Below are 144,179 nucleotides of genomic sequence, written 5' to 3'. Positions count from 1 at the left end.
TAAGCACAGAAAAGAAAGAAGAGAAAGCATGTGAAACTGCCATTTGTCACAACATCTTAGTGAAAATTATAGAAACACACTGTGTTCAGTGCAATATTTAACAATAAGTGAGTTGACTCAATATGTCGATCGCTAAATAAAGAGTTGTATATAATATATACTTCCATTCATTGTGTTGGGGTTACATGTGCTGGCAAAACTCTGTAGATTTAATTATAGCAGCAAGCACACGCTGTCATTTCATTTTCTGTTTAGTCTGGATTTTAGTTTGAGCACCCCCTTAACCCACCCCCTCAGACACGCACGCTGCAAAACCAACTCACACACATGCAGCAACAACAAATCCACATGGGCATTCAGCCTCAGTGGACTCTAACGAGGGACATTTCTCGCCATTGGGCTGAAACATCTTCCATCCTCGTAAAACATCTCCAGTTAGCCTGCAACCTTTTGTGCTAACACAGTGATGAACGTTCACATTTTTCTGGGGCTGATATTTCTATTTCTTGCTGTGTCTCGCCCTGCTGGGAGTTTAATTCCCTCATATCCACCTCGCCAGGAAAAGGGACAGTTCATTAAAGGAGAACAGAGTTGGCAGCTTAAGTAGACATAAAGTGTAAAAGGTTGTAAAAGGTTGAAAAATGCACGAAGGCGGAGGAGGGGGTGCAGCCTGAGTGTAAGTGTAATTTAACACATTTCTTGTTCATGTCTTGCAGAGCTTGTTCGTGATGGTGCTCTGTATGCACAAGAAGCTGTGCCATGAAAGAGGGCATCGTGGGTAAAAGAGACATGCGACACCCAGCATCGCACCACTGCCACCTCTTTCTGGGCGGGGCCTTGCTGCTTCTCCTGGCCAGCTCGGTTCTGAGCTGCCCCGCCCGATGTGATTGCTCTGCTCCAAGCAAATCGGTCAGTTGCCACCGCAAGCGCCTCCTCACCATCCCTGAAGGCATCCCCATTGAGACACGTGTCCTAGACCTCAGTAAGAACAAGCTGCGCGTCATCACGCCGGACAACTTCTCTTCATTCCAGCAACTAGAAGACCTGGATCTCAGCGACAACCTCATCAGTGCGGTCGAGCCTGGTTCATTTCGTTCTCAGCTTGCTCTCCGCTCGCTCAACTTCCGCAGTAACCTTCTCCAACTGGTTCCTGTCGGTGTTCTGTCGGGCCTGACCAGCCTCATCCGCCTTGATCTCAGCCACAACAGACTGGTGGTTCTTCTGGATCATGCCTTTCAAGATCTGCGTAGGTTGACATCACTGGAGGTGGGCGATAACGAGCTGGTTTTCATCTCTCAGCGGGCCTTTACTGGATTACTCGGACTTCAAAGCCTGACACTGGAACGTTCCAATTTGACGGTCGTACCTAGTGACGCTCTGGCACATCTGCACAGCCTGGTCGAGCTGCGCATGCGCTACCTGAGCATTAGTTTTCTTAAGCCTTTCTCTTTTAAGAGGTTATCTCGTCTCCGCCATTTAGAAATTGATTTCTGGCCCTGGCTGGACACACTGCCTCCCCTCTCGCTGCATGGCCTCAACCTCACAACATTGTTCATAACCAACACTAACCTGACTGCCTTCCCAGGCACAGCACTGCACAACCTACCCTACCTCACGCATCTCAACCTGTCCTACTGCCGCATCCAGCACATCCACCAGGGAGATCTGGGCCAACTCTCACACTTGCTGGAGCTCCGCCTCCAAGGGGCTCAGCTGGTTTCTATAGAGCCCTTTGCTTTTGCGGGCCTCAAATCTTTACAACTACTGGATGTGTCAGAGAACCGACTGGACTCTCTGGAGAAGGGAGTGTTCGCCTCTCTAGACAGCTTGAAGAGGCTTTGTTTGGGTGGAAACCCGTTAGTGTGCGACTGCAGATTGCTTTGGCTGCTCAACAGCCACAAGCCCCCTTCTCTGCAGATTTTGGATGTCCAGCCTAAGTGCAGCGCACCTCAGAACCTCATTGGGCAAACTCTCCAGGACCTCAAGGAGCCTCTGGTGTCCAAGTACATGACCTGCACCAAGCCACGGATTGGACCCAACACCACACAGCTGCTGATGGCTGACGAAGGCCAGCCCGCCCGTCTGAGCTGCATGGCAGAGGGAGCGCCACAGCCGTCTGTGGTCTGGATTACACCTCACAGACGCTATATCACAGCCAAAAGCCGTGGTAGGGTGGAGGTCCGACCAGATGGTACCCTTGAGATCAAGACAGCAGAGCTGCATGACCACGGGGTGTATAGGTGTATTGCCAGTAACCCCGCTGGCAATGCTAGCCTTTCGGCCTCTTTAGCTGTGAAGAGTCTGAGCATTGGGGATAGATCTCAATATAGCAACAGGAGCACAAATAATCTGACAGACTCCAACAGCACATCAGGGAATGGGACTGCACTGTACAACATGACAGACACATTAGACATTAAGACTATCATTATATCTACAGCCATGGGCTGCCTGTCCTTCCTAGGTGTGGTCATCTTCTGCTTCCTGTTTCTGTTTGCCTGGAGCCGAGGGAAAGGACGCCATAAGAGCAACTTTGATATGGAGTATGTCCCTCGCAAATCCAACGGGGCTTCAGCAGAGGCGACGGAAACAAGTGGCCCACGAAGGGTCAACATGAAAATGATCTGAAAACAACGCAGACTGGCACACACCATAACGGTGTTAACGGCACAGTGCACACATATCAGTTAGGGAAAAAAATAAAGTTTTTTCTATGACACAGTGGATTTGTGACAAATGAAAGTCATGTACATTTATAGTGGGTGTCGATATGACGGTGACGTTGTGACAAAGTGGACATGTGACCATAAAAGTGATATATGAAACCGTGGACGTGTTTATATGAAATAATGTTCTCATACAGTACACTGAATATAATACTATAACCAACATATCAATATGGGAGTGATATAGTGTTGCACTAGGCATGTGATTCAGTGGTGATGTGATGAGTAATGATGTTGTCGACTCACCGTGACATCAAGGTGAAGGAGGGAGCCGCCGGGACTGACAGGGGACGTCTTTGCGTGGCAGTAGAGCTATCATCGCTGCAACATGTCAGGACTAAATTGTCTAATACCCATCTTAGCTGCAGTGTGAAAGGTGTGCGTTGTGTTCATGTGTGCGTGCGTGCTTGTATGTGCGCGTGCATCTGTGTGCGCATGTTGCATTCGTGTGTTTCTTTGTGCATGTGCACGCATTGCCTTTCTTGTTGGGTGGAACAATTAAAGCGAATGATGGGGTCCAAAGCATTTTTCCAGGCCTTTTTCTTCTCGTTCGGTCATTGTAACGACACCAACGCCACTGTTGAGTAAAACAGAGGATTATATATGTTTGTATGCAAAATGACAATTAATATATTCAAAAGAGATGCTGCATAGCTACATTATGAAAAGGGGTCATTGTGCTCCTTGGAATGACTTCAACACTGGATAGTTTTTTCTAAACTTACAGAAATGTAGTTATAATGTGAGGCCAGAGCTTTGTCTTTCCCTTGGAGCTCACTTCCCAGCAAAACAAGCCGCTTTTCCTGACAAACAGCAGTGGACAATTCTGTTATTGCTCTGGAAAGGCTTCTAGCCATAGAAATGGCATGTTAAACCCATTTTATAACATAATAAATCATTGGAGATTTTTCTGCCAGACAAATCCCCTGATATGATATAAAAGCTAGACACAATGGCAAAGATTTACTGGCCAGTGCCCTCTTTGGGACAAGACACAGTTGAGCTTCGCACATTTATGGGTTGAATTCCCCTTCCTCTCGCATTTTTCTTTGAGCGCATCACTTCAAGCTAGCGTGTCGGGATGCTTCCCAGGGGCTACCAAAAGGTCCTGGGTATTTAATAGATGGAAATTTTAAAGTTGTAGTGGATCTTGTACTGTTTAAGGGGGGGGTTTCCGTTGTTGTTGAAATTGTTCTAAATGTTTCGAGAAAACAAAAAAAAAAGTGACTCAATTAAGGGCAATTCTTTGTAATGCAGGGATGTGGGTGTTAACTTGTGTGATCCTGTTGTGATAAAATGTTCAAGGTTGTATAATTGTTTTCATATGACAAATTTATGGGTATATTTTCAAAAGGAAATAAATCTTAATCATACCCCTAAATCTGGAGTTGCTGTCTATAATATCACTTCTTCATAAGCAAGTAGGCATGATTTTATATGACTTAATTAATGTGATTTTTACTTATTTTATTAGTTTAATATTATAGGAACAGTGTGGCTGATATGTCATGGTGTCAAACATGCACATTTATGAGCTATTTTGGCTCAATTAATTGCACTCTAACATCAGGAATACCGCACAGTGCTCAGCATGGTGGCGGTTTTTCAAAGTTAAAACATGCCGCTTTAATATGCTATAGTTCAGTGCTATTTTTCACATCTGTAGTCAAGCTAGCTGCAGTTGGTAAACCACTTGGGTTTTGATAGTTAACACAAGTATCCATAGCCCCAGGGATCCCTATGGTTTTGCAGATCCTCAAACACGAAATCATTGACAATAAAATTAAAATGAAACAGTTGGATGAATTGTCATGAAGTTTGGTGTTTATGTTCCTTTTTTGACAATCACATTAAATTCCCTAACATTTTAACTTTTAACCCTCTCGAGGCAGGCGTTGCCAATTTGCAACAGTTAAAAACTAACAACCTGATTACCCCATATACAGGTGTCACGGCTGCCGAGGCGAGCCGTGTGGATTTAGAAGGAGGACCCAAGATGCAGGCAGTGGATAAGATGCCGGTGAGTTTATTTATACAGGAGTGAGAAGGCAAACAGGCAAGAGGGAAGACAAAACTAAAGACCTGAACTGGGAAAGCTAAATGACAAACCTGAGATGATACAAAAAGGGATGAGAGGCAGAGAGACGAGCAGGACACCGAGTAATACAGACAAACTGGCAACAGGCAGGAAAACACACAGGGCTTATATACACAGGGTAGTAACGGGGGAATCGGCAACAGGAGGGAGACACAGCTGGGAGAGATCAGGGCTAGCGAGACAGGGGGAACAAAGCTGCACATACTAACATCAGACAGGAACAAGAACCTTCAAAGTAAAACAGGAAACAAAACACACTTTACTAAGACACAGACTAGACAGAGACAGACTTGACACTGACCAAAGGCTACTAAATGATAATCATAATCACAACAGTATCAGATCATAAATCATAATATAGAAAAACACCAAGATAACTGAAACACCAAGTACCAGAGAAACATAAAGGAAAATCCATGATGCAAAAGTACCAAAACATAATGAACTCAAAATACTGGGTCCAACGGACCCAGAACCGTGACAACAGGGAGTGCAGAATTATTAGGCAAGTTGTATTTTTGAGGGATAATTTTATTATTGAACAACAACCATGTTCTCAATGAACCCAAAAAACTCATTAATATCAAAGCTGAATGTTTTTGGAAGTAGTTTTTAGTTTGTTTTTGGTTTTAGCTATTTTAGGGGGATATCTGTGTGTGCAGGTGACTATTACTGTGCATAATTATTAGGCAACTTAACAAAAAACAAATATATACCCATTTCAATTATTTATTTTTACCAGTGAAACCAATATAACATCACCACATTCACAAATATACATTTCTGACATTCAAAAACAAAACAAAAACAAATCAGCGACCAATATAGCCACCGTTCTTTGCAAGGACACTCAAAAGCCTGCCATCCATGGATTCTGTCAGTGTTTTGATCTGTTCACCATCAACATTGCGTGCAGCAGCAACCACAGCCTCCCAGACACTGTTCAGAGAGGTGTACTGTTTTCCCTCCTTGTAAATCTCACATTTGATGATGGACCACAGGTTCTCAATGGGGTTCAGATCAGGTGAACGAGGTGGCCATGTCATTAGTTTTTCTTCTTTTATACCCTTTCTTGCCAGCCACGCTGTGGAGTACTTGGACGTGTGTGATGGAGCATTGTCCTGCATGAAAATCATGTTTTTCTTGAAGGATGCAGACTTCTTCCTGTACCACTGCTTGAAGAAGGTGTCTTCCAGAAACTGGCAGTAGGACTGGGAGTTGAGCTTGACTCCATCCTCAACCCGAAAAGGCCCCACAAGCTCATCTTTGATGATACCAGCCCAAACCAGTACTCCACCTCCACCTTGCTGGCGTCTGAGTCGGACTGGAGCTCTCTGCCCTTTACCAATCCAGCCACGGGCCCATCCATCTGGCCCATCAAGACTCACTCTCATTTCATCAGTCCATAAAACCTTAGAAAAATCAGTCTTGAGATATTTCTTGGCCCAGTCTTGATGTTTCAGCTTGTGTGTCTTGTTCAGTGGTGGTCGTCTTTCAGCCTTTCTTACCTTGGCCATGTCTCTGAGTATTGCACACCTTGTGCTTTTGGGCACTCCAGTGATGTTGCAGCTCTGAAATATGGCCAAACTGGTGGCAAGTGGCATCTTGGCAGCTGCACGCTGGACTTTTCTCAGTTCATGGGCAGTTATTTTGCGCCTTGGTTTTTCCACACGCTTCTTGCGACCCTGTTGACTATTTTGAATGAAATGCTTGATTGTTCGATGATCACGCTTCAGAAGCTTTGCAATTTTGAGACTGCTGCATCCCTCTGCAAGATATCTCACTATTTTTGACTTTTCTGGGCCTGTCAAGTCCTTCTTTTGACCCATTTTGCCAAAGGAAAGGACGTTGCCTAATAATTATGCACACCTGATATAGGGTGTTGATGTCATTAGACCACACCCCTTCTCATTACAGAGATGCACATCACCTAATATGCTTAATTGGTAGTAGGCTTTCGAGCCTATACAGCTTGGAGTAAGACAACATGCATGAAGAGGATGAAGTGGACAAATTACTCATTTGCCTAATAATTCTGCACTCCCTGTACATATTTTATGAGGTTTTTTTACTCAGAAGTACCACTGCAGGACTTGGTTGTGCATTAGCAACAAAAAGTTTAATTTGAGCCTGAGAGGGTTAAGATCTTTGGTTAATGACGAAATCTAGCAAAACCAAGACGTGATGAAAATGTTAACTATGAAAATCTGTATGCTAACAGTCACATGATGATGCTAATATTTATTTGAGGTGATAAGTATGTCCCAATTCATAGGCCGCATCCTTCGGAGGACGATTATGTCACAGCCAAGCGTCCCAATTCGAAGGCTGCTCCAAATCGATTACCGTGGATTTGAAGGATAGATCAGGTGTATCCTTCGTGGCCCAACCTATCCCAGAATTCATAGCTTTTAGCTGAGGCTCTGTACCATACCTGACCATACCGTACCCTCAGTAAACATTACAGCATGATGTCAAACTAAGAAATATAAATACAGCCCATTTACATTAAGTGCATTACTTATCTAATTAATCTCTTTAACCTGGAGATCCCTGTCAAAGGGTGAGGATGTATCTTCAAATCACACTTTAAGAAGTTCTCACACTTTAATTCACAGCTTGAGTTTTTTGGGCTGCTGCCATTGGGGATATCATTTGTGCTCCTTTTAAAAAAATAAAATAAAATAAACTGTTAACACTTACATGTAAATAATATATATTTATGCCCATATCTATGAATGTTCACAGGTTGTTAAACTCAAATTTCTGACTTTTAGATCAGTTCAGATAGAAAATATTTAGTGTCCTGTTACAAGTAGAACATGCTCTGATAGGTATTTGGTGTTTTATATCCCATGCAGTTTTTGTTGCATCTGTCCCTGCTGTTTTCTGCATGGTGAGATCCAGCTAGCCTTTCTGCTTTACCAGCTGGAAGCCTTGTATTTACCTTCAACACTAGTTGATGCTGGCTTGTTTGTTATAAATTTCTCTACTAAAAATGTCGTCTCAGTGATTTTAAAAGAGAGATTTTACTGAATTAAGAGGAGGTCTGAAGTCCTGCTTTAGGGCAATTTACTGTAGCAATCTTTCTCAGATTGCTGGTTATTGACTAAATGCAAATCACTAGTCCTTATCATCAATCACCAGCTAGCTACAGTGCTAACAAAGTAATATTTCTGTGACCCCAAAATATTTTAAACAAATATACTAAATAAAAGGCTTCCAAAAAAAGAAAAGAAAATTCAACTCTGCTATTAAATTTCTTTCTCACATAGTTCACCTTGGACGTGTTCTGCTGCAGAGTGAATCTGAAGAAACCCCTACACATGACCATGTTTTCATATTCAAGCTGATCTGGTTGTGCAGCACACCTCTGTGTGGTCCAGACTGGAGCTGGAAAACTGCGACTCCATGCAGTTATTTTGCTGCTTACACTGATCAGAAAACATTAAAACTGGGCCACATGAAAGAAAAACATCAGAACTGGGACACTTTGAGCTGTAGCGTGTATGTATCCTAAAAAAGCCTGTAAATTCTGGGAACACGCCACATTACATGACCTGACTCTAAGGTAAGGCGATAACATACATAAGGTCATATCGCTGCTTTGTTGATAACAACAGCTGACATGTACACATCCTCACACTGACAAATGGGCAAAATGTACAAAGTAATGCCAGTTATGCTGCTCCAATAGAAAGCTCTGTGTGTGAAAGCTCACACAGAATATTCAGGCTGCGCTGAGTCCTTATGAAGGCAGGATCAAAGTCGCTCCAACAGGCTTTCATTGTTTCCATTGGAGTTTTCCTTTCACTGAACGATTGCTGTAAACAATGCCACGAAAATGCAATAAATCTGTTACTCCTTCCCTCTTTTCTTCTGCTCAGTAGAGGATTTCCAAATCAGTTCTTTAATGATCTGAGCTCATTACGAGCTGTTAACGGTGTAATTTATATTGTAAAAGATTCTCTTGCTTAGTGATCAGTCAAAGAAACACAGTGTTATTAGCTCCGTTTTACGCCTCTGATTAAAACCAGGGCAATCATTTTCTGCAGTAAATGTACGATGCCAGCATTTTAAGTGGATTAAAACACTTACAGAGTGTTTGGTGCCACTCAAGTAGAGGTTTTCACACGCAGAGCCATGCACTCTTAAATGAATTACTTCGCACATCATAATGGCTCTTTATAAAGAGTGTGTCACCACCTGCAGCTGTACCAAAAGAATGAATGAAATAGAGGTTTTCAAGAGTGGACGATCCAAATTATTGTACAATCTCTGACCTGTTAGCCAGTACTTGAAATAAAACTATTTGTCCCTCACTCATAGCTTTTTTTTGTTTTGTATTTTAGTTGAGAAGCAGATATGGAAGCAGATTGTCAGGCACTTGAAAAATGTTTAATTTAAACTTTCCAAACTTTATCTTTGTTGCTTATGTAGCTGTGAATGGCTTGGGCTGACTTAATGAGCCATAACTCTGGGGAGAATTGCTTCCACACTCTGAAAAAGTATATTTTGCTTTCATTCAGTTTTAACTTGTAACCAAACTTGACAGGATACAGATTTTCTTTTTTTTTTTTACTTATTTATTTTTTAAATTGTCCCTGCCTCGGTTGTGTAACCAATCATTATCCCTGCTACCTTTCACTGTCTGGTTCCTCCAGTCAGTTCCTCCTGTGCCGTTTTGATGCATGCTTCACAGTAACACAGATCAATAAGAAATCTGGAGTTTGGTACACCAGCTCTCCCCAGTGCCTCGAAGCTCGCTGATGATGTACAGACGATAATGAAAGGTCAGTCGCTAATCGAGTCGGTCCGCAGAGATGGCAAGTTCGTGCCACGTCGGACCCCAGAAGACCCTCTGAGACAAAATGTAAAAGTATAACGTTATAGTTTTGATGGGACTAGCGTTGAACTCGTGTAATAGAAGCTGAGCCCTGTAGCTGAAAGAATCCAACTAACACAGCAAAGAAAAAAGAGTTGGAAACAGTTGGAAAACTGATACTTTTCAGGATGTTCAGACCAGAAGAAATTGTTCATTTAACTGAGTAAAACTTAGCTACGTAAAACAGATGGAGCCCTAGATTTATAATTGTGTTTACAAGCTCCTAAAGCTGTAGCTTGGGATCTTTGAATGAGTTTAATTTGAGGTGTCCATGTATCTCTGAGGAGGAGGATAGCAGAAGGAAGTGAATATTATCTGATAAGAGGATGAAAACATTCACATGCTGTTTCTGTGACCTTTTAAAGAACAAATAACACATTCATATTCTAACAAACTAATCTTAATTTCATAAGATTTGCTTACCTTAATACGCTTCAGAGTTTACTACTGCAGCTGCTTGATTGAGTATGACCTGTAATTCACCATAATTTTAGTTTATCTTAATGAATTTCTGTTTTGCAGATACTATTTTGTCAAAGGTTGTAGTCCTAGACCACATTACACACAAAGACTGTATATAAAAATGGATGTGGCTGCCATGGCAACACGCACTGGTACATGAAGTCATGTTTTAAAGCTCTGTCTTGATGATTTTGACAAATACCATGCTGGTATTTTGAAATCTGACTTTACAAGTGAGTGGTGGATCTGATTAAGAAATCTGGTTTACTGCACACTCTCACGGTTGCAACTTGTTGGTTACAAAATAGCTAAAACCTAAAGACTACTTCAAGCTTGCAATGGGCATATATAACATCATCCTTACCCTAGTGAGACTAGGCATTCGAGAGGGGTTCAGAGTAGAGTCACTGCTCCTCACAATCAAAAGCAGGCTTTTGAGGTGGTTCAGGCATCTGAGTATGATACCTCCTGGATCCTCCGGTGTGATGTGAGGCAGGAATTTTCTACCAGGAGGAGGCAGGTAGAACTCGGAAAGACCCAGGATCTGCTGGAGCACATATATCTCTCCGCTGAGGTCTCAGTGTGGTGTTGTTCCTATATCATTGTAATTGGATCATGTTGGGCCTGGATCAACATCGCAACTGGCCAGTTGCTAGCTATTAAAAACTATCCCAGTAAATCCCCATAATACAGATGTTTTTACACGTCTATTGCTTGGAGTTTCTCAGTTGCTAACATGATGTCAGAGCACAAACTAATTTGCCGTTTTACACTGCTTATCAAAAAAAGTCATGAAAAGTAAATGTCATTTAAATTATTTCTGTTCATGGAGATAAACATGTTAAAATATTCTAGAGGAAATGACGTCAAGTTAAATCGTGAAGAACAGAATACGCGATGGACGTGGTTTTTACGTTGTTTCCTGTCATTTGTGACGAGAACATGCACATTGTGATTTATTTAACGAGTCTGTTTCCAGCGCACTTTCTCACATTTCCTTAAAATGATCAATCTTTTTAACCTCAGCCACAATAATTATTGCATTCTTTTTTTATTCCATGATTAGATTTTTTTCAAAACTCAAATTAAAAACAAGAATGTGATACAAGTGCCACCGTTTTTTGTGAAAATGTAATTATGCTTCATGCTTGAGATAAGGGCATTTTCGCTCAAACTGCAGTGATGGTGAAATCACGCTTAGCACCGGCCTACTCTCGCTTAACCCCGCTCTGGGCAGAGTCGAGCACCACTCATTTCATCTCGGTGGAATTGCCCCATTAAAACACAGCTTGTGGCAAGTGTCAGCGAGAGGTGCACTGTGAAAGATGAGAGCAATAACAGAAGAGAAGCACATCACATTGCGTCAGTAGTCAACCCTCCAGGGAGTGGACTAAATTGATACGTCGCCCAAAGCTCTGGGGGGTAGGAAATGTTCAGTGTGACGTCATTTAAAAGACGTTCTCACCTGAGTTGTTTAAAAGTAGGCAGGGGCGCTTATGAATGGGACACCTGCCCTGCAGGATATTACATGTGTATATAAAAATCACCACTGGGTGCCTGTAGGCATACAGTGAGATTTGCGCTGAGGCCATGGAGGATTACAGTCACATTAGAGATATCCTCTGGGCTTCACTTGTAACCTGTGTGAACACTACAGGTTACAGCTACTGTGAGTGCTCGAGCTGGCTTATACTGCAGTATTGCAGTAAAGCCTAAGCCATAACTTTATTTTAAAAGATAAAGGATGGTCCAAAAACATGACATTTACAAATCTTGTCAGCGCATGTTCACTATTTTTTTTTAACTGCAGTTTGCCAGAAAGTGAAACGAATGATTATAAATGATTAATTTGTGAGTTATGACTCTGTGCCCTGCTTCTTCCCGCTGACACTAAATCACAGAGGAAGAAAAGCAAAGCTAGGTGCTGATTAATTCAAACATTAATTCTCCTTTACAACAAGCCTTCCAGTCAGCTTTAAATAGGCCCATTGTTCAACTGAAATCACTAGACACAATTGTCTTTCCATAGCAGCGTGCTTGTCAATGAGTCACCAATTAATTGGGTGCATTCTGGAGGGCTGGCCAGTGGCAGCTAGTTTTACATCACTCACTTGTATTGCAGATCTGTTTAAGCACAAATATCTGGACTACATGCAGGTTACTGGACTTTTCCTGGTATACTAACAATAGATCTGATAAGTCATTAATTTTCCTGAGATATATCTCTTTAAACTGCAACAAACATCGGGGGCACGTATTTGCCCAGGAAGGATCCACACTGGTCGGCGCTGGTTGTCAGCCAGCAGTCAAAATGATGAGGCAGAAGTCAGCCTCTTCAGGATGAAGAGGTCACAGCCATGCTTAGAGGTTCAGGAGAGCTAATTAGACTGAATGAATGACAGGGGACCTGAGGGGGTAAATGCAATTATCAATAGATTGGACGACAGAGATTTCTGCTTATAAATGCTAACATGTTATAAACCCTCACCCACCTGAAGTTAAACTCAAATATATGTACTTCTTTGTCCGCAGAGTTGAGAAAGCAGGAAGCTTGCAGCACAAACAGCTCTTGGCTCATTACCACACTGCACACGCTCCAATGATAGTTAGTCCAATATGCTTCCTTTCTGTCAGGGAATTTATGGACAATATGACAGCTGCAGTAACTATTTGAAAATTGCCCGCTTGCTAAATGAAATGATAAGCCAAAAAGCTGCAGTGCATCGGGGTAACAAGGATCACCTGCTCCTAAATATATACAACTCTGCCTCAGCAGGTGCTGCAAGATGAGTCGGACTGTCACTTCAAGCATGTCTGCAGAAACAGTCTGAATAATCATTATAGTGTGTTCAGCTTTTTCCCAGAAAGGGAGCAATAACCAGAAGAGATACCGCTCCCGCATGTTTCATGTCTGATTGTTTGATCCGGGATAAAAGACGCACAGGAAACCCAGACGGCTGTCTCCGCTTGGCTTGCTTCCAAAAAAGCGCAGTTGTTTGGAATCTACTGGGAGTCCCTTAATGTCTGAGCAGTGTATAGGAAGGATGTCTGGAGGAATTTAAATCTGAAGAAGAGCAGAGCTGACACTAGTGTCTGCAGGCACAATGGTGATAGAAGCAACAGGGGATGAACAAAACCCTAAAAAATTACAAAATAAAAATTAAAAACACATAACGCACGAATCGGTTTGAGAGCTAAAACACTTGTATAAACACAAGTAGGATTAAAGAGGTTGTGATTTAAATTAGTCTGAGATTTATTGCGGAATGAAATAAACTGAATAAATCTGTATAGATAGAGACAGAGATATTCTGCCGGAGGATTCTTCCTTTTAGAAGGGATTTTTTCTTCCCACTGTAGCCAAGTGCTTGCTCATATGAGGTCATGTGACCATTGGCGTTTTGGCTTTATTACTGTAGGGTTTACTTTACCTGGCAGTTTAAACTGAATTGAATTGAATTGGTTTGAGGAAAAATCTGTATTTCCTAACCAGTTGGTAGTTGTTCGGCTGCTCAGAGTCTCTTTCTTTCCTCCCCTCTGTATTGGTTTGTGTATGTGTGTGTCTTGGTGGGTGGGTGTGTTTTTATTTTTGAGAGGCGGAGCATGTTTGAGGTCTCCACCCTGCTTTTCACGCACCTGTGTGACACAGCAAGCTTGGCACAGGGTGCTGCACTAAAACCATTTTTGCGATTCCTTTCTTGCTAGTAGATTGCTGTGATTGCATGCAAACCACAGGTGCCTCTGGCTATCTGCTATCATGACCAAAACAACTGCAAGGTTTTTGGTGTTGCACACTTTTTGTGACCCATTTTTACCAAGGCTACTATTTTTCCCCCAGTTCTTGGTAGTTATTAACCACTCTCCTAGCCTTTTGTGACCAGAATCTGATGTAGGTTCTATCCTCATTCACCCCAACTTGACAGCAGAAATGCCTCAATAGCTGATTTGCTATTGCTAAGCTTCACCTTTGCTAATCCAGGCCACAGAAGAGAAGCTCTCAACTGCGTTTGTGGTGGTAAAGTATGTTTAATGCAATGATCTAACAAATAATGCGGCTTGTCATGCACTCAGATGTTCAAACAATCTGCCTTGTGTGCTACTTTACCAAGTGTCAGTGTGACCCAAGCAGTCGGGGAAGGGACTTTACTAATCATGGGGGCTGGCTTCATACTCCACCCTCATCCAAATATGGGTGGCTCCTGGCTCTAAAAAAGAAGTTGATGAATGCCTTAGATTACAGATTTAATAACAAATAACTGATGATGAAGTGGTGAAGGGCATTTTTGTTGCCACAGCACATTTATGATCACACACTGGTGACACATCAAGGGCACTTCTTATCTTGCACAGGGAGACTTCGTCTGGAGCACCTGGGGATCGAACCAAAAACTTTGTCTGTTCTACCTGAAAGCTAAACTTTAAAGAAAATGGCAAACAAACATATAAAAAGGAAGCAACTCTTTTTGTGTTGGGATTGGACACAAATTGAAAGTGAAGTAGGGGATGTATAATTATCCAAAAGATACGCAATTCTGTGTCTACCTAGTGCATTATACACAACAGTCGAATGCTGCTATTGTTGTCAGTTCTGTTTATGCTCTACTGCTGAGGTATTCTTTCTGAGAAAAGCAACTCCAAGTGCCACTGCCACTTAGAGGGAATTGGGAACAAGTTCAAAGCCATTGGGGAAACTTTGGTCTTGACCCCAGAAAATCTGCATGGGACAAACACCCTTGAAAACCAGCGGGGTGCAAGGAGAAGCAGTATATTCAGGAAGGGTGCAGCTAAAATAGATTTTCAAGTATAGACGTGTTGAACTGGGAAACAGTGCTTTGTTACTGAGCTCTGGGTGTCACAGGAAGCTATATTAAAAGCAACATGAAAGAGAGAAAGTTGGTTAAAGTACTGAAGAACACAAAATATTTCCCATTAAATTTTTGGTACTATAAATTTGCAATCATTCATGGCCAGTTTTAATAAGATTAGAAAGGAATATTTCAGATGGACAGCTCAGGTTTATCCGTTTGGAGACAGAGTGCTCAATGGCTGCCAACTGAAGGAAAAGAGGAAGACCACAGAGGAGGTTCATGGATGTAATCAAGGAGGACATGCAGAAGAACAGGATGAGATGGAGGCAGATGATCCACTGTGGCAAACCCTAAAGGAACTAGCCACAAGAAGAAGGTTCATTTCCAGTTTCCTATTGGCTGCTGCTGGGTTGGAGATTAACGGTCAGAGAAGAGAGCTTCAAAATCTGCTTAAAGAGGCACATACAGTGGGGCAAAAAAGTATTTAGTCAGCCACCGATTGTGCAAGTTCCCCCACCTAAAATGATGACAGAGGTCAGTAATTTGCACCAGAGGTACACTTCAACTGTGAGAGACAGAATGTGAAAAAAAAATCCATGAATCCACATGGTAGGATTTGTAAAGAATTTATTCGTAAATCAGGGTGGAAAATAAGTATTTGGTCAATAACAAAAATACAACTCAATACTTTGTAACATAACCTTTGTTGGCAATAACAGAGGTCAAACGTTTACTATAGGTCTTTACCAGGTTTGCACACACAGTAGCTGGTATTTTGGCCCATTCCTCCATGCAGATCTTCTCGAGAGCAGTGATGTTTTGGGGCTGTCGCCGAGCAACACGGACTTTCAACTCCCGCCACAGATTTTCTATGGGGTTGAGGTCTGGAGACTGGCTAGGCCACTCCAGGACTTTCAAATGCTTCTTACGGAGCCACTCCTTTGTTGCCTGGGCGGTGTGTTTTGGATCATTGTCATGTTGGAAGACCCAGCCTCATTTCATCTTCAAAGTTCTCACTGATGGAAGGAGGTTTTGGCTCAAAATCTCACGATACATGGCCCCATTCATCCTGTCCTTAACACGGATCAGTCGTCCTGTCCCCTTGGCAGAAAAACAGCCCCATAGCATGATGTTTCCACCCCCATGCTTCACAGTAGGTATGGTGTTCTTGGGATGCAACTCAGTATTCTTCTTCCTCCAAACACGACGAGTTGAGTTTATACCAAAAAGTTCTACTTTGGTTTCATCTGACCACATGACATTCTCCCAATCCTCTGCTGTATCATCCATGTGCTCTCTGGCAAACTTCAGACGGGCCTGGACATGCACTGGCTTCAGCAGCGGCACACGTCTGGCACTGCGGGATTTGATTGCCTGCCGTTGTAGTGTGTTACTGATGGTGACCTTTGGTCCCAGCTCTCTGCAGGTCATTCACCAGTTGATTTTTTCACACCAAGCTGCTTGCCTATTGTAGATTCACTCTTCCCAGTCTGGTGCAGGTCTACAATACTTTTCCTGGTGTCCTTCGAAAGCTCTTTGGTCTTGGCCATGGCGGAGTTTGGAGTCTGACTGTTTGAGGCTGTGGACAGGTGTCTTTTATACAGATGATGAGTTCAAACAGGTGCCATTCATACAGGTAACGAGTGGGGGACAGAAAAGCTTCTTACAGAAGACGTTACAGGTCTGTGAGAGCCAGAGATTTTCCTTGTTTGAGGTGACCAAATACTTATTTTCCACCCTAATTTACGAATAAATTCTTTACAAATCCTACCATGTGAATTCATGGATTTTTTTTTTCACATTCTGTCTCTCACAGTTGAAGTGTACCTCTGGTGCAAATTACTGACCTCTGTCATCATTTTAAGTGGGGGAACTTGCACAATCAGTGGCTGACTAAATACTTTTTTGCCCCACTGTACATGCCCTTCACATCACAAACATGGAGAAGAGGGAGGTGCCTTTATGCCAGACAAAAGTGCAGCAAAGATAAGATTCATAAAAATCTTTCCCCCCGCAGTAAATATCTGTGAATACATTTTGAAGCAAATCAATCAAACCTGAAGTGATGCATTTAAAATCAAAGAGGTACACAAGCTGTTCAAGGCTTTTAATTTTAACCCCCTGAACTTGCCCGTGTAATTCATCTCAGAAGTTGCCATTTAGAGAAACACTTATTGATTTGGTTCTTCTAAATACTTTTCTGGTGCTGGCCTTTGTATTGATCTCATTCAATGTTTTGGAAGTTCTGGCAGAATATCACGAGTGAAATCAAGCTTATCATAGCAAGATGATGTCAGAAATGAATGCCTGTCAAACCTCTCCATAACTTTTTATATAAATTGCACTTCCAACAACTTTCAACGTTTACACTTCAGCAAACCTTTGGTGAAATTCACTTTTATTCACCTGAAGTGGAACAAATTTTCTTTAAAGGCTTTCACATTAACAGAAGCCTTGAGCTCAGATTTATTATCCAGACTTTGTCGACATTTTATCGTCTTTCATCATTTGAATTTTAGGTAAATATGCTAGTGCTTTTCATTTTTGTTTGAATTTAGCATAACATGATCACTTCAGCGTTTTTTCCGTTTTTCCAGTAATACCAATACTTGATTCATACTAACATTTACTTTATTATTAGTAGAAGCAGTGTTCTTGTTTTTTACACTTAATTTTTAACTGACAGTTCAGCTGCTTTCAATATTTGTCTGTTTAAAGATTTCAGCTGTCTCTCTATTCTCTATTTTCATACTATAATACATGAGCTTTCTGTGTTCATTGTCTGGACCATCTTAATTTGTCATTTGGTGACTTCCTGTTTTACTCTGAAAGTTAGTTTTCCAATGAGCCTTATTGAGATTTTACTTCCTGCTTTTGTTTCTTGCCTTCCCTTGTAGTGGGTGCAATACTGTAAATGTTGGTAGTGAGCCAATACCAAGTAAATACAGAGACAGTACTGCTGATGCTTTTAACCTATAAAAGTTAAAAGTAGGGGAGAGCTACTACAGATAAGGGGACGGTCTGCTTGCCTTCACCCCGGAGAGAAGGGTTACATCGGTTTGCCCCTCTGGGGACGAGGGTACTTGGACCTGGGATATAGAGTATGTTTGGGGAGCTAGTTTATTGTGATGGTGTTGTATTTATTGTTGCTCTTTTTTGTTTGTTTTCTCTTCTGTTTTGTTTTCTTATCTCCATACAGGTGATCCGGGGTTTTGTTTTGGGGTTTTTTTTCCTCTTCCCCCCTTTCTCACCATCTCTTCTCCCCTCTATTTTTCTTTCTCTCCCTCTCTTTCTTTCATTCTTTCTTTCTCCCTGTCCTATTCCCCAGTCATGTCTGTCCTGTCTGTAACAACAGAAAAGAAAAGAAAAGAAATACATAATTATAATAAAGGTCGATAAATGGGCCAATATGGCAACTCCATGATGATCCACTTGGTAAAGTAAATCCACTAGGCATCTTTCTTAGCCTTCAGACAACAGTTCTGATGGCTAAAGATCCAAACTGGACAGGCAGAAAAAGTAGGAAAAAAAGTAGGGGAGAGCTGTGTGTCATGATGGGGGAGGCAAGAGATTAATTTAGGGTGGCATGTGCAACCCCATACCACCAGTAGATCTGCCTCTGTTTACGACTGCATTAAAAAAAAAAAAAAAGTTATGTTTGTTATTTAATCCAAATAGTAAATTTTTTAAAATGTATGTGCATTGCACATTAGTCAAATAACTCAAGCTTTTTTGTTTAATTTTGATTCTAATAACTTATAATTGATGAAAGTACAAATTAAGAGTCTCAAATTATTACCTAAGCTCGACCAAAAAAGGGATTACACAGAAATCTGTAACCTCTGAAAAGTATGTTTATTTATACAGTCGGTGCTTGGTTGAGGTTCCCTCATCATGAGTTACTGCATCAGCCATGGAGGCATCTTGCAGCAGTGCTGGGGGGTTATTGATTTGATAGTGGCCTTCATCTCATCTGTATTTTGGGGTTGGGAGGTTCTGATCTTCCTCTTGAGAATACCTAATTCCCTGCGGGGTCCAGATCAAGCGGGTTGGCTGGCCAATCAAGCCTAGTAACATTATTTTTTTTTTCATCATTGTTTTTATTGCAGATTTTCCTTTAACACGACAGTGTCTCGACAGTAGACACAGAACAACAAAACAGTACAAACACAAAACGTACACAACAGCTCTTAAATAAGGCATAATACAAGATACAAAATACAAAATATAACATACAAGAGGTGGTGAGTCAGTCTTACAGCGCCCGGGTGGTGATCACGTGTGTAGTAGTCCTTTGAATAAGATAGCGGAAAGGTCCGGTCCAATATAGTCCAAAAAGGGGTGCCACATCCCATAGAACTGACCCACACTGTGGTGTATAACGTGTGTGAGGTATTCCAGAGGAATCAGTTCAAAAACTATTTTGCGCCAGCCACAGACAGTGGGAGTCCTATCGTTGATCCATTGTAAGAGGATATTTTTCCTGGCTGCAAATGTTAGAGTGTTATACAATCTTTTGTTGGCCGCCGCTTTTAGGCGGTCACTTGGAAGACCTAGAATCAGGGACAAAGGGTCCATCTCTATATCAACGTGGAAGATTTTCCCCAGTTCACCTGTAATGTCAGCCCAGTATTCTTGAAGCTTATAACAGGACCAAAAACAGTGAGTTAAAGTCCCTACATCAGTTTTGCACTTAAGACACACAGGGGAAAGAGAGCGGCTGAAGAGGTGTCTGCGGTGAGGGGATACGTGTAATCTGTGTAAAATCTTAAATTGGATTGCTCTTGTCCGAGTACAAATTGAAATCCTTTTTGCGAGAGACCAAACGGTATCCCACTTATCTTCATCTATGGTTACCGACAGTTCCCTCTCCCACACACCTCTAATCCCCTGCGCATCAGTGGTAGTCAAAGCATTAAGCACAATGGTAAAATGAACTCAGAGACACCGTCAGCTGTTGCCCAAACAAAACCCTCTCAACATCAGATACTTCAGGGTGCTCAGCAAGGGTTGTATTGTGAGTGATATAGTGTCGTATTTGCAAAAAACGAAAGAAATCCTGTCTAGGCAAGCCGTAACTGTTGGTAAGCTGTTCAAACGACATGAGTTCACCACCCGAGAAAAGGTCACCAAGAGACTTAATATTCTTATCAGACCATCGTTGAAAGCCGGGGTCCAAAGAACCCGGAGGGAAAGCAGGGTTATTCATTATAGGGGTAAAGGTTGATGTTATTCTCGATCTTCCCTCAAGACGGCGGACAATTCGTCACGCTTTTAGGGTGTTGATTGTTACAGGATTTGTACAAAGGGCCTTAATTCCGTTAAAATCATTACAAAATAATAGATCGCTCAGTTTGCATTGTGACAGAGCTGTCTCAATATCCGACCAGATTGAGGTTTTACCCCTAACCCAGTCGCTCACAAATCTTAAATGGGCAGAAAGCTGATACAATCTAATATTAGGTAGATCCAAGCCGCCCCTGGAGCTTGGCAGATGCAACACTGCCATCTTGAGTCTGGGTCTGCGCTTGTTCCAGATGAAAGAGGTGAGCCAACCATTTATGTCTTTCAGTACTCTCTTAGAGAACAAGACGGGGATCATTTGGATAGGATACAATAGCCTGGGCAGCACATTCATTTTGATCAGGGCAATGCGTCCTAGCCAGGAGACAGGAAGTGACGCCCACCGCTCTAGGTCCTGTTTGAGTTTGCCAAATAAGGGTGTGAAGTTGGCTTTGTACAATTGGTCGAGAGACGGGGTAATAAAGATCCCCAAATACACAAATCCATTAGGAGACCATTTAAAAGGAAAGGAAGGAACAGTAGCCGGCATTGTGAAAAGAGTACCGAGAGGCATGGCCTCTGACTTAGCCAAATTGATTCTATAGCCAGAGAAATGGCTAAACCTGTCAATCACCTCAATGAGACTGGGTACGGATGTTACAGGGTTAGTCAAAAGAATCAAGATGTCGTCCGCGTATAAGGTTATTTTATGACACAGCTGTCCAATCTCTAAACTACGTATTGTGGGCGTCGCCCTTATGGCCTCAGCAAGAGGCTCTATGGCCAGAGCGAATAGAAGGGGCGATAAGGGGCAGCCCTGCATAACTCCCCTATGAGTGTTGAAGTAATCAGACCTAAGTCCATTAGTCAGGACTGCTGCCTGTGGATTATTGTAGATAACTTTGACCCATTTTATAAAATTCTCCCCTAAGCCGAATTTGCCCAGAGTATACAACAAATAAGACCACTCAATTCTGTCAAATGCTTTCTCCGCATCGAGAGAAAGCACCAGGCCGTCAATAGATTTTTGCTTGAAAGCTACAATAGCGTTCAGTAAGCGTCTAACATTGGTGGCTGAGTTTCGACCCTTTATAAAGCCTGTCTGGTCCTCCCTTATCAGCACAGGTAAAAAATTTTCTAAGCGGGTGGCCAGAATTTTAGAAAGCAGTTTCCTATCTACATTCAAGAGGGCTATAGGTCTATAGGATCCGCACAAATCAGGACACTTCCCTTTCTTTAGAATTAGGGAAATGTTGGCTTCCTTCAGTGTCTGCGGGAATTCACCCGTAATGAAGGAGTGGTTGAACATATCAAGAAGCGGTTCCACAATAATATCCCGAAACTGTTTATAAAATTCACAACAGAAGCCATCAGGCCCTGGCGACTTTCCACTTCGCAGTGATTTAATAGCCTTAAACACTTCGGTCTTAGTTATAGGGCTGTTAAGGGCAGTCTTCTGTTCCTCTGACAAATTTGGTAAGTCGAATTGGGTGAAGAAATTATGCATCAGCTGCACCCCCTCCGGGACTTGTTGAGAAGAGTACAAGGCTTCGTAGAACTTCTTAACACAGTCATTTATCAGTTTGTTTTCATATATCTTGTGGCCACCTTCATCAGATATCGCTGCAATGGTATTCGATTCTGCGCGCTTCTTAACATAGTACGCCAGACATTTACCGGCCTTATCTCCATGCTCGTAGAACCTCTGTCTGGTGTATTTAAGTTTCTTCTCTGCATCTCTGGTAAGAAGGCAATTCAGCGCTGACCTGAGTGCGGTTATTTCTTGCCATAATGGTGGTGATGGGGAGGCAATATATGTTTTCTCCTTATCCATCAATTCGCTCTCTAAAGATTTTTGTTCCTCCATCCGTTGTCGCTTCTTTGTCGCAGAATACGAAATAATTAGGCCCCTCGCATAAGCTTTGCATGTTTCCCACAAAACAGAGGCAGTAGTAGCTGAGGGGGTGTTGATATCCAAGAACGCTTTAAATTCTGCAGAGAAATGAGAGGTAAATTCCTCATCCTTAAGAATAATGGTATTAAGCCTCCAGTGGCGGGACCTATGAAGCGCAGCTTTAAGATCGAGATCCATGATTACCCTAGCGTGATCTGAGATGATTATACTTGTTATGTCGCACGATACTACTGAACCTAAGTCAGTTTTCGGGAGAAAAAAGTAATCAATTCGAGTTTGGGACCTATGCGGAGCCGAAAAAAATGTGTATTGCTTATCGGAGGGGTGAGTATATCTCCAAGCATCCACAAGTCCAAACTCGTCGCATAGAGCATGAAGCGCTTTGGCCTGAGGAGAAGGAGTTGCAATGCTGTGTGGAAATCTGTCCATAAGCGGATTTAACATTAAGTTGAAATCACCACCAATGATAACGGTAGAGTTAGGAAGAAATGGGGCTAATTCCAGAAACATTTTGGTAAGAAAGGTAGTTGGGTGGGCAGGTGGAAAATAAACATTCAGTAATAAGATATTTTGGCCTTGCAAAATCCCTTTGACTATCACGTAGCGGCCCTTCAGATCCTTAACGCAATCAGTTACTACAAAAGGTACATTTTTCCTAATCAACACTGCCACTCCTCTACTTCTTGTAGTGAAGGATGAAAAAAACACTTGTCCATATAATCCTTGTTGCAACTTCAAGTGTTCATTATTATCAAGATGTGTCTCTTGTAACATAGCAACATCTACACCGTCCTTTCTTAGACAAGTAAATATCTTCCTCCTCTTAATAGGGCTGTGAACCCCTCGTACATTCCAGGTGCATATTCGCAGCCTACTCATTATTAGACTTATTCATGTATCACACAAAGCATATTGAGCCAAAGGGTTCACCACACCCTGGTTGAAAAAATAAATAAATAAAATAAAAATAAAAAAGGCATGAAAGAGCTGTGTGACGGAACATTCAAAGAACAGTGATTTGGCAACAGCCCTACTAAACATGTAGGGAAAAACCAATCTCCTCCTGCCCGTCGGGAAAGCCGAAGGGCATTGCACGCGCGTAACTCACGCCTACCCATAGACGAAAACACAGTCCGTCCGGTGCCCGATGGGGTGGAAGATTTCACCTGGTCGCTTATAAGCAGCGAGGACGGAAAAAAAGAGTCATATACGCCTAGATTCGGCAAGTACTCACACCGGTTAATTAAGGCATAGTGTGAAGAAAAGGAGTACTCCGGTGGTTACGGGGATTCAGGGCAGCGAGTCCGCGTAGGACGCAGCTGCCTCCGGTGTGTTAAATCTCTTCTCCTTGCCGTTGGCAAACAGCCTCAGTGTGGCGGGGTAGAGAAGCGCATAATCCACATTCTTCTTCCTCAGGCAGCTTTTCACCTCGTCGAAAGCCTTGCGTTTCTTGGCTACCGCCGCTGAATAATCATTAAAGAAGGAGACTTTGATCCGACTTGTTGGTTGGTTCGGCTGCGTAGCCAGGCGCCGAGCTGCGGCCATCACACGTTGTTTATCAGCAAAGTTGTGAAGCTTCATAATGATGGGTCTGGCGCGCTGGCTGGGGCCCGGCCTCGGTGCTAGAGAGCGGTGAGCGCGGTCTAGTTTGATCTTCCCATTTTTAGTTGTGAGCTCGAGATAGGAGGGGAGCCATGACTCCATGAAGGCGACAACATCATTTCCCTCCGTGCCCTCGGGAAGCCCGACCAGGCGAAGGTTACATCTGCGGCTGCGGTTCTCTAAATCGTCCATGTGGTCTGCCATGTCAGTTACTTGTTTTTCGAGTCGAGCCACTTTCGCCTGCAATACACCTGCCGTGTCTTCCACGCCTGAAATCCGTATCTCGGCGTCTCCCACCCGTGTCGCCAGAGCCTGGATCCGAGACGTCTGTTCACGGATTGCGGCCAGCACAGTATCAACTTTAACATCCAATAAAGTTGTAATGCTGTCAGTTATCTTACTCAGAGCCGCAAGGATATTCGGGTCGATATCACTCCCAGTTTCCTCAGCGTCAGCGGAGATTTCTGTGTCGCTGGCGTTAGCTTCTTCAGGCTCAGCCGCCATAGGACCCACAATGTCGCTAGCTTGCACAACCGGAGCTGTCTTTTTCTTAGACCTGACGTTAGGCATTTTAGAAAAATAGTCGTCCAGACTCATTATAGAGTTACTCCCACGCACATTTGTAACGTTTCACCAGGTGAACACGTATTTTAGACGGATAATCGGGGGACCTCACCGGAGCACAGCGAGACGGGTGTTCGCGCTACGACGCCATCTTGCCAACCCCCTAGTAACATTATTAGTTGTTCAAACTATTTGGTAGTAGTGTTGGCAAGCTTTCAGCAGATGGGAGCATAAAGTGCTCTAAAATCTCCTGGTAGACGCTGTGATGTACGTGATAAAACACTGATGCACCAGTAACACCAGCAGATGACACGGCATCCCGAATTACTGCAGACTGCAGAAACTTCACCCTGGACTTCAAACACCTTGGACTCTGTGCCTCTCCACACTCCAGGACCTTGAGTTCCTAATAAAATGCAAAATTTACTTTTAATCTGGAGAAGAACTTTGGACTTGCGATGTTCTCTCTGGCTCAGCAGTGCCTCAATATTAGGAATGTACCAGCTGTAGCATCTTTTGTGTTGACGTCTTTGCATGGTGGCTCTTGATGCACTGACTCTAGCCTTAGTCCACTCCCGTGAAGCTTCCCAGACTCTTGAAATGATTTTCCTTGATAATATTCCACATTTATTGCTACACCCTTTCCTCTCCAGCTACAACACATCATCGTCATTTTGTTTCTCATAAACGGCTGCGAATCTTCCCAAAGAGACACCAATGGAGCTTTTTCATATCTTCACACTATGTTAATTTCTCATAAATCAAACATCTTGTTATACCAAGAAAGAACAGAAAAGGTTTTACTTGCAAACATTGTCTAAACAAGCTCATTTTCTTTAGCTGTTAAAAATTTGATGTTCACGTGACATTTAGCAGCCTATTATTAATGCGGTTATTACTGGCAGTATTTAAAGCCCCTGTGTTTTGTTCATCATAGCATCTGATGATCAGTTTGAGACACTGTACAGTAGCTTGCAGTGCGAGTCTGCCTAGCTGTCTATTCCAGAATGCTTCTTTTTTTTCAGACTCATTATAACGATTGGCCTGTGGCAGCGAGCCACAGTGCAGCTGGGCAAGAGAAAATGAGTCTCTTTGAAGTTCCCTCTTTTGAATCGCAACACAGATCGTTGTTGTTGTCTTGTTTCAAACCTGGAGCCTGCATTGAAACCATACAAAGAGATTGCGCTTATTATAGCCCAGCAGCCTGTCCATACTTTGCTCTTTTTTAAAAAATTGAAAAGTAATATGAATTGACAGGGTCACCCAGTACATCTCAGGGAAAGATAGAAGAGCTGGGTTTCAGAATTAGGAAAGCTGGGATTCATGGAGGCCCCAGAGGCTGCTCTGAGGGCAGTTTTGGCCCATTTCTCATGGCCATATAGGTTAGCGAGGAAAGGGCTGATGTTAAACCGATCCTGATGGATGCTGGCGGTCGGCATCAGGCTGCCAGCCCGGACAGCAACCGGAGCCCATCTGTCTGTCTAATGTCAAATGAAAAGAGATGCTGTGCTGTCACTACTCTCAATCACGTCTCCCTGAGAAAAAACAGTGACACTAATGAAGTGAACCACAGATACACAGACACAACCACAGACCCCCTAACCTCAGAGCTTTAGAACTGATCATTCCTCAGTTATGGTAAGTCCTCAATTAATGAGGTATTTATTGTGCCTAACAGTGACTTACTGAGACGCCATTAAGAGACTAGATTACCTCCATCAAGGCTAGAAAATGAACACTTTTACCTTAAGGCTCACTTGACAGTAAGTAGATGTCATTTGTTTACATTTAAAATGAGAGTGAAAATATAATGCTCTATTTAGTGTTTTCACAAGACCTTTTTAAAGGAGGCTGCAGTTAAAAAGACATCTCAGTGGTGTTCTGTTTGAGATCTGGTGATTGTGGACACCATCTGAACTTTCTGTCATGCTCAAGAAACTGGTCTGGTTTTTAATGGTTTTTTAAATATGATTCATTATCCTGCTGAAAGCGACCGTGAGAACATGGGCACACTGTGTTCATAAAGGGATGGGCGGGGATAGCCTCAACTATTGACACAAAGCAGGATGGATCTTTTGCTGTCAAATTTTAGTAAGCGTGTGTGAACTGTAGCATCGGTTTCCTGTTCTTAGCTGACAGCAGTGGCTCCCGCTGTGGTCTTCTGCTGCAGTAGCTCATCTGCTTCAAGGCTTGATGTGCTGTGTGTTCCAAGATGCTCTTTGGGAAACCTTGGTTGTAAGGTGGTTATTTGAGTGACTGTTGCACTTCTATCAGTTCAAAAAACACTGGCCATTCTCCTCAGACCTCTGCCATCAACAAGGCTTTACCCTCGAGACAACGGCTGCTCAATGGATATTTCATTCTCAGTAAACCCCAGAGGTTGCTTTGTGGGCAAATCCCAGTAGATCAACAGTTTCTCAGATACTCAGACCAGCCATAGCCTATTTTGCACCAATAAACATGCCACATTTAAAGTCACTTAAATCACCTTTTTTCACCATTTCGAACTTCAACAGGATACTTTGACCATATCTACATGCATTAAATTGCTGCCACATAAATTGACTGATGTGATATTTGAACACATGTACCTTAAAAAAGTGTCTGTTTTACATTGATGCAAATGCAAAATAAAATGTAACTCCTTTAAAACGTACTAGGAGGCATTTCAAGAGGGCTACTAAGATGAGACTTGGTTCTAGAGTACTCTGGCAACTGAAGAGGTCTCTATCACATATATACTGTCTGTCTACTGTCCCTCATTTTAAATTCATACATAGTCATGTCTACAGTTGTACACAGTTACTGGGTCACCTCACAAAAGGGATCCAACCACTGCAAAAACTTGGGGGAAAAAATCTAAAACGCTAGTCTTGCTGTCAGAATGAAGTGATTTTCATCCATTACACTCTTTATGATATCAAATGACCGACTGTTGTGCATGACATCCATTTTTGGTCCCAATCCAAAGCCAGTGCCCTATGTCTTTGAGATCAGGACAATGTGCAGTCTGAACCTGGCGGGAAGCATCAGTGCAAATCACATTATCACATTTATCAGATTTCTTTCCTGATGGGAGTGATCTCGTCCAGGATGACAATGCCCCCATTCACAGCGTGCGAGGTGCCAGTGAGTAGTTCTATAGTACAAAAACAATGTGATTCACATCCTACAGCCTTTACAGTGATCACATTTTAACTGAGTTGAATTGTAGATTTTGGGCCAGCATTTTAGAGAGACTTTGCTTTCCACCACCATCGCTGAAACACAAACGGAGGGAATATGATTTGAAAAATGGTGTGTAGCTCTCAACTGGTTTTCAGTGACCTTACTTGTTTGTTTTGCCTTCATTTTTTTCACCTGCCTTTATGTTCATAATGATTAATGTAGTGGCGCTTTATCTTTAAATAAATGCCCGGTCAAATGTGGGATGCTCACACTATCATCAGCACAAGGGTCAGAGCATTTTGAACGGTTGGATAAACAACTTTGCTGCTAATAATGTGTGAAACTGTGAAATAGAGTGGTCCATGTTGTGAGTTTATTACGACACATTTAGATAATTGACTGGTGATTTTTTTTTTTCACACTCGTTAAACTGAGGTGTGATGGAGGGGAAAGGCATCACAGACGCATTTGCCTCTTACTCATTAGGGCACATACGGATCAAATGACAGCTGAAGACGACAGCGCTACTGCCTAAAAAGTCTGCTCGCCAAGTTGAGTGATGAGCTAAGATGAAAGAGGAGGCGTGTAAAACTTCAAATAAAGCCTTTCTACTGTCAAAAGACAACACAGTCTACACTGACAAAGCGCTAGTTCTTGCAAGAGCAGAAAAACTGAGGAAGATGGTAAAATGCTGTTTTCATAGACATATAAGATTGGTTAAGCCCTTGCATGAGACCTAACAAAGTGGCTGTTCAGTAGGTATACAACTGGAAACAATAGAATGCTGTGGATACAGTATTAACTGCAGGATAATATTTATATGTCTACTGGATATGTGGAAAAGAATGAATGTAAGGCAGCACGGTATACAGCCTGCGATTTCCCAACCATTACCATGTGATTCTTCTGAATTTATACTCAAAATATTGATACAAAGTATCCTAACCTTATTTAATTGTATAGTAATAATACACTATTAGAAGTGCAGGCTATATGCTTTTTATTTTATGGATATATAAAAAAAATTTGCCAAACATCAGCTTTAGTCTCATTTTTGTTAGCATTAGCCTTCACATAAATAACTGAATGTTTTAATTTCTCTGGAAAACATCAGTCATCTGATCAGATAATAATTAAATGTGTAATTTTTACATCTCTTTCTCTTTTTACAAAGTTAACACCAAAAGTAACATGTTTTTTTAAACTATTGGGCAGGTTCGGCATATTTCAGCGATCCAATGCTATGCTAATGTCTGTTACAAGTGTAATAGATTGGTATTAAATCTTCTCAGCTAATTCTGCTCAGGAAACCAATTAATTTTCTAACTCTATTGAAGGTTTTCCTTTAAAACTCAGCTGACATATCACCAGATCAATGCTTAGACAGAAGGACAAATTTTAACATTAATGGTTATCTAGTTTCTTTACAAAATATCGTAGGCAGAGAGTTATTGTCTTACATCTGCACACTTAGTGTAATGAGGATCAAATGTGAAATCAATGCTGAATCTGAAGCAGCTGGGATGTAACACCTCCTAGAGGAGCAATGTGGGCGACAAACACGATTTTCCAAACCTTGATCCTGGTGTAAGAAAACCTGCAAGTAGCAAAGTAATATTTTTGGGTAGTTAGAGTGCCTGTTTGCATCACTGCAAGGGCTACAATCAGAAAACACATAAAAAGCTCAATCTAATATGTACCATCTTCACAGAAGGTGGCTGGCAAGTGGTAATAAGAAAGGCTTTTGTGGGAGACATAAAAAGCCAAACATTTCCCCAAGAACCTTCACATAGTTTGAAGATTAAAAGAATTATAACATGAAGGGAGAAGATCCTGAGGCTCTTCTATGTAAAGCACGGTGCTGAAGTACAGTGCATTAGCATCCTTTTAATTAGGCATAATTAGGGTCAAAAATGAAGGCGGCTCTTAACCTCACAGGTTCATCATCACAACAGAAGATGTTCTGATAACACTAGTTTCATTTATGGACAAAAAAAGATTTTGTATCAATATTAAAATGAAAACTACACATGTACAGCTAATAATCATTGAGAATTTTGTCTGTGAAAAATGAAAAGAGGGGACTGTTGCTCAGACTTAGACAGGAGCTGTTGCTGCAATGCTTTTCACAGACTGAAATCTCATCAGTATAGCAGCCAGGGGGGACACAATTTGGAAAGGCTGTTGATGGTCAGTGACCTTGAAAACTTCAGCTGGAGCCAACTTTTTTCTTTTTTTTTTTAAGCTGACTGCTTGGCTGACTGTCCACACATTGTCCAAGTCCGCTGTTGCTGAGCTCCATAGAAAAAGGGACTCTCAGCAATAGGCTTACTGCACACAGAGAGAAATGCTGTGACGGGCCACAACAGAAAGAAACTGACTTCACTGAAATAATATTCAATATTATTAGGGCCAGTTTGCATATATGCTATGCAAATTTATTCCAGCTAGAGGGTAATACAGTCACGACGGTGGGTCTTAACTCTGGCAAAATCAGATAAATTGTAACAGAAACATGGCTGCAAACAATTCTGTTGACTTTCATCAGCAATAAAATAAAGTGTGTTTTTAGTTTTACCTAATGTTTATTAAAATTCTATGTAGTGGAAAATAATAGGACACCAAAATGGCCAAAAACTGTAGCTGCTTTCTCCAAATGCTGCTGTAATAGCCTTGTTTTGTGACCACAAGGTATTCGTTTTATTCAGAAAGAACAAGGAAAATGACAGCTTGAAGACAATTGATCTGTGTAGTTCCACTGACTTCTAAGACATTTAAAAAATGAACAGTGTTAATTGAGCTTAACACTGTTCAGATGTTTAGAGAGGGGTGTTTGGATTGCAGCAAGGATTTTCATGTTTGATGTTACAACCTAAACTCTTCTTCTTTTCACTGTAACCTCACAATTATTGGACTATAATGACTAAACTATTCCCTGTCAAGCTATTCCCTTCAGGACAGGGAACAGCTTGACTTTGAAAGGTGCAAGCCAGTGCAGAAAAGCTCGATAGACGAACTAGAGCAATTAGAGAGGCCAATGGTTATGAGGTAAAACACTTGAGATCCACTCCTCTATCGATCTGTTGTGACTTAAAATTTATCAGACTGTTTACTTTCGGGTTTTCACTGTGCATTGGGACACTACAGTATAATATAAGGGAGGTTTATTATAGGATTAGGCTTTGATGAAGACAGCTGCTTACTATTTGTAGTTTGCCTATTACTAGTGTACCCTCTGAGATTTGCACTCCTGAATTGCAACAGAAAACAAGAGGCCACACAAGCAACTGAAAATAGTCTGACTGAGGTGGACACAGAGTATGAAAACTATTACTAGCCCAAGTAAGATAGAGGAATGCATATGGTTAGATGGTGATACGGCCATAGCATTTTAATCCTTAGTTGGAATTGTAATTAGTGCTGACTGTTTTCAGGAGCAATTCAGTATCCTAGAGCCATTTAGAGCCAGCATCAGTTGTCCCATTAGAGTCGTGCAAAGACCATTTGGAATAATATTGTAAATTTGTGTGCTTACAGACAAGGATTAAGTGTGAAGGTATCTTGGTTGTACAGCATTCAAACAGATTCCTGTGATAGGGAGGGGTTAACTGGAAAACTGGTCTCTGGTTGTTTGAAGAAGAGAACCTCAGATTTTTTAGCCTGCTCTGAAAGCAAACAAAGAATGAGGATGTTTAAAATAAATAATACAGCAATGTTAACATCGCCAGTTCAGCTTGTGGGGTTCTGCAGCTAGAAGATATTGTGCAGTTCACACATGTATAATGAAAGGGAGAAAAGAAGGAGTCAGTAACCATTATTTATAGTCAGCATTAGCCTTGGAGGATGAAATTAAAAGGCAAACACAATGTGTGGGGCCCGCAGCTACATCCATTTGTATGACCAGGCTCCATGTAAATGAATTAAAATAACTCATTTTCTGAAGGTAGCAGCCTGGAATAAAAATGACATCATTGACTCGCTGTAAACTGCCATGTACCGGTCGCTAGAGGTCGTCGTTTACCCCTACCAATGACGTAAGCCTGACGTAGTAGGAAGTGTGCTAACGATCATAACAAAATTGCAGCCAAGCTGCAACTGGCTAATCGTAGTTAATGTAAGCTATGGCACCAACAGGCAAAAATGCAATGACTTTTCATTAACACTGAACGTCTATCTTCTGGAACCGCTGTGGTGTGGCGTTTTCAACATCCAAAACACCGAAAAAGTAAGTTGTATTGATGTCGTTGGCTCACGCTAGTTAGCGGGTTAGCTTTAGTTAGCCTATAATCGAATAAACACTACCTGCATTTCGTTTCTTACGCTCTTATTCTTAAAGTTACACATATTAACTTCCAGTCAAAATTTACGTGGAGATTACAATCTGTGCGTCTGAAGTATAAGGTTGTTTACGTTCTTTTTAAATTGCTGTAACTATTAGACGCCAAACTCTGTTTTAAAAGCTTTTAATTTAAATGTAAATTTGATTGCTGTTGAAATGTACAACTATCTGGCAAAGTAATAACCTCAAGCCTCGAATAAGCTGACATTTCTTGTAAATTCGGCGTGCCTGTAATCAATATAATTCTTTATTTGGTGGGATAAGTTGGCTATATTTCACCTGACCTGTAATCAGTGGGGGATGGAAATGATGAGAACGAATGTTTTCTCTGAAATTAAATCCAAGTGCAAGCTGTACAATCCGAACTTCACAGAAGACCAGGAAGTCTCAGAGGCTTTTTTTGAGTGAGCTTGTAACGTGTGTGTAGTCTGCCAGAAATCTGAATATGAAATGACCCCTTCTTTTTACTGTTTTCATGAATGCCTGTAGAAAACATCTTTTTACTTTCGACATTGGTCAGAGAAGCAGAAGTTGCTTTGGGGCTGGTCTGTGAAGTGCAAACAAATCAGTTTCATTTCCACTCACACTTTTTTTTTTGTCCTGTACTTGTAACATAAACAAAGGGGTTTCTATGTTTCAGGTTAATTATAAGTGATCCTTGAAGACCTGTCCCAATGTCTTCCGGCTGTCCACCTCAATCACCTGCTGTGGCAAAGTCTGAAGTAGCGGTAGAGGGAGAATGCCCGCTCCTGGCTGCCACCTTTGCCTACTGGGACAATATTCTGGGACCACGGGTGCGCCACATCTGGGTACCAAAGGGTGACCAGTTGATGTTCCTCAGCGATGGAGAAGTAACATTTTTGGCTAATCACACACTCAATGGAGAGATTCTGCGTAGCGCAGAGTGCGGTGCCGTGGACGTGAAGTTCTTTGTGCTGGCAGAAAAGGGCGTCATCATCGTGTCTCTCATCTTTGATGGCGAGCTCAAGGGGGACAAGAACACATGTGCCTTGTCCATTATTCTGCCTCAAACAGAGCTGTCCTTCTACCTCCCCCTGCACACCATCTGTGTGGAGAGGCTGAAGCACGTTATCCGCAAGGGACGCATTTGGATGCAGAAGGTAGCCTTGACTTACAGGCATTTGGCCTTAGTGTGCACTGAAGAATAGGCAAATTATTATTCTTTATACTCATAAAACCTGCCTTTCAGCTTTAATTATTACATTTAAAGGAGTATTAACTTATCTGTCACATTTGTTGTACCCATTTGGGATTTCAGTAACATTGCCAGAATAATAAAATTGTATCCTCCAAACACAGAGGGGTTGCTTAGTTAATTAGGTCTGAGGGATCCTACAGGGGAAGCTAGTGAACAAGTAATAATAGCGTTGGATAGAATGATTTAACACACCAGTAACTGGGAGAGAAAAAAAAACGGCTTTAAAATGCATCACTGGAGTAAACATTCAGTTGGTTGGACCTTTCTTTTGGCTGATGCACTTGCTGTTTTTAGAGCTTTGAGGTTTCCTGGAATACTGAATGCACTGATAAAGTGCTAAAAGCAGTCAAAATCTGGTCAGATTTTTAACCTTGTGTGTCTTTCTATGTAGGTTGGATACTTCCTGTTCTTTTCTCACCTTTTTTTCTGTTAATTTTAGGGTTACAATATCATCTCAGTGCTGAGCTTAGAAATTGTCCCAATCATGGAGCTGCTGACCTCTATGAAGACACATAGTGTACAAGAAGATATAGATGTAAGTAACAATTTTTCAGTCTATTAATACCAACTGCACAGTAACTAAGAGACAGTGAAAGATGTCATTCATTTTGCATTAGAAAAACTGGTTGGCATTGTTGGCATCAGTAAATTACATTTAAATAACAAAATCAAGACAGAGCCAGTAGTATTTTATCCTATATCATGTTGCCAGTAACTGAAAGGAGCTTGAATTCCAGCAAGTGAAATTTATTGACAAAACATGAGGAAATTGTTTGTCTTTTTGTGGTTTTTCTTGTTCAAATGACTTCTTTTTCCAAGAGGTTTAACTAAACAAGGTTCTCTCCCTGCCTAGATTACCACCCAGTGTGATTCAACACATTTGCTCCCTTTTAATATGCAAATGTAAAAGTACAAAGAAGCTCCCCAGAATCTTTCACTGTCTTTTTTTTTTTTTTTAAACCCTCCACTTTCATTACAATGCCTTGCAGATATGCCCGTCAGCACTTTTGTCTTTGTTGTAGGCCAATTTTTAAAATGACTCATTTGTTTCGCTCCTGCTGAGCAGATAAAAGACACGGTGCTAAATGATGATGACATCGGGGACAGCTGCCACGAGGATTTCCTACACAAGTAAGCAATCCGGTACAGGCAAATGGAGACAGATGATGAACAATGCCCATTTAACACCCATCAACCTTCAAATGATGAGTAATGGCTCTTCACTTAGCTGAAGTTATCTCCTGAGAAAGGACGAAAAGCTTAATCGCTCTTTAGTGTCGAGAGTCTACAAAGTCCATTCTAGCAATGAAGCGCCAAATTGCTCAGAGTTGAACAGGATTAGCTCAGTATCCTGTGACGACGACACGAGCATCTGGAAAGTGGAACTTATTTGCTGGGATCTGATATTTATAGCTCAGGCTTTAAGAAAGAACACACTCACTGTGTATTACTTGAAATAATCTCAGGTTTAGAAGTAATCCTTTTTTATGAGCAATCAAACAAGTCAATTCAAAAAGGCTGGAATGTGAGCCGAAGTCGATGAGTCAAAAGGTTTAAGGCCTCATATTTTTAGCGGGGAGGGATGCCGTTCCTTAGTCTCAGTTGTTATTCCTAAAAACTTTTCGTTTCTAATCAGAAGAATTCTAATGAAGCTAATTGGTGCTAATCTGCATGATGTTGTCTGTGTGTTTCAGGGCCATCAGCTCTCATCTGCAGACGTGTGGCTGTTCAATCGTGGTTGGAAGCAACCCGGAGAAAATAAACAAGGTAAATGTGCTGGATTAGTGGCTCCACACAGACGCAGCATCTACATAATTTTAAATGTTTTGAAGCTTGTTGTTATGTTTGTTTGTTAATGAGCCCCTCTTGCACTTCTTTTAGTTTCGCATCAGTATTTTGATTTTCAGTCGGGTTACTGCTTCAAGTCTGCTCTTTTCAGACTCTTTCAAGTTTTCCTCATCTTCCTGTGTTTCATACTCATCTGAAAATGAGCCTGCGTTTTATTTTTTCCCCTCGTCAGTCTCTGCAAAACACTTCAAAAACTGTTATTGCGGTGTGACGCCTAAAATCGATCAGTCGTCCTTGAGATGCTTTTACAGCTCAATTGGAGTCAAGTAGGGAGGCTCGCAGTTATCTAGAGAGGTCAAGATGATGTGTGAGAAAGCATTGTATCAACTTAGAGATTTCAGGGGGTACAAGGCTGTTTCTGCAACATTAAAAGGAACCGAGTGCGCTTTCGCTTCTATCATTCTTTTGTTATCATTGGTAGAGGTTTGTGACCATGACAGTCTTCTCAAATCTGGCCACTGAGCCAAACTCGACTATAAAGAACAGAAGGTAACCGAGAAACTAATTATCTCTGTAACTGAGATCTGGCTGTGCTTTGTTGAGAAGAGAGAGCTTTACTAAATGAAAACCATTATGAAGGTAGCGCTCAGCTACTACTTGATTCTGAGACCATAAGAAACAAAATCATCTAGTTTAATGAAATGAAGACTAAACTGTGCAGATGCTGAGCGTCACCTCATTATTATTGTCAAATGTGGTAGGAGCGTCTTATTGTGTGGATGGTTTCTCTATAAATATGGACGTTGAGAATAGTTGGGATAGAGGAAAGACACAGGCAGACAAATTCAGAGAAACCTGATCCAGAGTTCCCCTCAGGCTGTAGCAGAGGTTTACATTTCAAAACTGACCTGCAGCATAAAAGCATCTCTTGGGAGTGCTGAAAATGGCTGTGCACTCATCATCCAACCTAGGTGAGCTTGAACAATTCTGGCAAGAAGAGTCTTTTTTTTTTTTTTTTTTAAGTGAATTGATTCAAAAGTGAAACAAAGTGTGAAAAACTTAAAGTATGAAAACTTTCTCCATACAGTGTGTTTGAAAAACCACTTTAAATCTCCAGGTATCTGATTTAAAGAAAGATTAGTGGTGCACAAATATAGCAGCTCCAGTTTTTCCCAGTGAATATCAAAAGCACGCAATGCATTAATTTGTAGGTTTCTTGTCTCGAGGCCCAAACTGAACACCAATTAATTAAAGATAAAGCTTTTGTTGCATAAATTCTTCAGTAAATAATCAGACCCGGTTATCTTCAGGCCTCATTAGTTAGAAAGTCAGACTGTGGGTTGATAAATCTGACCGTCTTTTACAGATTGTGCGGACTCTCTGCCTCTTTCTCACTCCGGCTGAGAGGAAGTGCTCTCGCCTCTGCAGGGCCGACGACTCCTTCAAGTATGACACTGGCCTGTTTGTTCAGGGTCTGCTCAAGGTAGCCACCAGCTCTTTCTCATTATACAGTACACTGTGGTTAGAATTAGGATCTGGCTATTGTTTTGTTTTGTCTGCTGATTTGATGTCGCCCTTGTTTGTTGCTCTGACCTAATTTCTTTTTCATATCAGGGACGTAATTCAATAAGACTTTCCCTTTACACTGCATGAGATTCATCTGCTTTGAAACATACAACCAGTGTGACCATGCAAAGGAAAACATGGAGAAGCTACATATTTGGTCATAATTGTGACAGACACAATTTTAGGTTATGAAAGAACATATTCAAAAAGAAGCCTTTACTTAAATATTTCATTTATAATTGAAATGGTTCAGCTTCTCTGTAAGCTATAAAATTAAAGTTTTAGACTCTAAACATTCTTTTTTTTTTTTACTTTTTCTCTGCTCTTGGATCTATACGTCAGTGACAATTCCAAATATGGTAATCTCAGGTATATCAGGTGTACCACCTACCTGCTGTTTCAATTTGTTGTTTTGTGTCAATCAGAAAAAGCTGGCTTTAAAAGAAGGAAGACGATTAAAGAAGCGCTACGATGGTTTGTTTCTGACAGAGGATGAACTGAGGGACTGCAGAAAGTCTTAGCATAAGATTAATGAGGATTATTTTGAAATGTGAATTGTGCAGAGCTATTCAAGTCCAAAAATAAAAATAAGGACTTGGAAATGAGTATAATAGATCTGCTTTTATGATAGTCCATGGAAAAGATTAAAGTTAAAGGCGCCAGACACATTTTAAAGCCGTTTTGTGCTCATTTTTTAATGTACAGAAAGTTTAAAAAAATACACAAACCATCATAGTCATAAAGTCATGGAGGGTTGCTAATGTATATTGTAGAGCAAATGCAAAATCTGCATCTTATACATTACTGAAACTGACCGAGAGAAAAACGACTAAAGCTTCTGTGTTTCTAAAAGTTAAATTATGTATTAAAGCTGATCTGCATGTTGTATCTATGGATATGATTGTTCTTTACCAATGTTTTGCATTTTACTTTTATGTGCATCAGAATTTCTAATATAAAATTTTTTGCAAGCACCGAGTTTAGCTTTTGTGCTCACAGGTGCAAACAGGAGCAACTCTTTCACCTTTTTTCCGCTCTTAGGACTCGACCGGCAGCTTTGTTCTGCCCTTCCGCCAGGTACTCTACTCGCCCTACCCGACCACACACATCGACGTGGACATCAACACAGTGAAACAGATGCCGCCGTGCCATGAACACACATACAACCAGCGGCGCTACATGCGTTCTGAGCTAAGCGCGCTCTGGAAGACGGATAGCGAGGATGACATTCCTCCAGATACAGTCATTCATACTGACGAAACCTTTACACCTGACCTGTAAGTGATACTCATATATGTTGTGTTTTTACAGACGTACTCAGTTAGGCATCATATAAGCCTGAACCTGCCAGCTCTGTAATATAAAGACAGTTTAATTCCCACTACCATTGCGTCACAGATTTGCATTCTTACATGCTCCTTTTGGTGACAACTATAAATGTTCAGGGCTTGTGTGAAAACAAGCATGTAACATTTAAGTTGAAGCTTCCTTACACTATACTTAAAAACCTCTAAAATGAAAAGCACTAATGCGATAACCTCTGTGCTCTTTTTCTTAGGAATATATTTCAAGACGTCATGCATAAAGACGCTTTGGTCAAGTCATTTATAATTGAGGTAAGAATCTAACAAAAAAAATCATCTCTCATTATATATAAACTGCTTTAAGATGAAGATATTAAAGATGTCTGTCTTCGTGACATATTGATATAGTAGCCCCATTAGTAATGTCATAATTAAATGCAGAAAAGCAGTCCTCTCTTTGCTGTCATTTAAAATAAAATAGAAATAATGATCAAATAAGAAAAGGCTCCTGTGGTATGAAATGATTTTCGGTGACCGTATACATTGCTCCGTGCTTTATCTTTCCTAAGATGAACTCATTTGTGACTGATTGTTATATGAGCCAGTATGCAAAATCTTTCCTGTAATTGCTTACATAAATCACATGTTTTTGCAGGTATGTGTCATCTGATTTTGACTCACAGTCAGCTCTGACTCACAGAGATGAAAATTCAGCTTTCACTCTCCAGCTGTTATGTAGGAGATTTGTACATGGCATCTACTTAAAATATCGGTGAATTTAACATTACACACAGTTTTTTTTTGTTTTTTTGTTTTTTTAAATAAACAATTAACACAGAAAAAATTTGGTTCAGTTTTAATTAGATTTGAGTCATAGAAATGTTCAAGCATTTCAGTTCATGAGCATGAAAACAGAACAGAGCAGTCATTGACTCAAACTTATAATTAGCAAAAGCGATGCTGAAGCAGATTTACGGTGTATGCTATTAATTAATACTTGTTTTCTAATCACTGAGTTGCTGGTTTTTAGAGGGTTGTTGTGTAATCACCAATTAGAAGATATTTTTGCAATTATGCCACAGCTTCACTCTGTTACACCCCGGCCTAGGCAACCGGGGTGCAACGCAGAAAAACAAAGATAAAGAAAAAATAAAACCACGAAGGCTCTCCACCAAAATCCCAAAAACAAACATATCCCATAACGAAAGTATTTACAACAGACTATTTATTTATAACAAAACACCAAACACAAGACGTCAAACTATTTACAACGGGGGGAGATCGCGACCATGACATACTGAAACACAAGGCTTAAATACATAGAAGGAGCAATTAGGGAATGGACCACAGGAGGGAAACACAGCTGGGGCAAATTAGAACTGACGAGACAGGGCAAAACGTAAACTGAAAACACTAAGATAACACAGACTTTCAAAGTAAAACAGGAAACACATAACAGTCACGCCAAAAGCAACACACCGACAACACCGAAACGTAACATTTCCCCCCACCCAAAAATCAAACATGTAACCCCAAGTGAAATGTTTGATCAAACAAACGAAGGCTGAAGTGAAGGCAGACGAAGCTGATGGAGGCTGGAGCGGTCCCACGGACCCTCCAGCAGACGACGAAGGCTGGGGCGGTCCCACGGACCCTCCAGCGAAGGCGGATGAAGGCTGGAGCGGTCCCACGGACCCTCCAGCGAAGGCAGACGAGCAGCTCACTAGCTGCACACATGGACACGCAGCCCACCAGCTGCACACACGGACACGCAGCCCACCAGCTGCACACACGGACACGCAGCCCACCAGCTGCACACACGGAGACGCAGCCCACCAGCTGCAGAAGGCTGGAGCGGTCCCTCGGATCCTCCAGCGAAGGCGGACGAAGGCTGAAGCGGTCCCTCCAACGGACCCTCCAGCGAAGACGGACGAAGGCTGATGAAGGCTGGAGCGGTCCCACTGACCCTCCAGCAGACGACGAAGGCTGGAGCGGTCCCTCCAACGGACCCTCCAGCGAAGGCGGACGGCTGAAGCGAAGGCAGATGAAACTGATGAAGGCTGGAGCGGTCCCTCGGATCCTCCAGTGAAGGCGGATGAAGGCTGGAGCGGTCCCACGGACCCTCCCCTCAGCGAAGGCAGATGAAACTGATGAAGGCTGGAGCGGTCCCACTGACCCTCCAGCAGACGACGAAGGCTGGAGCGGTCCCTCGGACCCTCCAGCGAAGGCAGATGAAGGCTGGAGTGGTCCCACGGACCCTCCAGCGAAGGCGAATGAAGGCTGGAGCGGTCCCACGGACCCTCCAGCAGACGACAAAGGCTGGGGCGGTCCCCGGACCCCCCAGCGAAGGCAATCCCGGACCCCCCAGCGAAGGCAATCCCGGACGAGCCCCCATATGTTACACCCCGGCCTAGGCAACCGGGGTGCAACGCAGAAAAACAAAGATAAAGAAAAAATAAAACCACGAAGGCTCTCCACCAAAATCCCAAAAACAAACATATCCCATAACGAAAGTATTTACAACAGACTATTTATTTATAACAAAACACCAAACACAAGACGTCAAACTATTTACAACGGGGGGAGATCGCGACCATGACATACTGAAACACAAGGCTTAAATACATAGAAGGAGCAATTAGGGAATGGACCACAGGAGGGAAACACAGCTGGGGCAAATTAGAACTGACGAGACAGGGCAAAACGTAAACTGAAAACACTAAGATAACACAGACTTTCAAAGTAAAACAGGAAACACATAACAGTCACGCCAAAAGCAACACACCGACAACACCGAAACGTAACAACTCACAGATGGCTGCATGCAACCACCAGAGCATAGTTGTACTTTTACAGCTGTGTGTATTATTGTGAAGTTAAAAGTGGTCGAGTCACTGTCATAGCTGGTGAGAAAATCCAGATCAGATGTGTGCCCGGCTTTACGGCAAATATTTGAAAGCCGAGTGGTCACACCCCATCATTTGTTCACCTGAGAGCCATCTTAGAGCTGCTGTTAGGAATCTCCCCCCAAGACGGTAGCAACAGCATGATTGTTTCTCAAGGTTAGCACAAAGGAAGGGAGGAGTGTATTATTCTGCTCTTCTTCCAGCAGAGCCGCGGATCCGACTACTAATTGACATCCTGTCTCGTACCCAGGTGTTCATGCTGAAGCCAGGCCTGTCCCTGCGGAGCACCTATCTGGCCCAGTTTCTGCTGCTGCTCCACAGGAAGGCCCTCACTCTGCTCAAGTACATCGAGGACGAAACGTAAGAGCTGTCACTAATAAGTCTTTAATCCAAATAAGAAAAGAGATTACCGTGTGGCACTCAGAGACACTGCATCACAGGAAGATTCAAGAAAATCCCCAAAAGGAGAGCTGATGATTTCCTTGTTTTTAGCCATTGTTTTTGATTCGACTTTGCATTCTAGCTGCTCACCTTGCTTTGACCCACCATCACCGCTGGGCATCCATAAAGCACACAGCAAGAGGTACCCTAAAGCCCTGTTATCAAAATAGTAGTTTCAGTTATTGTTGTCTCCAGGGTTTGGCTGTGCAGTAGTGAGGGTGCAGCAAGCTTGGAGGGACAAATTACCAGAAAGTGGATAATTAGGATCTACGACACATTTGATGAGTTTTAGTGAGGACCCAAATGAAACCAGTCTCAGGGCATGATCGGGTAGATGGACAGTTGGAGAGGAGAGACGGTACCACGATGAGCCCACACCCTCAGAGTACTAAACCAAAATTATACAGAAGGAGAAGTGTCCCTTTATCGGTGATGTTAGATTGAAAAACACAGGAATATAGGCAGCTCAGATTCAGCTGACTGCAGGTGTAAGCCTACACTTAAATCAAGATGAAGAGGAGTGTGTCAAGAAACGCGCAGAGTGGAACATAAGGTCAGGGGAACATGGGGGTTGGCTCTTTGCAGGAGAAGTAGTGCAAAGAATACAGACACTGTTCTGCTGAGCAGGAGGCAAAAAAACTCCTGTGATCAGATGAGTCATCCTTCACACTGGTCTCAACAAGCAGGCTATGATGCATTTCCCAAGGAATCTATAGGTCTGAGTGCTTGTTTTCCCCAAAGTGCTGCTTTTGGAGGGATTTTTTTTCTACTATGCATTACGTTCACCCTTTTGCCCATGAGCAGAAAGCGCAAACATTGCTGCTGTTGGCTTAAGCGATTACATCTAGAACTCATCTGCATATTGTTATTCTACAACAGGCAGCAATATATATCCCCAGCTTTCAGGGGATACCAGATGCTAGTCAAAATAATGTATTTTGCAACCTTCTACCTAAGAGTGCTTATCTTCCTAATGTGTATTCGCAACATCTAACACATAAAACTGTACTAGTGACATCAGAAAACCTTCCTTAACAGCTGCTATCCTTTCCCCAGGACTGATAGAACATGGAGATTATGTTTTAATAACATAGTCACTAGTAATCTGTTTTCATAATCTGCCATTCTGTTTTGTTCATAGAGTCTGTATAAAGGATGGCTGTAGCAGCAGTGACATATCATCCAATAGTTTGTGAATTGCATGTAATGAAGATGAAGCTTGTCTGCGGACTGGAAACTTATGAGTTGTGTCATATCGTCAACCAAGGCACAAGCTTTACTTTGCAGGCAAATGTTTTCCGTTTCCAGTTTGCGTGGCACTTTCTCCAAGTTTAACTGCGGCTAAGTGATGCAAGTATATGATTAGTGTTTGCAGACAAGTCAGCGTCTTGCCTGTAAACTACTGGCGACTATGGCGACCTGCTAGCAACCGAAGCCAGGGGATCACTGACTGGTCTCTATGCCTAGCAATTCGTTTTGTTGCAACCACTTGCCAACCACTCAAGGAGTAATGATTGTTGCCTCTCGACCAGTAGTTGCTAGATGGTTGCTGACCGGTCTGTTGGCCCATGCGTCTTGGGCGTGAGCATCCATAAACCGTATGTGTGCACAGCAATGGCACGGACACCTGTTAATTGAAATTTTGCTCAACAAACACAGAGCACAGACGTTTTGGACTAGAAAATAGGCAACATTATCTGTCTGATAGTTGGTTAAAAATGCTCCAAAAGATGCCACGAATACAACTGTGGGCAGCCTCCCTGCTCCGCAAAGCTTTCAGGCCTCCTAGTACTGTAATCTTTAAGCCTTTTAATTTCAAGCTAACCCCTGTATAGTTTACTGTTGTCATATAAAGGCCGTTATTGTTACTTTTATTTATGTATTTTTGTACCATGCTATAAACCCACCTATTTCTGCCTCATAAAGTTTGGCATTTAAATATTGAAAGATGGCTGTATCCACTGCGATGTGACGCTTCAAGCTGAGCATTTTCACTGTCGCCATCTTGTTTGTGAGACGAGTTTTTAAAACTAAGGATGCATCTGCATGTGAAAATGCGCTCTTATTGGCTAATGACTTGTGACAAGTTGCTACTCTGGATAACCCTACATTGCTAATAAGAAGAAATGTGATAAGAACTTTACTCATCCTGAGGACAATTTTTGTGCCTTTTTAAATAAAAGCTGTAAAATATAAATAGAAAGGACGATTAAAAACAAGAGGCAGATTAAAGAAAAAGTGGAAATGTAAAAATGTGCTGTATCATAAATGCTTGGCTAGTGGTGTAAATGGGCAGAAAGTGACAGACTTTTCATAATATTGATGCTGTTAGCAGCAGATGGAGGTAAGAGATGGCAAAAAGCAGAAAAATGAGATAATTGTGTAATCCACCTATCCAGTAAAGAACAGATGAAACTGTCTAAACAGTGTAAAGTACTGTTGAGCACATGATGAGTTTCAAACTGTTTATAAATGTCCCCCCTACAGGATGGGGAGGAGTTAAGTAGTCTTAATAGCCACAGGCTGAAGAGATCTCCTGTAGCACTCGGTCCTGCACCTCGGGGCAATGAGCCTTTTACTGCTTCTGCTTCTGACACTTCTAATGACTGTAATTTACTAAATGAACTTCATGTTTTATTCAGTCTGACCTGAAATAACTGAGTGCATAAAGTCATCAGGAAAATATTTAAAGAGGAAAAGAGCTCAAGAATGTTTTCTGATTTTTATACAATTTGAAGTTTTATTTTCGGGGCTGTTTTTGGAAACCAGAGGAGTCACCCTCTATTGGCCTGAAAAAATGCAGGTTTAAGGCAGTTTTCAAACCCAGAACTTGGTACTACATCGTTTGTACTGTCTATGGTAGAAGTGTGTGAGGACTGGGCGCCAGTTTAGCTCACAGCATGAGCCGGCGACCATAGGCCACAAAGACCAAATGCAGTGGCCTGACCTTGATTTCAACCCTCGACCCTTTGCTACATGTCTTCCCCCGCTCTCTTTCCCCACCTTTCCAGTCAGCTCTCCACTGTGTTATCTGTTGGAGGCACTTTTGGGCCCAGCTTTAAAACAACAGCCACTTATTGCTTTACATAAAACATTATTATCAGTGTTGAATTAGACATTTCTCATCTTTTCCAGTTATTTTCCAGAAAAGTTGGAAAGTTGTTCTGTATAACTGGTACCTTCACATTTACTTCACTCCATTTATATTTAAACAGTGGCCCAACTTTTTGAAAATTAGGTTATTTGGAAGCTGCTGAACACTGATGAGTTTGAATAACTTCCCATCTTCCATTTTTACCCCATATCTTCAAATAGTGTGCCTGTATGCGGTGGAGAGCACAACATGTTTGTCCTGTAGTTAAGCAGCAGTAAAATGTGTTTACATTGTGATAGCTCAGCTGAAGGAAAAAAAAAAAGATTGATTCATGACAAAGAGGGCTGAAACATGAATAGAATACATCTTATGCATTTAGAAACCAAAAATCTTTGGTTTCTAAATGCATAAGATGTATTCTATTCATGTTTCAGCCCTCTTTGTCACAGTTTGTTGGATCTGCATTAAAGCTCTGATGCACTATATTCAAGGAAGGGCACAAATTAAAATTTGTGTCTTCAAGGGTGTAAAGAGTAGTACTACTCTTTACACTCTTGAAGACACAAATTTTAAGTGCTGCCACACAAGAGTGCGAAAAATGGTGAATGAAAAAATTTTATGACATCTGCACATATGTATCTGCTGGGGGCGGTTAGTAGAGATATGATCTTTTTTCTTCTGCTGAAGAAGTAATTTATCAGAAAGAATACTGAATGCTTGCTTGTGCCAGCCTTTCCAATATTAGCATTGGCTTTTCTCTGCAGAATGTGTTTTAAAAGAACATGATTTATTAATAAAGAGAGGAAAATAATTTCAGCTATAATATGTGTAAGGTGTAAGGAGGAAACTGGGGAGAGGCCGACTTTGTAGCCACACAGCGTGATAAATCTTCAGCATCCTCCCAGAAGGACAGCTTCCCCATCTATGTAGTGCATGAATAATGTTTTTGAGAGGAAATGGTGCACAGACATTGCGTTACCTTCACAGGTTACCACAGCTAAACCTCTGAAAGGGCTCTGGAAATTGCATTTTCCTCCCATCATCATAATCAAAACACTAAATGATGTTTTTATGATCGCCATTTGATCCCTGAAAATAATTTCTCGTATCTCTTTTACCTCCCGGCCACAGAAATGTGACACTAGTCCAGGTTGCAAGGTGACCTGGTGGCTTATGGTGGCCTCGTTCCATACTAAAGCTTTAATTAAGGCAGCGCGTGTTTGAAACCAGTACTGAAGCTTTATGCTCACTATATGCTTTAATTACCTCCCCCTTTTGCTTGGTCAAGAAAATAAATAAATAAAAGGGGACATAATTGTATGTCCAGTCACACTCTGATCCCATCAGGCTTATTTCACCCATCTCTGGTTCGTGTCCAGAAGCGCCTTCTTAAGCCCTTCAATTCATCTGAGACTCTAAAGTCCACCATATTCCTCAGGCTCGCTGAATTGTTTCATGCCTCCCACCCGGTGGTGACCTGGTCATCGCTCCATCTGGGCTTGACTCATCTCCTTCTGTGCTCCACAACAGTTGACTGACCTTCCCCAACTCCCGTTGCTTCTACAAATAGTTACTTTGATTTTTGCTCCCCTCCTGTCCAAAATGCTTAAACTGAGTCCAAATGAATTATTTTGAAGCCTACTCCTTCCAATGCATAAAAACCGCCCAAACATATCTCACTCCAGAGACGACACTAACTACACAAGCAAAACCATAATTTGTGGGCTCGTGTGAAAGCATAAAACCGGTCTTGTTTATGGTGCCGTCGACAGCCTGAGGTCTAAGGGCATACTATTTTACAGGTGCCTTGACAAGGCTGTTTATGCTCAGGTAGCGTGCTTTAGCAGCATACATAATTCATCATGGCATGGCATTCCTGTGCACAGCTGCAGCCCGACTAAAGGCTAATGCAAGTCCCCCGACCCTGAGTTTTATAGGTTAACAGTTGCATTATACTTCAACGTGTCCACGTCTCTCTCCGCAGGCAAAAAGGGAAGAAGCCATTTCGGTCTTTGCGCAACTTAAAGACAGACCTGGATCTGATGGTGGAGGGAGACCTGAACATCGTGATGGCCTTCGCTGAGAAGCTGAGGGCCGGACTTCACTCGTTTGTGTTCGGGAAACCGTTCTACACGAGCATGCAGGAGCGAGATGTACTCACGAGCTTTTAACTTTCACTCGCACTTTGTATCGTTTTAGGTTGGTGACTTTGTTACATGAAAGCATGCGCGTTGATGCAAGGCTACCATCATGTGCTGTGTCTGTTTCTGCTTTACTGAAAGAAGTAGTCTTCGCCTTCCTTTTACGCCTTTATCAGACTGATTGTTGCTGCTGTTATGAGCCATCACTATTAAACTTGTGTTATATTATCTTGATCAAGAATACTGTCAGTATGTTTTCAGTAGGCTGTTTCTCTGTAGGATGGAGTATTAGTGTTTTCTCATCCTTCTGTTAATAGAAGATCTGCATTAAGTTATTGTTAGAATTGGCTTAGGTGTCCACCGGGATGTTTACAATTTAATTTAAAATGATATTTATTCAAACATGAGTTATTCGTTTCTTCCCTGCCTGCATCGTGCAACAGCCTCCGCTGACCTTTGAACCTCTGACACTTGCCTTTTTTCTTTTTTTAATTATCTTTGTTCAATTAATGTGAGCGGTGTCGTTTGCCTGACTTTACAGAAAGGTTATGTAATCAAGGCGCCCATATTTCAGTATGGACAAAGACAAAATGAAATCTCCTCGTAATCCCTCCTGACAGACTCAATGTGTGTGTTTAGTTGCCATTACTGAATGCATTTCCCAGTTGTATGTAAAATAGTTTTTTTTTTTATTTCCTTCCACAGTAACTGCCTAGTTATTGGATTGTTGGAAATGCCCAGCTTTACTGCAACCCTAAATTTGCTTTTGTCTTAAAATCTTGTTTGCGTGGCTCTGTAATAAGCTTACTCGATGTTGCGCCATATTACATTTTTATTATATTTTTAATCTTAAACTTTCTTTGTACTTGCATATTGGAATTCTTTTTTTATTTGTCTAATTGTACATTAACTTGTGTACATTAGTTCATGAATAATAAAAACAGTAATAACAAACAAAGAAGTATCTGGTTGTAAATCTTTGCCCTTCCAAGTTCCTCAAAAATTAAGGTCTGAAAGCTGAAGGTCCCTGATAGGTTTAAAAGCTGAGATGTTTTGTTTTTCATGCTCCTTAACAAAAACAGCGTTAATAAGTTTCAGCAGTTTTTATTTCAATACTTTTGGTTAATTTTGCAAATGTGTATTTATGTCCAAATGTATTTTACAATGATTAGCTTATCGATATATTTTCATTTTCTATTTCATATTAACCTTTAAAGAGACAAAGAAATTAAACTCTTCTGCAACTGACTGGGTAAAAATCTGAAGCTGAAGCTTTTTAAGGTGTCTGTTCTTGCAGAGGACTTTATCAGCTTCTCATCATAAACTCGATGCTTCTCTTAGCTATGCTGTGCCGTGCCGGGCAACTACTAATATCTGCCAGATATATCCCATAAGCTTTAGTGTGGAATTTCACAAAATAGTGTGCAAACACCTGGTGTTCCCAGGAGATGAAGCTGGTGCATGTGCAGAGCCGGTTCTGTTTTGGCAGGATAGTGTGCAGCAGCAGACGTGATAATAAAAAAATAACAATCTGCAGGGTCCAATTATTACCTTTCTTAACCATGTATCAATTTCAGGGACATAGGGTGTGGGGGCCTTCAGTCTATCACAGCTTTGGGCACGAGGCAGGGTACACGCTGAAGAATTTGCTGAAGTCCATCACAGGGCCAATACAGAACGACCAAAAGCATTAATGATCATGTTCACACCTACAGCCAATTTAGATTCACCAGTTAACGAGACATGTATTTGGACTGTGGGAGGAAGCTCGAATACGCAGAAAGAAGCCACACAGACATAAAACGAACATGCAAACTCAACATAGAAAGCCCCCAGCTGACCTGCAGATTCAAACTCAGGACAGTGCACTGCAGGAGGTATCATTCCTGCAGGAGCCTCTTACACTTTGGGCCCTTTTTGTCATACTTTTCATTTATTGACTTTGCCTCAGTTTCTGCTGGAAAGTAGAACATTTGCAGTTCTTGGCATTATTGGATGGATAGTAATGAAATGTCTTGCAAAGTATTACGGCCCCCGATATGCTGGCACCATTAAAATATTGGATTATGACCAATGAGCTTGCAGCTGTACTTGTTTTTAGATCGTTTCCAAATGTGTGCATCATTGTTTTGTTTAAAGCAAAGCTGAATATAGCTGAGAGTGCAATCCCATCTATTGGGAATGTATATGCACCATTGATAGCTGGGGCCTCTCTCATCAGCAAGTTTTACAACTGTGCTTTTGGAAGTGCTCCCAAACATCACTATGATTTTTACTGGCAAGCTCAGTTTGACTGACTGATGAACACGAGAGTCCTCGATGTAACTGAGTGTGCCAAGTGTACTTTAGCCAGTCAGTAATTGATTTCCTGAGATGAAGTGGTTAATAAATCCAAGTTATAATATCAGGCAAAGTGTTCACAATGAAATCTGATACTCTGATGAGACCGAGTGGAGGTCTTCAGTATGCAAAGAGAGCCGCACCGGACCTAAGACCCTGAGAATACACATGGCTGATCAATCAAGCGGATACAGTAAACACCAGTGGGTCTGTGTGTTTCAAGATGTTCTTGCTGAATAACATTAATGACATTTGAATAATGCAAAACTGCTCAATGGTGTCAGAGAATGAAGTGGAGGCCTTCGTAAGCTAAGTGCAGCTTCTTTTAGATTGGACCATCTTTAAAAATAAAAAAATCTGCTTTTTGTAAACCATTAGAGGAAAAAAAAAGACAATTTTGAAGTTCATAGCCTTTCTGTAATTGCCTCATGCAAGAAAAGTCTAATTACGTGTCCTCTAGAGAGCCTTGAACTGCTGCATGTTTAAAAACAAGAGGGTAATGAAGCAAAAGTGAAGGAGCTGTTAATTACTAATATAGTATTTGTAGCTGCGATACCACGGACATCCTTCAGGAATTCAGGTGAAATAACACTCACAAGACAGGAAAAAGGATTTGTGTGAGATGCGGGTTTCCGTTAAAGCTACGGCAAAAAATAGGCTGGTCTTGTGGGAAGGGCTTGATTGGCAGGGAAGAGCTTTGAACCTGATGTTTGCAAGCTTTGCGGTAAAGCGACTCCCACGTGTTCTTTGGGGAGGCTTTGTTGTTGTGACTGGAGGAAGGCTTGACAACATCCTCTTACATTAAACAATACCCAAGAGTTCAGGCAATTCCTGGAGATAACAAAGAGTTGTGGCCTGTACTGTTTTCTGGTGTTTTTGAATTTTTATTTTATTTTTTAATATAACAGGAATCAAAATGCTTCTTGTTTTTCTCTTTTAGTATTATTATTTTTATTATTGTTGTTGTTATGGCTCCCAGGCTAGAAGCATTTTCATCAACTTAAGGTTCAAATATTATTAACAATTTCATAACATTGGTTAAAATGGAGGAAGCAATTCTCCAAGAAGAAGTGAAGACCAGCACGGTTTAGTTATGGGAACGGAAACTGTCAATATTTCAAAACACTTTGCTACAAAATGATTTAATTTTGCCATGAAATTTTGAATAATATTCATGATCCCTACAGAAGCAAATGTATTTGAATAAAGTGATTACATTTTTGAATTGTTCTAATTTATTATATTTATTGTAACTACTTTATAAACAATCTGCTAAACACATAGATTGACTGACACATAATGAACATCGGTATAAAAGTCTAACATGGGAACATGGCAGATTTCTTCGGACCTTCTAATTCACATTCAGAGTCCCTGGACAGGGTACATAAAGCTATACAATACAAGAAAGGTTAAATACATAAAAACATAAAAACAAAAATTCATCACACTAAATTGAATTCTCCCTTTTCAAAATTCAGAGATACAGAGATCAGAATACTCTTCTAGTGCCTATAATTTATCTTTCAATCTCTGGACTGCAGATACAAAGAAGGGGAAACAGTATAATCATTTAAACTAGCTCTTCATCATGTGAACTACCTGCTGCTTGCTTTTGCAATATTTTTCTTACAACATCCCCAAACTGCTCAAATGTCAGTCATTTTCTACTGTGCAGATATTGCCATAGTCTATAAGAGCAAAAATATCCAAAGTTAATATAACAACTTGGCAGAAAATTACATATATTCCTAGAGAATGTCTTACTTTAAACATTCTTTGTAAGTTTGTAACAGAAAAATGTTATAAAACCATTTTGGGACCATTTACAAATCTAACGAAGAGAATTGTTGAAAGGTCTGGAAGAATAAATATGAAGTTGTTATAATTCTTTTGACTAAAATATTTCACCATCCCCAAGACACAGAATTAGCATAGAGGAGCTGTGCTGCTCAACACACTGTAATATAATTTAGAAAGAATTTCTTCAACCAAAAAATCTAATTAAGATTGTGGGACAGGCTGAATGTATAGTGTTGAAGTCTTGGCGTGATCAGCCTACACATTACACGTTCTGTTTTGATGAGATGCCAGGAAATAAAGTATTAGTATACTTCTCCGGAATAGCCTGCACTCAGCTGGCAGTGCACTATACCTGTTTATAACCATCTAACAATGTTCAAATGTTGACTAAAAACACAAGCAATGCTGTTAAAGGTAAATTCAAGTTGATTGTAGTCATATCAGCAACACAGCTGATAGGAAATTGTCTGCCAATTGTTGCCAACAACACACAACAAAGGGTGTAACACATCACTCCCTAGAAGCAGTGCAGTGTATCAGTGTACCTAACTTTAAAGTGCTTTTAGTGCAAGAAGGTAGAGCCCAGATTACAGAAGGAAACAACATAGTGCAAGAAGTGTAGTTAATATTGCAAATACATGATACCTGAGTATATGTTTCATGGCATTCTGAAGCAATCTGTGCAGCTAAACTGAATTAGCAGGAGGTTCAGTGCATATTTAAATGCACTGAACAGCTTGAAGGTAGGTACCATCCGTGAAGAGTGATGTTCAAGTTATAGTTCACAAAAACAGAGGACTAGGCAACTGGAAAAATAAAAATACATTAAATTCAATATTGTATTATTATTATTATTATTATTATTATTATTATTATTATTATTATTATTTTTGTTGTTGTTGTAGTGATTAAAAAATGAAGAACAAATTCAAGATAATGAAAACTAATCCGAAACCGACAAAAATAAAGTCATCATTTATGAAAAATATAAGCATCTCTGATCAGTATGTGCTCTTTGTTTAATACTCTAGCAACTCACAGAGTAATGTGTGTATTATTTTAATGCATGAAGTAATTTTTATGTTACGGTATATCGATTTTATGTAACCAATACGACATCAAACACCATTGTCACAAATACAATCACGCTGGGAGGCAGGAAGAATGTCTGTCAGCTGTGTGTCACGCTCTCATCTAATTGGTCAGAAGCTGCCTTGGCTCTTTTTTCCTATTGGTAGTTTTTGTGGCCGGTCTCGTCACAACAGGAAGAGATGCTAACTGGTCGTCTGCCTGGCAGGTAAATAGTACACACCGGGGATGCTAGCTGTGGTCATTTCCGACACTACTAAAGGACAGAAACTCCGGGCTAACTGGAGCAAAGATGAAAGCCCATTCTTTACTGAGGATATTAAGGTATGTAAGGAACACCAGCTGTTTTGTTTTGACAGTTCAGAAAAGGAGAAGTTGGAGGGCGCGGCCTGCTGTCATTAGCATGCTAGCTAACCTCAGTGCTAACGTTATGATATTGAGCGGCTCTTAAATTAATGGCTTAATACGTCATTAGCAAAGAAGGAGGCTGACTGCAGAGGACAAATCAGTAACTCAGACTTTTGCTACGAATGTTTAAAAAGAAGATAGGAAGATAAGCTAAATTCAACAACAGTTTTTGTTTGTTGTAGGTAATGCTCAGGAAATTGCTCAAGACTTGGGATTAGCTAGGTGTGTGGTTAGTTTCAGGTGTCTCTGGATTCCAGATTACACTGAGCTGGAGTGAGTAATCGTTTCACACCTGGCCTTCTATAAAATGATGCAGCGATGTCCTTTTATGTATGTCATTACCTCTGTCAACAAAGGCAAACTGACAGACAACTTCCCCATTATTTTTTATTTTTTTTTGCCACGTTCGGTTCATCTTGCAGTCCGACATTTATTTGGGTTAAACGTCTTAATTGCTCTTTGGTTACCTGTGTGCGCTAATATAATGCTGATAATCAAATTAATGCACATATTTTGGGGCTTTTAATCTGCCAGTCATCTTAGCTATGGATTCTCTGTATAGCCTTTTTCAACTACGGCAATGGGACAGTGCGCCTCGATTGTTTGTGTACCTTTGTTTTTTTTGTTGTCAGAATCCCAACCACAAGCTAGCATTTATAATCCCTCCTAAATAAAAATAATGATGTTAGGAACAGGTGCATCTGTGGCTGATAATTCATGCCCGCATGCTTATGAGTTACTTTTATATCAGTAAGTGAGTATTTTTTTCAGTCTATTTAGAAGGTTTGAATTGGACATAAAAAAGTACTGTGTAGTTATAACAGGGTTTTGTACTTTTATTTATCCACTAGGATATGAAATTGTAATGAACGCTCAGTGACAGTAGACTCACTAAGTATAGAAAGAGACTTAAATTGCACTTTTTTCTTAAGACATCCCAGTGTGTTGTACATTTGCTCATTGTGTAAAAATGTGTATATGTTTATAATGCACCTCTTTAATGAAGAATAGAAGGGTGTCGTCTCCCCCCCCCCCCCCCCCCCCCCCACCCATGTACTGAATTATGCAGTAGTTCTGCTCAGTGTGCCCATTGAATGGTCGTTGGCATGAAAAAGTTAGTTAACATAATTGTTGTTTACAAACTAAAGACTGATGGGTGTTGTTTACTTCAGATGATGACTTCTTGCTGTAATCTAGTCACCATTATGAACCTAAAGTGAAAACACTGAGCTTGCAGAAAACAATTATGAGTCAGTGATTGCCAACGCTGATCTTTCCTGAAAGCCAGCATCTCATATCATGTGCTAGATTGTAAAACCTGAACTTGCCTTACAGGAATGGATACAGTTTTGTTTTTGTTTTTTTGTTTTTTTTTAAAACATATGATTTAAACATCATGATGGCTGATGATCATTCAGACTTCTGTGTTAAATTAATGCTTCAGACAACCATGCAAAATGTGATTTACTCTTAACAGTGTAGAGTCTATGTTTTAGCTTTGCAAGTGGTTATATGTTCTGTGGTTTATCAAGTCAAGTTGATCCCTTTTTTTTTTCATTTGATTTTAAAAATAGCAGCGAAAGTCGTAGTTGTACTAGCTGGAAATGCATGTCAGAATATGGTGTGAGTTAAAGTATTTTAGAGAGGTTTGGCGTTTTAATGTATTAACACTTTGCTTTAACATGAGAGTGTAAATCTCACACCAGGAGTGATATGAAAAGATGAGAGGGGAGAAGAAGTGCTCAGTGCATCATCATAATGTAATGCTATGATGACTTTAATGTGATGGGAACACGATCATTGAGGAAATTGTATGTTAGAAGGAAATTTTTTTTAATATCACTTCTCGATTTAAAAGGGAGCCACTGAAGAGAAGCTAATATGAGAGAAATATAATCTCTCTTTCTGTTCGCTGTTAGTACTCTTTCTGTGTGTTTTGGATATACAGAAGAGTGAGGTAAGCTTTATGATAAGGAATCATGGTAGGCTAGCCAGGAAGTAAGATTCTGGAATGTGGGCAGGTTTGAACACAATGACCTAAAGGATCTTTTGCCCATTTCCTTATAATTTGCTTCAGAAGAGAAACCGACAGCCACAGCAGGATTAGCATCTAGCAGGTCCATGTGAGATCAGAAACGTCCGTTAATTTAAAGTCTGTCAAATGTGACAAGCAAACACATGTAGTTACATGTAGTATCTGTCAGAAAGAAACTTTTAGAAACTGTGTTTTCTGTTGGAAATTGTGCTGGGATTGTTTTCATCTCACTGGTTTTACAGCCAACAATGTTTGGGGTGGATTAGATGAGGATTTGTGTTTGTGTGTACAGTATTGAAGCCTTTAAGCATGGGGTGACTGAGATCACAGCATACACGGGCACACATGAGCCTTTCACCAGCCTCCTGTCACTAATAATCATTGAAGCAAATACAAATAACTGAACGAGCCACAACATGCAAAGTAGTTACGCATTTTCCTAATTATGATTGTGTGTCATGTTATGCATACTGTACTGTACTGTAATGTACTGGAAATATGCATTATGTGACTGGTTTGAAATCTTAAAAAAAAAACTTCACAGTAAGTTAACTATATACTAATAACTAATGCTAATTTTATTATTTTCATGCTTTGGGCTTGCCTGTCTGTACATGAGTCCCAATGGACTCAGACAGTTATGTTCTAATGTGTGAAAATGTCTGCTGCATCTTTGCTTCATGTCTACAGGGATGTGAACTAGGGCTGGGCCATATTATACCGTTCACGGTAATACCGGTATAATGTTAGGCAACGATAGGAAAATGAAATATCGCGATAGAATGGGAGTAAAACGCGCATGCGCAGTGCCTTTGTTTTCATACGCACATGGCCGATTGTTGAGTGAAACAGATGAACCAGAATTGGTTTGTAAAAATGGTGCAACTTCCGTGATGTGGAACTGGTTTGGTGTTTGTCCGTCAGATACACAACAAAGCACATTTTTTTGCAGAACATGCAAGCGGCCGTCGTTATTGTCATATTTGTCGGACTAAGATGCTCTTAAATCTGGGAGTAATCTGGGTCCTAAACTCCGTATGATTCAGGTCAAACAACACTGCAGCATCACTTAGAGTTAAAAACTGTCTAAATTATTTCATCTTTAATAAAACGATCAGCATTGCTGCTTTACCAGGTGTAACTATAAAGTTTAACTTCCAGGCATCCATGAAAACAAAAGTTATTACATTTAACGGAGTTAGAAGTTAGCAGGAAGCTAGCGGAAGTTAGCTCGCTAGTTTCGCTAGTTACCTAAGCATGATATAGCATGTTCTGACTGAGAGATTTCTGAAAAAAATCAAACGTACAGCTCTGCTATCACTTCCAACATAAATGAAGACAGGAAACTAAACAGCAGTGACGTTTGTAGGGTTACTGAAGTTGGGCTAGCTGGTATATAATGATGTGCTACGTGATCGCTAGCGACACAGCTATGTTAGCATAACATAAACAGTGAAGCTGGAGGACGAACACTAACACTTTTCCACTTATAAAAGTTAACGTGAAGGTTCTTCATGGTTAGAGACAAATGCAATCGCATGGCAGGATGCTGTAAACGGACCAAACTTCAGTCAGGAGAACAACTGAGATAATCCATCCACAATACGAGGTTAGTCATTAATATACTGCAACAACATGGGAATAGAGCAGCTGCCAGAGAATTCAACATTAATGAATCAATGGTACAGAAGTGGAGGAAGCAAGAAGAATGAGTTTAATAAAGTTTGATTTATCTGACTGCTTTGTTTCGCTTAATGTGCCTTATAATCCCGTGCACCTTATGGTCCGAAAAATGCGTACTGCACCTCTTTTTAACTTCAGTGGATATTATACATGGTTATGCTCAGGATATGTCAGCCCATTTCTACTGGAAATGCCTTTTGGTTAAACTTTCAGCAAGGAATTTGCATTTGCACTGTTACATTTTTATAAAGCTTTAATGTACATAAAAACCAGCTTCTTGTTTAAGTGAAAATAAATGGAAGGTTGTCTTTTTGCGCTAGTAATGTTGTGGAGTTGTATTTTGTCTCGCATCAATTATATCGTCGGTTATATCGTTATCGCAAATTTTCAAATATATATCGTGATAAATATTTTTGGCCATATCGCCCTGCTCTAATGTGAACTATAACTTGGAGGGATATGACCACAGGATATAAGATGAAACAAGCAATGATCCTTTTGCCCGCCAATCTTGTTTATTATTTCTCTTTTACAGAATCATATTTGCAAATTAATCTGCCAGATTTTGTGATGCAAATTTTATTCCAAATATGATGCAGCCCTGCCAGTGTAGACATAGTGTAGTTCTAACATGTAACTTGCTGTGTCGATGCAGCAGTTTTGATAACGCACATTTATCATTATGTACGACACAGTTTGCAAAATAGTTAAGACACTATAAAATGGAAATAAAAGCAGAAAAGCAAAAAATTTTGACTTATTTAAACTCTATATTAAAGAATTTTAAAGGAAAACATATTAGAGCCAGAAACTTAATTATTATTGTTATTATTATCATCGGGTTTTTTTTTTGTTTGTTTTTTTTTTAATCATTTTGAGTGTGGTGCAGTTGTGACAGACATATTTAGTGTTTTGCATTATTGCTGATTTTAGCAAGACTGTAAACAGGATCTTAGTTGCTCTTCAGGACTTCCTTTGTTGTTTTTTCACAATGAGTCTAAACTTTTCAGCTCTTAATAAGTCTAGGCATGCAGTTCAGACTCATAACATCCAGAATATAGTTTGAACAAGTTTCAAGCCATTGCCTACAAAAGACATCTGGATGCCAGTATTTCTTTAAAACTTCCAAAGCTTGTTCAGAATTTATTCTTCACGGATGTGCAAAATGTTCATGTAGTGACCACTAATACCATCCCGTGCTTCCACAGATGCTGGCTTTCAAATTGTGCACTGAGAAAGTGGAAGGCCCCTCTGGAAATCTGGAACTCTATGTACCAAAACAGTTCCTGTGATTTCCAAGAATAATTTTAAGTTGTTGACTCACCCCCCTGAGGAGGCAGCTGTGCGGATGCAGAGACGTTTCTAAAGGGGAAAAAAAAAGTTTAATCTTGTATTTATCTGCATGATGGTTATAACAAGTCACTATTGATAGCATTTGTCTTTCTCTGCAGTGATGTAGTTCATTGCATACTTAAACATGTTCATGTGCCAGTGAAACTAATTTGACATTTGATCATTTCAGTTTTAGACACCTGACTGCGAGCCTGTAGCCATGGATGGACATGCTGCCAAAACCAATGAAAGCACCTTCCCCAGCTTTGTGGATCTGGATAATTTCCTTACCAAGCATGATTCCAACTTCATCTGGCTTCTTGTTGGTCAGTAGTTAAAAATTTTATGGAGACACTTAATTTGTATGTGTTCCAAATATTGGCTTTGCAGCAGTAATATTATTTCAGTCAATGCATCTTTATGAGAGTGCAATTTAATTCACTTCACTGCACACGAAGGGCATTTTTTTGGCCTTTATACTCGGTGTTGAATGCATAGCAATGATTCAGCTCAGTTTACAGTACGTTTATGTGTTCTCTTGACATGTTGGACATTTTATTGTACTGAGCTCTAGGACTGAGTATAGTCCTAGATAAACGTTTTAAAAGCAGGTGTCCTTTGAATTTAAGCTTAATCCATATCTGGATTCAGTCATTAAGGAATATATACCCCATCTTTTTATAGAGAAGAGCAGGTTCACCTGAATTTGCACTAAAGCAGGTGAAATGGAGTGTATATGAATTCCATCTGCATTACCAATTATAGTGCCTAAGGAAACAGAGTACTTTCAGGTGGGGTTCCTAATGTGTTACTAGTACTCATGCTGTGCTGTTGCAGAATTTGACCCAACAGAGATTAATCAAGCATTGTGATTATATTTGAAAGTGTTGGCCTACTAAATTGTTATGTTTACAAGCAGACAGAAGCTTCTGTAACTCTTAAAATTAATTTTACTGACTGAAATCATGTTCTTTCTTTCCCCTTTCAGCCACCATTCTGTCCTGTGGATGGATTATCTATTTAACTTATTACAACTCACGCAACATTGGCCTCATTCTCACCCTCATCATCAACAGACTCTACAAGGATGGCTACATTCACATCGGTGTGTTCATCAGGAGCTCTGTCGCACAGTGATGAATAGGGAGGAGGAAGCGTTCAGTTGAAGGCGTTAACTCAATCTGCTGAATATTTCATGATGAGCCAGGTTCTCTCAGTGATTATATCCACAGCATCTGAGCAAACAATACCAGACTTTCTAAACATGGGTGACACAATCCACAATCCAATGAAACCTTACTTAGTTTTTAGGATGTGAGCTTCTCTTTCAAAAACGCATATCAATTAAACACAAACTTGAACCTGACTGACAGCATGAATGAGAAATGCAAAATGACAACAAAGGCAGCATGAAAGTTTAATGAGAAGAGCAAGGCGTAGTTGACATCTCTTTGCCAACATATGCTGGTACAAACTGAGCAGTCACCCTTTTGTTTGCGATTGACTTTTCTATCCAGATAAAGAGAATGTATACTTTTTACTGACATATTTGTGTCAGGTGTTAAGCAGGTTCAAACATGCCTCAGGTGTGTTTCGCTATCATTTAGCTTCAACTCAATCCTGCATGAATTTACAGGAAGGCATTAGCCTTTGTGGTTCTGTGTGGATTTTTGGAGCGAGTTAGACATTGTCTCGTCAGTCAGTGGAAAGGAATTTCACCAGTGTGAGGATGATAATGCATGAAGCACTCAGGTGCTGTCGCTCTGTTTGCATGAAGTAATTGAAACTGAGAAAGACATGTTATGAGCCAAAAGAGATTATTAACAGGAAATCAAATTCATCCTTCTCACTCAGTGACAGACTCAGACCCACTTGCTGATTTAGATCGTAATTAAGATTGTTTTTGGGGTGTTTTTTCTCTCTCTCTTTGATAAGAGTGAAAGTGCGATTAAATATCCCAGCAACACCCATGCTGCTGTTATTGTACCAGAGCTTTTATAATTCTGTAATTGCAGTTTTGTAAGGCAAGGCAAGGCAAATTTATTTGTATAGCACAATTCAACAACAAGGTGATTCAAAGTGCTTTACAGAGACATTAGAAACAAAAACAAATAAAAAGCATGATTTAAAATTGATTAAAACAAACAAACTAACTAACTAAACACACACATTTCACACCTGTTCGCGCGATCTGAACCCTTATCGTAAGGGGAGCTACCAGTCCTTCTGTGGACGAGCTACTTTCTATTTTAAATTCCCTGAATTTAAAATCTCTAGACCCAGTCTAGACCCAGTTGGGGAGCTACCCAGAGCTCTAATCCCACACCTGTAATGATTCATTTAACTGGTTAAGCTTGAATTGAAGACATTGCAATCAAATCCAAAGAAATTTGCAGGATGTTACTAGTACGGTTTAATAGTAAAACCAACACTTTATGTTGCCATTTTAAAACATGCTTACACTGTTCAACTTTGCCTTTGTGCACAGGCTCCTTCTCCTTCTCTGTTCTGTCAGGGAAGGTCATGTTCAGAGATGTCTACTACATCAACCAAGACATGTCTATCAGGTAATCTGACCGATGTTTCTGTTGTTGCTTCTCCTCCATCCGTCCCACTCTTATCTTATAATTTGCATGCTGATTGTTGTTTGTGTGTGTTACAGGATACAGGATGGCTTTCTCATATTTCGTTGGTGGAAAATGTATAATCCAAAACAGAAACAACATGGTGAGTAGAGAAGTATTTGATGACTGCTTAGATTAAACTTTTAAATGCATATGTTAGTCCACCACAGAAAAAATATATGTATATATTGGAAATCTTGGGTTATCTATGTTTGACTATCAAGATGCAACTTTTCTAACTGAGTTAGTTTCATGTGGCAACATCACCTTGAGTTCTGAGTTGTCTCTGTTTTTGCATCAGATCCCAAGGCAGAGACAAGGCTTTACGTGACTGTCAACGGCTTTGAGTTCCATGTCTATAACCGGACTGACCTCTACGCACGACTGCAGGAGACCTTTGGACTGGAACCCACGCTTCAAAGGCCCAAAAAAGATGAAGAGAGGGGGCGAGAGGACAGAAACAAGACACTGGAAAGGTATAACTACGGCATCATCGGGCAACTTTGCTTTTTATCCAGTGTTAAAATTCTTTGTAAGACATGAGTCTTATTTGAAGTTTCTAAGTTGTTAATTGCTCTAGTTGTGTTACCTTAAAATCAAATAAAAATGCCTTTTGGATGATTTGTCAGTTTTTAGCTATATCTGAAACAAAAAGAACACATGCAACAGTCTAAATGCTTGTTTACCTTTTTAAAAAAAAGTGTATATTTTGTTTTTTAATTGTGATAACATTTTTGGGAGTACAGCTTTTTATATTTTCTCAGCATGTCTGTATGGTTTCAGTTCAGCAGAACAGAAATGAGTGAAAGAGCACATTCAGTGGTTGTGAATGATAAACAGCTGCTGAAAAAGTTGCATAATGTCACACCCTTTTCTATCTGTTGTTACCAAGTGGATTAGAAGTGCAGACAGAACAGAGCTACTGTCGTTTCCTGCTGACAGTCAAATTAGTTGAACTGACTAGAATCACACCTCTACTTAAAGATTGTGAAACTGTCTTCTGTTTCTTGTGTAGTGTCAACATTAAAGCTGAAAGTCAGGATCCCTCATCATCTTGGCGGTCCCTCATTCCCGTCATCAAAGTTAACATCAGCACTGTAAGTACCTAAGAACATCTCAAAACCTTTTAGAGGCATGTAATACAATTTAATAAAAAAATAATGTGTGTTTGCTGTCTTGTAGGGCCGCTTAGCATTTGGGAACCACTACCTTCCACAGACTCTGTGCATGAACTTTGAGGATGCCTGCCTGACGTATGCCACCAAACCTCCCTCCAGCCACTTGGACCAGTACATGCACATTGTCAAAGGCTCACTGGAGAATGTGCGGGTCATGCTGGTTCCCAGTCCTCGCTACCTGGGCATGCAGAATGACGAGTGAGTTCAAGTCATCTAACAAAGATAAGCACATAAACAGTATTTCTCTGTTTACAGTGTTGTTGATAATAAAACTTTTTACCTCAAAGCATTTTTAGAGGAGTTGTAGCCCAAAAAATAACTCGGCTTGAAGAATATCCTATTTCTTTATTTCCACGTATTTCTTTAAGCATATTATAATGACTAGTGCTAGTTCTCCGTAGTGCTTCTCATCTATCCTGCCGCATGCATATCTATGGTGTGAATCTTAAGAACAGACAGGATGAGACTGGGTTTGTATTTTTCATCTAGTTTGTACAAAACACAAGTAGAAGATTTTTGTTACCTTGGAATAATTTTATTTTAATGACTGCTGTTTTTTACTCAATTACGCTGCCAAGTGAATGTCGCTCTTTCAAGTACACTGAGACTGAATTGCATTGCATTAAAGATCATGGGTTTACAGTATAGAAGAATAGGCCACAGGGTTCCAAGTCTCTGTTTAACATATTTGCCCCCGAATTGTCATTTTGTGAATTTCTCATCTAGACCCCCCAGACTGATGGGAGAGGGCTTTGTTGTGATGCAGTCCAATGATGTTGACATCTACTATTACCAAGATGAACCAGGTAAGCTCATGCATGCACACATCCGCTGAGATTTCTGTGCTAAGACATTAACATGAATAACTGATAGCTGCTGACACTAAATGTAAAATTTGCCAGCCAGTATGCTGTCTCTATTAAAGTATATTCTTGATTGTTTTTAGTGCAGTTGTGTATTTTTGTTCAGCCTTCTGCTGATACCCAGGTTTTGACGTTTTCACTGTGTATGTGTCCAGGTCTGGTTCCTGTCGAGCAGGAGAGTGGCGAGGAAGCAGAGACGAGCAGTGAGGATGATAAGCTGCAGGACCTGCCTCCTTGCTGGGGTCTGGACATCGTCTGTGGGAAAGGAACTGACTTCAACTATGGGCCCTGGGCAGACCGGCAGAGGTGAGCACAGATGGACAAAACAAAATCAGCATGAAACCTGAACTAATAGGTTTTTAGAGTACAAGCTGACAGTTGGAGGTATTAGTTTTAAAGACATCTCTGTTTTTAATTGTAGTTCATACAGGTCCTGCTCAGGATTTTGTCACCGTAATACCACAAACTTATTATTGCACACACAGAATTTCCTTGGGTGAGCTGCCCAGACATATTAATCCTGGCTCAGTTATACTTTCAAGCATATTTACAGTGATGTGGTATGAACTGGAGAACTGTCGTTATGCACTTCCATATTTTAGATTTCATTCCAACTAAAACATGAATGAATGTGTTTGAGATGATGACCTATTGCTTACGAACCAGGAAAGAAATTAAATCCAGCTTCAGTATTTGCAGAGGGCTGGCTTCTGGAAGGCAGCCAATCAAAACTGATTGGGTTTGGTTTTGATTGATGACAGAAAGAAAACTCCTGATTTACTGGACAGTTTAGTTTAGAGATGTGCCAGTAGAAACTGGCTGAAGGGGGGGGGGGTGTCATCAAGTCTTTTATTCTAACACCCCGATGGTATGATTAGTTCACACTTGTAAGTATTTAGACTTGGCTCTATAATATGATTTTACCTTCTTCAGGGACTGTCTGTGGAAGTTCTTCCTGCCTGCAGACTACCAGGCCATGAAGGCAACTGAGGTGGCACAGCCGGGAAAACCCAGGCAGATCCAGGCCTTCGAGCTTCGCATGAACATCATTGCTGACGCCACCATCGATCTGCTTTTCACCAAAAACAGGGTGACTCTTGCTCTCTCTCCTGTCTGCTTTTTTTCCCCCTGCCAAACTCTTTGATCTGTCTTCGTCTCCCTGCTGTTCTCCTCGTCTTTGTCTTTATATCTCACCATGTTTGAGCTATTGATATTGGTTCATGTTTTATGCTTTTTCATATTTTCTTCCTGGAGCAGTGCAGGGATCTTCACAAAGCATGTGAAGTGCATACTAAATAACACCATTAATACACGTTGAATAAAAGCCTAAAATTGCTTGAGTCAGGAAAGATTGTCATTTTATTACATCTTTTGAACACATTTCTCTTCAGATTAGGTGATGTTTTTCTTTCTTGTATTTTTATTCTCTGAAGTGCCCACTCATAATTTGACAGCATGTATGATATTGCTGCTTGCTTTCTCTCTCTTCTGATACGTCTTCATCCCTGTTACTAGGAAACCAATGCCATTCATGTGAATGTAGGTGCAGGCTCTTACCTGGAAGTCAACATCCCCATGACTGTGGGAGAGAATGGTAAGTGTGTGTTTCACTGAAATAACAGCAGTAGACCAAAGTATGAGTGTTCACATCAGCAAATATCCCCCTGGCTCAAGGTCAGCCCTGGTTAATGTAGACGCACGCAGCAGTTTTCTCATCATGTAGTAATCATCTTTTACACTTAATAATGGCTGAACTGCTACTGTGATAAGCAGCTTTATCAGATCTCACTAGAAGTTCATTTAAGTGTACAGCGATGGATTCTTCAAGCTGCTTATAGTATGGCTAATGATGAAGATGAGGGTATCTCTGTTTTTATTATTATTTCAGATATTTATTGTGTGGATGCCTATTGTTTTCCTGTTTCTCTTTATTCTTTATCCTTTATTATTCTTCAAGTTGCCACTTTCTTTGCCGCTTAACTACTCCCTCAGTTTTCAGCCGTTTTTCACCATTCAAACTCTAAACTGTTCAGCTCTTTCTCCTGATGCCTGCTATGACTTTTGGTAGTCATAACTTTTATACTTTTTCAGATATTAAGCTTTTTATGTCATTTTTTTGGCCCATTTTGCTGAATAGGACCACATTATCAGTGTGATCACAAGTTTTGCTTGCTTGGCTGAGCCATGTTTTAGCTCAGTGAGATAAGCAGCCGTTCTCAGAGTAGGAGGCCCGGGTTCAAATCCAGGTTGTGGCAACATTTCTTTCACTTAACAGTTAAACTTTTTTAACTCTTTTCAACACAAATTTCAGCTTTTTCACCGCTTATCAGCACAATTTTCAGTTTTTTCTGATGTTTTCAGCACAAATCCAAGCTTTTTAAGCTGTTTTCAGCAGACATCTTCAGCGTTAAGGCATCCACACAGCATTTTCGCAGGAAATGCAAATTTTTCTAGTTACCATTGATATTCATCAAATTCATTTCTCAATAGGGCTGCCAGAAACGATTATTTTGATAGTCGACTAGTCACTGATTATTTTTGCGATTAGTCGACTAATCAGATCATGCATCTATTGGACATAAAACGTACAGCTTATTGCACCAGCATGCATCTGCTCTTATATAACTATCATTAGCTTACAGCTTTAAGTGTTTAAGGAATGTGCTAACTAAAAATAAAGACAAAATGATAGTTTATTAAATGTTAATTACATTTGCAGATTGTTTCGGTGGAGTTTAATAAACTGAGCCGTCTGCTCCTTGCGATCTAAAATATAACAGCACAGTATATTCTCGAGCATCTCACACTTCTGATAATCAGCTGTCTGCTTGACGTTTATTCAGCTGTGTAAAAACTACAACTTTAATCTCAGCCAAACCGATTTACTCAGGAACAAATAAAATACTGAAAAAAGCCAAACAATAACATTTGTAAGTTATCTAAGTGACATATATGTTTCACCTGAGTAGCAAAAGACGGCAGTGGGTTTGAAAACGATTTGCCGGGAGTCCGGTGTTTTCACTGGCTCTAGTGAGCCTTGAACCCCGGCTAGCTATCGAGCTGGTGGGTAACAGACATCTCCGAAAACGTCGGAGCGCTTTTGCAAATACGTGGTGTCTTGATAAACTGAGCAGATATTTGAGGTTTACACAGCTACATTCTCGCCTGAAAATATGTTAAACTTTACTTTGTGACCCAAAAAGAATAATAAGAGTAATATTAAAACTAACTAGCTGTCGCCATTGTTGACAACTGTTCTGGGCCGCGCTATGAATTATGGGACACAGCTTCTTCTTCGGGGTTTAACGGCAGCTGGCATCCTTGTACACGCAGTGCTGCCATCTTCTGTTTCAGTCCGTTATTACACTCTTAAATCCTACTACTCATTCCTGCATCTTTTGTGATCTTACAAAGCTTCAAACAACGCGTCGACTATTAAATTAGTCGTAGACGATTTTAATAGTCGACGTAATCGTGACTAGTCGACTAATCGTGGCAGCCCTATTTCTCAATAATGTTTAAGTGTGCTAAATTAAATTTTGCAGTTTCTGCTGGCAGTTATTTAATAAATCATAATTTACTTTTTTCCTAAACATGATTTTTTTCTTAAAGTGAACCAATGTAGTAAATTGTGCAACATCCTCCATATAATTTAAATTCAATTTAGGGGCTGTAATGATTTAAACTATTAAAATCTTTGGTACGTTAGTGTGTAGAGTGTAGGTTTACTATTATGGAAATCATTCTTATAAATTGCACTGTAAAAATTCTAAAATTACATTACGTGCACTTTTGTTTTGTGATATTACTCAGCTTACTAAGACCTAGAGATTGTTTTCTTTTCCTTTTTTCTGTAACTAAACTTTTAAATACAAAGTTTAGTTACATAATGCATCTTATTACAACACTAATCTTATGAATGATTTCACAAATATAAAAATAGTTTGAAAAACAAAATGAAGACATTTAAACGAGAGTAAATAACAGTTGTTTTAACTCAACTCCTGCTTCCTTATTTAGTAAATGACTAATCGCTTATTAAAGATTGCTGAATGATTGCCTAAAGTGATCACTTATTGGTGTATGTGAGGTTAACCATGCAATGCTAAGCTGCAACTACTCAGCTCCTCTCTTCTGTGCGTTGCACACAGACTGAGGCTTGCCAACATTTGTTAAGTCATGGCCTGTAAGGAACATTGTTAACAACTATTTGCTTTAGGACTTGTGTAACTGTAAAGTTAAGGTTTTATCATTCAGAATCATTGTTTTGTACTGAGTAAAAAGGACAATCAGACCTGGCCACGTTGAAATCATAGAGTTGACCATGAACTCCTCTGTATACCAAAGTATTCTAGAGTCAAATGTGAGGCCATCAAACAGCTGGGTCATGCAACAGGACAGTCATTCCCACCACAGTTGTAAAACTACAAGTTAAAAAAGAAAAGAATCAAGGTTGCAACGGCCCAGTCAAAGTTCAGACCTCAGCACGACTGAAAAACTGCATAAACGAATGACAATGAACTAAAGCAACATTATAAAACTCCTCCACAGCCAAACCTTTGTCTCACCTTGAAAGCACCCATAGTTTTTGAGATGTAACGATTTGTCACACAGAGCAGATGAAATTATGTCAGTGCTCACCTCTGTTCCCGGAAGTTAACATAAGCAGCTTTGGTAAATAACAGTGTTTCCAAGAACTTAACCGTAGGTCTAGCTTTTGAAAGATGATTGCTTTTGCCTTCAGGATACTCTCCCACCATCAAAGGTCAGCTGCTTCATGTGGACACCACCAGCAGCATGCAGTACAGGACCCTTCTGGAGGCTGAGATGTTGGCTGTAAGTAGCAGGCAATCAGCAACGAAGCTTTTCATTTGACGTTTTGGAGAGATTCTCGAAAGTTATTACATTTCCTTCAGCATTCAAGGAGAGCGGAGCCAAAGCAGACACCAGTGTTGCATACACACAAGGCGCCTCAAAGGTTAAAATTTGTTTTGTCTTTCCCATTTTTTTATTTTTTAGTTCCACGTGATAGCCAGCTACCCCCGGGTATGGAACATGCCCCAGTCGTGGCAGTGTGAGATTGAGGTGTACAAGGCCACGTACCATTTCATCTACGCCCAGAAAAGCTTCTTCACTGGTGAGCAAGATTTCAGATTCTTTTATTTGGCCATGTGCGTATTGACACATCAGGAAATCCCAAACAATCTTGAAAGAAATGTGTCTACGAGAATCACTTTTTCTTTTCCCTTTCTTTTTTAGATTTGATCCAGGATTGGGCGAGTGACAGCGCCCCCGATATCTACTCTTTTGTGCCGTATTCCTGGAAGTTCAAGATCCTTTTCCACCAGTTTGAGATGATCTGGGCAGCAAACCAACACAACTGGATTGACTGTTCCACCAAACAACAGGAGAATGGTAAGACAGATCCACCGAACAGCTGATGTTCATTTTAAATGAAATGTTTTCAAGAAATCACTTTTAATTTGTTTAAAAAACATCTTGAGCAGTTGTGCTTTCTGGAGGTGCTGCAGCCATTGAGTAACTGTCACTTTACGGGTCGAGCATTCATTCTCGGCAAGTTAAAGTAGTTAAAATGAAATGAAGGGTACTGTACGGTTATAAAAAGATGAGATTGATAGGGCGTTTTAGATGCTTAATTAGATAAGCCTAGAAGTTTAAAAACCTCATACTGAATATTTACTGCAAATGTGTTTAACGATGTCCTGTACCTTTCTGCGTGTGTCATTTTAAAGGAAGTTATGTGTATTTGAAATAACACAGAGCCTTTGTAATAACAGTGATACAGTTCTACAGTGTGTCAAATAAACCTGCTGTTTATGCTTGTCGTGTCTACGCTGTGAGATAAGTATAAGAAAAACATCCAGGTAGAGCACGAAGGCAATCGACGCTTTAGTACCTCTTTAACGTTGGCAGCTAATGTCCAAGGCATTTTAACTCTATTAAGTCATGATACATCTTACAGTATATGTATACTCTACTTAATCCTAGGAGGACAGCAAACTAATCAATTGCATTATTGATCTTCTATAGTGTACCTAGCAGCCTGCGGCGAGACGCTCAATATAGACTTCACTTTGCCTTTCAATGAGTTTGTTCCAACCACCTGCCATACCCGCTTCAGCTTAAAGGTGAGTGAATCGGTTTATAGTTTATTCCAAAAATAAATATCCAATAGAGAACTATTTTTTTTTATGTAGTTGTAAAGGATTTTCTTGTTTAAAAAACATTTCAAAGCAGTATTTTATAGATACAGATTTATTTGCTCTTTACTCACAAATGTGACTCCAGAAGATGTGTAGGTGCATTAATGTTCGCGTACTTTGTCCTCCTCAGGCGGAAGATACAGACATGCGACTTTCCCTGCCAGAGTGCCATCCGAGCCGCTGCCCCCTGCTCACCCTGGCCAAAGACTACCAGAACATGAAGCTGCCCCCAGACATGTTCATGCCGGGGGAGAATCAAGGAGCTCCTCCTCCCAAAGCCGCCAAGTCGAGGTGGAGGAACATCACCCGCGCAGAGTGAGTTAAGGCCAGGAATCATTTCTCTCTAGTTGTGGGGGAACAAAGTGAGTGCGTTAGCAAAGAGTATGATGACTCACCACCGTAACATCTCTTACTTCTGAGGTAAAAAGATAGTAGGTGGTAATTTCAAGTAAGAGTAGCACTAACCTGCACTTTTCATGCTGTGGTCTGATCAGTTGTTGCTGCCATGTTGGTTTGAAGTGACATGAAGTAGACTTTGTTTTAATGGAGCTCGTTTCTACTCAGAAAAGGGACCTTTTGAGAAGCATGAATACATCTTATGCAAGATGAAGCTGCAGTTGTGTGCCATTTAAGTCAAAAGTAGTAAATACAGACATTAAAAATTAAAAATAAGCCTTGCACTGTTGCAGTCATATCTTGTTATTTCATGAACAGTAATTGTAAAAGCGTGGATAGCTTACAGATATCACATCTCGCAAACCCTCCGTTTTTTTTTTGTTTTTGGTTTTTTTTTTGTTTTAACCCCCGAGGGTGTTTCTATTCTCGATTTAGGAAATATCACCACTCTTACTTGCATATCTCGTGTTCTGAGATATTTTAGGGTGTCTTGCATGCACATGTTTAAGGGCTGCACATCAAATTTTTAGTGATGTTCAAAGCAGAGTAATGCGCGGGCTGTTCCAAAAGCTTCAGTTTGTATTTCTTGAAGTAGGTGATGGGGGATTCTGAGGTCTCCTTTTTTTTCTTTACGCCATTTCTTTTTATTTATTTATTTTAGTTTATTCACTGCATGAATTAAGATTTGAATCCAGAAATGGCGTGATACATGTTTTCCTTTTTGTTTTGTTTGCTGTGGAACAACCTCAAAGATTTTATACCCACATTTTTAAAAAGGCAGCAAACTGTTCTTGTCATCAACTGTTATCCTTTTCTCTCCCCACGGAGCTTTGTTTTAATACAGTGCCTCAATTCTTACCTGCATCTGGTCACAGCACTTGTTTCCAAAATGATTCTACCTTCTGTGCAGATGTTGTTTTCTTCTGATGACATAAAGAAGTGGGGTGCTGCTGCTGTACTATCTAAATGTTCTTATATGTGTAAGCCTTACCCAAGCATTGTACTGGTCTGAGGTGGAGAGGAGAGAGCGGAGCGGGAAAAGAGAAACTGCGATTAATGGTCAATCTATTGTTCCGTGTACGGCCACAAGCTGTGGGTAGTGACCGAAAGAAAGAAATTGCTGAAATGAGCTTTCACCAAAGGGTATCTGTGGCTCTCGGTTAGCAGTAAGGTGAAGAACTCGGTCATTCGAGAGGAGCTCAGAGTAGAGCAGCTGCTCCTCCACATCAAAAGGAGGCAGCTGAGGTGCTTCAGGTGTCTGAGTACTATGCCCCCCAGATGAGGTATTTCAGTTGTGGCAAACCTGCCCAGGATACACTGGAGATATTGTCTCTTGGCTGTCATGGGAAAGTCTCTGTCCAGTTAGAGGGGTTGGTGCAGGTGACTGAGGAGACGAAGGTCTGGTTAGACTCCTAGCCCCACAAAGATGTATGTATGGATGTGTAGCAAGGTTTAAAAGCTAACTTACCTATTTATCAAGCTTCAAATTTATCTTGTATTGTGATATTTTGTACAGTAAATGCTTTACTTGTCAAAACTCATCAGGTTATGTGTTTTGCTCACATTAGAGCTGTGTGAGATTAGTGTTGACAAACTAGGAATTGAGCCTGGGCTTGTTATGCAAATGTGTAAACCACTCGGTCAGTGGGAGTTTAAAGAGATTGTAAAGATCCTTTGCTATTTAGGCAGCACATGCACATGCCTTGTGCACTGGGTACATGATAACCAACATCCAGATCATTTATTATACATGACCCACAGGCGCAGCACTGTCAGACACCCAATAACCCCCTGGGAGGTTACGATCGAATACTTTCTGAGCCGGCACGCTGTGTGCTACCGAGAAATCAGGCGTGACCTATTTGCTGCGTCTGCTGTGTCCTCGGATGAACGGGTCATGAAGCAAACGATAAAGTGTAAAATCCATCTGAAATGGTGATAAAGCATTATGACTGTGCTCTGAGTGTCCGTGTTTCTCGTCCTTACATCAGATCTGGTTGGGTAGATTGCTGGAGTGTGCCCAACTTTTTGCTTATCATTGACTACACCTGGCACCCCATTTATCCCCAGAAGGCTGATGAGCAACTCAAACAGTCATGTAAGCTAACTGCTCAGTATGAGTTCTTTAAAATCTGTCATCATTGTTTACATTCGTGTGTAGATACTGTTGTTTTACCTCGCTCTGATTATTTTCCCAGTTTCTGAGATGGAGGAATCCATGCTATCGGCTTTGCGGCCCCCAGAACACACCTCAGTGGCTCACACATCTGCTTCAGCGCCCCACAGTCGGGCAACCACTGACCCCTCAGAGCTGCCCCCTGACAGACTTCATGTGGAAATGGAAATGTCACCAGATTCTCAAATAATTCTCTATGGGCCTTTGCTCCGAGCTCTGATTTCCATCAAGGTACCGAAATTCTTACTATGACTTACTATGTAGTCACTGAACCAATTTATTAATAGACACTTCATAACATAAGCACCAAGTAAGCATAAGAGGAATGAAATCATGAAAAAGTTGCCCTTTTTTTTAAACAATTTTCTAATCCCCCTCATATTTTGTTCTCACAGGAAAATTATTTTGGCGAGGATGACATGTACACAGACTTCGAGGAAGCCGTGTCGAGCCCTGTGTTGTCCACTTCTACTTCCTCGGGCCTTGGCTGGTCTCCACTGGGAATGGAAGACAGCGAACATAAAGAAACCTCAGACATCCATCCCCTTGACCTGCGGCCCTGGGACATCACCGTGCTCATTAACCTCTACAAAGTTCACGGCCGGCTGCCAGTGGTAAGACTGATGACACAAGTAGTTGAGAACGAGGGGTGGGGAGCAGAGTTAGTGCACAGAATATGGTTATGAAGCATTTGCTCACTGCAGTGGGAAACAGTCAAGTGTAAGACGAACAAAATAAGCCATTTTTAAAGTATAGTAATCAGTTACTAAATATTGTGTTTTAATTGGTAAAAGAAAAATGGAAGAATGTAAATTTGCATCAGGTAGACAGATTGTATACCTTCGATAATATACATTAATTATCTTTGATCAGTAGGTTTCCATCAGTGTGTGTCTGTGCTGATGACTCAGTATGTTTGCTTACTGTATCTGGGCTCTACAGCACTGCAGCAGCGAGGGTCCCGAAGCTCCATCCGGCTTCTTGGAGCGGCTGTGTTTTGAGATGAAAAAGGGCTACAAGGAGACAAAGCTTCAGCTGCTCCTGTCCCCTGTTCACATCTTTGTCAGTGACAACTACCAGGTATTAGACTCACCTACCTGCTGACGCTGGGCTCCTGTGATTTATGGAGTTTCCTAAATATATAAGTATTAGACTAGCTCTGATTGGTCTTAGACACTTCTAGTCCCATCTTTGTGTATTTCCAGCAAACAATTCTTCTATTTCACTCCCTCTACGCCTTTCAGTGACGCAAGGCACCTGCATCTTAGTGCTACACTATTTTTGGACTCCCAGACCACATTCCTATTTAGAGGGCTGTCCTGCAGGAGAGCACAGAGTTACACTTTATCATGTTAATGCAGCTATAGTGAGTAAACATAAATGAATAACTGAAGTTAAAACAGCATTAGAGCACATCTGCTCAACTTCTCAGTATTTCAGCTGAACCTTCAGATTGTTTTTATACAAGCTAAGATTAAGTATCGTCACAACAGGCTAATTCGATACATTAAGTAGATCTTAATCACTGGTTGGTGAATACTATGCAACTCATGTCTACCTTTGTGGTTTTTAAAATATTTACAGAAAATTTATATCGTTATCGGGATGATAGATGTCTTATATTGGGATATGAGATTTTGGTCATATCGCACAGCCCTAGTGTCCACACACATATGTTTGTTGTTTTTTTTTTTTTTTTTCTTCTTCTTCTTCTTCTTCTTCTTCTTCTTCTTCTTCTTCTTCTTCTTCTTCTTCTTCTTCTTCTTCTTCTTCTTCTTCTTCTTCTTCTTCTTCTTCTTCTTCTTCTTCTTCTTCTTCTTCTTCTTCTTCTTCTTCTTCTTCTTCTTCTTCTTCTTCTTCTTCTTCTTCTTCTTCTTCTTCTTCTTCTTCTTCTTCTTCTTCTTCTTCTTCTTCTTCTTCTTCTTCTTCTTCTTCTTCTTCTTCTTCTTCTTCTTCTTCTTCTTCTTCTTCTTCTTCTTCTTCTTCTTCTTCTTCTTCTTCTTCTTCTTCTTCTTCTTCTTCTTCTTCTTCTTCTTCTTCTTCTTCTTCTTCTTCTTCTTCTTCTTCTTCTTCAATATAGATATACAGCTTTAGTTTAAGAATCTCTGTCCTCATGAAAATCCAAACACCTTTGTCAAGTTCTGTCAAGGAAACAACAGGTGATGATATAACCCCTAAGAAATGTTGGCCTATTGGCAGCCTGATGGAGCAGTAACACAGTGCAAAGTCTGATGTCAGATAAGGAGAGGTGTAAGTCTTTGTTTGTCATGTCCACATGTAAATGCAGAAACTGAGTTTGTGAAAATCTCCACACTGGAAGGTGTTTTTCAAAAGCTGTTTACCCAAATGTGGACAATAAACTGAGACGTCCAGGGTGCTGGTGTAATTTACTTTTCTCATACTAATCACATTTGGCCAAAGTTCTTTAACTTAAGCAAATTCTGCCATTTCTTCACTCTTTCCTTTAAACTGACAGCAGTTGTGTTTTGTAGTATTTTCAGTGCAATTTTGCTATTAACTTGAATTTATTCAGATATTACTTGAAACCACTTAAGTCAAGCAACTATATGGCTTTGCATTTTAATTGAGTCAGCAATAAAAAAACAAACTGACTTTTTTTAAAAATTTAGGCTGAAAGGGCAATTCAGTCCTTCAAAAACCATAAAAGCTGCTGTAGATGTTGCATAATGTGAATCGCGCTTGCTATTAGGGCTGAACGATTATGGAAAATAATCTAATTGCGATTTTTTTGCCCCAATATTGCGATTGCGATGCGATATGCGATTATTTTTTTAAGGTCTTTGTCTTCTGTATTATTAAACAAAGACAAGCAATACATCATATAGTATGGCCAATACTATATTACATTAATTTTAAACTGTTCTTTCCTGGAAGACAGACCTCTGTTATGATGACATGAGGTGATGCATGAATTGATGACTGACATTTTTATTTAACTTCTTCAATCACAACAGTATATTTGAACATACACAATAGTTTATTTTTAGCTTACAAACATCTGAGCATAAAGTGCTGACAAGGAACCCTGGTGTAAACATTAAAATGAAAGTCAGTACAATGTGCAGATTGCAGAAATATACATAAAAAAAATCAGTGGCTTTACCACACTCAGTTTTTCGACATCTGTGAACTACTAGACAGTCATTCAATTAAAAAATAATATTAAATAAATACGTTTAGTCAGCTGTGTGAAAACCAAGGAGGAACCCACCCGGGGGATTAATAAAGTTTTATTTTATCTAATCTAATAACTTTAATCTCAGCCAAACCGATTTACTCACGAACAAACAAAACACTGAAAAAAGCCCAACAATAACATTTTTAGGTTGTCTAAGTGACTTATATATTACGTTTAACCCGAGCAGCGAAACTCCGCGGTGATCTGAAAATGATGTGCCGGGAGTTGTGCCGTTCTCGGCCGCATCAGTAACCCTCGAGCTCCCGGCTAGCTGTCGAGCTGGTGGGTAGCAGACGCCTCTGAAAACGTCGAAGCACTTTTGCAAATATGGGATATCTTGATAAACCGAGCAGATATTTGATGTTTACACAACTACTTTCTCGCCTGAAAATATGTTAAAAGTTTATTTTGTGACCCAGAAAGATTAGTATGAGTAATTTTAAAACTTAGTAGCGGCCGCCATTGCTGGAAACTGGAGTTTGGCTGGGCCGCCCTATGAATTCTGGGATATGGTAGTAATTTGGACAGCCTTCGGCACGTCGCTGTGACGTAATCGGTCTACAAATGCGGCCTCAGGAGGATGCAGCCCATGAATTTGGACATGTCCAGAGTATAATCGCAGCCTTTGCGGTTAGAAAATTGCACTTGATCATGTCGCGATATTATCGCAAATGCGATATATCGTTCAGCCCTACTTGCTATAGCCGCATATTTACATAAGCAGCTGCATATTGTGCAACTGCACAGAATTTGTAATCTTTAGCTGTGTTAGATCCTATTTGCTGCTGAGTTAATAACTTTCACTAATCCTCAACAGAGAATGTGTTTTCATCTCCCTCCCTTGGCTAGATCTTTCACTAATCCTCAACAGAGAATGTGTTTTCATCTCCCTCCCTTGGCTAGACAATATGCACTCTTTAAATCTGGAATACGGAAAATCTGGAGGCTTATTAAAGAACGTTGTCACAGGTTACACGTTAGGGGGAAAAAAAGCATTGTGTCATATCAATTTATGATGGTTTTGTAAGTGCAAATCCTTTCTTTTGTGACAGCGTCCCACAGCTGATGGGGTGTTGAGAGACGGCCACCTGAGTCTGTCTGGCCTACAGATGAGGGCCCATGCCATGTTCTCCGCTCAGGGCCTTCCTCTGGGCAGTGACACACTGGAGTATGCATGGCTTATTGATATGCAGGCTGGGGGGCTCACTGGGAGGGTCACTGTTCCACAGGTGTGTGAGTCTGTTTTATTAACTGGAATTAAACACCAGTACAGTAGAAATCAAACCCGCGTTTGCAAATTTTAAAGAAATGTGCAAATTTTTACTTAAAAGCTTGTCAGAGTGTGCTGTGCTGTAATGTTTTTCATGCTTCAAACCCCCGTAATCACTGTATCTATTTTATTTTCTTGTTACTGTTTTTCGTGGTGATTATTTAGGTGGCCAGCATGATTGAGTGGGCTAAGACTTTCCTTTTCCACGTGTTCTCCCGGGAGTTCCAGCTAGAACAACCCAAGCCCTCTGTCATCTGCCAGCACGGTGTTGATCGTCGCATCTGCGATGCCAAGGTGCAGCCAGACAGCATACAATGAAATACTGCGTGATATTTGAGACTCATTTCTAAACACATTTTCACTTTCTCTGCTGTCAGGCTCCGGTTTGAACTAGTTAGCAGTCGTGTGTCTGAATTGCTTACTGGAAGCTGCTAAATTAGATCATTATGGCTGATGGCTGCTTTTTGTGAGATTTGAATGCTGGTCCGAGCTGTCCTTTGTGAAATGAAATGTTCAAATGAGACCAGAAAATAAACTGAGACCACTTTGAGCCTTTCTTTAATGATGCATGACTCAGAAAGTGCACTTTTTCTCACAGAAAAACAAAGTCTGAGAAAAAAGTCTAACCCGTATCTATTTATCTGCTTGGAACAGCTGTACATACACAGCACCATGATGTATAAAATGATGGAACATGTCTCACAAAGTGTCTTGTCTGTATACGAATACTAACAAGGATATTTTTGAAAATGCTGCCTAAAAGCCCTCATTAGTGTCTAAGCCACTGTGTCTACAGGCTGTGCAGCAGTATTTAAAGCATAGTCTAACACTAAACAGCAGCTTGGCTTTTAGTAAAGGTTCAAAAGTTTCTGCTACTAAATGATGGTTGTCTTTCAGTTGAGCTGCCTTCCCGGTCACTGTCGCACATCCGAGGAGCTGAAGTACACCATGACCCGCCTGGCCATGGATGGAGTTGACCTCTTCATTGTCGAGCATGGCTGTGCTGCCAGTATCAAGGTAATGAGCGTAAAAAAACCAAAACTCTGAAGCTATAACTGTTTAACTTCAGAATGTTTCTTTTTCTATACTTTTTGAGGATCTTCTCTGTTTTCTCTCTTCTTCCCCACCTCCAGACGGGCATTATTCGTGTAGCCAACTGTAACCTGCACAACCAGGCAGTGGGCGAGGGCATCAGCGCTGTGGTGCAGGATGTAAACATCCGGCAGTACATTGAACAACAACACGCTGAAGTGACCAGGCTGCAGCCGGCTGGACAGGGTCAAGGTCCGGGTCAGCCGTTGGGTCTCGGTCAGCCGCCTTTGCTGCGACGTTCTGTCTGGCTGGAGGCGGGTGCAGTCAACCTGAACCTCATCACGGCAGATATTGCCCTGGCTGCTGACCACCCAGCCAAATGTGAAGTGCAGAGGCAATTTCTGGAACTGCACGATGCTCAAACCAAAAGGTAGAAGAAAACAAATCTAAGCATTTTGTTTTCCAAGCCACTATTTAAAAAAAGAAAAAAGTTAAATTTGTTTTTTTTATCTCAGCTTTCCAGCAGTGCGGTCACTAGCACCCATGAGATAAATGGGAGACCAGTAATAATTGCAGGTTTTGGAGAATGTAAAAGCTGACATTTCTTTTCAGAGGGGGACTGACTCACACTTTGAATCACACTCCTCTAGAATGTGTCACTGAGACAGTTGTGAAGCTATTCAACTCATTTACATGTTGTTCATTGTATTTCGTCATTTACAGTATCCTGACTCATTAAACATGATATCAGACTAGAGTTTTGGTCACTTGCTGTGATTCTGAATGGAATAATTAAGAATCTGTTAAGGAACCAGTGCTAGTGAAGTGCTTTGTTTTCAGTCTTATATTCCAGCATGTGTATTATTACTGTAGGTAAATGTTACAGGTACATTTTATTGTCAAGGTCCCAGTATGAATGACTGGATAAAATCAGGCGTACAGCAGGGAAAGAAACCCCCTTTTTTTTTTTTTTTTTCAGCTAAGAAAGAGAGCCCCAAAACTATTTTTCTTATTTACTCAATTTCTCTTATTTTATTCACTCCTCTTTTCCTCAGACTCTGGTTCCTGTGGCCAGAGGATGCCAGCATTCGGAACAAGCGAAACAGGAACCGCTGTGGCTGCCTCGGTGGCTGCAGGTTCTTTGGAGGTACCAACATGGGGCTGGACTTCTTCAAGCTAGAAGATCTGATGCCCTCCTCCTCATCTGCATTCTCTTCATCCAGCACCGAGTCAGACATGTGTTACGGCCAATCTTTGCTACAGCCTGGGGAGTGTATCATTACAAAGGAAACGCCCAAAGTGGATGGTAAGATTTATTCTTTATTTTCTACTATCAACAAGAGTGACTCTCCTTTTAAGGAAAAAAACAAAGAATAATTGCAATCTTTTTAATTCATAAGCAAACGAAATGGAACCTCTCTGACTAAACAAGACCCTGCAGGAAGAATGCGTTTCCTTTTCTGTCCAAGGTTCGATGACTGAGGGTGTTTTAGATAAGCAATATGTTGATGTACATACATTTTTTAATCCCTCTCATTTAGGAGGGAAGGCGGTTGGACTGAAAACAGACACACACTCTCCTTGTCTGCCTCCTGAGCTGCCTGAGAGACATGGTCAGCAACACCTGAGTCTCCAGGTGCCCCAACGATCCCACAGCTCGGCCTCTTCCTCTGAAGAAAACAGCTCCTCCAGTGCTGCCTTACCCTTACTGGCAGGAGAGAGAGATTCCCCCTCGCCAAGCACAGAGGAACGCGTGTTCCCCATGAATGGCAAAAGCCCTGCTGAGTGAGTAGCACATTCATGCAATTTACTGTGGTCCAAAAATTCTGAACCCCAAATATTGAACTCTTCTAGTTATGTTCATGTATTAGATATAAAGTGTTGAAGTTTTCCCTCTATATATTTCCTGTCATGCCTCCTGAATGCTGCATTTTCCCCGGTTTCTTTGCAGCACCCTAGGGGAAGTCCCAGAAGTATCACCAGTCTCACCCAACAGCTCCCAGGACCGCTCCTCAGTGCGCTCACCCCTCTGCTCTCCTCTCAAGCGTCAGTCCTCTGTGCACTCTGGTCGGCTGGGCAGCACCAAGAGCCTGTCGGCGGCCGTTTTCACAGATAAGCCGCCACCGGTGTTGTCTGGAGGCGTGCAGTTCAGCAGCGAGGTTTCCCGCAGCGATGAGAACGTCTTGGATTCCCCCCATCAGCGTAGAAGCTACGGCTCCTTTCCTTTCACGCCATCAGCGGACTCGAACACCTTCCATCAGTACCGCTCTGCCGACTCCAGCATGTCAGTGGCCGACAGCGAGGCCTACTTCTCCGCTGCTGAGGACTTTGAGCCAATCAGCAGCGCTGACGAGGGACCGGGGACTTACCCAGGACGCAAAAAGAAGAGGAGGCAGCAGATGCAGCAGCCTCAGCAGCCACCGTATCACATGGAGAACTACAGGTCAGATGAGATGATGACATACTTTAGAAAATGGAGCGTGCAATATTCTCCAAATGTCGCTAAGCCCCAGGGAAGCTTGCAAAAGTTCTCAAAGTTAAAGAGTTTGAAAATTTGAGAGCAAGAGCATGGTCAGATCATGTACAAGGTTAAGCATGGGGATTAAGGAGATGGTAGACTGAAGACAGCTCACAGTAACATCAAAGAGTCTCTCATTTCTCCTCTCTAAGAGCAGATGAATTAATGACCTGTTTAGAAAAGTTCTGACCTTGCTGCATTTCTTTCAAAGTGCTGCCCCTTTTAAATAATAATAATGAGCAGTTGTAAAGAATTTGTTTTAATATATATTGTACATGTTAAGATTCAAACTCTGTTGAAATACACCAAGAGAATGAGTGGTTTCACTTGAAGTTTGAAGGTAGCTGGAGTTGGAAGCAAATTCAGAGACCTTTTAAAAACAAGTAACTAGAAGACCTTCAATCTTTACAATGATTGTAAAATGGCTCGATTCAACTATGAGTTAGAATACTTGAACCGTGTTATGCAATTTTTATCTTTAATACCAAACTAGTTGCAAATATCAATGTGTAAAGCAACTTGGCCTGAAGCTGAATACGGTGCAGCTTTATTTTATTACTGCGATTCAATCATGCATGCACGGCTGAACGTCATGGAGGGGATTTGAACAAATGAGATGTTTGATCCACGGCAGCCACTCACTGCAGGTATGTTTCGCAAATTGGATTTCGCTCTCGTTCTGAAACTACCTCCTCATTTCTCTGCTGCCTTAAATTGCCCTCGCATTGATTTCAGCACGCTTTTTTTGATTGATACAGCGTCCACGAAAACATAAATAATCAATTCGCTCTCGTGAAAAGTTTCACTCGTGGAAACTATGAAAGCATAAAGCTGAATTCAAGAGCATAAAACTGCACACGGACGTTCTCAACATTTTGGTTCACAACTAAGCTTTCAAAGGATTTTTGCTTTTAGATGAAATGAAAGACCGTTTTGCACCAAAACACTGACATCTTTTTAATCACTTGACAAATTAATTTAAGTCCTTTTTATTCATATTTTGTCCTGCCACAGCCGAAGCTCCATCTACCACAGTGTTGAGGGTCCCCTCACGTACGTTCTCAATGGGGAGCTGATCACTGAACCACGTCCTCTGCCGATGCCTCCTACACTCCCTCCACTGCCGCCTCAGCCCCTGCCCAGCCACACATCTCAGGCCTCCTTTGTCTCAGCCCTGGCAATGGAGGAGGAAAGCTCAGTGGAGGCAGAAAAGATGGCGGAACCGGGCCCGGTAACTCGACAGCCTCACGTCATGGCGTGTTACCAGAACTACCTAGCCCACTACCAGGTAAATTCTTTAGCATTACACCCCTGATGGAAAATTCGTTCATCTATAGCCTGACATTATGATTTGATTATTATCCCTATATTTAACTTTACCTCTGCTAGGTCTCAAATTGGTCTGTCAAACAACCCACCAATAAAAGAACCTCAAAGTCTTCGCTGCATCGCCCCCTTGATCTGGACACGCCTACCAGCGAGGAGAGCTCTGGCTCTTTTGACCAGCTCTCCATCCCAAGCTTTAAGGTCTTTATCTTAATAGTATTAGTCTTCATGTAGTGAGATTACTGACTCAGTCCACATGTATTATTTCCTCTGTAATGCTGTTAATGCTGGCATTGTGCCTCTATGTCCATTATTCACTCAGACCATCAGTTTAAGAATGGGCCTGTTTCTTATACATTACAGGTAATAAAGCACGGCCTCTCAGCCAGCTTGCTGTTAGACAGAGGTGTTCAGCTGATGGGTGAGAACAACAGGTATTTGACCTTCATCATTATCAGTTGAAAAATTCTCATAGGAACGTGTGGGCTGTTTTTTTTTTTTTTGTTTTTTTTTGCTTTAAAATCATAGATTTTTCCAATAACTTTTAATTATGAAGTTACTGTATTGCCGCTCAGCTTCATGGCATTGTTTTCTTTTTATCAGCCAGTAATGTGTCAGCCACCATTACTAATTATACTCTACAACACACAAGTTGCAGTCCTTTGAGGTTGCAGCTTCTTCTATGTTTGCTTTAAGCTTTCTTCATATCTCTACAGTACCCCGTATACACCCCTGGATAAGAGGGCCATGGAGAACACAGATGAGGACACAACCACAGATGACTGGTCTCTGGAGCAGCCCCTAGCTCAGACCAGAACCACTGCCATTGTGGAGGTGAAAGGAGCCATCAACGTGGTGCTCACACCTCTTGTGGCTGAATCCCTGGACAGGTAGTTACGACGCTTATCAGACAGAGTTAGCTGGCCTGGAACATTTCTGTTGTCAGGCTGCCTCATTAGCCACATCTCCTTTAGAAATGGGTTTTTAATACTGGTCTGAAAAACCAGATTATAAAGATAATCTCATGACTGCCAAAAAACTCTTTCTCACACTGCACTTTCTTAGTTTCCGGTTATTTTTAGCCTGAGGCTAAGATTTGACCTTAAGCCAGTTTAATCCCTCTGCACAATGAAACAATGAAACTCAGTTTGGAGCCTTTACAGTTTTTTGCAGATAGATAAAACTTGTATCAACTCTTTCTATAAAACTAGAAGTTTTCTAATAGCTCTGTGTACTTGGTTTGTTTCAGGTACATCGAGTCCATGGCCCACTTTGCAAGCATCCGACACCCAGCAGCTATTCTGGATGACCTGCACGGGAAAGTCCTCAATGAAGCCTATCAGATCAGCAAATCTACCGTCACTGAGTCTGTAAGTACAGCAAGTCACAGCGCAGAGCAACAACAGCTTAACATTTAAAATGTTGAGAGATTTAATAAAATCTCTGCCTTAGCTTAAAAGTGAGTAGAAGCGGGGTTTATTGCCTGTTGACTCTTGTCCCTCTATTTTGGGTCTGGATCCGCACAGAGCCAAACAGGCAAGCAGGAGCATAAGCTGTCCAAGACGGAGGGCACGACCCCTGGTTCCCTAAACATCTCCCATGGCCAGACAGACCTGTCCGTCAAACCAGATAATGTGAAAATCAAGGGCCTCCAAGCCAACGTGTCCATCCCCAAGGTGAGACCTGTGACCCAGAATAATGAGAGGCCAGTGGCTGTCCTAAAAAATATGCTCTAGCCACAAGGGGTCGGGAGCAAGCACAGAATCATGAGCACTACTGCAGATCCCTTTATACTGAAACAATGAATATGCAGTAGTTTCTGATTTTAATGTGGAGTATTTTAATAACAGCTTAGTGTTATTTAGCTGCTTGTTTATTATTTTCATTTTACTGTGGAGCTATAGATTTGGAAACATGGCCCTTTCCGAAGTTTCAGACGCCATTAGATTATACAAGCATTTTACAATTCCTCTGAATGGAATGTGTATGACTACTTAAATGACTACTATCATACTTTGTCTTGTTATTCTGGACACAAGTATTTCTGAATGTTTGATTTTGAAGAGCAATGTTTTTCCCACACAGCATTTAACTTCAAGTTGGATTTGTGTTTCTTTCTCTTGTTGTCTTTTATGTGCAGGTGAACCTTTGCCTCCTGCAGGCCTCTGTAGAGGAAGGGTCACCATCTTGCTCCAGTAAGAGTGTCACACATGTGTCTCTAGTGGCACTATGCTTTGACAGGATTGCCACCCAGTTCAGGATGAACAGGTAATGCCTCCAGCTCTTGTCATGACATTGTATGTGTTTGTGTGCTTACAGTCTTACAGTGACTAAGCTTTTTGGAGTGTGTATGCCCGGGGCAAATATCCTCGTTTGACACGCTCGGTTTGACACACTCCATCACGTTTGGTTGTTGGATTGCTTTTTAAAAAAAAAAAAAAAAAAAGAATGAAAATATATATATATATATATATATATATATATATATATATATATATATATATATATATATATATATATATATATATATATATATATATATATATATATATATATATATATATATAATTTTTTTTTTTTTTAGGAGTGCTAGGTCAGTAAGATTTAAGAATTCAACCTAATTCAGATTTTTTTTGTTTGATTAAAAACAGGAGATGTGCAGAGTATGAAATCAACTAAATTTACATTATAAAGATTTTTAACATGCACATTTTCCGCTGGTGCTTTCAGGGGAATTGTAGAAGAGACTCCCAACACCACAGAGCATGGCCGACCCTCTGTCATGTTTGAGAAGTACGCTTCAGCCACTAAGATGCAGCCTCAGTCTTCGGGCTCTTTGCGCTCCAACGCTGGCATCGAGAAAGGCAAAGAGATTGCTGCAAGACTTAATATCCACCGAATCCACAGCCAGCTCCGAGGCCTGGACTCCACAGGTTGGCTTTGCAGAACAGAAGTCTTATTTGAACATCACTCCAACCTCTTTGTTACAACGCTGTGTAACGATGTGGAAAGATTTGCTCTTATTTGACCTTCGCTATCAAGATTCGCTGGATTTTAGCACATGTTGTTTTTATAAGGTTTGTAGCATTTTCTAATAGTTGTGTTACTTCTTCTTCAGCTGTAGATATTGGCACATGTGCTATCACAGCAATTCCTTTTGAGAAGTCCAAAGTTCTCTTTGGCCTGGAGGAAATGGAGGAGTTTTCACTGGTGGATGAAACTGATGCCCAGGCAACAGCAGGCGATCTGGGCCGTTCTGCCGCATCTCTGGAGAAATGGGGCTGGATCATGTTTGAATGTGGCATTGAGAATCTCACAGTCAAAGGTAAGTCAATGCAGGCTCCTTAAACATATATCCTGACTAAGTTTGCTCCTGGAAATCTGAATATTCTGATTTAGATGACGGCTTTTCTGTAGCCATTTATAAATGTGTTACACTTGTTTTGCAGGGGGCCGTCAGTCAGGAGCTATTCTTTACAATGCGTTCGGTGTGATGGGGCGCTCAGACGCAGGAGGGAAGACAGGAATGTCAAAGTCCAACGGTTCAACCGGCTCTCAGACAGGAAGCGGTTATAGTACTGATATGTCTGATGACAACCTCCCACATGATGCTGTCAGTCCAGCCTCTGATGTTAATGAGCACTCAGACTCAGACGACCAGGTGAGAAACCAGAAAGTCTTCTAACCTGTGAAGTGGCTAAAAAAACAAGCATAACTCTGATGGCTTTTTGGTTAGGGTGAAACGACTAATTGCCATGACAGTAAGATATAGGCCACTGCACAATAAAGAGTGATACCAAAGTGGTTCTGGTAATAAACAGCATAACAGGAAGTTTAACCAAAATCATAAACTGTAACAATAATGCATTTGTAAGGGGGTTGAAGGGCAGCTGCATTGAAAAGATGAGGTTACTGAAGAAGTGAGATATTCATCTTCTTGAGCTCTCAGCGAAGGCGGTCGCACTTTCTCCTCTCCCCCTCACCCTTATCTTCCCTGCTTCGCCTCTATGTCCTTGTCTTGTCTTGTGTGAATTTACTTTCCCTGGAACAGTCTCTCACTGTCGTTCTCTAAACCTAAAAGAGAATTATGGATTTGATCAACTGGTCTCTGAGTGCTATTGACACCCTTTTCTCAACGAGAAGTCGGGGCTCGGGAGAGCCTGAGTGCCCTGGAGGGACTTTCCCTGCCGGTTACACGATGGACGGGTGGCAGAACTGGAGGACCGTGTGCCTGGCGGGACTGTCGATCGAGGACGCTGAAGATATCTACCTATTCGGAACCATGATAACAGGGTTCATGCTGATCGGCGTTGGCTTAGCCCTGGTTTATCGGAGAAATAAGAAAGCGGAACCGGCTGTTCAAACCCCCACATGGCTGCCCGCTGGATTCGAAGCGACGGGACGAGGTGCGACCTCTCACAAGAACGTAATATGGTCAACACCTTGGAGACGCTTACAGCTGCTGTGAAGGCTCAAAACAACACCATTGAGCGTATGAGGGGAAACATCAGAGAGAGGCCTGCTAAAAATGACACCCTTGAGCGACAGTTGGAAAACATCGCGGAACGGATCACTGCAGTTGTGGGGTCTCAGAATCAAAAGACTGACAACACCACGGAACAGAAGTTTGATACCATCATGGGGAGGCTCGCAGCTCTTCAACGGGAGATCGAGAGACCAGCCTCGGAGTGCTAGAATTCGAGCTGCTCACAAAGGAGAAATCAACAATATTCAACATTTGGACACCACGGCCCCAGCTGCAGGCCCAAGGCTGGAGCCCACCAAAACAACTCCCTGATAACGACTGTGTGATGACTATTCTTCCCGCCCCATGAAGGACACCTGGATTGGCTGGAGGACTGTTTACTTAGCCTGATAGGCCGAAGGACACTGTCTCAGCTAAACTATGGACACGCACACACACACACTTACACTGATAAGCACTCACTCATCCCCCTCCCTTTCCAACGCCTTCGATGCTTGTGCCCTACTGGGGATGATAGCAGTCAACTGGACCAGCACAGATGCTGCAGGACCGGATGCGCTGTCTACGCCGGCTCTCTCTTACCCTTTACCCGCCCCTGTTGCTTGTCTCGTGTTTCTATGGTGTATTGATAGTCATGTGCTTTTGTGCTGAGGTGTTTTTTCTGTTATCAAACTGTTCTCCCACTAGGAGCTCAGTCTGAGTGGAGGTTTTTTTTTTTCTCCTCCTCTTACCTCATGTAGTGTATTTTCGTTGTTTTTTTCCTATCAGCCTACCTTCTGACATGTCTGCCCAATGTGATGTTTGTGTAAAGTTGGTCAGAAGGTTCCTTTGTGAGTGCGCATGCGCCATTAGCGTGCTGCCTGCTGTAACCCCTAATTTCCCTCGGGATGAATAAAGTATTCTGATTCTGATTCTGATTCTGAAAAGGCAGAAGTGTGAGAAACAGCAAGACACAACATGTTCATCTTGCTTGAGCAGGCAGGCAGAATTTTCACAGCCGACAGGTGTTTCCAGATGTGATGCTTAAATTTTTCTGCAGAAGCATGAAACAGCCCGAGGACCGAAAAGCGAGTGAAGCTGGCAAAAAACGCATCAGTCTGACTTTGCTTCAGAATCAAACACTGTTTTGCAGTGCCATCAGCTCCGATCTGGCAAAAAAATAAACCAAAAAAAGCAAACAGTAGGATCCTGTTGCACCGTTTCTTATGGAAGACTCGCAGAAACAAACAAATGCTGTGAAAAACATGTATCTACAGTTTGTCCCCCACGCTCTTGATGAAGAGGGAGTGGAGCACTGTGCAGGTTCCTCACAGGGGCTTTATTTCTGAAAATAGATTTCAGTCAGAATCATTTTAATGCTCCGAATCAAAGTCAGATAAGTGTTCATTTCCATATTCCTCGCAGGATATGTATCATCACTATAGAATTTATCCTGAACAACTAGGCAACAAGCTAACAGTGTCATAAAAAAGTGCAAAAGCTCTGCTGTCTTTAATGGACAACAGTCTGATTCAGATTTGTTTTGCTCACATGAAAGTTAAAACAATAAAATTAATGTTCAGATATGTGCAAAAAAAAAAAGTCAAACTTATTTCTCACCCACGAGAAAAAAAGATACAACAACCTTGCATACATTTTATTGAATCTGAAAAATGATCTGTGATAGGAAATGGAGCTCTACATGGAGGAGAGCCATAAATCCATTACCTCCTGTTAAATCCTCTTCACTTCTGCTCTGCAGGACGAAGGGGTCGAATCAGACGACCTGAAGAAAGACCTTCCTCTCATGCCCCCACCGCCTGACTCCAGCAGCATGAAACTGACCATTAGAGAGATCTGGTTCAGTTTTGCTGCTCCCACCAATGTGCGGTCCGCCTCACAGGCCATCTCCAGGTAGGGCTCTGTGATGCCTGTATGACTATACACTGTACAGAAAAGCTGTATTAAAATCACACCAGCTCTTTTCTTTACGTCAGCCACTTTTCATCATCGTCTGTCTGAAGCACGATAAACTGATTAGTCATTCTCTTTTAGTTTTAAGTTGAGTTGTGAATTTCCTCATTATTTAGCCTACTGTGCTTGGCATCTGCACTAGAAAATAAAGAAACAAAGCAATTCTTAACCACTTGCAGTTGCAGGCATATTAATTTAAATGCAGTGCCTTTTAACCTATAAACTTTGCAGAAGTCTGATTATATTTTTGGTTGTAATGAGCAGTGGTTATTAAGGTGACTGTTGTGTCTGTGTGTGTTTATAGGCAGTTGAATCTTCTCAGCACAGCCACACCTGCCATTGGCGCCTGGTTGGTTCCCATTGACCAGCTCAAATCGTCACTTCGGAAACTGGACATGGAGGGCACGCTACGTGTTTGTGCAGTCATGGGCTGCATCATGACCGAGGCTCTGGAGGTTAGGAGCACATATGTGTATACATCAGGAGTGTAGGGTCTCCTGGTTGAATTGCTATTTCAAAACATTTTCTTAAGTGAGCTTAATATAATGGAAAAAACATTTAAAACAGTTATAATTCCCAGCAACAGATGCTTTTATTTATTTATTTATTTATTTATTTATTTCTCAATCCCCAACAGAAAAAGAGCATCCACATCCCGATCAGGAGCAAGTACAACCGCGTGACCAAACGAGCCCGCTACCTCCACGAGAACCCCTCCTGCATGCTTTGTAACATCCTGCACCGCTACCTGCAACAAGCTGACTACTCCGTCATAGAGGAAGCTACTATGGTTAGTACGAGCCCTTCTCTTCTGTTGCACTGCTGCAGGATCATAACATGATCATGTGTAGTGTAGCCTCAAACGTCTCTTTTCTCTTGTCTTCTCTGCATTATTTAAATGAATCTGTTGTGAGTGTGAAACAGTGGCGCTGATCTCTCCTCTCCTTTTACCCCAGAATGATGGGGTTCCAGCCCTGGTCACTCTAAAGAAAGGTTTGGTAGCATTGGCCAGGCAGTGGATGAAATTCATCGTGGTAACTCAGGGTTTCAAGGCTATTGGTCTGATGAGGCCCAACCAGCTTACCAAACCCAAGGAGCCTCAGCAGAACCAGGGTGACACAATTTTGGGACTGGACAATGGAGCTGCTCTGCAGAGTGACACCAGCGCAGATGGAGCTGAATTTGAATTCGATGCAGGTGGGAAACTACAGCTTTCACAGTGCTAATAATATTGTGAGGCACCCATCTGTTGCCACAGATGGGCTGTGAAACTCTTGACCTTTACTTTGTCAGTGTTTGCAAAGATGTGTTATAGACTGATACCACTAGTTTGCTGAAAGGAGCTCTGGGGTTGAGTGACAGACTGTTCAACCTCTTTAAAGGATTTTTTTTTTCAGAGTTTTATTTTGTGTTGTTATTTTTAAGCCACAGTGAGTGAACACACGATGTTGCTGGAGGTAGCATGCAGCCGCCCCCCACCGAAGGAAGCCAACTCTGGTCCTGTGAGCGGAGTGGAGATCATGAGGAAACTTTCCAAGTCGCATACACACAACGAGTCTGTGCTCAGAATAAAGGTATGAGTTTCGGTTTTATGTCATGCATTCGTATACAAAGCAGGCTGTAAAGATGGACGATGCACAACTGATGGACGTACTTTCTTGTAATGAAAAAAATCTTCAGAGATTGTGGATTTCACACGTTTGGATTGTCGGTTGGATGAAATGAGGAATTTTAGGTTGTCGTGAGAGATTCAATGACTCTCTGAAGAGAGTCATTGTTTTTTGGTTTTATTTTTTCTGACATTTCAAAACCCAAGGTTGCATAATGATAGTCTGGTTTACATAAACACTTTGCAAAGGTAGTAGCTCTCCACTGCAGACTGATTGTGCTGTCTTGACTGTGGTATGAAGGTGATTCTGCTTTTGGAAAGCCAGGAGGGATTAGAGCTTAACACTGAGTGACGAGGTGACATTTTCCTCTCTCCTAAATTAAAGTGTGATGTGTTTATACAGTATTTTTTTTTCTTTTTTAGACAACTCGGCTCTTTTTTCTAAAAAGTATTACCTCAGCTTTAGGTTCAGCCATGTTCATAATGTTGCCAGACGAAGTTTATCCCACCTGTCGCTGAACTAGAACGGGCTCTGGCAGCTTGAGGAAAAAATTATATAGTGTGAACACAAACTCCTCTCAGCAATCTGTACATTTGTCATACCCAGGGTTCGCATCCCTACCAGTCGCTGAGCTACACCAGCGGTGACACAGCAGCTGACTCACCCGCCCATGTGAGCCGCGCAGGCCTGCCAGCCAAGGACAGCCCCAGGAAGGAGAGCCTTCTGAGCAACCTGACGGGCAGCTTTCGGAGTCTGCACAATCTGCTGGAGGGCACGCCCCAGAGGAACGAGCCGTCTGCCGCCACCGCAACCAAGAGCAGCTCGCTCACTCGCACAGGTGCTCGCACTCGACTGCTATTTTGTTGTACCGCTGCTAACTGCAGTATGGGGAAGGTTCTGGTAAAAGTCGATCATTAGCTTGAACTTGATTTTCATCACAGCTTCAAACAATCTAGTTGCATTTCTGTTCCAACAGTGACCTCTGCTGTTCAGCAATGTCAGTAATGAATAAACTGCGGCGTGCTCTTAAATCCGCCACCAGCTCACTGTGAACAAATATGTAGAGAGAGAGAGATTTTCACTTAAACCCAAGAAGGACAAAGATGAGAAATAAAAGCTTTAAAAAATAGATTAGAATATGTTTTTAATGTGTTAAAGTGGGAACATTGTGGAAACACCTCCTTATACGCATTATCCACGTGCTGACTGTAAAAGATGAATTATGCATGAACAGCAGTCAATCCAAGTGTAATGTCGAGGTTTTTGTAGTCTGTTCCGTGATGCAATATACTCTCAATCTCTCCTTGTTTAGGGACAGACATGCTGACTGAGCACCCGCTGCTGTCGGAGCCCTCCTCTGTCAGCTTTTACAACTGGATGTCCAACGCTGTGAGCAACAAGACGGGGGCTGGAGTCCAGGAGTCTCCGGTCAACCGCTCCCAGCACAACAGTCTACAGACAGGTGAGACACAATGAGCTTAATAGAGGATGATTTTGTTTTGCTATATAATGCTCTATTTTATGCATTTTTGTTATGATGATATTGGAATAGATAAAACAATTATTAACATATTCACTCTTGCGGTAACAGTTCAAAGTTTTCTGTAATGTTGTTTCAGTAGCCTCACTGGGTTCTTCTGTCAACCCCTGCTACCAGTACCAACCGCTGCCAGATAACAGTCCAGAAGGAGGTCAGGGCTAAGTAGTCACTGAGTGCTGTGCTGATGGTGTTGTTGAACTAATTAGCTGACTAGCAGCTAGTTTGTGATTTCCCCCCATTAGTTTGTTAGCCATCCAGACCACCTTCATATATACTAGAGAGATATTTTTGATTTATTGCAATGAAAGAAAATTGGAAATTGCATCCCCTTTTTGGTTTGCACGATTTGCAAAATTAGCACAAAAGTCTGCAAAATTCGTAAAAAAAAAAAAGACAGAAACCAGTTTGTTTTACAAAAGTATGGCATGCTATTGGAGACTAAAATGAAATGAGAAAAGGCTCTACACAGTTTCTGAAGCCTCAGCTCTGAATTTCTGGCTGTTTGTTTTTTTGTTTGTTTTGTTTTGTCTTTTAGTTTTTTTAAGCCAGATGTGACCTATATTTGGATGAGGGTGGAAGACATGGCCTCCATGATCTTATATGTACGAGTCGTTGTTCTCTTAAAAACTCCATCAGGCTTTACTGTCTCTTGCCTCTCCAAAGTTGTGAATTCCCACCAATTAGAGTGATTAATTTAAATTCATCATGCTAGTCTCTTCTTGTGTTTAGTCTTGTTCTTATAAGCCTCTCAAACGGTTCTCACTCTGGATCGTATCAGAAAAACAAGGCGGGGCCCAGGCCCCTGTTGCCATTTCTTACATGTAGTACACAACAGATATCCAAGTCAAGTGTTCTCACTACTGGAAATGCTCTGTGTGGTTTAGATTAAAATGCTGCCTGGGCATGCAACATCCACTTGGTCAGTGTGAATTCATCATTGTCTCAAAGTGCAGAACACATGTAGGACTGAAATGTCAGTGATGCGACTAAAAAGCGTCCTCTGATGGATGTAGTAGGAGCCGGAGTAAAGATTTTTACTGAGGAAGGATGTAACGATGCCTCTGTTCGGGTAGATAAGGGGCTGTAATCCAGGTGTGCCAAGATGAACCCGTATAACAGTTATATATAAGATACAGACAGACGCTTTGCCCCCAGTGTGTCTTGTCTTTTTACCTGTACCACTGGTGCTATTTCAGGTATTTTCAAAACCTTCACATTGCAAAGACCAAATTTCTCCTTGTGGGACAATTAAAGGATTATTATTACTATTCTATTTTTATGTGGTACTAGGACTCCTTTTTGTTTTGTGAGTCTTGAAGTCTATACACCTCAAGTCATGTGGTAGCCTGTTAGCCTCTCTCAGCGTGAAGCTGTGTAAGAAAAGCTCATGTTGTTTCCTCACTGGTACTTTCCTGCAAAACACACTCTCAGTTTAGTGACCTCTGCATTTTGTTTCACTCTCTCTTAATAGCAGTTTATTACTTGGAATCAGCCATGCAAATGACTGAAAAACATTTGTTACCTTCGCAATTGTGGATACATTTGTAAGTGTGTAATGATCGGATTTGTGCCAAAGATGATTAAGTTCGTCGTTATGTAGTCACCCAAGTGTGAGCCAATGACAGCACAGCAAATTAGCTGCAGCAGTTTCTCACAAACAAATTAAGTAAGTGTGATGTGGCTGTTTACAGATGCAAATTGTGCATTAAATGGCTGTAAAGTTCCACTTAACGTTCTCTCTTGCTGTCTGTGTAATTCTTTCCAACATGTTTTTTATGAGGAGCTGGAGTGGTAAAGTGCTCTGCTCTCTCACTGCTGCTTGTACGTGTGCCGGCTTTTCTTAATCCACGTGGATCCTAAACCTGCGCTAAACACCCTCAGGTGGGACGTGTAACCTGCCCACCATCCCTTCGGCCTCAGATTTCAACACAGTGCTGTCCAGTGACCAGAACACCCTCGATGGGACCCACTCCCAGCATTCCCAGCACAGCACGAGCCAGGACGACATGGCCGACATTGAAGAGGGGAACCAGTGTCCAGCTGCTGTTCAGCTGGCTGATGCTCAGGTTTGTCTCTAAATCTGTTTTTACACTTTATAATTAGACATGAATTAGTCAGGTAGTTTGTGTGATATCTGCTGCTCACTGATAAGTTTTAGAACTGGTTCAGAAATTGGTTTTTAAATTAGGCTTTTTTATGTTGATGCCGTTAAAGCAGATAAAAGCTAATTCACACTGATTTGCAATTAGTCCGATTTGTTTATCGAGTTAGAAAAAGCTGAATATCGAGCGGGTCTGTTGATAAGGAATCATTCTGTGTTAATATAAATGTCACCTGTCTCATACCGTTCGGCATTCATTGGGCTTTCCATTTCCTTATTTCACCGTTTTATTTTAATTTCATACGCAGATGTCAGACGGATGGAAAGCTTTTAGTTAAGTGTCTACAAAAATATCTTCTTTTCTGTGCGTTGATCGTCTGTTTTCATCCCCTCAGGTTGTTTTTAAGCCTTTACTGAGCTACACAGGCATCCAGGCCCAAGATACCACTCCGCTTAGCTATAAGATGTATTTTGGAGAGCACCTGTCTTTTTCCGGCAACCTCGAGTGCCTCAGAGCAGACATTGCCGACTCTGATACCACCAAGGAGCGCAAAAACAAGCGATCCAGGAGGTAAAACTGTCCTAAAACACGACAGGCACATGTTGCATTACCCATCCCTGCTTTTTGGCTTTTTGAAGCCTTTTTCCTTGGTTTCTTCTCTTAATGAAATTATCTGCTAACCCTTTGTGCTTCTTCTATATTAAGGCAAGGTATGGTGAACCTGCCTCCCCTTGAGTTCAAGCCAGCGTTGCTGATTGAGACTTTCAGTGTGAATGCCGTGGTGATGGAGAAGTCAACCAGCGCTCCTCAGGGCCCCACCGCAGCCCCGCTCTCCTTCCACGACCTCAACCGCCGCCACTACAATACATTCCACTGTGACTTCACTACAGCCTGCCAGGCCATCAGCCAGCGCGTCGACATGGCCCTGGTGCGCCTCATCCACCAGTTCAGCACCATGATCGATGATATCAAGGCCACGCAGACCGACATCAAGCTGAGCCGCTACACCGCCGGCTCGGCCTCCCCGACACCCACCTTCAAGGCCCGGCCGTATCGCTACTTCAGGTCGTCGGACTTCAGCCGCAGCTCCCGTGGAAGCCTGAATGGGGCGGGCCGCAGCGGAACCCAGACTCTGAAGAGCAAGAGAGGAGTGGGTGGAGGATCAGGAGGGGGAGCCGCAAATGCTGGTGGTTTACCTCCAAACGGACCTCCATCGGGCATGGACACGCTGGGAAGAAGGGAACCGAGAGGACGCAGCTCCCTCGGACGCTCAGAAAGACGCACCTCCAAGGTAACGATGATCATGACAGGACAAGATGGGATGGGATGGGACACAATGGATAGAAAGTAATGTGTATATTTTGAGGAGCCAAACATAATGAAGACTTTGCGCAGTAACTGTAAATGGTTGTGATGAAATTAAATGAAAACCTCTTGTGCCTTTTCAACGGCTCTGTGAGGCGCACCTGTCCAGACCAGTAGAATCACTAAATTCACTCAGCAGCTGACATTTCCTCCACACAAACCCTAGAGGGAGCCAGAAGATTATAGGATTTTCTCAGAACAGACAGTAGTATCTTAAACACATCTGTGATGTTTCAGTAAGAAATGTTTTTTTGTTTTCAAAAAAACAAAAGTTTTTAACTTTAGAAATCTTCTTGCAAACATGTTTGACTTGGTGAAAGTTCTTTTGTTTCAGAAGTTGGAATATGAGCTTTGAAGTTTGAGGCACTAAGCACTTTTTAAATGAGATTTTTATTAAAGTAAATGATGTATGAGATACATTTGAAGTATTTTCCACTCTTGGGGAACTCTCCTGAAATAACTGAGTCACCTCCCTGACACTTATTTCACAAGTGTCTGTTTTTAGCTTTCATTAAGTGGCTCTGTCGTGACAGCTTACTGCATCATAACTATACTGTCAGAGTAAACAACAGGGTAATAAAATAAGGAATGAGTCAGCAGGCCTGTTTATTTACCCTTCAGCCCCACGATGCATATTGTGGCACGTCTACTTTCTGTTTCATAATCTGGAATATTGCGTAATGCCCTCAGGTGTCACGGAAAGGGTCCCGCGACGTGGCCGACCACATGGCGATCCAGATGGATGACTCGGACTCCATCACAGTGTCAGAGCAGAGCGAGCCATCAGCAGAATGTTGGCAGAACATGTACAAGCTGCTCAACTTCTACTCCCTCATCTCCGATCCCACTGGCATCCTGGAGAAAAGCTCCCCGGAGAACTGCCTTTCAGGTGGAAAAAAGCTTCCAGCACACATCCAATTCCACATTTCAGTTGTTTAGCTTAACTGTGTCTTTTTCATTATGCTTTACTCTTCGCTTTATTTTTAGAGGTTGTTACTGTCTTATAATCTGCACACTATGCTCTGCAAATCTGACTGACTTCCTTCATGATCACTGTTTTATAAACACCTTTTCATTCATTTCTCCTGTTTGTGACACGCCTATTTCAGTTTATCCTACTAGAATATTTTACTGCTGTAACAGAGGAGGCTATGAAGTAGTGACCATTCCTTCGGAGTGGGAGGATAAACTTTCCCAATTTAATAATAAAAAAAAAAAAAAAAGTGGTGCATCTGTCATCACCGATTTTATAAGTGAAAGTACAGAAGCAGTTTTTAATGTAACGTGTAAATCTAAATTCACAGAGACGGGACGTCACACCTCAGAGCCGTTCTGTAAAGTGATATTTGAGAATGAGCAGCAGGACCCCAACACGCCCAGCAAGCCTCCCGGTGCGGGTGGAAGGCGACGCAGCCTTGTGAGCTCCGAGCCTCAGCACGTCACGCTCATCGTGTTCGGCATCGGCATGGTGAACCGCACACACCTGGAGGCGGACATCGGCGGGCTGACCATGGAAGCAGAACTGAAGAAGATACATGGAAGTTTCACCCTGAAGGAGAAGATGAAAGGTTAGGCAGGGATTTTGACAGAGATAATGATTTTTCCATCTTTTTTTATGGTAGGAAAGATCCGATATGAAACTTTAGAAAGTCCCAAAGTAGATCGATGCAGGTGTGCAAAAAAAGGGAAGTTCCTGGTCAGTAGAAGTTTGGTTTGTTTGATCTGATCTCTTTTTTGGTGTTGTTGTGCCTGCAGATATTCTGCACCAGAAAATGACAGAGACGTGCGCATCGGCTCACATAGGAGGGGTAAACATCGTTCTGCTGGAGGGGATAACTCCTGACATTCAGTACGTGCAAACTCTCCTTCTGTTCAGCCTGTCGATTAAATATTTTAGCAGCTATTTAAAAAGAAACCAAGCGTTTTAATCGAAGTGCTTTGTTCCTGTCTGATCTTAACTGTATTGATCCTCACTCTCTCTCATTGTAATGTTTTTTTTTTCTTTTTTAATAATTCAGCAGGTGGTAGTGTTTTTCTTTTCTATTAGTTTGAATGTTTTCTTTAAAAATGTGTCGTTTTTTAAATTCTTAATCACAATTTTGTAAAGTGAACAACTTTTGCAAAATGTACTCTTATCAAAACAGTTGATTGAGTGTTTAAGTATAAACTCCATAAACACCTTTAAAAGCCCTCTAAAACATGGTTGTGTTAGTGCTCAGTGAGAACTATTTACAGGCTCCTGTCCAGCCAGTTAATTTTATTATGTTTTCTTTTTACTGCAAGCAATTTCCTCAAAAGGTAGCCAACCTAATCAGGTTGCAAGCCTTGTATTTATGCTTTTAGACAGGCCAGTGTGTCTCCACACTGTTTTGATTCAGTTTATTACATAAATAGATGGCTTACTTAAGAAATCCTCCCACTGTGAAAATAAAACTGAGACCTAATACTGTTTCCATAATGTACCTGCACACTCTGCCTGTTTTTAAATTTATGTGGCCAAGACAGTAGCATTCTCGAGTTGTTACTGTGATTGCTTATTTTGGCTCTTGTCCTTTTGACTCAAGCAAAAACAGTGTGCGAAGACAGCAGGTCCCAGTGCAGAAGTAAAACAAAACAATGGTGTCTGACATATCAGTGGCTTGTCAGAAGTTGTTGTTTTAGTGTTGCCTCCTAGATGCAGTTTAATTACGAGTATGTTCAGCTGTGGTTCTCTGAGCTGCCTGAGCTCATCTTTGTGTTTTAACTGCTTTGTTAATCCAGAGCCTTATCATAAATAACGTCTGAACTTCTAAAACATTTTAACAGTACATTTAATGTGAAAAATTGCTCTGACCTTCAAGTTTCTCAAATTATTTTACACTTTCTTCTTCTTCTTCTTCTTTTTAATTTGCTTTCTCTTCCAACTACTTGCCTAGACTGGAGGATTTCCCAACATCTCCCACCAGCACTGCTAAACAAGAGTTTCTGTATGTTTATGCTGCATTTTAGGGGACTCATTAAACCAAAAGCATAACTTCCTTAAATGTACATCCATCATTTGTTTCAGTCATCTGTTTACCACATCTGTTTTCAGTGAGCATTTACAATGATCTGTCCCCATTAAGTTTGTGTAAATGAAGCAACTGCCACCTGTGGATTATTGTTGCTGACTTTTTTTCTTCTTCCCCAAAACATAAAATCATCTGATTTCTTTCTCATCTCACTTTTTTTCTTATAAAATGTCAGAAAAATAAAAGCGAGTCAGTGCAGTATCTCTTTGTACCAGTGAGAAGCAGAAAAACTAAATATTTGAGACGCTGAAGCCAAAAAATGGTGTCTCATTATCTATTCAACTTTCTTGTATTTGTTTACAGCATCCATGTTCTCTTCTAATGTCATCAATCTGATAAAAATCTGCAGTCTATTAATATTTAGTCGACACGATATCATTTTCCTTTAGCTGAGCCAGCCAGGCTTGCAGACCGTACATTCTTTGTTATTCATTCATAGCGTCACTACCATAACCGCTCATTACGTCCCTAAAAAAAAACAAAAAACAAAAATGCACACACAAATAATTGCAGTCCTGAATTTGCATGGTGTTTCACTGTTTGGTGTCTAACCCCACCTTCATTCATAAGTCTACGTCTTCTCTATGATTGAGTTTTTTTTGCTCCGCTGCTTATTCCGGCTTCCTCTGTGTTTACAGAACGGTGGTCAAATGCAACATCGCCAAGTCTCAGGCCTTGTACAGCGCCCAGCGGGGTCTGAAGACCAACAACGCTGCTGTCTTCAAAGTGGGGGCCATCATGATCAACATTCCCCAACACCCGGCTACGCTGCACAGTATGATGGTCCGCAGCTCCCATCAGCTCTCCAAGCAAATCTCCGACCTCATCCGCCAGCCTTCTAATGCGTACGTCTGCTTCACCTATTCAGCTTTTCTCACAGCTTTTTTTTTCTCCCCACTTCAAAGTAATCAATTTCAAAATGTGCTCAACTTGAAACCATAAATGAATCCACCATCCAACACGTGCTGTCTCTGAAGTGTAATGTTTACTCATTCAGTTCGTAATGTCTACTAAACAGACACGTTACTACAGCAGGTCCACACTGTCGCCCGCCTTTAAAACCTGTGTGTGGTCTGTTTCCATGGTAATATGCTGAATTATGTTAATATATTTATAGAGTTGTAGGTGTGCTTTGGGTATTAAAGAACTTGTCTATAATTTGATTTTCGCTGGAATGGAAGTCAGTATCTGCAGAGTTGTGAAAAATAACACACACATAACTGAATCAAAGCATTAGCAGTGACTTTTCCATGTGCAGCTTCCTTCAACGCAGTTTACCTCATAAGGCTGGGTGGATAAATCGGAGGCGCTGCTTCCCAAATCCAGTCCAGACATTAACATATTACATCATCGCTTGAACATGTAACTATGTAGCACTTTTCTAGTCTCACTGACCAATCAGTGATTTCCACACACATTTATAAAACACTTTACTTTCTACTTAAGCACTGTATCTACCCACACACTGGCGGCCAATTTAGAATCATCAGTTTAATTAACATGGACATTTCTGACTGTGGGAGGAAACCCACACAGCCAGCCACCCTCCTGACAACACAGCACACATAATAATAAACATAAACTCTATCAGTATTCCACTTTTGAACAAAGTCTCATCCTATGGAAGTAATTAAATCATCTGAAAGAAAAACAGAAATATTAACAAGAGGAGATTATAAAAAGAATCAAACACGGTATTGGGGAACAAGGCGGCATTTATAAACACATAGCAAACATTCATTAATGGCTCGCAGTAAAAGAACGTTTAAGAAGGGATTTAAAAGGCGGTAAAGAAGTTGATGGATGTAAGTGGGATTAAGGCTATGTAATACTTTAAAAGCCAAAGTTGCGGCTAAAGTAGAAAGTCATGCAATCCTGACCTCATGAGTAATTGTTTTTATGTTTTTTAACAGCCAACCTCCTAATAGGGAGGACACCCCCACCCCGCAACCCTCTGACAAAGCATCCAGCATCAACCAGACCCCTGTCGAGGCCAACGAGTTCCCTCAGCTTCCCGAAGGCCTGGAGAAGAAGCCCATTGTCCTCAAGTTCAGCGCCATGATGGATGGCATCACCATTGGCGCAGCCCTGCTCCCATCACTGAAAGCAGAGTACAAGATGGGCCGCATGAAGAGCCACGGCATGACGGGTGTGTGAAAATATATCTGATACAAACTTCTGCAATATTTATTTAAAATAATCGTTTTCCTCCCAGCCTTTTGTACCAATTTGCTGAGGTTAATGAGTCATGATATTCCTTCTCTCACCAACTTGTCTTTAGGAGCACAAACCAGTTTCACGTTTGAGTTGCCGAACCACAAACTTTGCTTCCAATCAAAAGTGTCCCCGGTGGACATGTCCCAGCACACTATGTCGCCATCAGCCAGCCTCACGCTGCCGCCGGTTACAATGTCGGGAGAGTACATCATGGAGGATCACGATAGTCACTCAGACCAGGGCTGGGCACCAGACGACTTCCCAGCAAAACAAGGAAACTACCTGCAGGGCAACTACCTGCGATGTGTAGCTGAGGTAAAAAAGTTATAGCAGCAGGTGCTTTAAGTAAAGGCCTGTTGATTTACAATCTGCATTTTAAATCTTTAAAGTTTTGTTATTTGTAACATCTAACTGATCTTTGTGTTCACTGTCCTCTCTCGTGCACAGATTGGCTCTTTTGAGCACAACCTGACCACAGACCTGCTCAACCACCTGGTCTTTCTGCAGAAGGTTTTCATGAAGGAAGTGAACGAGGTCATTCAGAAAGTGTCAGGTAATGTAACGTAAACCTTCTGGTTTTTCATTATTATTCTAATTATTATCTTTTACATTTTTAGAGACTTACCAGAATCACAAACACGTTACAGTACTGTATCCTCTGTGCTGCTGCAGCAGCCGAGCTTTCCTCTTGGATCAATAAAGTTAATCTAATCTCAGACATCTGGCTTTTCCCCACAGCATTCTGTATCCTACAGCTGCTGCTTAAGTTGCTAAAAAATCGTTTTTCCTCAAATATCAATGCCCGATGCACTGCTACAAATCCACCCTTGTTTATTTCCACATTATTGATAGTATTTTGTTAAGCTCACCAAGCTTGATAGTAGTAGTGGTAGTTTTTTTTTTTTTTGCCATTTTAGAGAAAAGAATAACGATGGAGGCGCACATTAAAGAGGAAAAGCTGCAATTGAAGACTACAGCAGATTAATACTTGCACATCTGCCTCCGGTCCACATTGCCACAATTCAGCTATGTTTTATCCAGCTTGTGTGTGACCTGTAAGGTGTGTGTGTGTTCTGTTCTGCCAGGAGGAGAACAACCCATCCCACTCTGGAATGAGCACGACACCTCAACAGATGCAGACAAACCCAAAATCCTGCTTTATTCTCTCAGCCTCAGGTTCAAGGTATCTGATGTTCAGTTTGTTTCAGAAATGCAAAATTATTCTCTTTGGGAGAAGCTTTGTGTTGTTTTGAAGGGATGAAACCAGTTCAAGTTTTCTCTGTGGAGATTTTATTGTTGTCTTCGTGTTCACAGGGAATCCAGATGACAGCAACCACTCCCTCCATGCGAGCCGTGCGCTTTGAGACGGGCCTGATTGAGCTCGAGCTGTCCAACAGAATCCAGTGCAAGGCTCAGGCTGGAGGCAGCAGCAGTTACCTGAAACTCTTTGGAAAATGTCAAGTTGACCTCAACCTAGCCCTTGGACAGATTGTCAAGCACCAGGTACAAATGAAATCCTGCACGTATTCTCAAGCAGTTCGTCTTACTCAGCATACAGACACAGAATCCTCACTTCTTAACAGGTCCCGTTCATCCCGTGCTTTATCGTATCAGATGAAGTCAATTCAATTCAATTCAATTTTATTTATATAGCACTAAATCACAACAACAGTCGCCTCAAGACGCTTTATATTGTACAGTAGATCCTACGATAATAGATGACTATTTGATTCCTTTTCTCACTTTCACTTTAAAGGTGTATGAAGAAGCTGGCTCGGATTTCCACCAAGTGGCATACTTCCAAACTCGGATTGGTCTGCGGAATGCTCTGCAGGAGGAAATCAGTGGATCCACTGACAAAGAGGCTGTTCTCATCACCCTCAACAGGCCAGTGGTTTTCGCTCAGCCCGTGGCATTCGACAGAGGTTAGGATTCCTTTTTTTTTCTATCTTTGGTGTATAGGTCTTTTAAAACATGGGCTGCATGATATTTAATCTGTGTTTAAAGGTGATGATTTTTCTGACGTTCAAAGTTTCTCACAGCTTTCTTGACTGAAGCAGGATCAGAAGCCTCATTATGTACAATGCAGTACAGCGGGTGATACGTTATCCTTGAAGTCAGACTTTTCTTAACGTGGCAGCTTTATTGTTAAAGTTACTTTGGTAATTAGAGTGGGCATGTCCTTTATGAAAGTGTGTGTGTGTGTGTGTGTGTGTGTGTGTGTACACGTGTAATAAAGTTTAGTAAATGGATGTGACAGCTTAAAAGCTGTGACTATGTGAGGAAAGAACACAATGTAATGTGTTGTTGGATCCTTATTAAACCTGTCTGGGATAATTTGTTCCAAGTGATTACGTTTTTGCTTCTTTTCCATGTGTTTAAAAGTTGCTGCTACTAACTGATGTTGCAGTTAATGTAATAAACTCAAAACATCTACAGCTGGAAGCACCTGCTGAACTTCAGCTTCTGTTAACATTTTGTCAAACTCCCATTATACATTATTCATTGTTAGTGTGTCTGAATAATCTGACCCATCAAACACTTTGTAGAAATTTTAGAAACATGTCTGTCTGTTAAGATGACTCCGTCAGTCTTACTTAGTCTGGTTTAATAAGACTCAGACATGTAGCTGACATATTTAGGTGACATTACTGGAGAAAGACTTTCTGTTCCTATTAATGTTGTTGGGTAACACTGAACAATCAACAGTATAAAGTATAGGTTTTAATGTTTTTATACTGTGTAACATTATTTCACACTTTGATGCCAATTCCAACACTGGTGGGTAAAGTGGGATGGGTGTGTGATTTTATTTAAGCTCTGGGAAAAACAGATTTTCCTTATTTAGATCCATATTTGGAGTTTTTGGTTCTTTAGCATCTCAAAATTTGATATAAATTACTTAAATGACATGTTAGATCTTATTTAATGTTTATTCATCCCACCACTGTGCTCTTCTGCAGCTGTGCTCTTCTGGCTAAACTACAAAGCTGCATATGACAACTGGAATGAGCAGCGTATGGCCCTCAACAAGGACATTCACGTGGCCACAAAAGAAGTGGTGGATAAGCTGCCAGGCATTCAACAGACCTCCGCCCAGGCATTCAGCACCCTCTTTCTGCAACTGACAGTCAATGACCTGGGTATTTGCCTGCCAATTACCAACACATCTCAGGTAATATGCTATGACTGAGTCTCCCAAGTGTCATTGGTCAGTCCCTTTGAGCGTTAGATTGTTTTCTTATAAATAATCTTATATATTTTTAAGTTCGGTTTAGGATATAAAGTGCACAACTTATTTTGTTTTGTAAAAGTTTTAATATATGCTGACTTGAAATACACACTTTGAAAAGTTATAAAAAACAAAAATCCCCAACAAGGTGCTCTGCTTGTGGCTCTATGGCTTGCTTCCATCACTGCTGCTTTTTTCAGATCATCCAAATTTGAATGTACTGATGAATCTACTAGTATACTGATCGCTAGTAGATGCCACAATCTGCAGTAGTTTTCAACTACTACAAGTTTTGGAAGACATTGATTTCCTATGTCTGCAAATACTCACTCACCTAGTGTAGCAGTAGGTAAACTGGAAATGCAGACTGCTTGCCTTCAAAGTAAAACTAGTTTATGTTGAAACATGTTGGTTACAGTCATAAGACACTGTCTTTACTTTGAAGGCTGCTGATTCCACCAAGCAGCAGCCAGCAACTTGCAGCAAAAACACTTGCTAACTGGTTAGACAATCCACATTTTTCCCTGGCTTCGGGAGATTTCCAGCTCAACACCAACCAGTCTGCAGGCATGTGAGACTGATGCCAAACTAACAGCCTTAAGAACTGTTCAGTGATGTTGAGCTACTCTTATCAGATCTTATGTCAGTGCCTCCTCAACAATTGCTGTAAATCTGTATACAGTCCCAACAGACAGGCTTCCTCACAGTTACTTTAAGTCAACATGTGCATGTGCATATTGGGTGTCCTATTTTTTTTTTTTTTTTTTTTTTTTTTCTTTCTCTTTTTTTTGGAAGTGTGTCCTATATTTTACTGTACTCATTCATCATAGTTTGAATTATCCTTATTCTACTTTGCATGCTAGGATTGGAAAGATTTCAGATGCAGACAGTTATGTTACACTTATTTCCATAGAGAGGACAAGAACCAGTTACGGAGGGCACAAACTCTGAAGCTGGGGCCAGCTCTTCAGCAGGCCAGCAAAGAAATGCACGAAAAGTAACCAAAAGTTTATTACATCTCTTGGGATGGCTTGGTGTGAGGTGTTGACTGATACTGAGTGACGCTCTTCTATAAAACCTGTCACACTGCAGTATACTGCATCATAGGTGCTTTGTGGTTTAAAAAAAAAAAAGCTTCTCTAACGGCGGCATAACAAGTAGTGAAGCTCGGGCTGGTGTTTGAGGTGTGTTTTCATAATAAAAGTTATGCCTGTTGGTATCCAGAGTATTGATTATGTGAGTGCTTTTAAGTTATGTACGTTTCTATATGCGAGACTAGATTAAGAATATAGTTAGGTGCAGTGTTGCACATGGTGGGCTCTCTCTACGCTTGTATGCATGTGGTATTTTGCATTGGCTTATATCTGGGATCTTGTAATAGCTGCCCCAAAATTGTGGTCTGATTATTTTCATCCAGCTGATTGAAATGGGCTAGTAAATAGTTCAGATACAGATATATGTATTTTCCTAATGATAATGATCAGACTGCTATTCTGGGACTAATGTCAGGTTAATCAAATTCATGTAATTTGGATGTGTGGGTTTCTGTTTGTTTGTTTTTTCTTCTTTAATCACTGATTTTCTGCATTTGAACTTGAAATGTACTGAAGAGCTTGGTAACACTTCACTCAGAGATAGATTTATGTCAGTAGCACTTAAACTTGTTCCCTCGAAGGTTTTAAAGTGGACCTGTCTTGTTAAGCTTTTGACTTATTTTCAGGTGGACTTGAATATTAAACATGCTAAAATAACAAACAAAAAAGTTTCAGACCTTTTGGATCTTTATGATGCCCAGTCTTTACGATACACAGTTCTGGCTCCACTCTTTCACCTGCCATTCAAACCTTCCGTTGGTGAGTTTTAGGCCATAAGAATAAAGATGCATTAAAGAGACGGTGCAAAGGGTGTTAAACCAGCTTGTGTGTGGAGACAGACTATACAGAGGCCAGAAAGATGTAAAAAGGATTATTTGTTTTGTACCGTGAATCATGTATAATCTAGAGTCCAAGCTAAAATGTTTAGAGCTGGAAATAAGCATAGCAAATCCCCTTTAATGTGCAATAATTTGCCATTGTGCTATTGTTCTTAATATTTGGTTAAGTTGATGACAGCTGTACAGAATGAAGTGTTGCCAACGCTTCCTTTTCCAAACAAATGGAGGTGGTTTGCCTTTCCTTGTACTCTCCCCCCTTCTCCTCTCTCCCTTGAGGCCAGAGTAACCTTTCTCCCTGCCATTCCACCAGGCCAATCACAGCATAGATTTTGACACGGGCTCTGCGCTGGTCCTGACCATCGAGAGCACACTGATCACCGCCTGCTCCTCCGAGTCCCTGGTGAGTAAAGGACACTTCAAAAATTTCTGCATCCGCTTTGCCGAGGGCTTCGAGACCTCCTGGGACGACTGGAAGCCTGAAGTCCGGGGAGACATCGTCATGAATGCTTGTGAGTGACACAGTTTATGCAAATGTTTTTATCTAAGTGTTGCAGAAAGCCATTTCAAATACAAATTCTGTACTGTGTGAGCCCGTTCACATTTGATTTGTGAGCTAGTGGGCAGAAGAAGACTGTCAGTGTGTCTCTATAGAGATCATGAAAGATATTTGTTTGTATGTACTTGTGTGCAGGTGTAGTCCCTGACGGTACATATGAAGTGTGTTCCAGGACTACAGGGCAGCCCTCTGCAGGCAAGTTCTTTTAACTGTGCTCTGGTCTATTAAATATAGATCACACCCTAGAGCTGCACAATGATATTGAGACTGTGTGGAAAATTTTATTATTTATTGCATTAATTTTCCCAACATCATCCACTGTTTTCCCTCTCACTCCTGGCTTCCTTTTCACCAAAACAGAAAGCAGCAGCGCTGGTACCTGGACTCTCAATGTGCTTTGGAAGATGTGTGGAATCGCCGTTCACATGGACCCCAATATCGGCAAGCGCCTCAACGCTCTGGGCAACACGCTGACGTCCCTGACGGGCGAGGAGGACATAGACGACATCGCCGATCTGAACTCTGTGAACATGGCAGACCTTTCAGATGAGGACGAAACCGACTCCATGTCACCCACCACGCACATGGTCAGACACCGCTCAGTTCGTTTTTTATTACAGTTTAGTTTGAATTCGGAAGATTGCTAAAGAGTAATTGTGTATTTCCGCCACAGCTGGATTCAGTCGTTCTTTCACAGCCTGACTTTAACGAGACCCGAGCAGCTGTTGCATCAGTCAGATCAGATGGTCTCCTTTAGAAGTTAGAAAGTTCTCAAGAAATATCTAAAAATATATATTTCCAGTGTTGAAAGTTGTGAAAAGAAAAACTCTAAACTGAAGTGGGAATATTCAGCTGTTGAGTTTACTGCCAGTCAGTATCGCAGGTTCAGAAGAAGAAGTTCAACATTTAGGGAAATGCATCTATTCTCTTATTTTGCAGCTGGTAATATGAGAAGATAAGTACCACTGTGGTGTATGTAAATTAGATAACAGACTGCAGCAGCAGCTGTTACCTTAGTTTGATGCAAAGACTGAAAACAGGGAATGTGTTGATAACTAAAGCTGCCTCTAAAACAAATTGGTTTGGGTTGTCTGGGGGGCTGTTATGAGTTTCTGCTGGTTTCCAGCAGCCTCACAAGATTGAGGTCACAGCTCCCAGCTAAGAAACACTCAGGCACGTAACCCCTCAGTAAAACAGCAAATTGCTGTTTTTTCTCCTCTTTGGTTTTTGCACAGATTAAACAAACTGATAAAATGTGTTAGTTTGGGTTCTTTAGGACTGCCTATATTCTCCTTCACTAAGCTAACCAGCTGCTGTTCATTGTGGTGTCGCAGGTAAGCTCTACGATATCTTCTCATCGTGCTGTCGACAGGATAGTGTTTGTGGATTTCTAAAATGTTGAACTATTCCTTTAATAATGCATCAGTCCGTTTGAACAAATCCTACCTGGCTTGCATTTAAAAAAAAAAAAAAGCTTCAGAAGGCAAAGTCTGACCCAGGCTGTTCCACCTTTCCATTCACCTGTCCCTGCTGTTATCTACAGACTCCAGAGTTCAGCCCTCGGCTGACCTTAAGGAAGCGTCTGGTAAACCACATCCTGGGCCTCAGCCCCAGGCCTCAGAGCATATCTGTCCCCATCGACTACTTAAACTGTGCATCTCCTTGCCTACCAGGCAGTGGCAGAACCCAAAGACCCCTCTCCTGGGCTTGTGTATGTAGCCGCCCGCAGTGTTAAACTTTTCTCCAGGCTGGTTGAATCACTTACAAGGTCACATTTCAGGCACTTGCACTTAAGTGATGAAGGCTGTGGATTCCAAAATTCTGAGCTGTGTTATTTGCTTCCACTGCCCTCCTCATTAAGCTTCAATGATGGGTGAAAAGAAGTAGATTAGTGGCCCATAATTCCCTTTGGCAATAAAGCTTTGTTTCCTTCTTTCACTAGGAGTTGTGGTGGTGGTGGTGGTGGTGTCTCTTATTTGTGACATGGCTCCTGGTGTGTGGATAATTCTACAGATAAACTTCTAATGATTGAATCACAAAAATGCACCTTTTAATCAGAAACTGGGACATCGGGACGATGGATTCTTATTGCACAATCTGTTGATCAGAAAGTTTGTCACAGTTGTCAGTCAGTTTAACCACATCTGTGTGTTTCCATGTGTGTTTGGTTTCCTGCTTTGGTGCAACAGGAGGCGGTTGACCCCAGAAGGCCCATGGTGTCAGGAAACCAGATAATTGATGCTCGTGGGAGGAAGTTCACAAAAAGGGTCATTGACATCCGAGAACTGAATGAGCAAGCCAAAGTCATCGATGACCTCAAGTAAGACTCCAGCTTTTTGTAACTGTTCTGTTTAAAGAGTTGCAACAACTAAGTGACTAGCCGTGTCCTCTTCTTACGAACGCAGGAAACTGGGGGCCAGCGAAGGAACCATCAATCAGGAGATTCAGCGCTATCAACAGCTGGAGTCTGTGGCCGTCAAAGACATCAGGAGAGATGTCAGAAAGAAGCTGCGTCGCTCCAGCATGAGGGTGAATCCCCCGTCTCTTTACCTTCCCCGAGTAGAAGTGCATTCGCCACAGCACCTTAACTTAAAATAGCATGAAATCATGCTAGGGTGTTAGTCATGTTTATCCTTTTATGGACCCGTTTGTAGCTGTGTTTGTTCTTTCCCAGGCGGCCTCTCTAAAGGATAAGTGGGGTCTTGGCTACAAACCAAGCTACAACCGCTCCAAAAGCATCTCAGCGGCAGCAGGCCGGCCACCTCTAAAAAGGATGGACAGACAAAGGTAACAAAGAAGGGCAGCAGGAGGCACCTTCCCTGGTATCAGATTATCATAGAAATGACACCATTAAGGGAGCTTCACTGTAAACAAACAGGACCATGTGACCTCTGTCTCACTTCTCTGCTGCTGCTGCTGCCATTATGTTTTTCAAACATTTTCCCATTATCTTGCTGACAAAGAGGGACAGAGTGACTCACAAATTAGAATGTAGTGAAGAGGAAGTGCTCATTGCATTTTGTTTATAGTAATTATGCAGATTATCTCAGGATTAATGTAGTATTGATATTCAGGCAGTTCAGACCTTTCACAGGAGAAAAATATTTACTCTGGAGGGGTCAACAAATGCTCAACAATGACTTGAAATGAATCGTACTAATAACAGGCCGGGCTTTGACAAGTGTTGGCTGATTAAATGCCATATGTTCTGAAACAAAATCAAATAAAAATGAGATCCTCACAATGTTGGCTTCAGTTCCAGAATCGGAGATGTGGATGCAGATTTCCCAGATATCCGTGTGGACGTGTCCTCTCCGGCACCACGGGTCACCTTCAACATCCAGGACACGGTAAGCCTGCCTTCTTCATGTGTCAGATATCCATTGCTGTAGCACATTAATAGATTGCATTGTACCTCTTAATTGATTTATTTATAAATTAAAGCATTTCCAAACAAATCAATATTCTGTTTTTTGTTTTTTTAGTTTTGTGCAATTTTATATGCGATCATCTGCATCTCATCCATCATTTACATGTTTGTTTGTTACCATAACTGATCTCTGTTACAGCTGATTTGTACAGTATGTTGCAGTAGAAACAGAGGGATGAACTCTTGTTTTAAAAATAACTCTTCTGTCCAATTAAAGATTAATAATCAGGCTTTGGAGTCTGCACCTGTCAGTCCAGGAGATATATTCAAGGTATATGGTCCAAGAATAAAATTTAAAAAATGAAAATACATAACCAACGCTGATCAAAAACTTCTGTTTCCTTCTCTCCTCTGTGATTACCTTGACAGTGCTGACAGGATTTTGAATATGCAAAATCAAAACAGGATGATAAGACGGGAACTTTCGGCTATATGCAGTAGACATTCATTTGCATAATAAGTTAGATTTTGATTTATTACTGGTGCATGAGGATCATCCGGATTTATAATAAAACCTACTATTCCCTTAGCTGCTGAGTGTGAGAGTCAGCAATTCATCCCTGCTTTTATTTAGAATGACCTCAACCCAAGAAAGTTCTCAGAAAATCAATTGTTTGCAGAATAAAAACACTTTACAGTTGAATTGCTGCTTAATGAATTATAGTTTCACACCCCACACACACTCATCCTGTCTTGAAACTGCATAAAATAATCCAGCAGCTTTTTTCTTTTTTTTAACCTTAGTATATTGAGTGATTTCTAACAACTATGCATGGGTGGCCACTGAGTCACAGTCTGTCGGCTTTTGTTTGTCTCAACAGCAGGTCCTTAATCGCCCCCAACAATACCAAAAACTTCACGAGGATAAAATAAATAATACGTTTAATATAAAGTCACCAGTTTACCTTTTAAAATGCCACAATCACAAATAATAACTCAGACATTCTGGGGAAAAGAATCCATTCTCTTTAACCCCACATCCCTGAAGCGGCATTTGTGGCTCATACTGTGAAGACGGCAGTCATGTGTGTTGAGGAGAATAATAACTATATAAGAAAACTTGCTTATTATTTGCGGGCGTGACTGCAAACATAAACTGCAAACAACTTTCATAACTGTGGCTCCCAAACCTTTTTCAGACAATCCTCTCTCTTCAGAAGCCACAAGAAAGTTCCCTCCCCCTACCCGACTGTTTTAATTACTTATTAACAATTTTTTTTAAAAAGTCCAAGTGAAATTTTAGGGTTAAACAGGTGGTCACAGGCATGTGTGAACGTCACATAATCCATCATAAAAGATGATTTTATTTAAAAAAAATCATTTATTTTTACTTAATTTTAACAAAACCAAGAGATTGAAGTCTTATAATGAAATGGTGACCTTATTATGTAGTTGCCAAGCAACCTGTAGCCACTTAAAATATTCGTCAATAGCGTAATCAAAATTCCTTTGATGACATGAGTTATTTAATCTCCCAAAGGAGCTTTCGTTGGGTTTATTTGCTCAGCACTGTAACTGAATGGTGATGAATCTGTTGTGCAGTTGTGTTATTTTCTTGGTGAGTGTAAATCTTTCTCTTTTTTTTTTTTCAATAAAATCATTAACGGTGAAATTGATAACAATAATCCTGATATTAATTAAAAAATTATAGTAATCTCTAACTCTTTGATGAAAGAACAAGACTTGCTCAATAAATCAATACCACATTCATATAAAACTCTATATTGTCCTATAAGGAGTATTTGTGTCGCAGATGGATTATTTCTAATTTAACTGATGCTCACCTCTGTCAGTGTGTTTGGGATCTGTTGACCCTACACAAATGGGCTTTGTCCCTGGCTGTCATAAGGATACTTCTACACTTTCTTGGGCATTTTTCTGTTGTCACCATCTTGAGACGGGGTATGTCATCTACTCATCCTCATCTTCTTCCTTTGTTTCAAGCTGTCATTCCTCTTCACAGAAAGTGCATGACCTCTGAGCTCCTCGGTGAACCGTTGCAGGCAGTAGTGTTCTGCCTCTGGACCTGCAGAAGTAAAAGATTAAATTTGATTTGAGGAGTAAACACAAATTTCAGAACTGATCAGTTAAACTAATTAATAAGGTCCAGTCTACAGAACACTACTTCCTTTTTTGGGTGGATTTCTGCTGAAGACATCAGCTCCAACTCTCAGATTCCCTGGATCGATGTCTCCACGTAGGAACAAATTTAGACAGACATTAAACCATTTCCTGTGTGAGTTTGACCTTTTGTCCTTTTCTAAAGTTCCCTGAGGAGTCAGAGGGGGACCTGTCGACAGTCTCCATTGACGATTCATCCCATCCTCATCACCTCCATCTCCATCCCCTATCTGTTGTCGATGGTCATCACTCAGTTTTCAGTGCCCCCGCCACCCCTGCTGTCTTCTCACCCACACTTCCCTTCCAGCATGACGACATAAGGCGCGATGACCTGTCCTCTTCCTCCTCGGAAGACTCGGACAAGGACGACTTCGAGCATGACAGACAGCAGAGCTATCGAAGGCCTGTGTGAGTTTATTGCGTTTGTCAGTGCAGGCGTACTTGTTATGACAGTTAGGAAAAGAAAGCGCCATTAATTTCTTTTTTGTCTAAAAAAGAAAAGCTTTTCAATTTTCAGCATTCACTAAACGGTGCTGTCCTCCCTGATTCTCAGCCAAACGTCTCAGAGAAAGTCCTCGGGCTTTTCTGCTGTGAGTCAGTTGTTCAGTGAGCGCTGGCCAGGCACTCCTGCCAACCGCAGCTTCAGTGGCCCAACGACGGAAAGAAACATCGACTTTGAGCTGGATGTCCGTGTGGAAATCGACAGCGGGAAGTGCGTCCTTCACCCTACTACTCAACAGCCCGAGCACGAGGATGTTTCTTTGAGGAGGTGCAGTAAAAAGTTCATTTCTCAATCTGGGAAATGCAAACTCCTATTTAAAGTTGGTCTCACATTTCCTCCCAAATGTAGTATTAAGCGTAGATTAAATCAGACTGTATATTAGCAGAAGTACCTGAACAGCTGTGATGATTTATCCTCACTGGACAGAAGAAATGAGACATTCTATATTCAGATCAGTAATTTGGGTTTTATAGGAGCTGTGAGCGCAGCCTCCGAAACCTGGACCAAGAATCTCCTCCCAAGAAGAAGAAGCTCCAGCCCAACTACCCCTCTTCCAGCCATCTCCTAGCTGGAAAGAAGTGTCCCTCCACTCTGCCGACCAAATCCAATGACTTGGAGACTACAGTTTTCTACATTCCAGGAGTGGACGTGAAGGTCAGATTCTCCTACATCATCCAAACTGCCAAGGGTTTCTTTTGTGCTTTAAATAATTATTTTTTCCTTTATTTTTCCCTGCAGTTGCACTACAACTCAAAGACCCTGAAGACGGAGTCACCCAACGCCTCGCGTGGATCCTCTCTCCCTCGCACTCTCTCCAAAGAGTCAAAGCTGTATGGTATGAAAGATAGCGGCCCTCCAAATCCTCCCAATGCTGTCCAAAGCAAGACTAACTCGCTCCTACCTCCCCCGCCCCCACCTATTCCATCAGGTACTGAGCATTCCCTCATTTAATTGCATGCCCTTCTACCATCCATAATCGCCGACACTAGAGTGCCACGCCTCTTCGATCCGATGATTTAAATCTACACGTGGACCGTCCAAATCAAATGCATGCGATTCCATCCCTTTTTATTTTTTTATTTTTTTAAAGGCATGGATCTAGAGGGCACCCTTTGATCAAACGGGTTCATGCATATTGATGCGCCCCACAGAGGGAGAGACTCAAAAAGACAGTTTAAAAGAACCTCTGTTAATATGATTCCAGTTTATTTGAAGTTCAAGAAACAAACTTCTGAAAGTGCTGTTAGAGTGTGGAGATGACTTTAACTTTCATGTGTCTTTGCAGCTAAAGGTAAGAGCAGTGGAGGGGTAAAGACGGCCAAGCTGTATGCCTGGGTGGCCCTCCAGACCCTGCCAGAGGAGATGGTGATCAGCCCCTGTCTGCTGGACTTTCTGGAAAAAGCACTTGAGACAATTCCTATCACTCCAGTGGACAGGAACTACACAGGTGTGTTTTTAAAACCAGTCCTTTGGGACAGTGTTCTTGGAGGAATTGTGTGTCTTGATATTCATAGTAAACTTCTTCTGATGCCTTTCCATCAGCTGTGGCATCCCAGGAGGAAGACATGGGTCAGTTTGATACAGTGGAACAGCTCGAGGAATCGACCACCTCCCTGGTTTCCTCTTCAACGTCGGCATACTCCTCCTTCCCCGTGGATGTGGTTGTCTACGTCAGAGTCCAGGTACTGATGAGCTGTCATTCGTGCAATTTCTTCAGAGCTGCTTTGGAATTTAAGTCGACTGTTTATATAAATAATAATTAATGTGTTACATGTAAGAAAAAACTAAAAGCACAAGGAAAGTATTATGACAAATAACAATTACAAGTCATAAATTTACACTAAAATGAGAATTTTAGTGTATGAAAACATCTACTGTCTTCTGTTTCCAGCCCTCTCAGATCCGCTTCAGCTGCCTGCCAATGTCCAGGGTGGAGTGTATGCTCAAACTGCCCTCGTTAGACCTGGTCTTCTCCTCTAACCGTGGAGAACTGGAGACCCCGACAGGAGCCCATGTGACAGACGGGTCACACCAGCCCTCCTCAACTCCACCCGGGCAGCATATCCCCAAACCACCTCCCAGCAAAGGTATCTAGAGCATGACTTCCCCGTTTATTTTGGCAGAATAATGGCGCTCTAATGTGTGCAGAGATACGTGAACGAAACAGTCTTTTAAAGTCTTTCGCACACCGTGAGAATATCTATTAGCTGCCACTCCATGGCATGTCTGAGCCCTGTGTGAGTTAATGTTGCTCGCAGCATGTTCTCCTGCATTCATTACTCTTCTCTCCAGTCTGTCTTTATGCCAGATGATGCATGTTAAGATGCATCTCAGGTCTTGGAAATCTGTGAGTCACTAAATGCACAGGTTTGATAGCTGGTAGCTCACTCCTTTCCATCCTGAAATTGTGTTAGTGCTAATGCATTAGAGGATGTTAGACTTATATATATCACAAGTGTATAGTGCTGTTAATGAGTGTGTGACTGGATGATTTCTTTTGTCTCTCCTGCCCCCTTCCAGCATCTCCGTTGTTGGGGAGCCCTCTGGGCAGAAGCCGTCACAGCAGCAGCCAGTCCGACCTCACCGGGCCCCCGAGTAACTCCTCGGGCCTCAGCTTTACAGCCTGCATGTCTGACTTCTCCCTCTACGTCTTCCACCCCTACGGCGCCGGAAAGCAGAAATCTGCAGTCACGGGGTTGCCTCCGGGCCAAGGGCCGTTAGGTATGCTAAACATTTGTGTTATTCTTATCTGTTAAAGATACAGGACTGCATTTTATCCACTAATAAATGCACCTCTTGTAGATAGGATTGATGTAAAACAATTACATGCCAGCTGATCCCATCACCCATATCTCCTCCCCCTCCCGAAGGTACCGTGGATGAGGAGTCGACTTCAGTGACAGGAAGGAAAGACTCTCTGAGCATCAACCTGGAGTTTGTGAAGGTCAGCTTATCGAGGATGAGGCGAACAGGAGGCCCCACTTTCATTGAGAGCTTTATTCCTCCTAAAGGGGGTAAAATGGACACCACCCTCATCAACATCTCAGGTACACGGTCGTCTCCAGAGAAAAACACCTGTCCATTAGACAGATAATAACAATATTGGGAAGTTGACACAATTCCTGCAAAAGTTGAGGTATATTTATCAAATATATGCTTTCTGTTATGCAGCACAAAGTTATACAAAGTAAAAAGTTGTCAGTTTATTTTTGGGTTTATAGAAGAGTTTGCAACAGCAAAGGAAGGTGTTTGTCAAAGTGCAATGTTCAGGGGGGGACTTGTTAAAAATGGATTTTAGGGCAGAATTATCAAAAGCTGATTTGACTTGTGATTATTTTCAGCATTTTTATGTTCTCATGACTGCCCACATAAATACACTGAGCCATTTTAAGATGGCTGCTGAGTCGTGAGGCCTGCTTCTTGAAGGACTTTGCTCCAGCATGGTGCTGTGTTGATTCTGCTTTGATACTGAACCACGCAGAGCTTTGAAGATCCATATCTTCATGTTGTATCTGTCGTCTGCTAACGTGGGGGGACTGTCAAATATACTGTATGTTGAACTACTGGAACTGAACACTGCTAAAGCTGAGGTTTGTGCTGTTGTCAGTCCTTTAGCTTAGTTATGGTGTATATATAGAACTGGTTTTGCTGTGTGTTTAAAAATGATTCACTCTTTGCACTCTGCTTTTCATCAGTGCTTCTTTTTTTTTTTTTTTGTTACTTTTTAAGCCCCGATTTTCAGCCCATCACCTTTTCTTCTACGTCACAGTGTTGGCTTGTTAGAGGATGACGCACAAGCGAGTCAGTGTTGCTAATCCGCTGGTTAAAATTCCCACAATCCTTCTCTGTGCACAGGGAGAGTGGTAGGGAAATGAACACTGACGCGGACCATAAATCAGCTTTTAAGTGCATCACTTAAATTGCTTTTAAGGTAAAACATCAATCATGCAGTTGGGGGTGACATTTGGTAAGCAGCTGCAGTTTTTTAGAAGGGTTAACTAAACCTAAATTAAATTCTGAAAATAGGCGTAAGGCAAAGAATTTTAGTTAACTGGAATAAATCCGGTTGCATGTGTCAGCACGCACAGCCTGAGGAGTCCTGGGCAGATGTGCTTAACAAGACTGGGACTCAGTGTTTTTGTTGGCCATCCTTTCTGTGAACTGTCTCAAAGTTGTCCCAGCTCAGCAGGAACTTTCACAACGTTGTGTTTTTTTGGAACTCCTGCATAGTGCTAAATATTTCATGTTCACTAAAAGTGGGAATCGAGAAGCTTGCCCCTTTCTTTCTCTCTGTAAAGCAGTCAGAAATACAGCCAGAGTATATGAAGTGGAAGTGACGTACAACAGATGCAAACCCTTTCAGAGAATCATCTTTAAGGGATATGAAACTCTGTGTTGAGTACTCAATCATATCAGCAGCACCGTGGGAATGTACTCCAGCACAGAAGCAGGCTGTTGTGACCCCAGCTCATCGGAGGGTAACTGCAGTAACACAAACAACCAGATGGAAACAGCTGAAGGCAAAAATGTTATCTTTTTATGAAAGTGATGAATACAAACAGTGAAGCCAAGCAAAGCACAAAGTAACAAAAGAAGTGGTGAAAGAGCCATGGGCAAATGGTGCTCGTCAGAACAAAGAAATAAAGGGCTCCGAACTTGAATTCCATTTAAAATTTACCAACTGATTAAAAAGAAAATTGGAAAAATAGCGAAAGAGCTTTACGCCATTAAACAGCCAGATTAAACCCAAACAGTTAGAACAAGCAACCTTTACAATAAAGTTATTCAACAAACCCTGTCCGGTCTCCAGTGCACAACCTTTGCAACATGCAGCTGCAGGTATGCACGATAAGGTGTCTGCAAACTAGTAAAGAGAAAATGAGCATCTGGAAGCACAAACTGCTGACAAGCAAGTTAATAAAAAGAGAGACAATGACGAGCTGCTCATACCAAATCAGCCTCCCTGACTGACAGATCACAGCCACTTTTCAGAGCAGGTGTTGGAAGGGCTGGTGCACAGGCCTGGGCACCAGTCCAGTCATTCAGAGGCGGGCCAGAAGCAGCAGAAAGGCAGGATGTATGGTGAGTGTAGGCACCGATCCTGGAGAGCCTGCGTGTTCAAAAAGAAACACTCCAAAACGGTTAGCCACACTGTAAAAAGAGAGTGGGAACATCAAGAGCTCTAACGCAGGGTTTGAAATAGGCATCTCACAGTGAGTGCTTGAGCTGCTGAATGGGACATTTTACAAGCACATAAATGAGACTGAAGAATACGTCTTTCCAATCTGTGAGAGTAAGTGCATACTTTTCCCCCTGTAGCTTTTAGAACTGTGGCCTTATCCTGTGCAGTCTTATAAAGAAGTCTTTCACATGCTCACTAATGTGATATTCTTCCGTCAGCTGTGTGTGACATCGGCTCGGCTTCCTTCAAGTACGACATGAGAAGACTGAGCGAGATCCTGGCCTTCCCGAGAGCCTGGTATCGTCGAAGTATCGCCAGACGCCTCTTCCTGGGGGACCAAACCATCAACCTCCCACGTGAGTGCTCAGCGGTTGCACTCGGGTGTTGTGATGGCCGTGTGTTGTTTACGTTGCCGGCTTTTAAGTTGTTGTAGAATTTCAGCTTTTATGTGGCATCTGACACAGGGAACAGTGAGCTTTTCCAGGCTTCTGTCAGTGCTGATCTTTATTTGAAATGATCAACAAACTGATGTGCTTTTACTAAAGCGAGATATTGTTGGCTTCTATATAAATCTCTGCACTGCCTCTCAGATGGGTTTCTAAAAACAAAATCTTTAACTCGGTGCAGAAATGAGTGAACATTTCTCCCCAAAAATTCTGATATGAGCACCAACATCCACCTGCTAACCTCTGTGCATTTAGCCTTTTTTCATTTTTAATATCCTGTCTCACTGGCAGTCCTTTAGCAAACATTTCCTGCAGTCACTTTACGTTGACATTCACAAAGGTGTCCTTTACTTACCTCTTCGAACCTTTACTTCGCTCCAGCTTCCGGCCCCGCCACTCCTGACTCAGCTGAAAACGTCACCCATCACCTGTCCCCCGAGTCCAGCCGGAAAGCTTACTGGAGAACGTGGGACGGCAGCACCGGGACGCAGCACGTGCCCCAGTCCCCCAACGTCTTTTCGGAGCACTCCACCGGAAGCAACATGTCCCCAGGCAGCCTGGGGCACCTCAAGTCCCCTGCACCTGGTCGCACCAGGAGCGTCTCTGACTCCTCCGCTCCAAGGAGAGGTAACGGGGAACATTAAATGTCTTTTGTTACCGGAGTACGAATCTTCACACCCAAAAATCCAGATAAGGAAGAAAAAATAACTGCAATTAATTTTTTCCTATTTTTTTTCATTGTTTTTTAGATTCAGTCACAAAAACATCGACTCCTTCATTTGGTAAAAATGGGAAGGCAGCAGGTCAGCAGGGGTCGCCGTGGGAGACGCTGGTGGTGTTTGCCATCAACCTAAAGCTGCTCACCGTCCAAATGAACATGAGCAACGTGATGGGAAACAATACGTAAGTGCATCCAACGCTGTGCAAACACGTGCTAATAATTAGGATTTAATGGTTACTCTGGTAACTCAAACACAGAAGCGATTTAAAATTATTGACTATATTTTCATTTATAGAATATCTTGGCCACACTTGTCCAGTTTCACAAATCATGAAAAAAAAACATTAAAATCAAAAGAACATAAAAGAAACTTTAGGAAAACAAACACAAAATATCATTAAAAATGAATTAGCAGGGGGATTATGCACTAAAGGAAGAAAAACACTAATTAAATGGATGAGAGATAAAAATCTTTCATCTGAAAGTATCTCATGATTTTCAATCAAAGTATATTTTTTGGCTGCCCCACTTTAACGCTTGTCGATGGCTACAACAGACTCTCATCTCATCTCAACAAGAATCAATTGCCAACAACATATAAGTGCCTCAGAAAAGCCAGGCATTTTCACAGCCACACATCAGACAAAATCAGGCCTATTTACAACTACAAGGGTCTGTATTTTCTTTAGTATCCTAACAGGTGATGCAATCATTGAAACCAGCCTTACACTTAAAGTTGCTTTCAATATAATCCTTAGTTATCTTATACCCGGCCCTGTTGCAGTCCCTCAGTTCATATGTGGTTTGAAACCAGCTGATTTAGTTCCCTCCTGAGAGCCTGAGATGTCCACATTATATTATCCTTTCCTATTATGGTATCATTAAGATCCAAGAGGAGAAAAGCTATTGGAAGCTCTCTTATAGATTGGTCTGAATCCTTAAGTTTTTTGCTCGCATGCTGATCTAATTGTAGCAATTTTTGCTAGTGTAAGATAATGACTTAAGTGAAAGATTCCACGCTTGAACAGTAAATTACTGACTGGAAAACACTCTTCATCATGCATTGTAGCTCTAAAAGCAAAACTAAAGTTATAAATTTAACTTAAGAATGTTACTGTCTAAATAAAACATAGCCAACATTGTTTATTTACCTTTTTACTGCAGTAAACAGCTGTTAAACTGGTGTACAGATGCCTCTGGGGTGCTTCTCCTGCACTTCTTATCACCCTTTTTCGTCCACTCTTATGGGTTCAGTTTAACTCTACTGCACTGCTGGATTTTACCGTTCACCACAATATGGTGTCAGTACACCCCTGATCTCTACGGTTGAGGCTGAAGTGCAGAAAATGATGCTGAAGCAGTGGCAAACACAGCACCCTCATAACTAAGGCTGTACTGTTTTATGAGCTCTGGGTCTCCATAAAGTTAAAAAAATAACCCTCTTCCACAGTGGAAGTGTGTGGGCTCCACAAACAACACACACCTTCTGCTTCTTTCTCACCAAGGCAAGACAGTACACTTCTCCAGCTCTAATTAAATCATTTATGAGCTCAGGATATTCTTCCTTCATAAAAACTTTTATGCAAGGGTGCAGCCTGGATTTAAAGCGAGAATTGTATTGTCAAAATAGCTGCACTTGGATATAAGCAAAAAGGCAATAACACATCAAACTGATGAAGGTGAAACGCACAACGACACGTTAGAAAACACAGTTGACATGTTGACTTGTGAAAATGGGTTTAGCGCTCAGAACTGGCTGTTCGTTTCTTCCTCTGTTACCTGTGTTTATTCCTTGGAAACTTCTTGTGATGAGTCATTTATGTTTCATACAGAAGCCTTCTACATTATTCAGCAGCATTTCAGGAGCGCTCACAGTTGTTTGTCCCTGCAGCTGGACGACCAGCGGGCTGAAAAGTCAGGGCCGACTTTCTGTCGGAAGCAACCGAGACCGAGAGATCAGCATGTCTGTCGGCCTTGGCCGATCCAAGCTCGACTCCAAGGGCGGGGTGGTGGGTGGCAATATAGACGTGAACACCCTGGAGATGGTCTGTAAGTAAACAAGGCATCAGCTTTTCAAACATCTGGTGTTTTTCTCCAACTCGTTAGCAGCTTTTATTCTAACAGAGTGTAAAGTGTGGATGTGGAGCTGAGCCAAAGTTCAGTGCTAGAGTTCTTAAAACACTGGGAGCAGTAATGTAATATTATGCACATACAAAAATGTTTACTCTGCTAAATAGGCATAAAATGCATTTTATTTTATATATTACATTTAATGTTTAAATAGGCTAATATATAGATACAGCAGCCACTTGGAAGCTGGAAGCAACATTTAGGCATGCAGACATAGTTAAGGCAACCTGCTGAAGTTGAACCTGAGCATCACAATGAGGATAAAAAGGGGATTTAAGTGACTTTGATGGTGGCTGGAGCATGGCTGTTGGTGTCAGACGGCCTGGTGTGAGTATTTCAGAAAAGGCTGATCTGCTGGGAGTTTCCTAAACAACTGTGTTTTAGAAGTTTAGAAAGGCTGGTCTGGAAAAAAGGAGAAAATATTGAATGATGAACATTTCTTTCAACAGGTCAAAGGAGAATAGTCAGACTGTTTCAAACTGACAGGAAGGCAACAGTATCTCAAATAAGCTTTGTTAAACAATCAAAATGTGCAGATGAGCATATATTCTTAAAGCGCATGGAGTACAGCAGCAGAAGACCACACTGGGTGCGACTTCTTTCCGTTAAGAACGATAAACTGAGACTAAAATTCACTTTTGCACAATAGACGATTGGGAAAATGTTGCCTGGTGTGACCAGTCTCGATTTTGGGATAAAATCATAAAACGACCACTTTAAAAACAACAGTTGCGGCTGCTGGTGTAATGATGTGCAGGATATTTTGTTGGCACGCCATGGACCCCTTAATACAGCCTAAGCATCATTTCAGTGACACAGCCTGCCTGAGTGGCCACACTGTGCCCATATTCTGATGGCTATATCCAGCAGAATATTACAAAATGTTATAAAATGCAGCTCTAGCTTGTTCTTAAACTTGACAATAAATTTGTTGAACTCTAAACTGGAACACCTTTGGGATGTAGAGACTGAAATCATGGATGTAAAGATGACAAATCTGAAGCAGCTGTATGAGCCCATCATGTCAGTATGGACCAAAATCTCTGAGGGTCCAACATAGTCCTAGCAAAGTGTAACTAATGAAGTGATCAGTGATTGCATATTAGATCTTTGTTCATTGAGTTTAATATCTAAGCACTGATCACTAATGCTTCTGCTTGAGATGCAGTCAGCTAAAGAAATTACTTGTTGCCTGAAATCGTCCCTACTCGGTGTCCTCTCTAGATGAACTAAATCTGCCACAGTGTGTGTGAAGCACACGTCACCTTCTCGCCTGTTCACCTTCAATAGTTTATAAATAGACACAAAAGCGAATATTTACAGCAAAATGAATCATTTTAACTTTGGTATTTTAGACTAAAAACATAAGAACAAGGTGCTGAGCCATTTTTATCTGAGAGGAGGCTTCACAGTCAATCTCAGCATGTATTTAAAGACACTGAAGCCATGAAGCTGTGGCTGGATGTGTGTGACTTTATAAAACTATTATTAGACCAAACATATTGACATGTACCAGTTGTGGTTTGTACCTACCAGAAGCCTAAAGCGTTTTCATGAATGCCAGTTGAATATCTTAACACAGGTTAGCACCATTTTTAGATGATATGCCTTGTTGGTTGTGGAGCTGTGAATTTAAGCTTTCAGGGCTGTGGAGGAGGGCAATCATGCTCAGACACCATACAAAGCAGCCATGTGTAGTGTGAGTTCTGCTATGTATGGTTGCCCCGTTGCTGTTGTGGTCCAGCAGCAATAAACAGGTAAACCAGAAGAAGAAGAAGTCAGTCCTTACTTACTAGAATCCACTGATTTTGATGTTGAGAGGTATGGGATTGCTTGTGCGCTCTCATTGGTAACTACTATCGTGTGGTTTGCAGCCCACATCTCAGAGCATCCAAACCAGCAGCCCAGCCACAAGATCCAGATTACCATGGGCTCCACAGAGGCGCGAGTGGACTACATGGGCTCCAGCATCCTAATGGGAGTGTTTAGTAATGCTGACCTGCAGCTGCAGGATGAATGGAAGGTCAACCTGTGTACAGTGGACACCAGCCTATCAGAGAAAAGGTGTGGTATGATGTCAGCGTGACTGCACTGTTCGGCACAACACGATCAATACAGCACTTTTAGATGAGTCATGTTTAGTGCCATTTATTCATTTCATTCTTGTGGCCATCAGAGATTAGCCTGCTTCACGTCTCCATGTCTCTGTACTTTGAAATGCAGATGTTTTCTCTACAAAGAGGTTTGTATTCAGTTTCTGAAGTGTTGAAACACAAAGCACACTAACTAGAGAGCACAATTTCAAAGCATCGCGGGTTATGAAGAAAAACAGACAATTTGCTGACATTTATTGCCCACGTTTCCGAATGCTCGGCAAGCCGAACAAAATTATGTCTGGACTCGAGGGTTTGTGTTTGTATTTTATTATTAACCTTTATTTAACCAGGAAAAGTCCCATTGAGATTAAAAACCTCTTTTGCAAGGGAGTCCTGGCCAAGAGGCGACAACACGTTGAAATTACAAAGTTACATACATATTATAAATAACAATTACATTTTAAAAACATTTTTCTCTGGCTCTCTCAATCTGGACTTAAAAGCATTTAATGAAATAAGATCTGCTATCTTCCAGTCTTTTTGCATCATGTTCCATGTGAAAGGGGCAGCATAAGTAAAAGCCCTCTTTCCCTCTTTGTGTTTGTATCTAGTTTGAACACAAGAATACACAAATTACACGACATTATGTCGAGAATATATGCCATTTTCTTTCATCTGTGAGCCATTTATGCCTGCTCTCCTTTCCTTTGTTTCTTGCAACAACCTTTTTCACTCATCTGCTCCGTTTCCCTCCCCATCTTTTCTCCTTCCAGTGAGATCTTCATCCACGGAGACCTGCAGTGGGACATTTTCCAGGTGATCATTTCACGGTCCACCACACCAGACCTCATCAAGATCGGCATGAAGCTGCAGGAGTTTTTCACTCAGCAATTCGACACCAGCAAGCGGGCCCTCTCCACCTGGGGCCCTGGCCCCTACCTGCCCCCCAAAACCCCCGTCGTCAACACTGACAAAGGAGCTGCAGAGCTTTGTAAGCATGCCTCGTTCCATACTGCTGGGTGAATGTTGAGCACAGTCTGTAGCATAATAAGGCGCGCACAGCAAGCTGTGCTGCTTGCAGGAAGTGAAATGATTTGTAATTCTAATAAGCTTAATTTGTAAACAACTTTTTCAAATAGTTGAAAAGGTTGTTTAGCAACTGAATGTAATCAGCCTCGCTCATGAGATAATCAGTAACGAAACAGGCAGCATACATTTTAAAGATTGAGGGCTTTATAAGGACAAAAACAACATGACACACTAAATCTGATCCTGTTAGCGCCAGCAACAAGCCTCGTGTTCCAGTCAGAATTCATTTGTCCGCCTGCTTCTCATTTTCCCTCCTAACTGTCTTTGTCACGCAGACATGGATGCGGCCCATCACCGCCACTGGCCCGGGGTGCTGAAGGTAATCGCCGGCTGCCACATCTCCCTCTTCCAGACGCCCTTGCCTGAGGATGCCGTGCAGCTTGGCGGGTCGATGAGCCTCCATGGCAATCACATGACTCTGGCCTGCTTCCACGGGCCAAACTTTCGCTCCAAGTCGTGGGCCTTGTTCCACCTGGAAGAGCCCAACATCGCCTTCTGGACAGAGGCACAGAAAATCTGGGAGGATGGTGAGACTAAATGTTCTTTTTAGGGACTCGTGAATATTAATATTATTCAGTCGAGATGATGCTCAGTCCTGATGAACAGATCAAAACTAAATATATAAAGGTGCATCTCTTTATGAATTGTTTCTGTTACACACAGGCTCAAAAGACGACTCTACCTACATCGTGCAGACACTGGATTTCCATCTCGGCCACAACACGATGGTCACGAAGCCGTGTGGTGCTCTCGAAAGCCCAATGGCCACCATAACCAAAATCACACGACGGCGACATGAAAACCCTCCACATGGTGTTGCTACTGTCAAAGAATGGTTTAGCTACGTCACTGCAATGAGAAACGAAGGTAAACATTTCAGCAAAATTGTGTCATTCATGTGTGCCCATTTGTTTAGTGGAAAGCCTCGTCAGTGGGCCGTTGATGCTCGCTTATTTGGGATCGAAAGGCTTGAACGCGTATTTAAAAAGAAAATATTTGGGATTGGAAAATACAGGGAAACAGTTGAATCTGATTACTGTGGTTTGGTTTTGGAGCTGTCCAATCAGAGTCAGCGTGGGCTGATGGGGGACCTTAAATAGCCTGAGGCTGAACTTAAAGTATCGGATAGAGCTGGGCGATAGAACGATAACGATATGTGTTGCGAAATAACTTTTCCTCGATAGAAAAGTTAAACTATTGCGATAGACCTAGTCTCTCTTGTCCTCTTTTAAAAAAAAAAAAAACAACAACAACCAACAAACACAAAAAACCCAACAACAGCCAATCCAAATTAAGTAGCGCAGAGCTGAACCAATCACAGACGCAGTGTCACGCCACGTGACTTGTTACGTACAGCACAAGTGCCAAGCCGCACATGTGTATTTGTTTGGGACGCAGCCAGCCGCCGTGCCGCCCGGTAATGGAGGAAATGAGTGCGCCGACAACAGAAAAATCAACCGAGAGCGTGAGCGAAGGTTACCGAAGAGAAAACAGATGATGGTTCCAATGCCGGAGAGATTGTCGAACGGAAGAGCCACAGAAGTTCTGTAGTGTGAAGGTATTTCGGCTATTTCAAGTCTGACAAAAAACAGAGTAGCGTGCACTGTAAATGTGCCGAAAGCAAGTCTGGAAATACAATAAAGCGGTGCATGCTCAGTCTCTGACTGGAAGCGCTAATTCGTCATTCGGCTTTTGTCAGACTAAAGTAACTGTTAAAACTGTTTGAAAAGCTAAGCTATACAACAAGGAGAGATTGAGAATTTCCTTTTAGTTCTCAGTTTATTTGATATTGACAAAAGTTAGTCAGTTTTGTCTGTTCTTCTGTAAAACAAACTAAGATTTATTTTTAGAATTAATATTTTGTTTCTAAGTGGAACTGACAATTTAGTCTGTTTCGTTTGTTCTATTTTGAAACTTAAACGCTTTAGCGGCTGCCTTTTGTGTAGTTTGCAATATTTGCCTTTATCTGAAAAAGTCTCATGTTTCTTTAGTACATCTACCCTGTTGAACTTATTATGGGAAATAAATATTTTAATCAAAACAAGCTGCTGATTATTTCACATTTTACTTGTGAGCAACGGCACATTTAAATCTTACAAATATAGTTATTTGGCTTATATCGTGATAGATATCGTTATCGCCTGAAATGAAAAAAACATCAAGCATAACATCTTATATCGCCCAGCTCTAGTATCGGATCAATTTGGATCTGTAAATCATGCAGATTAATGCCAGTAAACCCCCAGATTTAAAATAACGACCTGGAAATGTGCAGGATATGTCCGCTTCAACTCTGTCATCAACTTGGCTCACGCTGTCCTTGGAATCTGATTATTCCATGAATATGGGAGCAGTTTTCAGTTGGATATAATTGTGCCTTCTGTCTGTAGTAGCCAAGAAGAGATCCCTCCAAACTCAGTCACGACAATAGAAGAAAAGAGGAACAGAATCCAGAGTCATTGTTCTGTGCAAAAATGCATTCAGGTGTCTCTAAAACGAAGCTTTCACACTCTGAGTGAACCAAATCAAACGGGAATTTTCCAGGATCGCACCCTTTTTCTCACAGAATTGATGTGTTTGTGTTTATCTGTTTTAGTTCTGCAGGGAAACACAGTCTAGGTAAACAAAGCGAGAATCTCACTTCATACTTGGACTATAAGTTTAGAATATACTCACTCGATTAGTCTCACATCAAGTTCGGCTGCACAGAATTCATTTTTAGCCATTGGTCACATTAGGATTCTTGAGACCGAGTGAGAACAAAAAGATCAATTAATGGGACCAAATGCTGCTTTAATGTCATACGAGCATGCTGGGAGGGGGGGAAGAGCAACCACTTCAAATGTTGATGAAAGCCAGTTTGGGACTGTTGCAAATCAAACATCCTGTATTCTTTAATCAGTGACGTAAACCTAGTAGAAGATAAACCGAAAGGAAGGAAAAAATGAATTTCGTAGCCTTAAGTAGCTTCAGAACTGATTTACTAGGCTAGAAGTGTTAACTGGGGGTATCTGGGGAAGAAAAGATTGCTTCAGACTTTAACCTTTTCTTCACTCGAGACAGCTCAGACTAAAAGGAGAAATTTTCTCTTCTCTCCACCGCGCAGCAGCCGCGTCTTATCTTAAATGTAAAATAGGTGGAGATAGCATTTAACAAAGCGGAAAAGCAGAGCGTGAGCGTGACCTTAAACTCAGGAAAAGAGTTCCCACGTGTTTTATCTCCTGTCGCAGAGCTGAACTTGCTCAGGAACGTCGAGGCCAACAACCAAGAGAGCGGATCGGCTGCCAAGAGCTCCAGTCTGCTGAGCAGCTTCCGCAGCACATCCAGCTACAACCACGAAACAGAGACCATCTTTGCACTACCCAGAATGCAGCTGGACTTTAAGTCAATTCACGTACAAGATCCGGATGAACCTTCTCTAACGGGTAGGTGACAGTAACACCATAAAAACAATCTGCTAATGAATGAGCTTTTTGTGATGTTTTAGTTCACACAAGTCTGTAAATGAACTGTTGGGATCACACTCGGAGTATGGGAGTGTTTATAAAATTACCTGCGCTTCCTTAAATAAATTAATAAATCAACGAATAATCAGCTCCTCTTGTTTGGAGCATCTGCATCCCAGCTCCGCCTTGCACTGCAGGAAGTGACGGCAGCCCTTCGCTTTGCTCCGCGAGCCTCAGATTCCTGTGACCGTGAACCAGTTCTCGCCCTGCTGCAGGTTCTTGTTAGTGCCCGTCTAGCTTGCAAAGCAATTTCAGAGCAAAACCAGCGCAGTCTTGTGGCAGTGTTTTCTTTGTTTTTGTTTTTTTTAATAGTCGCAGCCCGAATCTGTTTATTCGTATTTCTGAACAAGAACTTAATTATTTCATCGTGTCTCTGGACATAATTTGTACTATTATTTGTATTTCATTTTTTGTCCTTATCCACATTTGGAGGTTGGAGGGATTCATACCCGACTCAGTTATTAATTCTAAATGAATTACTTGGTTCAATTTAGACATTAAAACTTGGTTAAGATTAAGGATTAAAACCTCCCAGGTTAGTTTTAGGGGAAAACAACCAAGGTTTAGGTTCCTGCTGCTTCTTACACATCTGGTTTTTGTAGTTGCTATGGTGACATATCTCCCACTTTGCCTGGACAACACAAATTATACTCCCTACTGAAAAACATTACTTACAAATTCATGCTGACACAAAAAAAAAAAAATCATAATTTTCTTTGTCAAAGAACAAAGAGTCAATCTGAGTAACACCGAGGACTCACACAGTCAGCAGCAATGGAAACTTCAAAATAAGAGCGAGGAGATTATCCCATTGAGTTGCATAATATTCTCAAGTATGTAGGAAACCAAAGGTCGTACTAACTCTACATCGATGTGTTTGCTGAAATTGATTTTCTTGGGTTTTTTTGTTTGTTTTTTTAAATATGACCTTACAAATCCAATCTCTGTGTTTTCATTTGTTCCAGACTCCAGCAGCAAACCCAAAGTGGAGTGCAGCGTGGTGACAGAGTTCACCGACCACATCTGCGTCACCATGGATGCCGAGCTCATCATGTTCCTGCACGACCTGGTGTCGGCCTATCTAAAGGAGAAAGAGAAAGGTTTTGTTTTTTCCATGTTACTCATCGATGTTAGTCTTTCAGTGAATAGAAAAAAAACCCCCAACAACAATGTTTATTCATTTCAACTGCCCACAAATTTATGACTCAACTAGTCACGAAAAAAACACCCTCCAGAGTTCCAAGCATTGTACAGTCTGTCAAGAATATGAGTCATCAAGCCATCGGAGGAGAAGACCACAAGATTAAGCACATCTGTCTGTCTCTGTACTTGTGAAGCTGTCTGCGTGCTGTGGGACAAATTTTTGGGAGCAGCGTGACACGCTGTTACTTTCACACACAGCAGCCAGGTCAGGGAGCCCGACGCACGCAGCATCCTAATGGGTTTCAAGTCGTCACAAAGGAACAAATTAGCACTCTTTATGCCGGCGACCTCGCTTTCATCACCACAATTAAAACAGCCGTGACTTTGTTCTGTTGATTCTGCAGCAAAGTAGAAAGAGAAGCACTGCGAGCGCTTCAGATTTTCACACGTTTGATTCATTCTGAATAATTGAAGTAGGACGCATCTATGTTGTGCTCTGATGTTGTTGTTCACGAATGTGCTAAAAGAGAAAACTGGAGCGTTTCAAAGCAGAGACCTGATTGCCTCTCTCCCTCGGTGTTCTCAGCTCTTTTTGCCCCGCGGATGTTCGCACCTCGGCCCGGCCAGAAGAGCCCCACCGCCCTGCACGATGAAAGCTCCGCGGATAAAGACAAGGACGACAGCATCAACTACACCACGGTGGACTGGAGGGAGTTCATGTGCAACACCTGGCACCTGGAGCCGACTCTCAGGTCAGCTCGGCATCTGTTTGTTATTATAAGACGCACACTTTCACATGATGAGCAGGAGTCCTAAAGCTCACTCAAAAATGTTAGAGGAGAAAATAAAAAGCATCTTTTTCTACGAGTTTGTTCTCAAAGCAAACATGATTGCACAAACCAACAAAAACAAACAATGCAGCAAAGGTTTAAAAAATTGCTTTCATTTTCTGTTTAGTTAGTGTTTGTGCTGGAAACCATCAAGAAATGATTGTGCCGTTTCACCAAGATGTGGAACAGCTGAGCCCCAATTATGGCCTAATTTTGTTCTGTTTGTTGGATTTTTGTGGGTTTTATCATCTTGTAAAGACTCTTTGAATATTTTCGATTCCACAGAGATGCCGATGAGCTATTTAATGAGCCGGGTTGTAAAAAGTAAAAGTGCAATTAGCCCATTAAAAATGCAAGTTTTGAAATGAACAGAAAGATGCGCTGTCAGTGCTTGGTTATCTAAATGTTATATATCGATTTTTACTAATATTAGTAACTCTTCTATATGTGAGAAGCAATGTGTGATGCTAGTTTAGGTGGAGCCAGTTAAAAATTAGATTCACATCAATGAATTTATAGCTGTATGATTAATAGCCCCAGTAATACAGTAGGAAAAAGACAGTATCATAGAGAGAACCCGACTCACGAACAGACGACCTCTGAGAAGGCACTTGCAGGTGATTGCAGGAAGGAAGAACTCCTTTATCACAGGAAGAAATGTCCTGCAGAGGCAGGCTCAGGCAAGAAGAGGAAAAAATAAGGACCAAACTCAAACTTCAGGAGAGAGAAGACCAAAGTTAATGACATGCAGAAGTAGAGAAGAAATGCTCAGTGGGAAGTCTCCCAGCAGCCTGAGCCTGTAGCAGCGTAACTAAGGGATGGTTAAGGGTCACCCGATCAGCCCTAACGATAAGCTTTATCAAAAAATAATGAACAGAGGTATAATTTCACAAATGGCCTGTACAGGATGAGCAATAACTTTGCAGTGCAGTATCTCTTATTAACCCCCTTAGCCTTTTTCAGATGCTAGTTCATAATTACTAACCGTTAGTCTTTTGTGAATTTGTACAAATGCAGCACAAACACTAAATAAATGAAGCATCTTAGTCCCTTCACAAAGACTTTGCTTCATTAATCCAGGAAAGAACAAAGATTTTAATTTAAAAAAAAGAATATTTTTGAATCTTTATATGAAATATCTTTGTACAAAGCAACAGCTTCCCCTCTGAGATTCAAAAGGAAGAAGCAAATCCTTTAATGGAAAGAGACGTGCAGCAACAGGGAGTCTTTTCATGCACCTTTAGCAATGCTTAAACTTCACCTCTACCTTCAGGCTCATCTCCTGGACGGGTCGGAAGATCGACCCAGTTGGCGTGGACTACATCTTACAGAAACTGGGCTTCCACCATGCCAGGACTACAATTCCCAAATGGCTGCAGAGGGGTGTGATGGACCCACTGGACAAGGTGCTGTCAGTACTCATCAAGAAGCTGGGCACCGCTCTGCAAGACGAAAAGGAAAAGAGAGGCCGAGACAAAGAAGAACACTGAGGAACTCAGTCATGCCACTGGAATCAGAGCTGTGCAAAATGTTTCAACACTAGTTTTCTGTATTTAAAAGGCCACTACTTTACGATGTCCAGCATCCTGCATAGTTGTTTACTGTGGTGCTTGCCTCTAGGGGTTGCGACTGAAGCGTTTTGCACTGCTGTTTTTCGTTTTCTGTACATTTTGAACAAATTAGCAAATGCTAGCATTATTTGATTGCTTTATGGGTAAAACCCTGCCTCTCTTACCTGTTGTAAATGACCTTACTGAAACCGCTTCAAAGTTTATTTTAAGGCTTACCAGTCGTTCATGAGAAATGATTTCTTAAACCATTGCCTTTTTCTCTGTTTCCCATGGAACACATGGTGGGTATGCTTGATGTAATTTATAGCGCAGCTTCGCGATATTTAAGAGGAATTCAGTGACGTGTTCTTCATTCTTGACACGAACAAATAAATCCTGGGAGATTTTTCTTAAAATCATCCCCTCACTCATGAGGATGATATAAGCTTGTAATTATAATTTGATCATTATTTATGACTATGTGAAATTCAGCGTCTGTATGATGTATTAGCTTGATGTGTCAAGCTTCTTTGTCTTTTTTTTAATCCACACATTAGAACCAATGTATATAGTTAAATTTCTTAAATGTGTTGATTTCGTAACTTAATAAAACTATTGCCATGAAGTTTTAAAAAATAAAGCTCGAGTCTGTTCATTTTACACAGCTTAAAGGTAGGCTACCTGTTCCATGAGCTTTAGGAGTTTTGTTGTAAATCACAACCACCAGTCCTGAGAGAAAAAGTGAGTTTTCCTCAACTGGTTATGAGTGGTAGCTGGGAAACTGATTGCTAATGTCCCAGTAATCCAGGCCTACAGATCGCTCAGTGATTCCCTGTTAAACAGCTTTCATTGTATCCTCCATCCAATGTCCACATAATGTCACATGAGGCAGCTTAATAGAAGTCCATGGGAAAATATCCCTCAGCTCTAAAATCTTTAAACAGTTTCCAGATGACTTTATGGGTTCAGTCGCCGATATTTCATATCTTGTTTCAAGACCCCAAGATGCCAGCAGGACTTGATGGAGGGATGTCATTTCTGCTGTCTTTGGTGTCTAGACCTGCCTCTAGACGGACTGGTTCACAATTGGATCCAGTTTAAGAAACAAAGCCCTTTTTTTTTACCCTTTAAATCATAGATTACATTTGGCCCGCGAAGCCATACCAAATTACTATCAGAGCTGGCCTACTGGTATTATACAGCTAATATATATATTGTTTAGTATTAAGCTTTGCTTGTTCCATATTCAGTTTTTCAGCAAAACGTGTTTGAGTCCATAAGAAAAGATTCATTCTTATATCTGGAGGAATAAATATATTTCAATAAATATTGTTAGCCCACGACTTTGTTCCAGTTTTGAATTTTGGCCCACTGTGTATTTGAGTTTGACACTCCTGCTTTAAATGAAAGGGCAGCACTGCTTTTTTTTTTTTTTTCGTGTCTAAAAGCCACTGACTCACGAGCACTTCATTCTCAGATCTATGAAATGCATCTTTTGTGTTGATACTTTTCCAGGAAATGTCAGTCAGGTGTTACAGGAGCAGTGTCTGATGCTTTTAAGTGCTTCACATGGTTTAAATCAGAGCTGTAATGGTATCTGCATTAATACATTTCCTTTCTTGAGGCAGTAATTTGCTTCACCTCTGGATTTTTGGAGGAGGTAATGAGTGCTCCTGTAAGACTCTTTGTAATTGAACTCCTACTAGTTTCCACTGATGTCTGTGAGGGGGGAAAAAAAAACCTCCCCACATGTCACCGGCTTTGCTCACCGCGGGGTTTTGTTAATACATTACTCTGACTGTAAGACCCCCTTCCCCACCTCTCCAGTGCTAATCTCTTCCTCCGTGCCTTTCCCCCCTCACCACGAGCCATGTTCCACTTTTGGTTCCATGCCATGCTTGTTGAATTTTTGATGGTGCGTTGGCGGGTGGAGCAGGGCACGCGGCAGCACAGCAAAGGGGGAAGAGAACTGCTGCGTTTCCTCTGTGATGTCTGCTGTGAGAATGCAGAAGTGTCACCTGAGGAAAGGCAGACCGCTCAGTATGAGAGCACACTCAAGTCTTTGGTCTCGCTCGCCAGGACCGGACATTATTTTTGATTTTTTATTCTGCCTACTCCACGCGCTCTCCTTTGAAGTGACTTCCGATTTGCATATCGTTACTGCATATTTCTTTTATTTCCTTCACTTCCTGGAGATACAGTATATACATATAAACATGAGAGCCAAGCAAATGACCAGTAGATGGAGTCAAAAGCCAGTCGTCCTACAAACTGAACACCTTAATGACACCTCCCTTTAGTGTACTGCTGTGTTCCTGAATTATAAAATAGAAACGGAATAGAAGACATTAAAAAGTCATGAAGTGGCCAGAGATGTCAAGCAGCTTATATTGGATCCGTCTGGCTCAGACGCTCTTTGCTGGAGTTACCAGGTCCAGGAAGACTAACAAAGACCATTAGGTCGCCTACATGTGATGACAACAATCTCCATTAGTGTGCAAAACACCGTTCTGAAAAACTAATTGTAGAATTAATTTCAAAATCACTGCCAACTCTAAGTGCAAACTTGGTGGTGGTGCAGACCAGTCGCTCTGGTTTTCACCAAACTGAGCTGGACAAAAGCACCAGGGTTCCTTTTAACCTCACAAACTGGGTGAGAAACTACATGAAAGTCGTTAATTACCATGTTTTTTTATATCTTCTGTGTTTGATCACAGCAAGAAAAAAAATGCAATTGCAAAAATTGCAAGTCATTGCCACATAGTAATGCCGGGCATCTCCGCATGAGAGCCACGCTCGAGTCTTTGTTGAGGTGCCAGAGTATGTCTTGAGTTTTGGGACAACAGGAGAGAATTCACCTAGACTAAAAGATGAAATGAGTTTTTAGCCTTGCTGTTGTTGTGCATCTCTTTAAGGTTATTAAGTCTCTTTGTTTCATTTTGTGTTACTTTGCACTGTTTTTCCATCTGTGCTCATTTTGTCTCTTTGAACCCATTTGTATTCATTTTGCAGCCTCATAATCGTTTGTAGTTACTTACCAAAAGATCTGGTGACTGTGGAGCACATTTGAGTACACTGCCGTGAACATTGCCATGTTCATGAGACCGTTTCAGTTTTATGACATTGTTCGTTGTCCTGCTGGAAGCAGCTGTCAGAAGATGTTCACCATGGTCAGCAACAGTACTCAGGTAGGCTGTGATGCCCAGAGTGTGCCAGGATAATATCCCCCACCCCATTACAACACTAGCAGCAGCAGCAGCCTGACCCATTAATAAAAAGCAGTCCAGATCCATGCATTCCTGTCATTTATTCTTTAAAAAGAAACCTAATTTAAAGTTCAGGTTGGATACAAGCTTTTCAACGTGCGTTTCAAATTACATTTCGAATAGTAATACTTAAAATATTGTGACAATTTCAATTTCAGCCTCGAGTAGTTTTGACCTTGGGAAGATGAGATGGTAAAAAAAAATAAGCTGAAGCAAAAGCAGCATACAGAATACAAGTGAGAGCATAGCACTATAAAACAAGTATATCACCTTGAGCTAGTTCAAACAGCAGCAGCTTGACTTCTTGTTTATCAGATGTCATCACATCACCTCCGACATGACTGCTCTTTATTGGATCCTGCAAGGAAGACTTTACTGGTCATTTTTGGTCTCTTGCCCCGAGCTACACAGCAGAAAGCCTGGGTGTATGTGCTTACATAAAGGGGGGGTCTAAAATTTTGACGTCAGGGCCCTTGGACTTTAGGAGGGACCATAGATACATTCATGGACAGCAGCTGGATAGCGTAGTGGTAAGACTACACATCTTTGTAGTGGGAGTCACAAGTTCGATTCCTGCCTGGGGTGTCTGTATCCAGTAGGGTCCTAGACCTAGAAAGTGCTACATATGCTACGGCAAGGAGGAGTCAGGACGCCAGAACAGTGGGGGTAATATCACAACCAGAAGAACAAAGCGAGTCAGAAGATCTTTATCTTGGAGGAAGTCTAAGAAGCTGAAGATGGAACTGGAACCTACAAACCATCCTCCTGTTGTATCCCCCCTGTGGCTGTGCTCTAGCACCACTTCTCAGGCTCAGGTCACCCTATGGATTCAGGCAGTAACAATCAACTTTGGTGGAAGATGCAGAAGGTAGGTGTACTTGTTCATGTCTTGGCAGGAAACACGTGCTTTGACATGTCGTCACCTCCTTGGCTTAGGTAGTTTATCTTCTTGTGGTTAGTGTCCTGGTGATGTTTATGAGCACTATTGGGGTCCAGCTGATCTGAATAGCTAATATAAGTAACTTGCTTTAATCAAGCTGGGGGGGTGTTTTTTTTTTTTTTTTTTTTTGGGGGGGGGGGGGTTAAAGATAAATAAATAAAATCAAGATTTTTTTTTTTTTTTTTTTTTTTAAAACCAAGTATGTTACTCAATAAGTTTGTGGCCAACAGAACAAAGAGCAAAAACCATGTTGAAAGCTTTATTTGACCTTCTTTGAGCAGGTACCAAAATCTGTCAGCATTCATGCACAAAATACTTCAACAAGCAACAGAGACTGCGATACCAACATTTTGAAGAAAGAAGCAAGTGAATACAGTGAAGAATGAAACACTGCAGCATTGCACTGTCTCTTTTCTTAGACGTGTTGACACGAAACGCTCCCCAGGTCCAAGGAGTCGGCTGCAGGTTTTTAAAAGAGATGTAAGTGTTACCAGCGTATGGATTTGGGAGCACAAAAAGGTAAAGGAGGGTTAGGCTGGGCACACATTAAGTTCTCTGCACACCTACCCTACAGATAAAACAGTGACTACAGCAGATTCAAGTCTAAGCAGACAGGGAAGGCTTTATCATTTGAAACCCACAATGCAGTAAGAGTAAAAGAAAAATAGAATAAGAAGCAAAGGATAAAAGCATGCTTTATAAACATTGATGAGATTATTCAAAATAGCAATATAAACATTAGTGACAATAATTATCAGGATCAGTTGTAAATGTTACCAGTTCAGTGTCACAACTTTTCCACAACTACACAAATAGTCCCTGAGAGCAGTGTGGGGTTGATCTTTGAAAAATACTCACAAGTTTCCCAGTAAAACTGGAAACGTACTTTTGCTTTAAATTGTGCTCGCTTCTTCTGTTTATATGTTGTATTTGTTGTAACCTTTGCTTCCATGACGGCCAGGTCTCTCTTGGAAAATTAAATCTCGATGAGACTTTTACCTGGATCCATCAGCCCAAGCTGCGAAACACTGCAATTATAAGAAGACACCCATAAGTGATTACATCCAGGAAGTGGTTTTTTGTTGCACTTTTCTGTTTTTTTTTTAATTACTGTAATTTTCATGTGCTAAGAATTTAATTTAACTGATTTAAGATCTCACTGCTTCTTACTTAAGGTTTTTTGTCTTTTTTGTGTACAAATAAATTCACATAGAAGGTTCAAACACACAGATCTGTTCATACACACTACTGACTATCACAGCATGACCAATAACGAGCCTTTAAAATACACTAATTACAGTGGGTACAGTGAGTCACAGGCTCCCAGGTGGTGTGTTTTGGTTGAAAAGCTGCTGCTGTGGCACACTTCTGGATCATCTCAACACTTAAACATTTTTTTTAATCAGTGTGTGATCAAATATGGAACTTTTCCATCTTTTAACTAGCCAGTACTGAGACATTTTTTTTGTAGTGTCTGTCCCAAATTACAGATCCTGATTCTCGTTGATGGTGAGAGAGACCAGTGAAATGTTCAGGCTTTTATCTTTAATAGTTTCTCAAATATTCGTGTTCGAGCATTGCCTCAGATTTCAATGTGTGAAAAACAGGAAGTGTGTCAATAAACAACTTTTCAAAATAATCTATCTTGAAAACTATTTGATATATGAAGCCAAAATTTCACAGCAATCATAAATGTTCAAAATTATTTATGCAAATCGATGGTCAAGCAGAAGGCTTGGTTGATTTGAAATGGAACAACCCCCTCTGTCCAATAGAGGCCATGACCCCGCCCGGAAGCAAAACTTTGTCACTGTGTCCTCTGACGGTGGTTATCAAACCCGTGCATGGAAGAAGACTCGTTTAAAGACGAAAAATACAGAAACAATGCATCAAAGTGCATTCTTCCAAGATTTATGCATTCACATGGGATGAATCCCTGTAAAACTCCACATCAAAGACGGCTCCTAGATTGCTGACTGGTAGCAGCTCTGCAGTGCAGAGCAGTTAACTAAACTGTGTGGCCCAAACACAACATGCTTAGTGCTGCTGGTGTGGGAAACAACAGCTGGGATTATTCTCCCTGTTCTGTTCTTATGCCACAACATCTGCTTTCTGTGGTTTTTTTTGTTTGTTCACACAACATTTTATGAATAAAATAGCTCACCTGTCTCTCCTCCACTCCTCAGTAGTTCCTCCCCATGCACAGTGGAGTTTTTCACTCTCAAACAGCCACTGAAATTACAAGTTGAGGGGAAGATAAACAAGCGTCTCCATAAACGCAGTTGCATGAAGCTATCATTTATTCAGACCAACAGAAACACTATTCTTCTGATTTCTTTCATTTTGAGAAGAGAGAAAAACATGAAGAGTAAAATATTGAAATAACATTTGAACCAAATAAGTCACTTCCTGCCACTGGAAATGCCTCCAGTCACAACTGTTAGAAATCCCACAATGCACCTGTAAATTTACAGGTCAAATAAACTACCACAAGCGCCCAGAACTGCTGTTTGCAGATGTTACTGCATTTGTGAAATATAGCCTGATTACTGTAAAATAATATATTATTTTATATATATATTGACATCACATCCTTGATGCCACTTTAGAGCCACAAGACCTTGTCAAAGCAACACTAACAAAACTATATAGAGGAATACCCATATTCCCAGGCACACACACTCTCACACACCTTTTGACTAGGTTGTTTCTGTGCACATTAGCCCTTTTTTTGTTTTTAGAAAAACAAAATATGCAAGAAGGATGGAATGACGGCTGAATGAGCAGAATGCCAGGAAAATCTATTCAAATTCTGTTGAATTTGCCAGGGATGTACTTAAAAATGTAAAATCTGCCAATAGACTACAATTACAATGTCACAACTATTTTACAACATACTGACTTAAATGACACATCACCAACAAAAGGAGTTGGTATCTACAGCAGGAAAATATTGATCTTTAAAGATGAGTAAGAGGCAACAGGAAAGAAGTATGTTACCCTATTTTAAGGGGAGAGGGGGTCGGCTTACCTTATTTAAAGTGAAGATCACAACATCGAGTTTTCTGGGATGCAAACATGTTAATCACCCTGTCGTTGAAGTCAAACGACACCAAGTGCTTTAGAGTCTAAAGCAATGCGGTGTCCTTCATCCAGGTGGCAGGCGATGTTAACTTTACCCTATTTCCAATGTGACTTGTGCTTCATTCGTGTTTCCTAATTTTGTCAGATAAATGCTTCAAATCCACAATTCCTTGTTGAATTCAAGCTGTGTCTCCTCCAAAAAGCAGGCATGGGACACAGTAAAGTGAATTCCTGCTTTCCGTTAGCTAGTCCTTTCGTTGAAACCACATAACACAAACTTTACGATTCTGTCGTTTGTGTTATTTGAACATCGTTTCGATGATGTGGTCCCAGTCTCTTAACCTTTTCGTCCAAAGATATAGAAGAAAATATACAACTAAGTAAATAATCCACTTCGGTTATGCTAACGCTCGTCGCTGCCGCCATATTGATTTCGCTTCCTGTCACTCGTTCGCCAAAATTCCCGCCTCTGGGCTGAACAGCAAATTAAGGGGCCGTGACCTGACGCCTGTCACTCACTAATCCATGAAGATGAATGGTAGCTGATGCTGCGGTGCATATGCTTTGAGAATTGACTATGTGCACGAGACAATGCTAACTTCCTGAATTTTGTGTTTTTGTTGTTTCCTTTATCTTTTCTGAGTTCTCTCCTTGTTACGAGAAAATATTGTTCGGTTTCTTTAAGTACCCCATGCACAGGGCAAACGAATTTTATTTGATTAATTTATTGATATTATTGGCTAAATTTCATATACATAAGTCGAAATTTTCTAACGCAAAACCATCCTTTCGGTACTTTTTAAATGAAACCAAACAATATGTTAAAACCATACAACATTCTCAAAATCAAAAAGCTGTCAAAACCATAAACCTATGTTCCCTGTTCAATATCACTGTCTATTTTGCTTTTTTATACGAATCCCCTGACATTGTGTTTGCTATTTTGTATTTGTATATCTGTATTTTGTGCTTTGTCAATAAAACGTATTAAAACACAAAACAAAAACACAATGCTAACTTCCTGGTTTGAGACCGGATATGGGGTTGTGCATTTCCGGTAGCTTTACTTTGCGGTCAATCGCTACTGCGAAGATATACTCCAAAATCATGTCCAAAACTCGAAAACGGAAAGATTGCATTAAGTTACAAAGAGCAGAAGGTGGGAACACTCACCACTGCTGTGTCATAAAAAATCTAATGATCAATTTTGACGTTTAAAGAGTTTAGATCGATCAGTTGTTTACATCACTCAACACAAGCAGAACTGCATCACTGCAGCAGAAGACACATCGTCCACATTCAGAAGCACATCTCTGTATAGTGACTGGTCTCATGATCTAAACAGGCAAATGTTCAGCATTCAAACTACAGGTGAAGAATAGTCAAACCAGATGTTTCCCTGTTATGTCGATATCAGCTAGTCAAGTACACACCTACACAGCATGTTAACAAACCGTGAAAAAAGCTACACAAAAAATGAATGATTGCTGGTAAGGGTTTCTATACATTAGTATTTACGAAGGGTATGTTGTGACTTACCTTCAAAATTACAGCGGTCCCTCGCTATAACGCGGTTCACCTTTCACCTCGCTGTTTCACAGATTTTTTTAGTGCAAGTTTGCATGCTTTTTTTTACATCACATTGTGTCCTGCGTCCTGATCGCTGCAGACGATCTCCTCCGTGACGTCTCTCCTGTACAGTACAGAATCGCTGCAGTGTGACTCTGAAGTGCAGTACTGTATGTCCACGATGTCCAGGAAACGTTTTGCACCGTCAAAAAATAAAATTGGCTACTTGATTTCACCTATCGCTGGTTATTTTTAGAACATAACAGCTGAGAAATATAACATTTGAATCCCTTTTCTCTTTTTCTCTGAGGCGCGGGGGAAAAATATCGACAAGTCGATGAACATCATTTACAGATATATTGGGTTAATGCCCGAGACATCTATAGACATGTAAATCGCCGCTTGATTCATTCATTTGCTTAACTTGTTTTAGACAGTAAACAGGGCGCGAATAGGACACCGGAAACAAAGCTCCCCACAGGAGTTTCCGCACCGGAAGTAGCATATGCTAACGTGCACATAGTCAATAAGCCAATGTAGCTAAATCCTGTGGGGTTTTTTTTTTCTTTTGACTATTTGGTGTTGTTGCTGCACTTCGTTACACCAGCGTTTAAGTAATCTGTTCTAAGATTATTTGAAATTTATATAAATATATTTATTTTTTATTGAAAAAGATAGGAGGGCTTAGCCCTGTCAGCCCATTCATACCAGCGGTCCCTGCCTGCATGTGTGGATAGCAGGGTGAACGGTGGCCTTGTCCCTTGCACACAGAGATTTCTTCCAATTTTCTGAATATTTTGATGTTATTGTAACATAAATGATTAAATAAAATTCTTCTCATAGTGATAAAACATTATTCTAAATTCATTCCAATATTTTTAGAGGCTATTTCTTTGATGCTCTTTTTATATTCAGTCTTGCTTCTAAACCTAATTAGACTTGAGCTCTTCGTTTTCACAAAATATTGAATTTCTATGTTCTCTTGGGAATAACAAATGGCCTTATTATAGTCACAGTTGCATTCTGTATTTATTTACAAGTTACGCAGCTTCACAACTGTTTTGGACCTGAGGTTGTGCCCTGCCAACAACACAGAGACCGCTTTGAACACCTTAAACTGACACAGATTTTTTTCTGTTAATAATTAGAGTTTTATTTATTTATTTCCCTCAGCCATTACTGAAAATTGCTTTCCAGGGGAAGAATATTTTTTCTTTACATCTTCAAATCATCATCTTGTTATGAGAGGCCTCATTAGCCTAATGATGGAAACAAAGAGCAAAGGCATGATACTTTCAAGGATATTGAAAACCTCTTCAAAGCTGTCTTCTAAACCTTGCCCTACAGAACAAATGTGCCCACGTGGGACAATAAAGTCAGGTCCATTAAATTGAATACCAGAGAGCGCTGTTATGACGTACAGCTGCTAACCTGTTTTAATGCAAATGTGCAGATTGAGATTTGAGCGTCTTTTTGATTGAGTTTGTAATTGCTTGTTCCACCTCATTGGCTTTACCTGATTTAATAATTCATTATAACAATATGCCTCATAAACATTAGAAGGGGAAGTTGGTAGTTGATAGTCAGATGTGGCTTTTCTCAAGTGTTCACTTACTCATTCTCTGTTTGAGATGCGCACATGGTACCTCAGGGGCTTTCCTCACTCGGTGATGACCCCACTGACGACCGTGTTGTCTGAACTGAACCGCTATGAACATCTGCGCCAGCTGCCGCATCTCTTTCATGTAAGGTAGCTTGAATGTAATGCTTCTGTACTAACGCCAAGGAAATCTGCTTTCAGGCCAACTAGCTAGTAGTAGTAGTGGCTATCTTCTGTCCCACTTATGCCCCACTGGATTCACGGACACTTGGTTTGTGGCTTTGCTGTTAGTCCACTAATAATATGGTGCCAACAGCTTTTCTTAAAGCTGCACTAATAATGACTGTTTTTACATTAGAAGTTATAAAGTCTCTTACTGCATCGCTAAAGGGGATGATGTGGATGATGATTGTCCTCCTTCAGCCGGTCCCTTTAAGGGCCACCACAACAGATCATCTGCCTCCATCTCACCCTATTCCTAGCATCCTCTTCTGTCACACCACCACCTCTACATGTCCTCCTTCCCTACATCCATGAATCTCCTTTCTAGTCTTCCTCTTTTCCTCCTGTCTGCCAGCTCTATATTCAGCATCAATATAGCCACTGTCCCTCCTCTGCACATGTCCAAACCATCTCAGCCTTTCTTCTCTAACATTGTCTCCTAGTCGTTCACCCTGAGGTGTCCTTCTTATGTTCTGATCCTGTTCATTTTGGTCACTCCCAGAAAAATCTGAGCATCCTCACCTCCTGTCTTTTGCTCAGCACCGCCACCTCCAAACCATCTGTAACCAATACGTCTACTCACCAAAGAATGAGTGAAGCAATATGGATAACAGCAGAGGACAATTTATTTAGGGTCTGATGGCAATTTACCATCGGTGTCCAGCACTTTAAAGGATTGATGGACTGGAGCACATCTGTCCTTAACATACCCTCTTAAACATCAGCTTGACACTGATATATCAAAGGAAACTTAACCGACTTTGAATGCAAATGTTTCAACCTGAACAACTTAAAACTTCTCTGGGATACAATGTAAACAAAGACAAGAAGAAGAAAAATATTTCCATCAATAGTCACTTTTCCTAACCAGGAGACAAGTGAATATATTATGTAAAGAGTCCCTTTTCTCAGTCCTGGGGTTGTAACACCACAACCTCCTCAGTCCGTAATCAGAGAGTGTCTATTTGACAATAACCAAAATGTCTTTGGATAGTCTTTGTGAATGCAAACAAAACAAAACAAAAAAAACAAATGATATTAGCTGGCCAGCAAAATAAAGAGAGTGTATGGCACTGAGTGCGGGCGTGTGTGTGAGTACTTCGGTCCAAATAATCAAGGTCCGGATGGATGAAGGGATGGCGGCCGCTTGTCCTTTAATGGCACCAGTAAGGCAGCACAGTAGTAAGGCAGCACAGCAGCAAGGCAGCACAGCAGTAAGGCAGCACAGCAGTAAGGCAGCACAGCAGTAAGGCAGCACAGCAGCGAAGCGTCTGGCAGGAGAACGAACAATAGTCCTTTTCAAGGCTACTGCAGAAGGCGATATTCCCCGCTAGCTCACCCCAGCTTGCTCTCTGGCACAGCTACAAGCCACGTGAGCTCATAGCCCCATAGTGACATACGAACTTGGCTACCAACGTCCGCTTAGCATGGCGGCTAATTGTCGAGCTTGCTAGCTTAGCCTCGATTAGCACCTTAATAACCATTACTACACATCACATCATAGCAAACACATGATAACACATGGAATAGTATAATATACATACGAAACAGATTTTTACCTGGCAGGAGAACGAACAATAGTCCTTTTCAAGGCTACTGCAGAAGGCGATATTCCCCGCTAGCTCACCCCAGCTTGCTCTCTGGCACAGCTACAAGCCACGTGAGCTCATAGCCCCTCCCGCTAGGATGTACTACCACAGTCGACTGTCGTAAAGCAGCCGCAAACCAATAGCAATAAAAAAAAACTCAAAATCATTGAAGAACATTTTATAACACCCAATATAGGTATATACATATATACTGAATATCACACAATATCAGATAACCAAATTAACACTGGGTTACATCCACCCCTGCTTAAAGTGTGACGTCCCCGTCACTATCACCCGACAGAGATTGCACTAACCCAGCAATCTGTTGTTGTAATGACAGGAAAAAGTTATTGAGCAATGCAAGTGTCATCGGAAGCCGTGGCTCTCTACCAAACATCAGAAGGAAGGGCGCTTCTCCAGTTGCGTCATGTTTTGTACAGTTATAAGCATGTACAAGGGGGCGAACATACTTCCTCCACTCCTCTTTTTTTTTCTTTTCCTCCAGTTGCTCTCTGGTACAAGCATCCAGCGCTGTGGGAGGGTGCCAGAAGGCCTGCCGTCATCTGTGGCTACGAGTGTTCGAGCCTGCACTTTAGTTGAGGTGCCGCTCATGTAACGTCTCCTGCGCATTTCTTTTAATTGACTCTCTTTCTCATGCGTTCTGATTTTAAAAAGCAGCTCTGAGAAAGTGGGAATAACATGATGTGCAGATCCCACTATTTCTTTTAGATGCAGAGTGGCAATTAGAGAGTCATCCCAGCAACCTCTGAGGAACTGCTTTAGTAGCTGAACATCAAAATCACTTCTAGGTATGCCATTACCGTCAACTACCTCCTGCAGCAACGTCTGGAGTCGGCGCAAGTAATCAGATGCCTTTTCTCCACTATTCTGATGAGTCTCTAGGTACTGGATATACAGCTCTTCACCTCCAGTGACATTGCCATAAGCCTTGTCAAGCTCATCGAGATAGTCTTTTGGTGATGCTTGAGACCCAATAGAAAGGGCCACATTCAAAGCAGGGCTAGCCAAGCTATCGAGGAAAACACGGCGCTGCTGCCCTTCGGAAAGGGTAGAGTCATTTAGTACCTGTTTAGCTCTAAGTCGCCATACCCTGTACTCTACCTCATTAGGGGGTTTTGGAGAGTTTCCTGAAAATGAGCGGAGCTCAAAACCAGAGGGAGTGTGCATGGGCGAGTCATGTTTTACAATGTGCTCCACAATGACTCTCTGAACCTCCGCTGGCAAAGGATCAACAAGCAGGGAGTCCGCATCAAGTGCCTGTTTAGCCTTGGGCACATGGCCATCATCACAGGCGGCAGTTGACCTGGGACCTGGTGTGGACTGAGTTTTAACTCCCAAGGCAGGAGTTGAGGTAGCTAACCCCTTATATGTATCATTTTTCCCACACATGTGGCTCACTGCAGCCTGATTTAAAGTCATGGGGCTCACATTATATGCTAATGCCAGTTCGTTTACTTGTTCTCTGAAACTAGCAGTCACATCATCAATTGCTCGAGCGAGGGGGACCACATCATGCGCCAGGTGAAAACTGTCAGGTCCCTGAGGACAGTACTCATCTATCTGAATAACCTCCCAACACTCCCCATCTGCTGAATGTTCTCCATCTAAGAGCATTGGGGTAATGCACTCCATGAACTGACACAAAATAGTGTCAGGGAGACTATCTATTTGTTGAATTTTGACAACGTGATCCAGCAAAGCGAATGCTCTTTGCACCTCTTGTAGTTTAATCTCGGCTTTAGCCCCTTTTAACAAAACAGTGTACTCTGGATCAAAACCATACCTGTCACAAAACTCCATTGTCTCTCTCTGCAAAGCAGTAGATGAATTCACAGATGTCTGTGCATGTGCTTCAGGATAAAGTTAGTGATGCGCTCCAGTCCCTGTTCGGGCGCCAATTTTTTTCCTACTACTCTTAGTTGTAACCAATACGTCTACTCACCAAAGAATGAGTGAAGCAATATGGATAACAGCAGAGGACAATTTATTTAGGGTCTGATGGCAATTTACCATCGGTGTCCAGCACTTTAAAGGATTGATGGACTGGAGCACATCTGTCCTTAACATACCCTCTTAAACATCAGCTTGACACTGATATATCAAAGGAAACTTAACCGACTTTGAATGCAAATGTTTCAACCTGAACAACTTAAAACTTCTCTGGGATACAATGTAAACAAAGACAAGAAGAAGAAAAATATTTCCATCAATAGTCACTTTTCCTAACCAGGAGACAAGTGAATATATTATGTAAAGAGTCCCTTTTCTCAGTCCTGGGGTTGTAACACCACAACCTCCTCAGTCCGTAATCAGAGAGTGTCTATTTGACAATAACCAAAATGTCTTTGGATAGTCTTTGTGAATGCAAACAAAACAAAACAAAAAAAACAAATGATATTAGCTGGCCAGCAAAATAAAGAGAGTGTATGGCACTGAGTGCGGGCGTGTGTGTGAGTACTTCGGTCCAAATAATCAAGGTCCGGATGGATGAAGGGATGGCGGCCGCTTGTCCTTTAATGGCACCAGTAAGGCAGCACAGTAGTAAGGCAGCACAGTAGTAAGGCAGCACAGCAGCAAGGCAGCACAGCAGCAAGGCAGCACAGCAGCGAAGCGTCTGGCAGGAGAACGAACAATAGTCCTTTTCAAGGCTACTGCAGAAGGCGATATTCCCCGCTAGCTCACCCCAGCTTGCTCTCTGGCACAGCTACAAGCCACGTGAGCTCATAGCCCCATAGTGACATACGAACTTGGCTACCAACGTCCGCTTAGCATGGCGGCTAATTGTCGAGCTTGCTAGCTTAGCCTCGATTAGCACCTTAATAACCATTACTACACATCACATCATAGCTAACACATGGAATAGTATAATATACATACGAAACAGATTTTTACCTGGCAGGAGAACGAACAATAGTCCTTTTCAAGGCTACTGCAGAAGGCGATATTCCCCGCTAGCTCACCCCAGCTTGCTCTCTGGCACAGCTACAAGCCACGTGAGCTCATAGCCCCTCCCGCTAGGATGTACTACCACAGTCGACTGTCGTAAAGCAGCCGCAAACCAATAGCAATAAAAAAAACTCAAAATCATTGAAGAACATTTTATAACACCCAATATAGGTATATACATATATACTGAATATCACACAATATCAGATAACCAAATTAACACTGGGTTACACATCCATCATAGCAAATCTCAATAACATATCGCAAGCCTTCCCTTTCACTCTTGCTTGTATCCTGTCACAAATCACCCTTGACACTCTTCTTCACCTTTCTTGTGCAATGTT

The 144,179-nt window shown here is 41.4% G+C and overlaps 3 protein-coding genes across 3 annotated transcripts; all 3 read left to right on the top strand.

The window, feature by feature from the left end:
* Positions 1 to 759: 759 nt before the first annotated feature.
* lingo2b (leucine rich repeat and Ig domain containing 2b) lies at positions 760 to 2,628 on the top strand. The gene has a single exon (XM_085342928.1). The coding sequence runs from the start codon at positions 760 to 762 to the stop codon at positions 2,626 to 2,628; it is 1,869 nt and encodes a 622-aa protein (XP_085199054.1).
* A 28,944-nt stretch (positions 2,629 to 31,572) lies between these two features.
* On the top strand, positions 31,573 to 47,114 carry c9orf72 (C9orf72-SMCR8 complex subunit). Its single transcript, XM_085342863.1, has 10 exons — positions 31,573 to 31,736; positions 32,491 to 32,971; positions 33,509 to 33,604; positions 34,136 to 34,200; positions 34,764 to 34,836; positions 36,224 to 36,340; positions 37,465 to 37,700; positions 37,982 to 38,039; positions 40,884 to 40,993; positions 46,153 to 47,114. Exons 2-10 carry the CDS (start codon positions 32,525 to 32,527, stop codon positions 46,337 to 46,339), a joined length of 1,389 nt encoding a protein of 462 aa, XP_085198989.1. The 5' UTR covers positions 31,573 to 31,736; positions 32,491 to 32,524; the 3' UTR covers positions 46,340 to 47,114.
* Positions 47,115 to 51,729: 4,615 nt separating this feature from the next.
* bltp1 (bridge-like lipid transfer protein family member 1) lies at positions 51,730 to 129,146 on the top strand. Its single transcript, XM_085343478.1, has 90 exons — positions 51,730 to 51,865; positions 57,190 to 57,325; positions 57,988 to 58,104; positions 59,488 to 59,566; positions 59,662 to 59,726; positions 59,925 to 60,099; positions 60,639 to 60,720; positions 60,806 to 60,999; positions 61,528 to 61,607; positions 61,820 to 61,970; positions 62,598 to 62,754; positions 63,180 to 63,258; positions 66,409 to 66,500; positions 66,684 to 66,801; positions 66,924 to 67,079; positions 67,716 to 67,813; positions 68,019 to 68,203; positions 70,276 to 70,382; positions 70,483 to 70,691; positions 70,856 to 71,074; positions 71,403 to 71,540; positions 74,712 to 74,888; positions 75,095 to 75,223; positions 75,827 to 75,946; positions 76,063 to 76,391; positions 77,017 to 77,267; positions 77,503 to 77,746; positions 77,913 to 78,404; positions 79,494 to 79,767; positions 79,869 to 80,006; positions 80,169 to 80,239; positions 80,522 to 80,695; positions 81,055 to 81,175; positions 81,332 to 81,481; positions 81,946 to 82,073; positions 82,536 to 82,738; positions 82,924 to 83,130; positions 83,255 to 83,466; positions 86,033 to 86,184; positions 86,549 to 86,699; positions 86,882 to 87,034; positions 87,201 to 87,441; positions 87,670 to 87,818; positions 88,461 to 88,692; positions 89,167 to 89,316; positions 91,276 to 91,460; positions 91,891 to 92,066; positions 92,202 to 92,787; positions 93,552 to 93,750; positions 94,166 to 94,429; positions 94,617 to 94,710; positions 96,550 to 96,756; positions 97,825 to 98,060; positions 98,193 to 98,443; positions 98,576 to 98,681; positions 99,214 to 99,311; positions 99,443 to 99,631; positions 99,885 to 100,053; positions 101,092 to 101,303; positions 102,274 to 102,357; positions 103,604 to 103,802; positions 103,985 to 104,044; positions 104,210 to 104,436; positions 105,393 to 105,560; positions 106,039 to 106,169; positions 106,255 to 106,378; positions 106,524 to 106,636; positions 107,106 to 107,199; positions 107,497 to 107,550; positions 109,546 to 109,808; positions 109,954 to 110,169; positions 110,376 to 110,556; positions 110,641 to 110,830; positions 111,188 to 111,349; positions 111,445 to 111,584; positions 111,794 to 111,989; positions 112,423 to 112,623; positions 112,773 to 112,949; positions 115,303 to 115,440; positions 115,912 to 116,157; positions 116,280 to 116,433; positions 118,143 to 118,300; positions 120,256 to 120,445; positions 121,251 to 121,468; positions 121,842 to 122,093; positions 122,230 to 122,433; positions 124,797 to 124,991; positions 126,038 to 126,172; positions 126,802 to 126,967; positions 128,319 to 129,146. The coding sequence occupies exons 2-90, from the start codon at positions 57,220 to 57,222 to the stop codon at positions 128,533 to 128,535; spliced, it is 15,480 nt and encodes a 5,159-aa protein (XP_085199604.1). The 5' UTR covers positions 51,730 to 51,865; positions 57,190 to 57,219; the 3' UTR covers positions 128,536 to 129,146.
* The last annotated feature ends 15,033 nt before the right edge of the window (positions 129,147 to 144,179 follow it).

Source organism: Diplotaxodon limnothrissa, linkage group LG19, assembly GCF_057381915.1.
Source record: "Diplotaxodon limnothrissa isolate DT_005_m linkage group LG19, D_limnothrissa_male_GT1.1, whole genome shotgun sequence".
Lineage (NCBI taxonomy): Eukaryota > Metazoa > Chordata > Actinopteri > Cichliformes > Cichlidae > Diplotaxodon > Diplotaxodon limnothrissa.
This window is presented reverse-complemented; position numbering and strand designations above follow the sequence as displayed.

Bases quoted from the DNA above. Each gene is read 5' to 3' on its own strand.
- c9orf72 (XM_085342863.1), top strand. From the start codon at position 32,525: ATGTCTTCCGGCTGTCCACCTCAATCACCTGCTGTGGCAAAGTCTGAA. The intron at 36,341-37,464 runs GTAGCCACCAGC...TTCCGCTCTTAG, and splicing joins TTGTTCAGGGTCTGCTCAAG to GACTCGACCGGCAGCTTTGT. The intron at 37,701-37,981 runs GTAAGTGATACT...TCTTTTTCTTAG, and splicing joins GAAACCTTTACACCTGACCT to GAATATATTTCAAGACGTCA.
- bltp1 (XM_085343478.1), top strand. From the start codon at position 57,220: ATGGATGGACATGCTGCCAAAACCAATGAAAGCACCTTCCCCAGCTTT. The intron at 74,889-75,094 runs GTGTGTGAGTCT...GTGATTATTTAG, and splicing joins GGAGGGTCACTGTTCCACAG to GTGGCCAGCATGATTGAGTG. The intron at 112,950-115,302 runs GTACACGGTCGT...TTCTTCCGTCAG, and splicing joins CACCCTCATCAACATCTCAG to CTGTGTGTGACATCGGCTCG.
- lingo2b (XM_085342928.1), top strand. From the start codon at position 760: ATGAAAGAGGGCATCGTGGGTAAAAGAGACATGCGACACCCAGCATCG.